Source organism: Siphateles boraxobius, unplaced genomic scaffold (assembly GCF_051911475.1).
Source record: "Siphateles boraxobius isolate OS27281-9 unplaced genomic scaffold, OSU_SipBor_1 24, whole genome shotgun sequence".
In the NCBI taxonomy this organism is placed as follows: Eukaryota; Metazoa; Chordata; class Actinopteri; order Cypriniformes; family Leuciscidae; genus Siphateles; species Siphateles boraxobius.
The window spans coordinates 16,657,637-16,801,815 of record NW_027508855.1 but is presented as its reverse complement, the minus strand read 5'-3'; the positions used below and the strand labels follow the sequence as shown (position 1 = coordinate 16,801,815).

Here is a 144,179-nt window from a genome sequence, read left to right as displayed (position 1 = left end):
AGAATATTTCCAAGATTTGAGAAGCAGTCGTCAGTAAAAGTATTTGTTTGTGGGCAGGTCAAGTTGTTTGTGGACCGACAACTTACAGTAGAACATAGGCGGGCATAATGCAAATGTATTTTCTAGTTACTTAGAACCATCACAGGGTGAGATTCCAATTTCAGACAACATGTTTAGGGGGTTCAGAGTCAATTCTTTCTTTTGGGAGACAATCACTTTATTTGTCGCATACTCTCGGTATGTATTTGCTTCACTGCCATTCATAAATCCTCTCCTGTGTCCCCATGGTATAGTAAAGTTTCCACTGGATGCGCACTTCAGAATCTCACTGGAATTAGTAAGTCGTTCCGGTATGTGGCAAGCAGGGCGGGGCAGAGAGCCATGGGAATGGAGTGAGGCCGGTGGTGCGAGTGTTAATGACTGTCACCTGCGCGTCTCACCGGTCTCGAGTCCCACAGAGGAGCTCCAGAAGGAAAAAAGGAGGAGTGACGACAGTGGAAGAGGAGAGAGGACCAGGCCTGTACTTTGTTTTATCATGTTTATATGCGGTAGTTGTCCGTGAGGGGCTGCCACTTTACTTTCGTTTTGTTTTTGTTTATTTTGGGGATTAAATGGGGTCCTATTATGCTTTTTCAACTTTAGTTAGTGTGTAATATTGCTGGATGAGCAAAAAGATGATCTGCAAGGTTGCAAAGCTCAAAGTCCACTCCAAAAGGGAGATATTTTATTTAACAGAATCCACTTTTTCAAGAACAACAACGAACGGCTCGATTGGATTACAACGCATTTTTTCCTGATTTTCTGAAGTCATAATGTTCCTCATTTAAACAATCCGCGCCCATGGAATACGCAAAAAAGCTTTTGTAAGCTCTTGCTTTTGAAAAGACTGTTCCCCCAGGAAAATGATCCGTGATGTTGTGATCGATTACTGTTTGCATTACCATAGTTTTCTGACAAATATGATTAAATGGTGGATAACATGGTATCTTTAAGAAAATTACAAATAACACACCACTCTGAAACGTCCTGTGAAATCAGTGCTTGCGAAGACTGTGCTTGAAATCCTTTCTGCCCAATCTTCTTGATTGTTAACATTGTCAGGCTCTGAATCAGACTTGAATTGGTTTAAAACTAACGCCATCATTAATATTTACATCTGAGTAAAGCTCGTGGTTATGAAGGGGCCTGACATTTCCCCGAACATGTGGTAAGCGCTGCCAATCACAACACACTGGGCCAGCTAACCAATTACAGCACATTTCGTATTTCGGAAGGAGGGGCTTCATTAAAAGGGATGCGTTCAACCAGACTTGGGGGAGAGGTGCTGTAATAATGTAAAATATGTGAAAAATAATGCGTTTTTTAAACAATCAATCGTATTCTAGTACACCCCAAATATAAAAAAAATCAAGACTTTGTAAAAGGGGCATAATAAGACCCCTTTAAAGTTTGTTTAAAGTTCACCGGTTTCCACCTCTTTCTTCCCTGAACACAAACCTTGCCACAGGGTATTTGCACCTGTTTTATGAATACTGAGAATTTAGACATTATTACTCTTTTCACATACTGTTTTTTGCCTACTGTATTGTAGGGAAGTTTGCAATTTCAGGTGCAGCCAAAGTTTTTGGCACCAAACAATCTTTAACACAAATACTAGAACGCTCCCTCATTCCAAAACAAAATATGTATGATCTGGCCCCAAACTCACGCCAATGATTTGGTCAATGTTGCCAGAACCATATTCACCTACTTAGAGTTATGTTAATACAGTTATTTTAAGCTAGGACTGGAGAGCAAATGTTAACACGTATATATATAAAAAAAAAACTTCAGTTTTAAAATGGTAAATGGACTGCATTTATATAGCGCTTTCACAGACCGAATGGCCACCAAAGCGCTTTACATAGTTGCCTCACATTCACCCATTCAGACACACATTCATACATCGACGGCGGTGTCAGCCATGCAAGGCGCCACCCAGCTCGTCGGGAGCAGTTGGGGTTAGGTGTCTTGCTCATGGACACCTCGACACTTGGTCAGGTGGAACCGGGGATTGAACCACCAACCTTTCGGTTTGTAGATAACCTACATGAACCACTGAGCCACTGCTTTTAAGAAGCAATCTTTTTTTAACAGCATAAATCTGAAAATATTTTCAAAAGCAAGGGTAACGTCCTTCACTTTCAGAGTTACTGCCATCCGCTGCCACATGCTGTGAAGCCCTCAACGGACCACGAGACATGTTTTGAACAATAGTGTCAAAAAGAATTCTGTTTCCCTCTACCATTGGAACGAACATGAATTATGTAGGAAAAATAAATAACGTCTGCACAATGCCAACCCAGGGAAACATGAGAGAACGATTGTGCTTCAAAGCCATTGGAATATACAGTATTAACAACACTTCCATTACAGGCCATGTTACCTGAAGCATTACCGCCGTCGACTTTTGAGATTCGATAACATCCATCACGGAAGATTCAGAGAATAAAAACGCATTGCATGAACATTCATAGAAGCGCATAGTCAGGGGGCCGGCGCTTTACCCCTGAGTGTGCCTGCCGCTCCTTTAATCAAAGCTGACTTTTTTACGCCGCCTAGGGGATCCAGGGGAATCAAAATGTCATTATTCTGCAGGGATATGCTCAACCAACCTTGCTGACCTGTTGTGCTGTTCAAGTAGACAGTACAGACAAGGCTTTAAAAGAGAAAAGTTCTCAGACAGTAGATTACTTTGAGTTTGCGAATGCACTCAATAGGTATTTTGAGACAAAGCTGTTTCCGAGATGAGGCAACAGAATGTAAGCCATTGACTCTATACGTTCATCCCACCTTGTGAGTATCAGTCTGGATTCCTTTGCATCAGACCATTTCATATAATCGCACAAATGTGTCCTCAATATAAAAGGCTGAGCGAGAAATTAAGCTTATAACTCAATAAAGGAGATATGAAACAGAAGAATTCGAGGTCAGAGCTCTACCTTCAGACGTCTGCTGAATAGATTCAAAGGTCTTTGAAGTGACTTCTGGGTTGTTCAGGCCTCATGTCTCCGCTAAGGGCTTCTGAGCACAGGCTGTCTGCGGCAGAAAAGGCTGTCTGGAAAAGTGAAAGAATGACACTGGCCTCGGCTTTGCATCCTAGAGTCTGTCTGTGCTGTTTAGAAACATCTGATAACAAGCATGAAGTCTGCTGAAATGTGTGTCTGGAAAGGAAAAGATTGAGGTAATGTGAGCAGAAGGAAACATGAGAGGTTTTATAATATCATTCTTAATAAAAAAAGTTTGAGGGTGCCTTTTCAGGGTAATTAAATGTCATAAACATTTTACACGCTTTATTGCACCCAGTAGATCTAAAGAGAACAGCAATGTGATAAAGTTCCTATGAGGTCTACGATGGTGAATAATTATTTCATTTTTAGTCTATTTTTTTTTTCAACTTTAAAATGAACAATCAGTAAGCATGGATTTGATTTAATGTGTAAAGAATGTAAGTCTTTCACCAGCACCTGGATCCATTTTCACCTGGATCCATTTACAGGTTGTTACTAAAAACAACCATAATCTAGTATGACCATCTGGTAGCTGGTTTGTTGAGGGATTGAGATGCTAGAAAGCAGCTACGATGTTCCAAAACAGTTTTAAACCAAACTCAACTTACAGTAGGTCTAATTTTCCAGCAATAATAAAGCATGTAGTTGCAGTTTTTGTGCACTATAAATAAGCATTAAACTATCTGCTTAAGGGGGTAGTAAAGGTATTGACCAGACAATACATTTGAATTTATAACTATAACTATAGTAGCAGTTAACGCTCAGCCTGATAAGATTACCGCACCTTGTCTGGGAAGTCAAAAAATATTTTGGATAAAATTTTCATATTCTGTTGAAATCTTTTCTTGCATTTTTATTGACAGGACAGTGGAGAAAGGGCGGGAAATAAAAAGAGGTGAACAAGATCAGGAAATGACAAGCCATACTTGCGTGAACTTGCGTCACCCACATAAGCACCACAGCTCATGTCAGACCATTACTGGCCACAAGAGCATTCTTATTCCATGTCGTTGAATAAAAGCTATGAAAAAGGACCTCATGAAATCAAAATGCTTGTTTTGTGTATTTAAAGTTTGTATGTTAGCTGTTCTCAGCCAGTATTATTATTATTATATTATTATTTATTTAAATTACTTATGGGAATAATATACTATAAAATAATATACTTAAATGCAAACCGAATGTAATGTTTACGGATGCTTAATTGCATGTTATTTGCTTAATTGCATCTTTAAATGTATATTTATACAATACGTTGAGCTTAAGAATGGTTATGAAGTAGGACTTAAGTACATCATTATATGTAATCCATAATTACTTAAAACTTCTATTGGAGTGTACTGCCGAATACTGACAAGCATATTGAGAAGAATTTAAGGTTAAGTAAAATATACTTTAACGTAATTTTATTAACTTGCATGTCATGTATTTAAATATATGTAATTTCACATATGTAACAAAGAAGTTGCAATATAGTACATTTAAAGCATATTAACTTATAATTTTAACTGCATTGTGTAGTTTAACATTCACCACAATTAACGTGCTTTAGTATGCTAGTCAACACATCAAGTGTATTAACACACAATGATTTAAAAAAATACTTTAAAACTTTTAATTTGACAATTACAAAGAGTGTTAAAAACATTAGGTGCATCTCAATTTGCGTACTTGTGTACTATTCTATTGTGTTTTTTTTTGTATAAATAGTGTGAGTACACTGAAAATTTAACATAGAAAAAGTGTTAAATTTGAAATGGGGAAAAATCAAAGATAACGTCAGTAGACTATGGAGTGCCGCAAGGATCGGTTTTAGGCCCTCTGCTATTCTCAATATACATGCTGCCACTTGGTAATATTATAAGAAAACATGGAATTAATTTCCACTGTTATGCTGATGACACTCAATTATATATCTCATCACGACCAGATGAAAACACTAACTTATCTAAATTGACAGAGTGTCTAAATGATATAAAATGCTGTATGACGTGTAATTTCCTGCTATTAAATTCAGATAAAACGGAGGTACTACTTATTGGTCCAAAAAACTACCCACAAAATCCCTTACAATACAACTTTAATTTAGAAGGATGTCCTGTTACTTTATCCACTACAGTAAAAGACCTGGGTGTTATACTAGACCGCAACTTGACTTTCGAAAATCATATTTCATATATTACAAGAACAGCCTTTTTCCACCTTGGAAACATTGCTAAGCTACGTAACATGCTATCTGTTTCTGATGCAGAAAAGTTAGTTCATGCATTCATGACCTCGAGACTAGATTACTGTAATGCTTTATTAGCTGGCTGTCCTGCATCCTCAATAAACAAGCTACAGTTAGTGCAAAATGCAGCCGCTAGAGTTCTTACTAGATCAAGAAAATATGATCATATAACACCTATTTTATCATCTCTACACTGGTTACCTATTAAGTTACGTATCAATTACAAAGTATTCCTACTGACCTATAAAGCCCTAAATGGTTTAGCTCCTGTGTATTTAATGGACCTTCTATCGCCATACAATCCATCGCGCTCTTTAAGATCAATAAATTCGAGGCTTCTGGTCATTCCTAGGATATTCTAAGTCCACTAAAGGAGGGAGGGCGTTCTCACATTTAGCTCCTAAACTCTGGAATAGCCTTCCTGATATTGTTCGAGAGTCAGACTCGCTGTCCCAGTTTAAAACTAGATTAAAGACGCATCTCTTTAACCAAGCATTCACTTAATGCTTAACCTTTAATACTACTGCTGAATCAGTTCGAATGCATTACCATTATGAACATCAGCTATGCTAATTATTTCCCATCTGCCTTTCTGCTGTTATCTCTGGACGCTAGTCCCGAGGTAAATAGCGTTCGTCAGCTCCAGTTTGTATCCAGCCTCTCACAGAGACTTCTGATGCCCCAACGCCTGTGAAGAGACGACTTGATGCCTGTGAAGAGACGACTCAAAGCCGGCGATATGTTATGCCATAAATTAATACATGATTAACTGACTGTATTTTTTTTGGTACATTTCCGAAATGCACTTTCTGTAAAGCTGCTTTGAGACAATGTGTATTGTGAAAAGCGCTATACAAATAAATTTGAATTGAATTGAATTGAAAAAGTGGACTTTAAATACCCAGATGATGCACTTAATTAATGAAAAAAACAAGTGTGGAATGTTGGATAGTTCATGCGCTCAGCTGTCCATGTTTTAATTACGTATAGCTTAGAGGGAGGGACATCAGACTCCAACAGTGGAATAACAAAATAACCTTATACAATTCACACACTACAGTAGTTTATAAGTGCATAGTGTGTAATTTGGGACATAACTATACTCACGAAAGTGTACTCTTTTTATGTACACTTACTGTAAATTTGTATGTGGCCCAAGTGGCCAATTAGTGGCCCATTATTTCATTAATATTATATATTATCTGCAAATACAGTTTAAAATACACACACAGACACACACACACACACACACACACACACACACGCACACACGCACACACACACACACACGCACGCACACACGCACGCACGCACGCACGCACGCACGCACACACGCACACACGCACACACACACACTGTATACACTACAAATACACAAGTTAAGCACACTTCTTTTTCACAAGGTATGCTAGTGCACTCCCCACATAATGACAAATCAAACAAGTATATACATTTAAAATGGACAGAATATTGACTTGGATATTGCTAATATGCACTACAGTACTGTACACAGTGCTGCACACAATATACACTATGCAGCATTATCAGTGTGTCAGTGTTACAATTCCGTTTGACGTTTCCCTGTTAGGATTGTTATTTTGATTTGTAGTTCCTTTGTGTTTTTTCTTCCAGTGTTTGCCTTAATTTCCTTAGTCCAACCCTGGCTATCTTGTGTATTTAAACCCCTGTGTTTGTCTTGTGTTATCCTTTTTGGATGTTACGTGTTTGTTTCAGTTCTGTTTCTGCCCGTGTCTGGAATATTCTGTTACTGCCTGGATTAACTCCAGTTGTGTTTGTTTAAATAAATGTTTCTGCTGCACTTGGATACAGTGCTTCCTTGTTTCTGAAACAGACGTTATAGTCAGTAAATAATCATGCATTTGATTAACGATTCAATATGCTGGAGCAGAAGTGGTTGCTAAATCTTTTGGGCCAAGTTCTGATGCTGTTTAACCTTCAGCAAAATTGCAGTGAATGGATTCCTAAATGATTGGCACGAGGCTGCATTGTATCAGTTGCCGCGGTAGTTGCCTTCAATAGAAAATATCTGACCCAGTTATCTTTCCTGCAGTCACGACAAGTGGCTTTTCAATAGTGTGGCCGCATTGCCAACCATTCCCAGTCAGGACACAGCACAACGGTGGCATGTAAAGGCACTTATGCAACATTATTCCTCATTTAGCCTCCTGCTTTTCTAGGAATATGAAACGCGGGCTAAAATTGCTGTCCAAAACCTAAAAGAGGTGTAGGTCAGCACGGCTATGATTTTGTGTGTACAGCAGTTTGAATCTAACAGTGTTTATTTTATATCATACAACTCCCAGAGGAGATTAAAAGTTGACTCCGCAAGACGAATGTCCTGACATTTCTTTATGGTTCTTGATAAAGTAAGAATCTCACAGTATTTGGAGGCTAAAACTCCACTCAAGGGGAACTGGACTGTGGTTCAATGCAAATGTTTGTGGAAGCAAACAGGGCCGTTAATATCCTGCGGGTCAAATGGAATTCAAAAGTGACAAAAACAAGCAATTCAAAGCAGTGTACAGTACAGTCACATACTCCTATTGCACCAAACAGAAAAAAGTTTTTGTATTTGCTCTGGAAAGAGCTTATTCAGCAGCTGTCTACAAAAATATAGAGACTGTAAATTATTATTTTTCATCATTTGGACATGAACTTACTGAGCCTTTCCTCCCAAAACCGTTGTGAAACATGCACTGAATTATTAATCATAATTGGACGTTCTGTTCTGCAGTGGGTATTAAACTAAATATTTTAGGAAATTAGCAATTTATGGTGACAGATTCTGGTAGGACTGACCAAATCTAGAAAACTGGCATGTCTGATATTTAAAGGCTCAATGATACAGTGATACTGTATGTGCATAGAACTTGCTATAGTATGTATATCACTGTGACCTAATAAGACACGCCGCGACTCTGCAACATGTGAAAAAAGGTCTATTTTTCAATGTTAATCAGAGTTTTTGTCCTAAACATTATGTTGGAACAACATACAAAGTGTGACAATGATAATCTCAGGTACTGATTGTGTGCTTTATTTATTGTTAAAAGTATCTAGTGTAAGTGTGAATTTCTGAAAGCAGCAATGGATAAATCACCACCTTGAAAATTCATTAAAAGAAAAAAGAATGTTCAAACTGTCAACTCAATGTGAACAAACAAGTGTATTCAAGGAGACTTGTGTATTTTTAAGAATGTTAAAATGGTGTAATATTTATGAATTTGATTTATTTTGTTGCGAGAGTCGTGCCCTCTTCTGATTGGCTGTGATTTATGATTGATTTTGTTGCGTCTGGTGTGGACTGAAATATTGCTTAATGAAGATAGGCGAAGAATAGTTGCATGGTTTGTTAAACAAAGTGAACTCAGGAAATCCAGTTAGACAAAACACAAATGAAACGGCATGCTATGCACAAACAATACCGGAACCCTGAACTGAAGAAACCTATAGGGACTTACACAAGGTGACAAACTCAAATACAAACAGGTGTGCTCTAATTAGTAACATAATGAATAACCATGTCGACTAATGAAAAGCGGGAACATGGGAACAAAGGAAACAGGAAACAAAGATAAACATACTAAAAGACTTTGAAAACAAACGAATCAAAATGGACTAAGTGTGACAGTGACTTTAACACATTAAGTTAGTGTGATTAATAATAGGCTTAAATAATAAATTAAACTGTTTATTTATTTATTTAAAATAAATGTCTTTAATTGTTCCTGATCACAATTATTATTTTTTAGTTTTTCACCCTTTTTAGTCCAAATTTTGTCTTTCCTAATTAATTTGAATCGGTCCTGGAAGGAATTTGAATTGTAAATATTCCATGTAGTTTTTAAAAAATAATAATAATAATAATAATAAAAACTGAACGGATAATAATTAGAAGAAAAAAAATAGAAAAATGCTACCGGTAACTATTGTTCAAGAGTGGCCAAAAGTATGAGCAACATAAAGTGTTGCTTATATTATTAATTATCAACACTTTAGTTTAGGGTCCAATTCTCACTGTGAACTAATTGGTTATGAGCATACATATTACTAGGATAGGCTGTTTACATTTACATTTACATTTATTCATTTAGCTGACGCTTTTATCCAAAGCGACTTACAATTGCTATGTATGTCAGAGGTCGCACGCCTCTGGAGCAACTAGGGGTTAAGTGTCTTGCTCAGGGACACATTGGTGTCTCACAGTGGATTCAAACTCAGGTCTCTCACACCAAAGGCATGTGTCTTATCCACTGCGCCATCACCACCCCCATTTATGTTTATTAGTACTTATAAAACACATATCAATGACTTATTCCATATACATGACCATATTCTTCCCTCAATCCTATAATACTAAAACATAACAACTAATTGTTTCACCTTTTGGTAACACTTTCGATGGTCGACGATTTCTGTTGGTAAGAAATTCTAACTAAGTAGCATTACAACCTCATGTCAATTACCAGTCTTTAGAGTAGTCACAGACTGTTAGGTTAGGGTTAGGTTAAGTGGACCATCGAAATAAAGGGTTTACCAAAAAGGGAAACAATTATGTTTACACTTTATTTTAAGATGACGTAGTTACATTGTACTTACTCAAATGACTACTGAGTAATATTAATTACCTACATGTTCTTAACATAGAGGTAAGGTTAGAGTTTGGTTTAGGGTTAGTTACTTTTAATTATGCATAATTTACTGTTATAACTATATAACACATGTAGTAATGTGTAACTACATCACCTTCAAATAAAGTGTCACTTTTGATTTTGCTATTCCTTTAAGAAAAGTAAAAACATTTAGAAAAATGAATTTCCTTGTTTGACTTAATTAGCACTTGTGAATAAAGTTGGGTTATTTAAGCTTCAACAGTTATTAAAGAATCAATTAGTGTGTGATTGATTCTAACATTAGAGTGATGTGACACTGTTACCTGAGGAGGTCTTACACATTGCAGTCTTATACAGCAGCCCAATTCTACTGTAATTGCACTCAGATACTCCTAAATAATCTTGATTAGACAGCAATGCGGGGTCCCCCCCAATTGAATTCATTACAAGTGGATCGACAGGTAAGAGGAAAACTTTATTTAGGACTAAAGCTAATCAAGCAAACGCACACAATTAAAAACTTATTAAGATTTAGAAAAGAGAGAAAGACAGTTGAAATGAATCATGTGCATGAAAATTGCTCTGTGCTCCACTGTGAAAAATTATGTTTAATGACAGATGAATAGAAAGCTTGAGAAGTTAAAATAACCATGCTGGGAAGGATATAATAGTGATCATTTTGTGTATTGGCGTTTAAAGTTGATGTTTCCCAGTGTCAACATGGGTCACTTTACAATTACACATTCTAAACATGACCAAAATGCCTAATAGAGAGATCCCCAAAGTGTAACTATAGTTTATATACATAGCATACCAATTCATTTTATTTGTTTGCATCCTTAATGTGAAATCCAAGTTCTGCCATGTCTAGATGGTACAGGCTGATAGGTCATTAACTCAATCTACTTGCAATCACATCATTCTCTATAGGTCACGGCTGATTGGTTCTTGCTGTATCAGTAGCCAATGCGCTAGAGCTTTTCTGTAGTTGTTGAAACACGCTTTCAGAAACCCTCCACCTTCCCCAGCTCCACCTGTATAGATCTGCAACAGGTAATTTATGTTTGCTATATTGTACAGCAGCAGCAAGTTGTGGTGGCAAACAAAATTATATCACTGAATAATAGACAAACATATACCAATTGTCTTTGAGGTTTATTTTCTTGCAAGAAAGGGTCAGCAGTCATACAGTCACACAGAGTGGCTGCAGAGTTTGACAGTGAGGGGAGGGAATCCTTCCGTTTTTATATTCTTAACTCTCAGAATGTTATCTTTCTAGCCCAATAATGGTATTTTCAACATTCTTAGACTTGTTCATCATATTTTATCCTTGAGTGGAGGACCCCTCCTTTCACGTACCAACACTTTTTACCATTCCAATACAATTCTGTATTAGAATAAGGTTTGTGTGTGCTCTTTTACTGATGGTCACACACATCTTAAAGATTAAATTTCTTCCACAATATCTTTAGAATAATATAATATTAATTTGTTACATTTTATATAGTGCTTTTCTTTGCACTCAAAGTGCTTTACATGGAAGGGGGACATCTCCTCAACCACCACCAATGTGTAGCATCCACCTTGAGAATGCAATGGCAGCCATATTGCACCAGAAAGGCCACCACACACCGGCTTATTGGTGGAGAGGAGATCAGTATTTATGGGGATTATTAGGAGGCCATGATGATGGACAGAGGTCAATGGGCAAATCTGGCCAGGATGCCGGGATTAAAGCCCTCTTCTTTTCGAAGGACATCCTAGGATTTTTAATGACCACAGAGAGTCAGGACCTCGGTTTTACATCTCACCCGAGAAAAAAAAGAAAGAAAAAAGTATAGTGTCCCAATCACTATACTGGGGCGTTAAGACCCACAGACCATAGGGTGAGCACTCCTGCTGGCTTCACTAACACCTCTTTCAGTAGCAACCTAGTTTTCCCAGGAGGTTTCCCAGGTACTGACAGGCTCAACCCTGATTAGCTTCAGTGGGCAACCAGTCTTAGGCTACATGGTGATATGGCTGATGTCTTATTTTCTCACAGCAGCGTGTCATGTATGTTGTGTCAAAAAGTTATTGACTCTTTTAACTAAGCAAGACTTTCATTCCTGCTGTCGACATTTTAATCATTTTCATTTCTTCTTTTAGTCAATACGGGCCCAAAGCCTTGACTAATCAACTATTTAAAAGCAGTTTTAATACTTTTGAAAGACGTTTTGCTCACCAAGGCTGCATTTATTTGATAAATGATAATACATTATAATAATTTAGGAAAACTGAGCAGCAAATCAACATATTAGAATGATTTCTGAAGGATCGTGTGACACTGAAGACTGGAGTAATGATGCTGAAAATTCAGCTCTGCCGTCACAGGAATAAGTGACATTTTAAAATGTATTTAAATAGAAAACAGGCATTTTAAATTGTCATAATATTTCAAAATATTACTAATATTACATCGATATTTTTACACCGTTTTAAAATTCCGGTGCTCTCTCTTTAATTATGTGAGAAATAAATTCGAAAGGCAAAGGCAAACAGTACACAGCCAACCTTTGTTACTGATCTATGCAGTGCCTTGGGACGAAACACAGAACGGAGAGCATTTGTCTTTTGTTAAAGGGCTGTTACTGAGTAACTGTGAGGGTTCCAACTGTTGTCTTGGCAGGGTGGTATTGCATCCCCTCTTAAGGATGCATCATATTGATGGATGGCAGGTTATTTGCAACAACAAAGGATAGACTGCAAAGGAGAGAGAAACTAGTTTACTCTACACGACCCTCAGATCATTCTAGAAAATCTGCCAAGAATACATGCCCTCTATCATTAGCTCAGGACGGACGAGAAGCGCAGATGGTAAAGCCGTGCCACCATATGTCCTTCCAGGGTACCCACCTGTCTGAACATACAATGATGCCGGGGCTTTAGATTACACTTAGATTAGCCATTGAGAACATTTTCAGTTTCATCCAGGTCTATTGTGAAGCAGTAATTGCACTCTGTTGCTTTATAAAGTGAATTGAATTCATAATCCATGCTTTTGAATATGTAATCCAAGCTGTTATGTACTGAACTGTTTGTACAGCAATAAAAATTTGATTACATTTGAATTTTAAATGGAAGGCATTTTGTTGATGGAACGATGACATCTTTCACAACAAAAGATGTCTGATGGAACTTTTCACATTATCACATAGAACGTTTGTACTCTTCCAGCATTAATATTACATTTGCTTTTTCAGCACATAACAGGAATATAAAGTGAAAGCTACTAGCTCAAACAAAAGAGAAGGGCCTATTTTTCTATGCCTATTTAGCAGTCAGGTTGCCAAAATTTGGTATCATGCACAAGTAATTGATTGTGTCACTGAGGATGTGAAGCAATAGATGTCTGTAATGATACTGTCACAAATATATGTTCAATGAGCAGTAATCCTGTGGCAATCGATCGCACAGTTGCTTCGATAATGGTAGACTCAAACTGACTGCACATTATTAAGTTTAGTCTTTTCGGCCTCAAACTAACTGCACATGATAAAGTATTCAGTATTTTTCTCGTGAAATTGCGGTTATCATGCTGAATACTGTAATTATTTTCAATGCAACTATTATGTGTGAGATATTCCAGCGACTTCCTCTACCGTGGGAACAAAAAGCAAAACTGTCCTCCACCAGATTTTTCTTTTGCAACCTCCTACCATTTCTCAGACAAACTTAGATTATAAATGTTTTACAGTCATTTTTTTAAAAAAGTTTTTGAAAGTCTCTTATGCTCACCCAAACTTCATTTATTTGATCTAAAACAGTAAAAACAGTCATATTTTGAAATATTACTAAAATTTAACATTTTCTATTTTAATATATTTAAAACTTTATTTATTCATGTGATGTGCAATGGTGAATTTTCATCATCATTAATCCAGTCTTCAGTGTCAAATGATCCTTCAGAAATCATTCTAATATGCTTATTTGCTGCTCAAGAAACATTTATTAATATTATCAATGTTGAAAACTGTTTCATATTTATTTGGATATGAAATACAAGTTTAAATACAAGTATTAATTTATATATATATATATATATATATATATATATATATATATATATATATATATATATATATATATATATATATATATATATATAACCCATATGACTTTCTTTCTTCTGTGGATCACAAAAGAAGATATTTTGAAAACTCTCAGAGTTATTTTTGTTTTTGATCAATCAGAGTCAATCACATCATTCATATCTTTTAAAACCCACATTATGAACAAAGTAGCATTGTCACGAAATGTTCTGCTTGTTTTGTAGATGTGCACTCAAACTTTAAACTGTATCAGTTTCAAAAGTAAACTTTTGGGCATCCATCCAAACACTTTTTGTTTTTCTGAAATGTTCAACGTCACTGCAGCTTCACGTATTCCTCCAAACATAATTTCTAAAGTGTTCGGGAGCGGTTCGGAGCCGTTTAGAGATTTGTTTGTCATGTTTATTTCTTTCTTCTGTCAAGTGCACTTGAATTACTCCCTTTAAGCTTATGTACTACACCTGGGTCTTTCTCGCATGGATGCAAGCTTAGCACCAAACTCCACCACTTACTCTGGTTCTCCAAAGAGAACTAAAATGTCCCCTTAAAAAGGACGTTGGCCCACACCACAATACACTCATCCCCTCCGACAGATTCCACAGCTGAAATGGAGCGACTTATTTCCAAATTGACTGTCATTCTGAGGTTCAGTTGAATGGAGGTAATTGTTTCAGTTGCTGTAGTTTCTAAGCTACTAAATCTGCGAAAGCTGTCTTCGCATTTTTCACGACTGCTCTTCTTCCGAGTTTGACAGGTGGAGCTTTGCAGTTCCTTCTATAGCGGCTCACTTGAATCTTTGAAATACACTTTTAAACCATGAAATTGTTGTGCAATTTTCACAAAAGATAGGCTCTGTTCTCAAACAGCTGCCTTACATAGGCACTAGGGAGCATTCTGACTGAAATGAATCTCTTAAGCGGACGCTCTATACATCGGCTCTATCTGACTACAGGTTGGTGTAAACAATGTTCAAGTAAAGCACTTTTTAAAATTAGCAGATATTTAGAGACCCATTTTAGTTACTGGCTATATATACAGTAAATTCAAAAATAGATATGGTTTAAATGGCTGGTTTAGGCTATTGCAGTCACTTAAATGTTCTGGTAAAATTTTTAATTCGATCAAAACCATTTGTGGCATAATGACATGCAGTTATCATGGAAAACATTATCAACCACCGCTCAGTTTAAATTTGTTTTAGATTTTTTACTGTGGTTAATGTAACATATCAAAAACTGATTTACTGTTTTGTTTTCCAGAACAAATATCTAAACATTCATAAATCAAGATACACTTTTCTTGTGAAGCAAAGTAACATAAGTCAAGTCTTGTTTCCAGATAAATGTATCAAACTTAAGTGAGTTTATATGCTTAAAAGTAGAAAAAAGCAATATCAAGGTTATTTTTCTTACTCCATTGGCAGATTTCGTTTGAGTTAGGTTTAAGTTTTGGCAGATATTTTTTTCTTGTTTTAAGCACAAACATGCTGTAATAAGAGGTCTTGTTTTTTGAAAACTTTATCTTGCCTTTCAAGTATATCTCTTGATGTAAGAATGTTAAAAATACTGAGTTACTGAAATGGCCACAGGTCTACTTTTTAGGTGCATGAACATCTATTCTTCACCAATGCAGTTTCCTGTTTTTGTCAATCCAATATAATAACATTTTTTGCTGGGTGTTTGGCAGCAGAAGAAATTATTGAAAAGTTTCTGTGCTGGGGGTTAAAAAGGTACAAGCAACAGCGTATTGTACCAGGCAAACACATGTCTACATATCGGTAATACCAGACCAGCACTATTCACAAGCATATGTTAAGCTGTATTAATGGTAACAGTGGAGGGGATTGGATTTCTTAAAAACCCTGTAACATCAATATCTCACTACCAGGGATATTTCTTTGCTCTATCCACTTATCCTACTTCCATCCACAGATCCATGAAATTTTAATACTATTCCCATGACACGCATAAATCTAAATGATCCAACAGACATAAGGCCCTTGTATTAGCAGCCCATCTCGTGGTAGCAGATGAGTAGGCGCCATTCTCTCTCTTGAGCCCCTCTCCATGAAGCATTTTGCAAACATTTTTGATCACTCATCCATCTTGCAGGTGCAATGAGAACTAGTGATTTCACCGTTGATTACCTCTGGGGTTAGGTTTGATTGCTTAATGTTGAGTAAATAGGATGTGCCGTCTGACAAGATTATAACAAACGGCTTTTCAGGACAATGTAAATAGAAGAATAATTACTACAGGGAGACAATATGAACCACAGCTACTGGAGCCAAAATAAACCTTTTAACTGCAAAAAAAAAGAAAAAAAGGTGAAAAAGGAAATGGCTCTAGAGATGCTGAAGGTCACACTAAATCTAAAAGAGCAAAGGTGACGGCATACGTCAATGTAGATTTTGACATTTACAAAGTCGTCTGAGAGTATAAAAGCAAATTTATCAACAAAGGTCCTAATCATTATGCGTTTCTCAACTAGTTTTGCTTCTGGATACAGGTTATCTAATACAACCCAATACAGCAGTTTTAACTATCTCTTTCTTTTTTTTCTTTTTTTTATGGATGTACATTGATGTCATCATTAGCAAAATAACATTATTCATCACAGCACTACATTTAATTTACAATAGTCGGAATGTATCTGGAAAGAAATATAAAAGACTGAAAACAAAAAAGACTGAGTTTAACAAAGAACTAAAGCTGAAAAAGAAACATATAGGCTGAGTTAGAAAATCATCAATCATCATTTAGATTTTACATAAAGCCCATTTATATACCACATGACAACTTGACAATGCTTGATGTAACTTTAAAGAACGAATGGAGGGCACAATTATTAACATTACATATGCAGAACAGGAAAATGGACTATTATATTTCCAGGTCTTTAGAATTTTCTTGGCAGCCAGTAATTCACAGCATGAGACGCAATGGTCAGTGCAAACCATATTTATCCTTAAAAACACCACGCACACGCACACACACACACACACACACACACACACACACACACACACACACACACACACACACACACACACACACACACACACACACACACACACACACACACACACACACACACACACACACACACACACACACACATATAAACTATGCACAGTTACTTTATATGGTTTTGTTGCAACTAGAATAGTTTTCCCTATCAGATCTGTTGGGTTGCGACCCACCAGTTGAGAACACACTGATCCAACTCATCTTGTACACCCCACAGCGGAAAAATAATCTGATTCAGCAGAAGTAATTTATTTTGTGATTTTTTTCCTCCCAACAAAACACCACATCTCATAATGACTCACCACTGCACATTGACAAACTCTCACAACATCTCATTTCTCCCAGTGAGTATCCAAGGCCCATGCTAAAAGCTGCTCCCCTTTCAAGGTTTCAACTGGCAGACAAAAGCCCGCTGGGCGCTGGGCCTATCCCAATGCGTATCGCATCAGATTCCACACCAACACAATACCAACAAGTTGTCAATGGGAGATATTTACTTTTACTCAAACATAATTCATATTCCAGAGTGTCCTTGAAGGCAAGATATTGTATCTTCAGAGGGGAAGGGACTAGAGAGGGGGAGTAACTAAATTTGCCAGAGAAGAAGATAAAAGAAACTGTCAACACTTTTAGTATTTCAGGCCACACAGACAGAAGTGCATGAAAAGTCGATGGGGTCAGTCACTATATGCATACCACTGTAAAACATATATATATATAAATTTTGACGAAGGTGGAAAGAAAACAAAGACAAAAAAAGCCAATTCACAACAAGGAGGATAACTAATGCTAAATATATAGTTCTAAAAATCGTTCTAAATATGAAAGAGTTGAGTCCACACTACAATTACAACGATAACAGCACAGAGGAATGATATTGTTGGAATCACCTTCAGATTTTTTTTTTTCAGCTGATGAACGATAAAAACATTGAGAGCCAATCAGAATTCACCCGATGTTGAGGAGATCAAGCATTTAAAGCTGCAGGAGACAAAACTACAGCACATGCTTAGAATAAACAGAACGATAGCATCCGCTGGTCTGGAAACTAATGTAGCTATCGTTATAGTTATCTTTATAGTGTTCGTTGTTGGTGTGAACATGCCTTAATAGAGTATGTTTTACAAGAAAATTCACAAAGTCTCAAAGAAAACACATTTACAGCAATGAAACACTAACAGACAATGGGACTGGAAGGTTAAAAAGGTTTAAATTTTGTGTTTTTATTATAAAGCACTGGAAATAGATAATTTTGTAAATTAATGTTTGTTATTATAGCTGTAAAGTTGTCTATTTGTCCTGAGGAACGTCCGGTTTTGATTTACTGATGTAATTTCCAGTGGTGGAGCATAAGCACTGCTTTATTATATCAGAGAACCTTTCTCAGGGGAGACAAATCTTTAGTCAAAACCGTGTAACACGATGGGATCTCAACAGGGAGACTGGAGGCTGTTCTATCTGATTAGAAGTCACTGGAGGAAATGCCTTTTTACCTTGAGTAAACTGCCTTTGTGTTAAGACAGTTTATCACATAATAAATTGATTGCCTTGCTGCTAATCTACAGCATATTTGCCAGGACATCCTCATTTTGGAGTAAGCTATTAAATGTCTGCTATAAAAGAAGCTGCTTTTAAAAGAAGCTGATGCTAACACACATTACAGCATTCTTTTTTAATTTTATTTTATTTTTTATATCTTTTATTTTTATTTTTAGAAAAGTAACATCATACTTCTCATCAACCCGGATGATCTGAGGTCAAATTACTAATCTTAACAATCATCAATAGATGTGATTGCTTTCCTTATCAAATAATTAATGTAAAAAAAAAATATGGATTTTTTTGCATTATTAATACATTTTAATAGAGGCTATATACAGTGTATATATACAGGTCCTTCTCAAAAAATTAGCATATTGTGATAAAGTTAATTATTTTCCATAATGTAATGATAAAAATTAAACTTTCATATATTTTAGATTCATTGCACACCAACTGAAATATTTCAGGTCTTTTATTGTTTTAATACTGATGATTTTGGCATACAGCTCATGAAAACCCAATATTCCTGTCTCAAAAAATTAGCATATTTCATCCGACCAATAAAAGAAGTGTTTTTAATACAAAAAAAAAGTCAACCTTCAAATAATTATGTTCAGTTATGCACACAATAGTCAATACTTGGTCGGGAATCCTTTTGCAGAAATGACTGCTTCAATGCGGCGTGGCATGGAGGCAATCAGCCTGTGGCACTGCTGAGGTGTTATGGAGGCCCAGGATGCTTCGATAGCGGCCTTAAGCTCATCCAGAGTGTTGGGTCTTGCGTCTCTCAACTTTCTCTTCACAATATCCCACAGATTCTCTATGGGGTTCAGGTCAGGAGAGTTGGCAGGCCGAATTGAGCACAGTAATACCATGGTAAGTAAACCATTTACCAGTGGTTTTGGCACTGTGAGCAGGTGCCAGGTCGTGCTGAAAAATGAAATCTTCATCTCCATAAAGCTTTTCAGCAGATGGAAGCATGAAGTGCTCCAAAATCTCCTGATAGCTAGCTGCATTGGCCCTGCCCTTGATAAAACACAGTGCACTAACACCAGCGGCTGACATGGCACCCCAGACCATCACTGACTGTGGGTACTTGACACTGGACTTCAGGCATTTTGGCATTTCCTTCTCCCCAGTCTTCCTCCAGACTCTGGCACCTTGATTTCCGAATGACATGCAAAACTGAGCAACAGCCCAGTGCTGCTTCTCTGTAGCCCAGGTCAGGCGCTTCTGCCGCTGTTTCTGGTTCAAAAGTGGCTTGACCTGGGGAATGCGGCACCTGTAGCCCATTTCCTGCACACGCCTGTGCACGGTGGCTCTGGATGTTTCTACTCCAGACTCAGTCCACTGCTTCCGCAGGTCCCCAAGGTCTGGAATCGGTCCTTCTCCACAATCTTCCTCAGGGTCCGGTCACCTCTTCTCGTTGTGCAGCGTTTTTTGCCACACTTTTTCCTTCCCACAGACTTCCCACTGAGGTGCCTTGATACAGCACTCTGGGAACAGCCTATTTGTTCAGAAATTTCTTTCTGTGTCTTACCCTCTTGCTTGAGGGTGTCAATGATGGCCTTCTGGACAGCAGTCAGGTCGGCAGTCTTACCCATGATTGCGGTTTTGAGTAATGAAACAGGCTGGGAGTTTTTAAAAGCCTCAGGAATCTTTTGCAGGTGTTTATAATTAATTAGTTGATTCAGATGATTAGGTTAATAGCTCGTTTAGAGACCCTTTTCATGATATGCTAATTTTTTGAGACAGGAATTTTGGGTTTTCATGAGCTGTATGCCAAAATCATCAGTATTAAAACAATAAAAGACCTGAAATATTTCAGTTGGTGTGCAATGAATCTAAAATATATGAAAGTTTAATTTTTATCATTACATTATGGAAAATAATTAACTTTATCACAATATGCTAATTTTTTGAGAAGGACCTGTATATATATATATATATATATATATATATATATATATATATATATATATATATATATAGTATATAAACTGTATATAGCCTCTATTAAAATGCAATAATTATATTGCATTTAATACGTGATTAATCGCATCCAAAATAAAGTTTGTGTCTACATTAATGATATACAGTATGTGTGTGTACTGTGTATAATTATTTTGTATATATATAAATACACATTTGCATCTATGTATTTAAGAAATTTTTGTTATTTATATATAAAATATTTAAATGTATATATAATATAAATTATATATAAATATATACAGTATATACATCAAAATATTTCTTAAATATATACGTGTATATGTGTGTGTATTTATATATACAAAATTATTATACACAGTACACACATATATCATGTAGACACAAACTTTTATTTTGGATGCGATTAATCTTTTCCCAGCCCTATTATATATACACAGATAATTAAGAAAAACATGACAAGCACTGTTTCAAGATTAATCATAATTTTTTATTTGCTTAATTGTCAGCCCATTATATGTCCAACTTAAAGTTAATACATAGTACTCTAGTGGATAGAAAAAAGATACAATTAATAGTAAATAGCATATTTTAACATTATTTTTGGCTTTAGTCCAATGACAGTAAAAAGCCAATTATTCTAATGTTGCAAGCAACAATTCATAATCTCATGCTTGCTATTTGTAAGTTTGATATCAAATAGCTCTATAAGCACAGACTAAAAAAAGCAAAAACAACAAAGTCTAGTCTGCATTTAGTAAAGAAACATACAAGATGTTTCATTAAAACTCCACATCCATAGACCAGCTGGTTCTCACTTCTCAGTATTAAATGCAAATAGCTGCCCTTATCAAATGGCCAAAACGACCAGCAGTTTAACATATTCAGTCTACCATGCAGATCATTTTCTGTCATATAAACATGTACCTTTGATAGCCCTTTTCTCTTAGTTTTTATGTCCACATTGTGATACTGGAGGAAACGCTTGCTGTTAAGCTGACATTATCGTCCAGTGTCAAAGGAAGCAGTGAACTCTGGGTCTTGCCAGTGATAACAGCCGTAGTGTGTGAGAGACCCATGACAGCAGTCAGCTTGTGTGTTGAGCTTCATTAACCCAACCACACAAAAGCTCAGTTTCAGGCATTATATTCCCTCTGTTGAAAAACCCTGTGGCCACATGGACAATGACATGCAAACAACAACTCACAATAGAAAACATAAAACAGCAAACATTTACAGCTACATGCACTGAAAAAGTGAAAATATAGTTGTTATCTTAAGGTGCTAATTCCACTTGATCTGAGAGTTCTGGGTTCGGGCTAATTTTGAGCTCCGAGCCCTCCCCCTCGGACAGCACGCAAAATACGCATGACCTTTACTTGATCTGATTATGTAAGTGTGAACTCTTGAATATGTTGTCGAGCGTGCTCAGTGTCTGTATCACAGTAAACACAAACTATCCGCTACTGAGCGCCAGGTTAAAAATTACTCCATTTTGATATATATATATATATATATATATATATATATATATATATATATATATATATATATATATATATATATGTATATTTTTCACATAGAGTGATCAAATGACTTCTGAAGACTTCTGGAATAATGCACACAAATCATATGGAACACTTTATGGTACTTTTATTAGGGCTCTATGAAATCCGTTTTATATTTTACCCAAATTCCTTTTTCTCAGTTTTACTTTTTCGGTATTCCGTTTTCTTTTTCATTTAAATTTTTTTGGACTCCATTTTAATGGTTAAATTAAATTTTAGTAATCAAAAAGTTGTCTAATTAATTGAAATCATTAAACGTATTCAATTTAACAACAATTTATTAAAAGTTTAACAAAAAATACATGTTTAGGGCCCGATGAAATACGTTTTTTTTTTCCTTCTCAAATTCTGTTTTATTTTTAGGCCTACCAAACTCTGTGTATTCTATTTTAAATTTTCTGGTTTCCATTTTAATGGCTTAATTAAATTTTAATAATCAAAAAACATGTCTAATTAATTGAATTCATAAAAACATCAATTTATTAATTTAAAGCTTTTTAATTTTTTTCCCCCCCTGAAATTCTGTGTTGTGTATTTACATTTTTCTGGCAGTCAAATGGAGGCATATTTAATTGATCTTTTTATCATATTAAATTACACTTGTAAGCTTTACTGTTAAAATTAAAACATGGAAGATAAATTGTGATTATTCCTTAAACATATATTTTTAATAATACTTTATTATTATTATTATTATTATTATTATTATTATTATTATTATTATTATTATTATTATTATTATTATTATTATTATTATGTGTGTAAGTATTATTATTACATTGAGAGCAAAATTCTACTGTACAACAGTAATATATTTCTGTCACAATTTCTTCAAGTTGAACCGAACTTTTATTTTGACAGGTTGTTGTGAAGACATTTGAGTCTCTGTGGTTGCATCCAAAAAAATTAGGCAGCTGACTTGTTGATTTCGGACAGACTTCTGAGGCAGCGTAACAGTTTAATGATCTACAGCAAAAATAGTTTTCACCAAAGCTCGCTCTAAGTAAATATTTAATGACTACAATAGTAATTTCTTGATAGAGTTTTTATAAGTTTTTTATAAGTGGAAAACATTAATAAAAAATTTACTTTTACACACAAACTGACGACCAGCCGCAACATTCAGATGCCATCTTTTTTTTTCTAGTTCAACTGTCACAGAATGGAAAGCACAGGATTCTGGGATATCAAAGGCGACGAAGGACACATGTATGCTGCCTTCAAAAATCTGTCAGATGAAGGTATCTCAGGAGACAGGAAATTAAACCAACATTGCCTTCGGACGTGCCTTGATGCCTTCCAACCTTGGAAAGCGTCCTCTGAAGGCAGCATTTATCAGTTTTCGGACGCAGCCTGTGTGCTTATGATATAACGATAGATTTTCTCAAATGAAATGGTAAAATGCGGATGTAGTGGCTCTGGAGATGAAGTTCATGCATTCTTGTTCTCAAATTGTGAGACACCAGAGGCAGTAAACATTGTGTGTGTGTGTGTGCGTGCGTGCGTGCGTGCGTGCGTGTGTGTGTGTGTGTGTGTGTGTGTGTGTGCACATTCATTGACACATGCAGAATATGTAGGATATATACTCGTATATATTCATATTTAAGTAGTCTTTTTGTGGTTTAATATGAACAGACACTTCCGTGACATTCCGCGTTAAACCGCAAATTCCTTTTTATGACTTGGTTCCGCGATTCCGCATAAATCGTCCTATTTTTTATGCACTTTTTGGAGCTTGACTGACTTGACTATTGCCTCTTCTTTCCTCATCCCTGTGTTTCACGGATGAAAACCGACATGATGGTGATTAAATTACAGGATTTTCACATGTCACATTGCTCCCGCAAAGCAATATCACATTTTATTCATTCATTTATTTTGGGATAAAATTAGAGCTACTACTGTACCAGTAATAAGTATGTACTACTGTTATATACTTTTGTATTTAATAACATCTGAATAAACAGTTCTTCCCTCCACCACACACAATCCGATTTATCCATCAATCATAATATACATTTGGAAATGTGTTTGACTTTGACAGCCAGCTACCACTTGTCATGAAGCATATTTTTAATGGACCTACTCAATTCTGTTGCATAACCTCATTTATGTTTAATTTCATAAATGTTGAATCAATTGAGCAAAATAAAATTGAAGCTTTTGTCAATTCGAGTTGATTGGACACGGTTATACGAGTTAATATTGACCATTTAATTTCTCGCAAATTAACATTTGGTGTCCTTTAAATGTGGCTTGCTGTATTTCAAAGTCATTGTTGATCTTAATCAGTACCAATGCAAGTTTTCACATCAATCCTACCCGGTCCATAGAGGACACATTATACACAACTGAGCCACTCTAAGCACTCTTCTGCTTTATTTTCTCCTCATTTATCGGCTGTTGAAGGCACTACCTGAGGTAGCAGGAGTGGTCAGCCCTGGCAGACTAGCCTCAGGCCAAAACAAGGTCTGATGGGGTGAGCGTCTTACTCAGAATAGAATATACTGCACATTCAGCTTAATGCCTGCTTGCACCAGGACATCCGAGCATTCCTGAACACAAGAGAAGTGCCATACAGATTCCGTATGGAATAGCAAGCGGTGAAAAGGTGAATTCACTTTGTAGACTGTGGATATGCGTTAAAATGCAGCCAAAGGCCATTTTGACAGGGCATGAGGTATTGAAGAGAATCAAGATTATTCTGTAACACTTTATGGTAACACTTTATTTTACAGTGTCCTTGTTACATATGTTACATGTACTTACCATAGTAATAACAATGAATTATGCATAACTACATGCAACTAACCCTCAACCAAATCCTAACCCTACCCTTATCCGCTAGTAAAATATATAATTACAAAAATAATGTCTCTTAGCGATACAAATTGAATACCATGTAGAATTTCACGAGTTTGGCCCGATTATCTGAACGTGCTCCTCCAGAACTTTGTTAATAAAACACAATTTGCAGAAGTTTTTACATATTAGTTAAAAACCACACATTTTGTGATCATTTTGAAATGGAGAATGAGCCTTAATAATCAATATAATACTTAATTAGCTATGCAAATTGATGGCATGATTGTATGAATGATACTTAATTAGCCACCGAAACAAAGAAAGCTCTCATTCCTCCCATGTGAAGAAAGAATAAAGCTTCTCTGCATCTATGAATGTAATCAGTGAATAAATGGTTTAAACATAATTCTCCGAGACGCCCATTGTGTTTTTGAATTTCAAAGTCAGTAATGCCTTTCCAGTATATTAAATGATATAAAATATAAATACATAATTGTGTATATATACAAAGAGACAGAGAGAAAAAAATTGTAAAATGGTATACACTGAGATGTGCCAATTAGAAGAACAAAATTAAATTAATTTGGAATTGTTAATAGACAATTTCAAAGCTAATTAGTGTGAATTATACACACTGAGTTAATCAAACAAATGAACTGTTGATTGGAAAGTGTCTGAATTATGTTCTATCTAGCTATAGATTTGTGTTGAATAAAAGTCACATATGAAGTCTGAGGTGTCAGGAAAAGACATACAGACTTTTAATAAAAATTACTATTCTTTTGAACAGAGACTAAATGATCTTTATGATTAGTGGTAATTGCTAATGCACTTGCATTTAAGCAACCTCCTGATCCAGTATAGAATATCATAGATGTAGATTCTTTTGTAGATTACTTCTTGCCAATAATTAGCCAACCAGAACACGGCAGTCTAGTAGATATTTAGTATTGGTCTGCATCCTTGTTATTGTGCAGATCTGCTATTGTTTACCGTTTGCAACCCACACATTCTCATTCATGCACTTACACACGCACACACACATGCTAGTCAGTTCACAGTTCTGTGCTCTGTGCTTGTGCTTCCTGTAGCCCTGTGGCGCGATCAGTTCACTACTCAGAGCTGCTGTTTTAGGGCTAGAAGAAGAATTATTTATTTATTAGCACACACCTCTCCTGTCATAGTTCATCTGAAGATAACCCAGCCTAGAGGCCTGCACATTTCTGTCTCCCCCCACACCACCACCAACAACAACAACAACAACACACACACACACACACACACACACACACACACACACACACACACACACACACACACACACACACACACACACACACACACACACACACACACAGACACACACACACACACACACACACACACACACACACACACACACAAACAATATTTATGTCCATTGTTTGCGGTATGTATTATTGGTGAAAATAAAAGTGAAATGTATGTTTAATTTGTTTCTCACAGTTATTTTACTAATGTGGGTGATTGGCAATATTGAGATAGTTTGGCTACTGCGGTCTAAACAAAAGGGGCTTTCGCACCGGTTATTCCTTGGAACTTAATTATAGGAACTAGCCACCAGGGTGGTTTCCTGAGAACTAATGGTTCCCTTAGGAACATTTTCCTGGTTGCATTCGGACCGCCAGTAGGATCTCTGAAGTAACGTAAGCCGCGCTTGTTGTTGTGACTTTTATTTTGACGTCGTTGAGAATGCCAGAGCCTGAGCACACAGTGCTCGCATTCTCTGTGTTCATTAGTTTACGATCTGTCTAACAGTCCTGTCTAATATGTTATTAGATAGAACTGTTATACATAGAAAGTAGTATATGAAAAGTATTAGTGCATGCTGTGTGGTTGATGTTCACTGTTGCTAGCTGAGCAAAAATACATCATCTTGTTTCTCTTGGTCCCCTCAAAGTTGCGTTGGATTTTCTCCTTAGCATAAAGTTTAAAAGGCCCATCTTATCACTGTTCCCTTTCGAGGGAACTCGAACTGCGTCGATTCGACACAATGGGGAACGCCCATACAGCGTGGCATCTCTGAAGCATGAATGAAACTAGGCCAATCGTGATTGGTGCTGCATCATGACCAGGGCCTGAAATTAATACCTGACCACGCGCCAAATGCGGGTGAATTTTGCAATTGGCAGGTAAAACTGTCAATCTACCTGCCACATTGGCGGGTAGCCAATGAGAATTGAGTGATTCATTAGTTGTTGTTTTTTGCGTCTGTCCGATAACATCAGCAATTTTCATTCAAGCAGCTTATTTCTGTGAATGCATGTAAAACTAAATGTATATTGCAGCACAGGGTGAAGTCAGTATATACATTAACGACGATTTGAGACAAATAAATGTACATTTAGTAAAACTATGTAAAATTTTCATTTTTTAAAATGAAAAAAAAAATTGGCTGGTAAAAAGTTACTGTGGCAGGTGGATTTTTACATCCACCTGCCACAGTGGCTGGTGGTCAAAAAAGTTAACTTCAGGCCCTGGTCATGACGTAACGTGCTTACACGGAAGCTTACAAAGGGACAGCGGCACACACAAGCGTCAGCTTTCTGTCCTTCAGCAAGCGCTCTCTGTTGACGTGTCTGTCTTTTTTGGTGTTGTCTGTTTCAGTATTCACACAAGCACTATTTATATATGGCGAGTCAAAGTTACAAGCGGTGTGTGCATCCCTGCCCTGTGCCCTCGCTACATCACGGGTGGGGACACATACCAATTGTGTACATTGTTTGGGAGCACTGCACTCGCAGGCGGCTCTCGAAGGGGCTGCTTGTACGGATTGCGAAACTTTAACAATCCGGGTGCTGCGCTCTCGTCTGGCTATTTTTAATGAGGATGGCCAGGCTCGCAAACCCCGTGGTGCGGGTCCTGCGTCCATTGAGGCAGTGTGGCGGCATTCATCACGTGGCTCGCAAATGGATCTGGCAAGGAATCTTGAGACTGCAGAGGCACTTTCTCAGGATTCCTCTGCCAGGTCCGATGTTCTCCCGCTCAGCGGCTTCTTCACCGCGACAAGGAGAACCCCATGCTCGAGCTGTCTGCTTCCGAGGAAGCGGACGTGCTCAGCATCGAGGGCAGGGATTATGGAGATGACTCTCCACTCCATATCTCCGCATATGAGGAGCTGGTGGAGGTTGTTTCTCGGGCTGTGAACCAGTTAAAAATCAGCTGGCCACATGAAAGGCAAAGGCTACAAAGAAGCATCTATAAGTAGATGTATCGTGGCAGGGTTTGGTGGGCAGCACCAGGGTTTTTAGGGATGACGCAGTGTCGGGGGAAAGATAACTGGCCAATGGCTCCCACCCGAGGCATCATCCCATTGTAAAACTCAGCTTTTTGGAAATATTAATAATCAATAATATCCTGTTATTATTAATTATAAATATGTGGGTCAGTTAATTCGATTAACTTGATGTGGCTGAATTAATATTACAATCAATTAATCAGTTCTTCCAATGAACTCTTTTGATTATTAATTTATTCTAAGAAAAGGGTATCTTCCCTGGCCACAGAAGAATAATTATTTCTTCGCCTGTACAGTACTTTGAGCCAGTAGCAAAAACCGTGATCGTAAAGTGACTTGTATTGCAAACAAAACAGAACCAAATACATATTATGTACAAGTTTTATTAACTAAATATAGATATTTATATGAATATAAATAAACTAAACAACATACACACATGAATACATAAATAGGTTAGTGATAGGATGAAATTGGAAACCGGAAGAGGGTCTATGAGAAGAACCATCAGAATTTCATTTTCACATTTCATTGAATTGAATACTTGCATTTGTAATGGGAACAATTCTTGAAGTTGTTGAAAATTGAAGTCGTTGATGGTTCCGGCAGTGTCAAGTGGAAGTTGGTTGAGCGTTCTCTTTCTCCAGGAACGCATGGCTGGTTTGGTCAAGGCCTGGGACTCTGTTGAGGCCACGCCGAGCACCCAGGAGAAGTGAGGAAGTCGGAAGGATGGGTGATTGGAGTCGTTGTTGGTTGGAGTCTTTGTTCCAAAACTCTTGAGATTGTCCTTGGTTCTTTGTGAGAGAGTCATCTCTCTCCTGCCTGAGCCCTTATCTGGTTGGAATCGAGGCCTGCTGGGCCCTGGGGCCCCCGTGGAGGGGGAGAGGGTTCCCCAGTATCACCAGAACAGTGTTGCGGCTGGATGAAAGAACTAAGAGAGGGAGGTCACATGTGGACTGTCTCTAATAAGGCCTGGAAAAGATCCTCCCCTAAGGGTTGAACTCGACCAATCAGAAAGGTGACATGTCTGAGAGGGAAAGTGGCTCTTAGTTGATTTACGGATCTTTGTCCCTAGCATGATTATACCTTCATTAATGCTCAGATAGCTATAACACATCCACACTGCATTCTAGAAGAAGGTGATGTACATCAAAGTGTGAGTCATTAAATGAGGATTAATTAGGTAGGAGGCATGATACAGGTGAGGTTACATTGATCGTTAGTTGGTTGTATACCAGGATACATACCATAATATATACCTAATAGTACACGAGACAGTAAACCATTTACACTGTTTCTTTCACAGTTTTATGCATGTTCATTTATAGATCAGTTAGTCTATGATTAATGCAGCAAAGTCTGTTTTAAAGAGGGTTTCTGTTTCATAGTCTCTCTCTTGAGTATGTGGCCACATTCCTCGGAGGTCGTAAAATCTCCTTATCATGCCCTGTAACATGACACTGTTTCTGCCCTTGTGTTTGTTTATTTGGGCTGTGTGAGTAGTTTCATAAACCTTTGTATATAATGAATAATTCGTATGTGTCTGATTGGTCCATACCCTACACCATAACCATTCTCTCTCGCCCCCACAATATTGTGTCATGATCGTCAAGCAAAACAGGAAACAATTGCAGGTAACTCAGGTTTATTGGTCAGTACACACGAAACAGATGATTGACACGGGCGTGGACAGATGACGCAGGGACTTTGATGGCCAGCGTGAGAAGTCAGTGAAGTGAGAGTACGTGAGGTAAAGAATCCGTGAAGTGAAGACACGAAACGACGATCCACACCAAGACAACGAACCCACGGTAACACGACGACGGGAAAGGCAGGAAGACTGGACAGGAACACCACCCGAGACATCAACCAAACGATCTGACAAAGAGGATGAGAAATCGGTGAGTATATATAGTGAGATGAGATCGGCTGCAGCTGGTGATGAGATGATGAACAGCTGGAGCGGATCAAGGAATGTCACTCAGTCACACCCACTACACACGTGCTTTCATACAACAACATAAACACGAGACGAGAAGGAACCAATGGATTTGTATACCGTGACATATTGCAGTAATCTAATACTGGGGGGTTGAAAATACGAAAGGAATAAGGGTTGTTCCACGATTTTCACAACTCGTTACAATATCTCCCTCGCCGCTCTAAATCTAAGAAGTCTGCCCCCAGTGGGCAGCCACAGCCATCCACCAGCTCCCCCGATGTCGGCTTCCCGCCACCAAGTGCGCATTGGGACGCATCGGTTTCCAGCGAACACACGCTGCACTGTCTGCCCCACAGGCTTGCGGCCAGGCAGCGTTCGCACACTGAGAATCGTTTTCGATTAAATCCTGCCGGAGATCCACTTCAGGGGGTCAAGAACGAACCTCGAACGATACCCGAAATCAGCCTTCGAGAGGCTGGTTCCCTTGGTAAAATATTCTGATGCTTGGAAAAATCTAACAAATATTTATCTGTGGGTCCTGTGCACCATTCAAAAAGGGTACAGACTGCAGACCCAGAGCAGGGTCGGGTATTGGAACAAGAAGTAAACTCCCTGTTGGTAAAAGAGGCCGTAGAACGTTTTCCTCCACCGGACAGTGAGTCCGGGTTTTACAGCCGCTACTTCATAGTTCCCAAGAAGGATGGGGGGTTGCGTCCAATATTAGATCTGAAGCACTTAAAAAGGTTCAGGTTCAAGATGCTCACGATTCCCATCATAGTGTATCAAATTCAATTCGAAGATTGGTCTGTCACGATAGATCTGAAGGACGCATATTTCCACATTTCCATCCTTCCATCTCACAGGAAGTTCGCTTTCAGGGGCGAAGCGTTCCAATATTGGGTTCTTCCGTTCGGCCTAGCTCTCTCCCCTCGCAAATTTACCAAATGCATGGATGCAGCTCTAGCGCCGCTGAGGCTTCAGGGTGCTAAATTATATCGACGACTGGCTTATTATGGCCCAGTCACAAGAGCTGGCAGTTCGGCATCGAGATGTCATCCTTGCCCACATCCAGAGCCTGGGGTTGAGACTCAACACAAAAAGAAAATTCTTTTTGACACCAGCCCAGATAACAACGTTCCTGGGAGTGGTGTGGGACTCGGTCACGGGGCAGGCACAATTGTCTCCTGCACGGATTGAGTCCATCCTGGCCACGGTGACCAAGATAAAGCAAGGCCAAGCCATCACGGTAAAACATTTTCAGAGAGTGTTAGGGCTCATGGCAGCAGCGTCCAACATCATTCCATTCGGCCTGCAGTGGTGGTTCAAAACCAAGGGGTTTTCCCCGAGGGGAAACCTGTTCTGCATGATCAGCGTCTGTACGCTTTTCCACCGATCGCTCTGCTCCCGGGAGTTCTAGATAGGGTCCGTTTGGACGGGGTCAGTCTACTACTAGTAGCCCCGACAACTACTTGTGGTCGGCCCGAGTGTGGTTCTCCGACATAATAGTGTGTTCCACACTCAAGGTGTATTTGGCTGCCATTTCGACTTTCCACGTTCCTCTGGGTGATGGGCCTCTGGGGAGACATCAGTTGGTCGTACGTAAACCAAGTATCTTTCCCTCAAGGTAGTCTTTTTGCTAGCCATTACTTCTCTGAGGAGAGTAGGATATCTCCAGGCGCTGTCGTTAACTCATGGGTGCCTGGAGTTTGCTATCTTGCATCCCAGGCCAGGCTATCTGCCTAACTTACCATCGAAGTGGCATGGCCTATGGTTCTGCAGGCTTTTCATTCTCCACCTCACGGGATGGCGGATGAGTTAAGACTGCATTTGCTCTGCCCTGTCAGAGCTTTAAAAATATAAATTGAGAGGTCTTCTTCTTGGCGGAAGTCAGACCAGTTGCTGGTGTGTTTCGGGTCGCCCAAGAAGGGGTTTCCCGCATTCAAACAAACCATCAGCAATTGGATTGTTCAGGCGAAATCTATGGCCTATAAGGTGCGCAGTTTTCCTTCACCTTTGGCCGTGAGGGCTCATTCAACCAGAGGCATGGCGTCCTCTACAGCCCTCCTTTCAGGGGCCCCGATCCAAGAAGTGTGTGATGCAGCTGGATGGGCCATCCCTCACACCTTTATAAAATGTTATAGTCTGGACATCCTTTCTACGCCTGGCACTCTAGTGCTCTCGTCCTAAGTGTGCCTGTGTGCAGCTTCACACTGGGACAGGCAGGGCCCGTTGTGGCATAGTGGGTACTCGTTCCCCAAAGTGTCGTATCGACGCAGTTCGAGTTCCCTCAAAAGGGAACGTCTCGGGTTACGACTGTAACCCTTGTTCCCTGAGAAGGGAATGAGACACTACATCTCTCCTCCACGCCTCCCCCTGTCTGGGAGCGACTTGCTTCATCACAGAAGCTGACGCTTGTGTGTGCCGCTGTCCCTTTGTAAGCTTCCGTGTATTCCATCACACGTTACGTCATGACGCAACACCAATCACAATTGGCCTAGTTTCATTCATGCTTCCGAGACGCTACGCTGGGGGGCATTTCCCAATGTGTTGTATCGACGCAGTGTCTGGTTCTACAGTTGTAACCCGAGACATTTGTTCGTATCCATGTTCGTAGAGTTAATTACTGGAATAAATACGTATATAGGCTATATTCTGTGTGTTTAGCTTTTTTATGTTTCATGTGCGTTCGGGCCAATCACCGTACACTTACGTCACTGGTAGTTCCTATAGTGCTGGTCAAGACCCTACTCTGAAGTAGGAGCTAAATTAGTTCCTCCGAAAGGAGTTCCTAGAACTAAGATCGTTTCTGCGGTGCGAACATGCCAAAATTCAGGTGCTTCCGCAAATAGTTCTAGGAAAAATGAAAAGGTTCATCCAGGTACATATTAGTAACTAAATGGTACATATTAGTACGTTTTGAAATCGTACCGCCCCAGTGACAGATTGTATACCTTTTTTTCTGAGAGTGTAGAAACAAAAAATCACATAAAGCTTTTGATAGTAAACAAAGTTATTTGTTCATTTTCTGAATATTTTTGAATAGTTGTATCTAAGAAATATCTAATAGAATTCACAACCATTGAAGGATAAGTTTCTCACGCAGTACAACACAATGTCTTTCTCTTCATGGCCATGTTCTGATTGTAATTCATAATTTAAAAATTCTCTTTGTTTGAAACCTTGTCAAGGAAATAGCTATAAGTGGCAAATCAAAGTCAAATGTAGCAGTACAAGGATATGTCTGATGTTTTATCCTGGCAGAATACCATGATGAAAAATAATAAATAAAAGAAAAAAAAAAGACTGCAAGGAGAAAAAGAGCTAACAAACACTCAAAATGTGCATATGAGGACATATAGGACAGGATCATTTTGAATGCTTTCCTCAACACAGTAAAATCTCAACCAACATGAAATAAAAATGGACCCCATTTACGTTAATACACGTTCTCTAATTAATACCATTTTGTGATTTGACTTTAAGTTTGATGAAATAATGAGTCTAGATGTAACAACCCACAGCTGATATTACATCTGGTTGTCCATTACACAGAAAATCTGCCTGCTGCACAAATGTTCATGAATGTAAAATGTTCTTCATGGAACCATAAATGTTAATAAAAAAAACTTTATTTTTAAAAGCGCTGTAAAAATATTGTTTGTTCAAATTAAAGTAACCTGATTGCCTTTAAATTTAGTTAATTAACAAACAAATTGAATTATTGCAAATAAAGAGATTTGTTTAATCAGAAACTCAAAATATGATGTTTTCTGATCCACATTAATTATCTAAGTTGATTTAACAAAAAAAAGTAGTGATAACAAATCATGAAAATATTATTTTTTACAGTGAGTGTACTACTGCAGAAATAGTTTGAACATAACTCCTCATTGACTGACATTATTCAGTTCTCCAAATAATATGCTTCCCTGGGTTGCAAGGAGTCAATTAACTTCTGAATGCTATTCATTCAGATTAATCAGAGGTGCAACAGAAAGAGAGTCTTGTGTCTGTTTTTTTGCAAAATATATTAAAAATTAGTTGAAGCATAAAATATAATAAGAACTGATATGGATCATTGCATTATCTCTGTTCATTAAAATAAAATAGTAAAATATATTTGATGATTACAACTGATGTTTGCACAGGTAAAGTGTGGCAGTCCTTTTATGTCTTAATTCCATGTAATATAAAACTAACGTGTGTAATTTTTTGATATTTAAAATCAATTACAATGAACAATTTTCTGATTATTGTAATTTTCCTGTTTACACTGGCATATTCAGCAAGGATTCATTAAACTGACCAAAAGTGAATGTAACAGCATTTATAATAATCAAAAATTCCTAAAAAGGAAAAACAAAGATTTTCAACATTAATAATAGTAAGAAATGTTTCTTGAGTAGCAAATCAGTATATTTTAATGATTTCTGAAAGATCATGTGCAAAGACTGGAATAATTATGCTGAAAATTCAGCTTCATAGAAAATAACAATATAATAATATTTCACAATATGACAGTTTTTACTATATTTTCAACGTTATCTCACAAGAATATGTGTATTTTTACGTAAAGTGTTGTTCTTCCACATGTAAATTTACTTACGTTTTCATACACACTCAAACGTATAATACTGGCGTTTTACTATTGACTATGAACAACTTTACCGATGTACAAATGTGTATATATTCCTATTCATGCATGTTAAAATCGTGGCATTAATGTTTTGACTCAATTCAATTGTCATATCAATGACATGTTTTCAGTCGCATTTATTAAATGCAGTTTACTCATTTACTTAAGAAATAATAACAGGTTTGCTATGTTCGTTCTTGGCTTCTGCTACAAACTCGTTTCGGAGGATTACATAATGGTAAACAAGACTACACTTTAAAACCTAAAAATGAATAACATTTCTTTAATCGTTTAACCATTTTGTAATATTTAGTTTGTTTGCCGTGAGACATAAAATGCGTTCCCTTTCGTGGTCACTCCGAGTTACGCCATATGACGACGAATGGGGTTTCGCTTAGAAAGCCTATCGACTTCGAGTATTACAAAACGAGCGAATGGCAAAGAAATGCATGGGTCTGCGGAATTTGCATGGCGCAACTCCGCCCCACCTCGTGGGTATAAAAGGAGGACACCGGCAACATGCAGATATGTTTTCGCTGAGGAGCCAAGAGTATCTCTTCACTCCACAGCCATTTCTTCACTCTACGAGACGAGCCACTCTCTGGTGTTGGTGTGACGGCGATCTGCAGCGAGTTCACATTGCCTGCTGATCTGTGCAGTGATCTGCCAGTGAATGTGTTTGTCCCTGCTCGCTTCGACATCGCAGAGTTTTTCCTCACACAAAAGACTTCGCTCGCGGCACGTCTTTTTAAAGACGGCTCGCCCGTGCATTTCTCATTGCGATCGACTCATTTCCGATTTTGATGGGCACATTCTCTGCTCTGCGTGCTTGGGGCTTCATCACGCTAGAGGAGCGTTTGTGGATGACTCACATTCTCCCCGCGGGAACGTGACCATTGCGTCATTACGGTCGATACTCAATGATCTCGTTAGAGAGAGAGTCCCCTCATCCACACCCCGATCTAACACTCTCCATTTGAGGTGCTACTTCGGCTGGTGGCCAGGGCGACCTGAGGGTGATTGTGTGGAACAAGGCGCCGACTATCTGTCCGTGCCCCACGCCCCCCTCTTCATTGACGCAACTCTTGAGTGATCACGGGACCCCCGCGGGCCCGTCTTCGGTCCCCCCGCAGGTTTTCTTTGATGTTCCAGAATCGGATCTGTTGTTATCGCAGCATCACAGGGCGGGCAAGAATCTTCAGGAAGTGAAGATTCGACAGTGTTGCCACTTTCGGGTGTGCATATGGCATTTGTCGAGTCAGATCCTGAGATGGCGGCCATTCTTTCCCGGGCGATCCTTCGTTGATCTCCTCCGCCTTTCCTCCCCTGACGGGGCCGCTGCCCATGGGTACACTGGGGTCCCCCCGGTTGAACGCTCTGTTGCGATGCTACTGTGTCCTCAGAGTGCTTCCTCTCGGCGCGATCCTAAGCACCCGTCCGAAGCCTGTAGTTTGTCTACACTTCCTATAGCGTCAAATCCTATAGCGCCACAGGACAGGCAGCCATCTCACTGCATGCCATGGCCATTCTGCTGGTCTACCAGACCCAGATGCTCACGGACATGCATGAGGGTGGGACTGACTCAGGGCTCTTTAATGAGCTGCGCGCCGCCACTGACTTTGCTCTTCGACTGACGGAAGTGGCCGTACGCTCCCTCGGTCAGGTGATGCCCACCATTCTGTGGCTGAACCTGTCCGATGTGCAGGATGTCGGGCGGACCCGTCTGCTCGACACCCCCATATCCCAGGTCGGCCTCTTCGGGGGTGTTTTTTCAGAGGCTCCTGGGGCAGATGGCGTCCGTAGCCGCAACATCGCCGCTCGGATTGCTCATATGAGACCGCTTCAGCTTTGGCTTCGCGACTGAGTCCCGAGGTGGGCATGGCAACACGGCGTGCTCCGAGTACCAGTTACTCCGACCTGCCGTCAGACCTTCACCCTTTGGTCGAACCTCAGTTTTCTATGGGCCGGAGTGCCCCTGGAACGAGCATCCCGGCATGTTGTTGTCGTAACAGATGCCTCCACCACGGGCTGGGGCGCCATGCGCAATGGACAAGCTGCTGCCAGCTCCTGGACAGGACCTAGCGCCCTTAGCATGTCTATTGCCTCGAGTTGCTGGCAGTATGCCTTGTTCTGCTCTTGCACTCTTGCGTTGCTCAAGGTCAACGCGTACTAGTCGACGTAACTCGGAGTGACAACGAAAGGGAACATCTCGGTTACATATGTAACCCTCGTTCCCTGAGTAGGGAACGGAGGCGTTACGTCGGATCACAACGAATGACGTAATGACGTTACGTCTTCCTGCCGAGAGTTCAGTCTCGGCTCCTCAGCGAAGAAACATATCTGCATGTTGCTGGCGTCTTCCTTTTATACCCACGAGGTGGGGCGGAGTTGCGCCATGCATATTCCGCAGACCCATGGCATTTATTTGCCATTGGCTCGTTTTGTAATACTCAAAGTCAATAGGCATTCTAAGCGAAACCCCATTCATTGTCATCCGACGTAACGTCTCCGTTCCCTACTCAGGGAACGAAGGTTACATACGTAACCGAGACGTTTTCTCCTATACGGCGACAGACAATAAAACCATAAAATACACCAAAACACAACATAAAATTGACAAAAGACATTAATTTTATTCGTTCACTGTAATCCAAATCTTTAGAATCCTTTCATTTTCGCGGAACAGATCCAAATTCAGCCCTTTATCCAGTGATCTTCATCTCCATTCTCAGGACTGACCGTAAACGTCAAATCCCGCGTTCTTTGGGAGTAAAGTTAATGGATCTTACATTTATCTATAAAATGGTGAAAGTGAAATTACACAAATATCTTTGCTATGAAAGATTCATAAATATTTAACGTTTTGTAGCTGTAAAAACTTAATAATGCTTATTTTAAATGTTTCGTCCATATTATAGCCTACGTTTCAGCATCTATTCAAATGTACAAAAAAGTACTTTTTGTGTCTTTGAAAGTTGCGTATTAACAATGAGACCAGGCTCGTATTTTTGATCAAATAAATGCAGCTTTAGTGAGAATAAGAGACTTCTTTCAAAAACATTAAACAATCTTACCAAACTTTTGAACAGTAGTGAATACGTAACCAGCATAATTTGAACTATAGCATGCTTTTTTCATCGGCTGTTTTGTTGTGCATAATAATCTTTTCGAATTTTTTGAATAGTCATTGTGTTGTAAATTTTTCCAGGTGAGATTTCATTGTGTTAGAAAACTAATAATAAACTGCTTGACTTCTCAAACTTCCATCAAATTACAGAAGAAAATGTTAGTATTAACATCTAATTTTCCTAACTGGCAGGTACCCCCAAATGTGTGGGAGATCTCGGCAACCCAATTAGAGAACACATCTGTTCCATTAGAGGAACTAGACGTCATCCATCAAATGTGTCATATTCATCTCACCACCACATTCCACATACACATGCACATTACGCTCAACAAGATTGGCAATTTGCTTCAACTACATTTTAGTTCAGTCTCATAATAGTGGAGGGTTGAAATTGAAAGAGTTATTCCAGCCATCTGATACATGTACGCTGTGAAGTTCCTGATAATCATAAATGGCATCTTCCCTGATTAATGTTATTGTTTTAATCCGTTTTTGTACAGATCAAATAAGATATATGTTTATGAATTGACGTTTTGCTAAGCTCTGGACTCCCTAAGTCGGACACATTTTACAGAAAGTCCCACAAGAATGAAACAATGTTCTTTGAGCAATGTGGTTTTCAGTAAAATGTGCTCATGAAGTGTTAAAAACTGAATGGATATTGTTCTTATGAGCGATGGAATGAAGTGCTGGAGCGCTGTCTTATCTGGCAGTTTTCATTAAAGATTTTATTTAACTATGCTGTAACATTATTAAAAAAAGCTCATAAAGGCAAACACTTCTCACAGTTGACTGAAAAGTCTTGTAACATTAGTGCAAGTGAACAGAACTTATTGCAATCAATGTTTCTACAAGGTATTCACAGTTCTACTGTGAACTCTATTGACTTTTGCTTTATGCTTGAGTTAATGTTCTTACTGATGTTCTACATGTTAATTTGGGAAAGACTCATTAAATACACAGTATGTTAACGTTTCAAGATTTATTTAAAGATTTAGAAAAGGAAGCATTTGTATCCATAAGTATTGTTGAACACGATGGAACTAAATTATATAAAATACTTATATAAGAGCCTGATATTGTTGCTGTAGTGTTGTAGCTTTGTTTGTACAGTATCATACATAAAAGTGCAAACAATAGAGCACCCAGTATGCTTTCCGTCAGTCTGTTATTTGCTATGAAAATACCTTAACCTGTGATATATATTTAACTTTAATGTTTAAACTTTATTATTATTATTATTATTATTATTATTATTATTATTATTATTATTATTATTATTATTATTATTTTACTGAACCGCAATACGTTTGTCTTTAGCTTGTTGTAATATAGACCATTCTCTAGAATTACAGTCCACAATTCCTTATTAGCATGTTGCCATCTGCCATGCAATCAAAGATGCCATGCAATCAATGGGCTCTTCATTTTTGGTAGACTACACATAAGGCTATGACTTGTTTCAATAATATTGCTCTAATAGATGACCCCAATGCTTATATTAGTTCTGATTGTCTTGATGTAACAAATTGTAATTCTTTATGCTAAACCCCTTGAGATGCATCATTTTGTTTTTAAGTAGATCCTAATGCATTAATTCTTCCTTTCACACTTAATTCACTACTGTGGACTGAACATATGGACAATGTTTACCAATTTGAAAAAGCATCCCTCCTTGTCCAGAACAGTTGTAAGCATTGGGTGTTTGAGATATTTAGGCATAGGGTTGTCAAAAGTACTGGTACTTAGGTACAAAGACGGTGCAGAAATGTTAAATTTGTGACTGTGGCAAGCAGGAGTGTTTCACGGAAGAGCTCCGGATTGATAAAAGGAGTGACGACAGTGAAGGACGAGAGAGGCCCAGACCTGAGACATTTACGTTTTGTATGTGTGTGCGATAATTGTCCGTGAAGCGTTCATCATTGTAGCCAATCACAAGCATATCTGTTGAGCGCGTGAACGCAGTGGCCAATCAGAGGTGTTTAAGGTACGTTTACATGACTGTGTAAAAACAGAAAAGTTTTCCGCATACAGACGGCAATGTTTTTAAAATGATCCACGTTCATATGTTTCAGCGAAAGCGACTAAAAGCACTGTATTATGCATGTCAGGCCAGTAGTTGGCAATGACCCTTTGTAAAGAAACACTGAACATGGAATGCACATTGCGTTAATGGAGACGACAATGGTATCGTTTTCAGTTTCAAATTTGCATTTTCAGGACCACAATAACGCTGTAGTCATGTAAATAAAGCCAAAATGCATTTTGTTTGTGCTGCATGAAGCGGTTTTACACAGTGGCTTCAAATCCTATTTGTACTCTTTAGTCACACTTACAAATATATGAATGTCATTGTGGTTAGATAAAAATAAAAATTTCAAACCACCTGGCACTTTTTTAAAGAAAGCAATACATTTCATGATAGTATCATGAACAGCTCTTTTCTATACAACAAAGGTGACCATGACTGTAAAGCAAGGTTTTCAGCAAATAACAACTAAAAAATATTGGTTTGATGTTCCTTACACAAAACTATCATAAATGTTCAGACTACTTACTGTAGATTTGTGATTTGTGAAGACAGTCCCTGATTCTCCACTTGGATTTTAAAGGAGAAAGTAGCTTGGACATACTGCTAAACTTCTTTTTGTGAATCATCTGGGTTCCCTTTCGTTGTCACTCCGAGTTACGTCAGATGACGACGAATGGGGTTTCGCTTAGAACACCTATCGACTTCGAGTATTACAAAACGAGCCAATGGCAAAGAAATGCCATGGGTCTGCGGAATTTGCATAGCGTATCTCCGCCTTACCTCGTGGGTATAAAAGGAGGACGCCGGCAACAGGCAGATATGTTTTCGCTTCGGAGCCAAGAGTATTTCTTCACTCCACAGTCATCTCTGACTTCGCTCTACGAGACGAGCTTCTCTCTCCGGTGTTGGTGTGACAGCGATCTGCAGCGAGCTCACAGTGCCTGCTGATCTGTGCAGTAATCTGCCAGTGTGTGTGTGTCTCCCTGTGCGCTTCAACATCGCGGAGTTTTTTTCTCTCCTCTCATAAAAGAGCTCGCACACGCGGCACGTCTTTTTAAAGACGGCTCGCCCGTGCATTTCTGGTTGCAGCGGACTGGTATCGGACTCTGATGGGCACGAGCGCTGTCTAGTGTGTTTGATCATGCTTGAACAGCGCTCGTGGGTGACTCATGTTCTCGCAAGGGAACGTGATCATCGCGTCATATATAGGTCGAGACTCTGTGAACTCGCAAGAGTGAGAGTCCCCTCATCCACCCCCCGATCTTCGGCTGGTGGCCAGGGTGACCTGAGGGTTACGGTCTGGAACAAGGCGCCGACTACGTGTCCGTGACCCCAGCCCCCCTCTTCAATGACGGTGCCCGCTAGTGAACTGCTGATTTCCGCGAGTCTACCCTCTGGTGGCCCGCGTGTTTCAGTTGAAGCCACAGAGGAAGATGCCATGTCTGTTGCAGCATCACTAGGTGGGCTTGAGTCTTCTGGAAGTGAGGGCTCGTCACAGCTGCCACCTTCCGGTGTGCATACGGCTGTGCCTGAGTCTGATCCGGAGATGACGGCCATGCTTTCCTGGGATGATTGGTTTTGGGTAAGGCCGCCGACCCTCGTCCGTGGCAAACCCCAATACCTCTCTTCCCGGACGTGCATGATGAGATCTCGAAGTCCTAGAAGACCCCCTTGTCTTCTCAGGACCGCTCGCTGATCTCATCCGCCTTTCCTCCCCTCGATGGGGCCGCTGCCCTTGGGTACACTGGGGTTCCCCCGGCTGAACGCTCTGTTGCGATGCTATGTGTCCTCAGAGTGCTTCTTCTCGGCGCAATCCTAAGCACCCGCCCGTGGCCTGTAGTTTTTCGTCTACGCTTGTGGCGAGATCCTGTAGTGCCACGGGACTGGCAGCCGCCTCTCTGCATGCCATGGCTGACCCAGATGCTCATGGACCTGCACGAGGGCGGGACTGACCCAGGGCTCTTCACTGAGCTGCGCGCCGTCACTGACCTTGCTCTCCGAGCGACGAAAGTGGCCGTACGCTCCCTGGGTCAGGTGATGCTCACCATTCTGTGGCTGAACCTGTCTGATGTGCTGGATGTCGCACGGACCCGTCTGTCCGACATTCCCATATCCCAGGTCGGCCTCTCCGGCGGTGCGGTTGAGGGCTTGACCAACAGCTCTCAGCCGCTCATGAGCAGACTGACGTTGATTCTGTCCCGACGGACACAGAGCGCCGCCCACATGCCGTGCTCTCCTCGTCCCCCTCTGTCCCGGAGGTGGTTGACACGGCGTGCCGTCCACGACCGCTTCACCCCTGTCCCCCTCTGTCGCCAGACCCTTGACAGAGCAGGCCCCTGTGGAACGCTGGTCCTTCCCTGGCCTCCTCTGTCAGGGTGCGGTTTTGACCTTGCCCCCACACCGGGCCGCTATGCCGTCCACGTCTGGGCCGGTCATTCCGCTTCGCTGCACCACCGGAGGGACGTCTGTGGTTCTCGACGCCGCTGGCACAGTTGGGAGCCTGCCTAGAGCTTCCCTTCTGTTCCGTGCGAACCATCGGCTCGGCTATGCGATTCAGTTCGCACGGTCTCCTCCCCACTTCAGGGGAGTCCGCTCCACTTTGGTCGATGGCTATGCCCTATCATGAGAGCGGAGGTTGCTACCCTACTGGCGAAGGGTGCGATTGAGACTGTCCCTCCAGCCGAAAGGAGGTCCAGGGGTACAGCCCCTACCTCCTTGTCCCGGAGAAGTCTGGTGGGTTACGGCCAATCCTGGTCCGAACCGCTCCCTTCACAGGCTGCCGTTCAAGATGCTCCTGGCCAAACGCATTTCTGGATGTGTGCGGCCACAGGATTGGTTTGCAGCGATCGACCTGAAGGACGCCTACTTTTATGTCTCCGTTCTCCCTCGACTCAGACCATACCTACAGTTTGCTGTCAGGGCGCGCGCATATCAGTACGCTGTTTTCCCATTCGGGCTAGCCCTGTCTCTTCGCGCCTTCACAAGGTTGTTGAGGCTGCCTTTGTTCCTCCATGGGAACACGGGGTTCGCATCCTGAACTATCTCGGTGACTGGCTGTCTTAAGCTCATTCCTGAGACCAGGGTTGCGAATACAGGGACCCAGTGCTTCGGCACCTAGCTCTTCTGGGCCTTCGGGTCAACCGGGGAAGGAGTAAACTTTGCCCCGTGCAGAGGAGCTCTTTTCTCGGTATGGACTTGGTCGCCTTCTCCACTCAGCCATTGCTGACTTGCCTGAGACTATCAAGCGCAAGAGTGCGGTTCCACTGAAGTTTCTTCAGAGGCTCCTGGGGCATATGGCATCTGCAGCCGTGGTTCGCCGCTCAGATTGCTTCATATGAGACCGCTTCAGCTTTGGCTCCGCGACCGAGTCCCGAGGTGGGCATGGCAACACGGCACCCTCCGAGTAACCAGTTACTCCGACCTGCCGTCAGACCTTCACCCCGTGGTCGAACCTCAGTTTTCTACGGGCCGAGTACCCCTGGAACAAGCTTCGCGGCATGTTGTTGTAACGACAGATGCCTCCTCCACGGGCTGGGGTGCCATGTGCAATGGACGTGCTGCCGCGGGCTCCTGGACAGGACCCCGACGCCTCTGGCACGTCAATTGTCTTCAGTTGCTGGCCGTACGTCTTGCTTTGCGCCGCTTCCGGGCCGTGCTCAAGAACCAACACGTACTAGTCCGTTCAGACTATACCGCCTCTGTAGCGTACATCAACCATCAAGGTGGTCTACGCTCCCGCCGTATGTCGCAACTCGCCCGCCACCTCCTCATATGGAGTCAGAAGCATCTGAGGTCGCTTCATGCCATTTATATCCCCGGAGCCCTGAACTGTGCAGCCGACGAGCTCTCACGGCTTCAGCCCCTCCCGGGAGATTGGCGACTCCATCCCCAGTCGGTTCAGCTGATTTGGGACCAGTTCGGGGACGCACAGATAGATCTGTTTGCCTCCCACGACTCGACCCATTGCGCCCAGTTTTATTCCCTGACCGAGGGCACGCTCGGCACGGATGCTCTGGCGCACAGTTGGCCGCAGGGCCGCAAGTATGCGTTTCCCCCAGTGAGCCTTCTTGCGCAGACCTTGCGCAAGGTCAGGGAGGACGCGGAGCAGGTCATTCTGGTCGCGCCATACTGGCCCGCCCAGACCTGGTTCTCCGAACTAGTACTCCTCGCGACAGCACCTCCCTGGCCGATCCCTCTGAGGAAGAACCTTCTTCCTCAGGGACGGGGCCACCTATGGCACCCTCGTACCGATCTCTGGAACCTCCACGTGTGGCTCCTCGATGGGACGAGGCAGGTTTGAGTACCCTACCACCAGCGGTGGTGGCTACCATCACTTCCGCTAGGGCGTCGTCCACGTGACACGTCTATGCGTTGAAGTGGAACCTCTTCGTCAGCTGGTGCTCTTCTCACCGAGAAGACCCCCGGAGATGCTCGATCAGCGTTGTGCCTTCCTTCCTTCAACAGGGGCTGGAGCGAAGGCTGTCTCCCTCCACCCTTAAGGTCTACGTTGCCGCTATTGCCGCACACCATGACCTCGTCGAAGGTAAGTCGGTGGGGAAGCACGACCTGGTTATCAGGTTCCTGAGAGGAGCGAGGAGACTAAATCCGCCCCCCTCCTCTCGTTCCCTCTTTGGACCTCTCAGTGGTTCTAACTGCCCTGTAGAGTGCTCCATCTGAGCCCCTGCAATCAGTCGAGCTTAAATTCCTGTCTATGAAGACAGCGCTCCTGGTTGCACTGGCCTCCATCAAGAGGGTAGGGGACCTGCACGCATTCTCCGTTGACGAAGCGTGCCTGGAGTCCGGGCCGGCTTACTCTCACGTGATCCTGAGACCCCGGCCTGGATACGTGCCCAAGGTTCCTACCACTCCCTTCCGGGACCAGGTGGTGAACCTGCAAGCGCTGCCCCTGGAGGAGGCAGACCCAGCCTTGCACTGCTCTGTCCAGTACGCGCTCTCCGCGCCTATGTAGACAGGACGCAGTGTTTCAGGACCTCAGACCAGCTCTTTGTCTGTTATGGTGGGAAGCTGAAGGGAAAGGCTCTCTCAAAGCAAAGGTTGTCTCACTGGATAGTGGACGCCATTGCTTTGGCATACCAGCAGCAAGGTCGACCGTGCCCCCTTGGTGTGACTGCCCACTCCACCCGGAGTGTGGCATCCTCTTGGGCTCTAGTGCATGGCGCCTCGCTAACAGACATCGGCAGAGCTGCAGGCTGGGCGACACCTAACACATTCGCCAGATTCTTTAATCTCCGAGTGGAGCCAGTGTCCTCTCGTGTACTCGCTTCAACCAGCTAGTACCGGACCCGCTCAGGTGTCTTCGCTTGCTCGCCATTCCACTCCACGGACTGGATACGTGCGATATTCTCCTCAGGTGAGCTTCCCCGGAAGCCCTGAGCTCCTCCAGCACTCCTGACGTCGGCGCCAGTGTCTATTGCCTGCGTGTCGGCTAGGTGCCTCCCGTGTGCATGCCCCTCCTCTGAGCGACCCCCACATGTGTATTTCCACTGTAAGCCTCTCTGAGCATGTGTCTTTCCCTTGGCAAGCCACCTTGCCACCCCTGGGGTTGAAATATTCCACCTGCGGCTGGACACCCCAGTGTTCTCCAAATGTCTCCTTCGGGTCATATGTGTATTCTCTAAGTCCCCCCCCTCTGGGTTGGCAGTAATTGCATATTTCCCCTAAACTTTGGGATATGCTCCCCAGTGTACCTTGGTATTCCTGTGCTAATTAGGAGTCCTTCGTCCGTGCCAGTCTCACGACAGGGATCTCAGATTTACGCAGGGCACTGGAAGACAGCTGAGAAGGTGGCGTGATTAGACTGGTAACCCCATTCGTCGTCATCCGACGTAACTCGGAGTGACAACGAAAGGGAACGACTCGGTTACGTATGTAACCCTCGTTCCCTGAGTAGAGAACGGAGACGTTACGTCTTCCTGCCACTTTCCGCTGTACCGCGGGGATCGCCTGAGCTCAGTCTTGGCTCCTCAGCGAAGAAACATATCTGCCTGTTGCCGGCGTCCTCCTTTTATACCCACGAGGTAAGGCGGAGATACGCTATGCAAATTCCGCAGACCCATGGCATTTCTTTGCCATTGGCTCGTTTTGTAATACTCGAAGTCGATAGGTGTTCTAAGCGAAACCCCATTCATCGTCATCCGACGTAACGTCTCCGTTCCCTACTCAGGGAACGAGGGTTACATACGTAACCGAGACGTTTTCCATATTATGTTTTACATTCTACCAAATCATGTTGCTCGGCAAGTTAATGGAGTAGACTGCAGTTTATATGATATTCTGCTCCCTAAATAGGGCTTCATCAGTTTTATCTTAAGGGAAATTATTTATTTTTTTGCCTAGTTTTCCATCAAGTGACGAGGCAGCAAGCAACACTACGTGATGATTTATGATATAAAATAAATAATCATTTCTGTCTTTCTGAATGCAAATAGCTTAAAATAAAATAAAATAAATATCCAGAGAAAAATATAATTTCTTCACATGAAAGCCTCTGCATTCTGCGCTCGACTTGGATGTATTAATCTTTTGATAGTTTGAATTAATAGACTAAGTTTTTTCCTCCATTAGTAGACCACAATAGAACAAGTCCTCTCTAATTCCACACTACTAACAGTAATCCATTAGCATGCATCATGCGTATTCATTTCACACATTTACGGAAATCTAAATCCCCAGCAAGACAAATCGTGAAGACTTCGATAAAGCGTTCAGGCCTGGGCTTTATAGTTCTGAGAAAGCATCTGATGGGATCAGTATTGGTCCGGAGTCAGCTGTCTGAAGACTGCTTTCACACAGACAACCTTGAGATCAGCTGAGAGGGATTATTTGCTTTCAACTTTGAGTGCCATTATGGAAAAAGCTGTTCTTACCGTATCTCATTCTCTTCCCAGAGGTTCATCTGCACTGTTATTTTCCATTTCTTTACAGGAAGACTTTCTACTGAATAAAATGGTAAACCACACAAGATTGAGTTTCACAGCTTCCTCCTCAGAGTGAGCTGTATTATGGACTCAGAATGGCTTATTTTGGGAAAGCTCTTGGTGTTTTTTGTTTCCTCATGAGTTGGTTCTTTTTGGGATCATTAATAATATTTGCCATATCCGAATTAGATACATGCATGTTTGAGGGATGCTGACTTCACTCTCTATAGACAAATATATTTTCAGATTTCTAAAATTTTCAATGACCTCTATAATAGATACATTCTTCAGGGCACAGAGAAACCTAAACACAAATACATTATTTTCAGTGATGAATGTGCATAATAAGCACTATCTTTGATTTATCACCATCTAGATGTTCCACACTCTTGCCACAGTGCAGTGTGCCAAAGAATTATTGGCGCTGCTGCATTAAAAAAGGTAGTAGCAGCAACCACACCAGTGGAAAATACTCACAGGGGTGTACTTGGCACACAATACCCTTCCTAGATATGCTGAAAAGAACTGATCACCAGCATATGTTGTGTTTTGGATTCTGATCCCCAGCATGTGATGTTGGTGAACTGGTGTGTCCCCAACAGACAAAAAAAAAAAAAATCCTGTTTACAAGGTGGCAGCTGTGGTGTGCCATTAAGAAATGGCATTTTTTTATGAATATTTCTTTGTATGTATGATATCTGCTTATTTTTGTTTGTTTGTTTATTTGATGTTTATTATGCTTTTTGTATTTTTAAAATATACTGATTACCCAGCCCAGATGGAATCTGCATACTTTCTTTTTAAAGTTTTGAAAAGAAAATCAGTGTTATTTACATGGTGAACTGGAACAAAAGGAGCTGCATTCCTATTGCCAGCTGGAAGTACTATCACATTAGTCAAAATATTTAATAAATGAACAGGCAAGGCACAGATGACATGTAGAAAATTGTGACTGACTGGTGTCCAAAGATTTTAGCTGCATTCTGTGGCTGCAAAGTCTTTGTGGGCCTGGTGATGGTATATTAGTATTATTTGTATACTATCATACTGTTTATTAATCTTTTGAATTGGCTTTTAATTTTATATTTTCCGTTTTCATTTTAATTTCAGTTTAACTTTTAGTAATGTTGTTATGTGCTTTTTGTAATTTTTATTTTTATTTATTACTAACTGCAATGTTCATAGACGTTTGCAATGAGTGCATAATTCAACAAAACATTATTAGCAAAACATTGCAAAGATGAAATTTTACAGGTTATTTGACCCAAAAAAGGCCCATTGCAGGAAACTTTTTTAATAATTATGGACTTCACATTAGGTTTGTACTCTCTCTAAACATCCAAAAAATCTAGGCTTTAAAAGTATTAGTGCCTCCAAAATGCTTTGAACTAAAAGGTCCAACTGCAGATATGAACTGGTGAGCACCAGAGATGGCTCAACCCTCTGTGTATTCTGTCAGGCGTGGGCAACAGTGCAACATAGTTAAGTATTACACCACAGTTCCTTTCCATACCTAAACTATTTGTAGCCCTTTATCAACTACAGCACACGTTAGAACATAGTGATTCACTTGAGTGGCTGGCAGATTTTCTTTAAACACCACTTTCTTCTCTCTTTTTTTTCTCACTTTCACACAGGCACAAACACTCATACACTGGAGGCTCTTTATAGCTTGTCCAGAGGAATGGAACGACACGGCCCATTGGTGGAAAGACATGGCCGGTTTTATTGACTGCTTATCAACTGCTTTAGTGCGAGTTCTTGACTCTGAGCTTCTGTATCTTGATGGCACTGCTCTTGATGTTCAAGGCATTTCCAGTAAGTCCATAAGCAACACTTTCCCTGCTGGGTGACGATCAGAGCATAGTAGTCAGTAAGTATATCTCTGACAAATAGGGATGGGAATCGTAAGGAATGTGCTGGTTCCGACTCTTGGTGTTTGATGACGCATGAAGCCTCACAAGCCCTAATTACTCATGATGTTGTACAGTTCTCGTCTTATGATGAGTTGGACACAGAAAAAGGTGGTCAGTGTGATTCAGTAAGTGAGTCAAGAATCAATTCAGTGAGTCATTCAATGTGATAACTGATGAGAGTCTTTTTTCGACTGATTAATTAAAAAGAATCAGCTCATAGAAGTCAAGTTGGATTTACTAGTATAGCGTTTTTTACAATAAACACTGTTTTAAAGCAGTTTTACAGAACATAATGTTAATGTTTATAATATCTTAATACCTTACGCATTTAATGAATTAGAGCTGGGACATTTTGGTGACGAAACAAGCATTTTAGATTTGGCATATAGCATAAATAACCCTAATCCTGTACAATGTGTAATTTGATGTAGGGTGAATTAAGGGTGACTGGGAAAGTTTTTGAATTTCCGCCTTAATTGTGTTTCTTGCTAAATTTAAAAACATCAGTCAAAGACATGATACATTTCTGTTATAGTTAAGATGTTTCCTATCCATTTAAACAGGAATGGTTTATATTACAATGAAAGGATGTGTGACATCTTTTATGTAAACTGAGCCAAAACACCTTTTTTGGTAACATTTGGGTGATTGGGTCACGACCTGGGAAAGCCCATCTTATCATTGTTTTAGAATAGTGTACACATATTTATTACACAAGTTAGTTCAAACTTATATAGAATATATAATATGATTTCCTTTTTCTGTGTAATCATTATTAAGAGTCCATGTTTACTTCTGTTCAACTTTTTCCACAATTCAGTACAACAACGCAAGTCCAAAAGTCATTGAAAAGTGTAAACAAGAAAGAAAAAACCCCAAATGGTTCAGGCCCAAAATTAATAAAAAAAAATATGTAAACTGACCTACCTATTTTTTATTTAATTATTTTTTTGGTAACAAAACATGAAAGGTTGGGTGGCCACATACCCAATAAACTGACAAACACATTTAGCCTGCAAAAACCTTGTTTTATTTCAGCATAATCCAGCTAGTTCTTGAACATGTTTGTGGTTGATTAGGGGTTGCACAAATGAAAAGGTTGGGAAATACCACTTTATAGCATATGCAATGCTTTAACAAGGTTAATCATTTTCTTAATTAGCCAAGCCTTCAAGCACTGTCCCAATCACCCCAAATCATGCTGGTACAAAATAAAAATAATAGCCTGATGTCGTCATACTCAGATTCTAGTCAGAATGTGAGTCTTATACTGCTCCATTGGGCTGTGATTATGGGGCGTGTTTCACCCGAACCAGGAAAGAAAATGCCTCTGCACTCAATTGGATCGACAAATGCCTTGATCGCGGCTCTCTGTTGCTCTTTTAAAATTAATGCGCTGTCTACATCTTCTATAACAGACGCGATGGCTGAATCTACACATCTAAATTATCCAGCGGCAGCCATTCTTTGTTGTAAACAAATTCAACCCAAGCGCTCTTTGGTGACGTGGATAATTATGTTAAGGTTGATCATCTATCCATCATGTTATAAAGCCCGCCCTGACAATTTGATTGGTCCGAACAGCTCTGGGACAAAAACGAGGACATTTTCAATAACTAAACAGGCCTCTGCGCATTGAAATGCTGTAACTCAGCGCGCAGCATTGTTACGGCAACGAACTGTTCTTTATTAAAAATTTTTTTTCTTATTTAGAAGACATTAAACCGTTAATTTAACGAACACGTTCAAAAACGCTGATTCATTAAAAGATAGATGTAATGAAACAATGTGTTAATTATTTTTAACTTTGAACTCCACTTTTCAAGGCTAAGCTGACCAGCAATGCGTGGCTGAAGCTAATGCTTCACTTAATAGAGACCAATGGCATTGATTCAATGCGTGACTCACTGATTTCTTCCCCCCGCGGGTTCCTCGCGCTGTGGAATGCTGACTAGCGCTGTCGCTGACGCCATTCATGGTAAATACCCTTAAACGTTAAAAGGATGATACAACAAATATTTAGCTTTCCTTGGACATGGCAACCTTTTCACGAATATGACTTGACCTCAAAGACAGACGCTTGTAATCCTCATTCACTTTCTGTTTAGGCTTAAGTGCATATCCGAAGCCACGAAGCCTCTGTACAAATCACCATGATAAACAGTATTGGGTTACACTTTATTTTAAGGTGTCATTGTTACAGTGTAATTATATAATTGAGTACTGAGTAACATTAAGCAACTGCTTGTACTTACTATAGGATTAGGGTAGGATTAGGATTTGGTTGAGGGTTAGTTGCATGTAATTATGCATCATTTACTGTTATTACTATGGTAATTACATGTAACATATGTAACAAGAACACTGTAAAATAAAGTGTTACCCAGTATTGTTATCATTATTAACTTATTTAAAGCTGCAGTCCGTAGTTTTTCCTCTGTTGCCATCTCTGTTTGAAATCTGCAATTGCAGTTATTTGCGGAATTATCAACTTTACGTGGTTGTGCCTCGGCACAGCACAGCGCGGATGAATCCAATGTTTTGAGGAGACTGTGCAGCTGTCAGTCGCCGCGCTGGTGTGGATACTGTCATTCAGAATCACAGATTCTACTTTTTGGAAGTATGACCAACATAAGAATTTTTATCGGAAAATGTAATCTGAACAACATCCACTTTTGTTCTGACCAACTAAGAGGGAAAAAGCATTGCGTTGGTTAAATCTAACGATCACTTATCATATAATGTCAAAACGTGCAAATTATACTTTGTTCTCAATTTGTTAATGTTAACAACATTTAATGCCCACAACATTTAATGCCCTTCAGATATTTATCCTCGTTTTCGCATGGGCCCGGTTGCAGTCTTTTTTTTTCCTGTAGTCACTCCAAAGTCCGAAGTCTTTTGCATTTTACAACTGGTGAATCTCCAGTTGTCACTGGTGATTGTCGTTTGAAGCTTTCTGGATCCGCCATCAAATTGATAAGTTTAATTATATCAAGTGTTGTGAGAAAAGGCTATAAATCTTCACCTCCAACATCCTCACACGCAATTTAGCCTACTAGCCGAGACACCTTCTTTGTGTGTACAGATGTGACGTAATGACGGAAAGACATGTTCGCATTTCCCGTGGAAATCCACACCACTGGAGTTAAACACATTATTACAAGCTTACCGTTTTGAATCGAGCTAAGGGAAGCAGATAGTTTTTAACACTGGCTGGTTATGTACTTGCTCAATTTATTTTGGATAATTTTTAACCCAAAAAAGTTACGCATCAAGCTTTAACATTCAATACACAATACACATGCACGAAGTTCAAAACAAGAAGTGTATAGCCTTATGAAAAAAAAAAAAACACATGATATTGCGGTTGCTGTGGTTACTTGCATTCCTCTGCGGTTGGCTTGTCAGTAGCGCGGTACTACAATATTGCGGTTATCACGACAGCCCTATGTCTCGCCCATCTACATTCTCACACACCAATGAGGGCATCCAATTTTGATTATGTGGTCTCACAGGTATAGGGCTCATCAAAATATTTTTTTCTCATTATGTGAGAAAATAAACTCTGTATAGTTATACTGTCCAATCTGACCTTTTCCCAATCACCCTTAATTCACCCTACTACATGTCCATAGGATACAAGCAATCGAACAGCTGAGATTTGCTATAGTATTTATCGCCTTATATAAGGATACTGTATGTATGCAGATTAAATTGGACATACTTATAAATACAACTTTATATAAAGAGCTGGGAGATAATATTATAAGAAATTTGTTTATGAGTCATTACTCAAATTTGTGTTTGCTTTGCATTAATAATGTAATGAACAGTGTTAATTATTTTGATTGTTTTTTTGTTGTTCTTTCTCTCTCATCACTTTCATTTAAGTTCAAACTGCGAACACACACACACACACACACACAACAAAATGACTCGGCTTCTCAGTAATAAGATAAACCATCCATACGCTGTCGTTTTTCATTATAATCTAAGCCAATAGAAAAAATTAAATGATTTTCATCTTTGCAAATGGCAAAAAGACAAAAATATCACTTAAGCAAGATTTATCATGTCTTAATAAGGAAGCACGACTTTTCACGCTTTCAAAAATTTAGCATCAAATATTGATCCAGTGTAGTGGATGCTTGATTTAGCACAGCAAGGTGTCCTCTCCTTCTCACAGCATTGTTTTAACAAGTATCCAGGCGAACGCAGCAGTCAGGCTTCAGGGACTAGAGAGACAGATAATATGCAGCGTGAATTCAAGATGAATTCGAATAAGAAAGAGAGCAGAAACCTGCAATGCGGTAGAAATCAAATCTCTCCTCCCTTAGCCTATCCTTCGCTCTTATCCGTCTTATACGTGCAATAGGGAGTCCATTCAATAATTTACAGCATTAGTATAATGAGTATACAAAGATTCACTCCCCTTATGATGATGTGTATACTCGGAGGTATTCCTGTCAGATGGGATTATGGATAGGGCTTCATGTTATGGCAAATACAAAGGTAATTAGGCCCGACTTGCTGATGTGAAGTGATGCAATGAATATAGACATCAGATCAGATCAAAAAGGCAAATGGAAAATTCTGATGAAATGGGTTCAAAGGTTTGCAATGTTGCCCAAGATGTATCACTACAATGGGACAATTACATAAAGAGCCAACAGAGACTGAATTTCAATTAAAAACACGGCACGACCGAGATAAGCTAAGTGCAAAACTCCTTTCTAATGGACAGGTGCAAGATAAAGGTTGATTTAGAAAAGAAGCGCATGAATCATAATTGAGCTTTGTGCTTGTTCCGACAAGGGTATAGGGATGACATTCATCCACCCACGGCAGGTTGTTTTTCTGTAATTTCCACCAATGCTGAATCCAGTGTTATGAGTGCCATGATAATCCGCTTAAGTCATGAATATGGAACACCTTAGTCATGACATTTTTGAAGTTGTTTGGGTTTTATGTCCCATCATGGCAAAGCTAATTTACATGTTATTTTGTGGGGAAATAGATTTAAATCAGGATTTGATGTGCTCTAATAATACTGTGTTGACAGGTACTGTGCCTGATGAAAAAGCAACTACGATTTGTATCCCCATAAGCCATGCTGCATATGACTGGAGATTGGTTTTACTCTAATTTGTTTAAAGGCAATATCAGTGGATCAAAAATAATCAAACCTCCAAAGAGAGACCCAAACCATTATTTTGCGTCATTCCTAATATGCAGTGCATTGTCATGCCATGGCTTCACATATTGCATACAGTACACATTTTAAGTTAAATATTATCACAATATCACATTTTAGTGAACATCGGGGTGATTTTTTAAAAAATTATTTCACTGATTTTCCTCCCTAGGTTTGAGTTGCCATATGTGTAATGTCATTGGATGCTCAATTTATACTTTTTTTCATTAAAATGTTTATTAAAAAGAAAACATAGTAACACTTTATAATAATTTTCATTAGTTAACATTCGTTAATGTATTAACTAACATGAACTAACAGTGAACAATACATGTGTTACTGTATTTATTAATCTGTGTTAGTTAATAAAAATTCAGATTGTTAGTTAATAAAAATTCATTCAAAATGTTTATTGTTTGTTCATATTTGTTCACATGTGTATTAACTAATGTTAACAAATACAACCTGGGATTTTATTTAATGTATTAGTAAATGTTGAAATTGATATGATTTAAGATTAATACATTCTGGAGAAGCATTGTTCATTCTTAGTTCATGTGAACTAAGGTAGTTAACAAAGGTTAACGAATGAACCTTATTGTAAAGTGTTACTGGAAATATGTTTTAGTTGGTAAATCTTTTTTTTTTTTCTTCCTTTTAGGTTTTTCTCTACAGGTCAAAAGGTAGAAGAAATCTGTTAGCATTCATATATGTGGCACTTGGTCGGCCAATGCATATAGCCCTGTAAGTACACAATTTAAAATCTGCCATCTCTTGGAGGAAAATTATATAATGACAACATTGATGACAGTATGAATGGCGCCACAAGCTGTAAAAGGCTGCAGACATGGGAAAATGTCCAAAACAGATATGGTCACTAGTAGAACAACTGCTTTATAAAAATATAAATATTTAAAACGTAATATACATACAGAATACATACAGAATACAACACAGAATACATACAGTGTTTCCCACATGATTTTGTGAGATTATGGAGATGGATGGCATCTAGCGAAAATGTTTTACATTTTAAAGTTAAATGACAGCAAAGTTAAGACCTCCAACCCCCTTTTAGTGACCAAATGAAACAGAATAATAAAAAAAGTATTTGAATTGATTTGTAGCTGGACTATAAGTGGACTCAAACATCTGAGGTGTGACAGTTTTCAGTCCACATCAAGTTTTTAGGAAGCCAAACAATTTTAATATAATAATAATAATATAATAATTTAAGATGAGCGATAATAACAATACGTTTCTTTGACAACAGATATACAAATTCTTCTCATTAAATTCAGTGAAATGTTGTAGAAATCTGTCCACAAAACATTGTGACAAAAAAATGAAATAAAAAATGACTAAAATCGTTTTCATATTTTAAAGTCCCAACACATGCAGAGATGGAGTTTGCTTCATTTATGAGAATTGAGTCTCTCTGAGATGCTAAAAACACTGGAGAATCATGCGCTGCACTTATATTTAATTAAATCGCAGCTTTTTAAAAGCAATTTGATAAGGGTACCAAGCCATATCGCGATTTGGATTTTTGCAGATGCCGAAGCAATGCTGCAAAACACAACGTTACAGATCTTTTATGTTGCTATGATTTCATTTTCTACCCTTTTGTAAAATTGTAAAAGCAAATTCCTTACAGTCACCATGAAATCAAACTGTATAGTTGCAGTGATTATTATAAACGATTTATCCATGCACATCATTCTGTTTTACAAATCGATATACCCTCATAAACTTTAATCAAAATAACTATGTCACTGCAACCTGTTACTCACATGAGATCACAGCAATAGCAAAAAAAATAAATAAAAACAACTTCTCATTTAAGAATCTGTTTCACTCGGATCTGCATCACAATAGGGAAGAAAAGTCTTCCAATTCATGCCGACTTTAATGACACCATCAATCCAGGAAGTGACATTTTTGGTGGGAAAAAACAAATACACACATTAGGTGTTGGCACTTGATTTATCAAATTCTGAGATTATTATTATATTTTATTGTGGTATTAATTGGTTTGTTGTAATGCTAAATTAATCCATCATCCAAACAAATCATTCAGGGTCAGGCTTCTTTTCACAGCACCAGACCTAATTTTTGATAAATATGTCAGAAATTCATTTGCGTGTGATGGCCATTCCGCTGTGTTCAGGAGGATTTCTTGCCTCTGTGCCAGAAAGAGAGGTAGATTGCTTACAAAATATGATATAGAGAAAAATGATCTAAAGCCCTCCATATTGTGTCACATATCAATGTGAGTGTCATAGACAATGTTCAACTCATACATCAATTCTTTGTTTATGGCTTTGATTTCGAAGAATCACTTTGCCAGCAGGCGTTCGAAAACGAAACATTGCCAGCAACATTGCCCCCCCCCGGCCAGATAAAAAAGGCACATCGCTTCTGCAATTATTCAAAAAAGGAGGTAATCACATTAAACACATAAACTTAAAAGACACACCGGCTCTTTGAATACAATCACCACCTGTTACCAGCGCTGCCGCTAAAAGCCATTCAGGGTAACAACAAAGCACATCAATGTGCCATGGCCACTGCTCAGGCTCAGAGCTGCCACCGTGTCCACCTGTAAAATGCTAATTTGACCCGGGTGAGTGTCCACACAGCGGGCATACAGATGAGCGCCCTGAATGACTGTCTGGCAAACAAAACCCATGTCTGAAAGGAATTTTTTTGTTGGATCATTTTATTCATGTGGCAATCTCTGTGGTCAGTGTAGACATTGGATTATGAAGCACTTTGAAGCTTTATTAGTGATATAATACTGTTTGTAAACAAAGCATATAGAAAATAGTTTTTTGTAACACATTTTAAACCATAAAAAGGCACTTTTTAAAACCAGTGTTGGTGGTCACATGCAGGATGTAGTCTAATTATATTTGATTAAAAAAAAAAGATAAGTGATGTAATACTTATCCATTTTACTCTTTTACCAATCAATGTTTTTTTTTTTTATCGGTATCATTCAATATAGGATGTTAAAGAGAACCTATTATGCTTTTTTACATTTTCAACTTTCTTCACTGTGTAATGTTTCTGTTTGGAACTGAAAACTGTGTAAAGTTACAAAACACAAAGTCACTCCAAAGGGAGTTATTCTCTATAACAGTAAGCACTGTTTCTAAACTCCCTGAAATGCCTTGATGGCATAGTCTTGAGTTTTCTTCTAGGAAACATTTAAATAATTCCCGCCCAAGACAAATGTAAAAAAAAAAAAAAAAAAAAAAAAAAATGGAGCAAGGCTTGATTTGTGTTATTATATTGTTGTAACTCTAGCGCTGCATCCGAAATTGAAATCTATAGTAGATGTAGGATGCAGCGCTAGAGTTTCAACAATATAATGTGATGACATAAACCGATGACGGTGGATTATGGAACATTCACTAATAGGGACGAAACATCAACAATATGCTTTACATTGACTATGGCCTGCCCATACTTTGACTACAAACTTGGTCCTCAAATCATTATGTATTTTGCAATACATGTAACTTTATAACGTTGCACTCTTTCTATAAGTTATAAATAGCTAGTAAGATAACGTTAAAGGATTAGTTCACTTTTAAAAAAACTTTTGCTGATAATTTACTCACCCCCATGCCATCCAAGATGGCCATGTATTTCTTTCTTCAGTCGAAAAGAAATTAAGGTTTTTGATGAAAACATTCCAGGCTTTTTCGCCATATAATGGACTTCAATAGGACACAAACGTTTCGAGGACCAAATGACAGTTTCAGTGCAGCTTCAAAGGGCTTTAAACGATACCAGACGATGAATAAGGGTCTTATCTAGCGAAACGATCGGTCATTTCAAAAATAAATAAAAAACTTTAAGTTTTATAAGCACAAATACTTGCCTTGCTCTGTTCTGTGATGCACTTTGTGATCCTGTTCGAACTCGTTCATCAAAATTAACAAATCTTTTTTTGAGTCATTTCGTTCGTTGAATGAATGAAATGACTCCGAAAAAGCCTAGTTCAAAATGAACAAATCTTTTTTCGAACGAAAAAAGATTCGTTCATTTGGATGAACGAGTTCGAACAGGAGAGTCACGAACGACGGTACGCGCTCGCGCTGTGCAAGAGAGGGGTGATCAGCGCGTACACGAGCGTGATTGACACTGCTAAGACATTCCTCCTGGCTCTGATTGGTTGTTTCTGACCAGGAGCGGTGTATTTCTGCAAATGGCAATAGGACCACAGGGAGGAGCCAGAGGAGCTTGATTTTTTCACAGATTATCTGTCTCATATTCTACTGTCAGGACATAATGACAGTTTTAGCAAATATTTGTTTACAAAAGTTACCTACTGGAGCTTTAATATATTTTTTTCCATGAATGAGTATTAAATTATTCCCAATAGTCCATTGTCTTAATCTCACAGCTTTTCTCTTGGTTGCGCTGCTTCCAGTATTGTATATTTATTTTAGCGCTTTTATCCAATTATATTTCAGCCATCATGTGTTGCCAGGGTAAAATACATCTGCCTTGAGGCCTTCAGAATCGACAGTGCGGGCGCCTGTAGCTTCAAATGAATGGAAATGAAACCGTTGCTTTAACCAATCAGATTTAATCAGCCAATCAGATTTCGATTTGACTGCACCGGGGCCATCTAGCAGGCGTACAATAACATCTGCATTTCCATGTCCTTTGATTGGGTGGTCAGAACGCGTACTATTACTGGTAGTCAGAGGCTGAGCTAACCGCATCTGTAGTGAACTGCATAAACTAAAATACATTCCTGTAGATTTAATAGTTTTTCAACCCACAAATTAATGTTTCTTTCCCTCCTCGACCCCCCGCAAGTTCAATACTACCGGAAAAGATCCCTTATTCAGCCTTATCCAGCTTAATGCAGAGTCACGGAACTCTATTCGATCTGTCCGGGTAACACAAGTGACTGTAATGTAACGTTATGCCACGAATGATTTTGAAGGCAAAAGTCCCGCTGATCTCATTGATTTCGTTCAAAACTCTGTGTGAGAGCATGGGTCAGCTGTTCAGATCGTCATGTGTTGCGGTGACTGTCCCTCTGTCCACTGCTTCTGTCGAGCGGACTCTTTTAGCACTAAAGCGAAGTAAAACTGATGCCAGAACGACAGGACAGACTCAACTTCAGCATTAGCCTCGATGGCGATAGAAAAGGTTGTTGACTGAAACGCACAGATAACCTGTACACCAGAGTCATTGAAGTCTTTTTGAGGAAAGAAATTAGGATGGATTTTGTGTGTCGTTAAAACATAATCAGTAGTTTTGGTGAGTAGGCTATAATGCTTTTTTTGCCCCCGTTTTTTCCGTGGTGAATAGGATTTTCTTCTTAATTTTTCTTGTAAATTTATGATCTTATGTTTTTTTTCAAACATTTAAACTATTGTAATGTCTGACAAGGAACTATTGTAACCCTTGAAGGACAAGACAAGAGAGGCTCCGTTTCTGGACTTCGGGACGCAAGAACCACTGTAGGCTACACTAACGCACAAGCCGAACTCACTCGCTCGTTTCTCTCTACCGGTCTTTTCCGAACTCATTGCATTAACCCTTTAACTGCCGGTGCAAGATAAAAACAACAATTTCACAACAATTATAGAGAGTCGGTGCGCTGCCACGCTATTAAAAGTTGTTAATTTACTGAAGGCCTAGGTATGAAATGCATGGCCCGCCACTGTGAAAAAGTGTATGCCAGCAGTATAGTATATGTCCGAATGCATAGTATTCGAAAAACAGTAGGCTAAAAGTTCACGGATGACCCACTACTACTCTGCCCTACAAAGGCAAAAGACCTTAAGTCGCTAGAGTGTGGAACTGAGAAAAATGACTTTAAAGTTTTTAGTTGTCCAGCCAAATGAATTATAGGTAGGAATCTGAAAATCTGGCAATTTAATGTTTTAGTAATGAAAATTATCTACATAAAAAAATATTGATCTCAAACTTGACCTTTGACCCCAATTTTGAAGTTACTGTACTCTGCCTTTGTATTGTCTGCAAAACGTGAGAAGTCATGCCAAGGCAAAGGGCAGTAACTTACACATTATCAATATTTGGTTGTTGATCACCATTAACAAAATCTTTATAGTAACACCAGTATTGTGTTTTATGGTTTGTTTGTGTATATGTTATGTAAGGTTGGTTCTGTAAAGCACTTTGATCAACTTTTTTTGTTTTAAAATGTGCTTTAGAAATAAAACGATTGATTGATTGATAATTTTGGATGATTTACAATTACTCTTAGCCATTATGGATATCATCTGATTTGGTTGCATCCTGATGGCATTATTAATTAATTAGACATGACACAATATCTCCATATCAGTAAAGAGTATCTTGTGTGCAGTAAAACTAACAGGTTGACTGCAGATAGGTGACACTGAATTATATGAATACATACAAGACAAGCATATTTGTAATAAGTAAACATATTCATTTAATTAATAATTGAAAAATGCAAAGATATAACAAGATATAAAACAAAGATATAGCAGATAGAACAACGGATCATGTACAAATTTAAAACACATGGAATGGGAATAAGGGAATAAGAGTAAATCATTTACAAGTAAGTGAACTTGGAATCCTGCATCCATTTAATGTTGTTTCAGGGTGTTCTCACTCCTCATCCTCCACAACTTCGCTTACAGGCAGTGAACACCAGAAAGCCCTCCTGTTTTGGGGCATAAAAGGACATAATTTTCCGATTATGTCGTTCTTTTTAGCCTCTTCAATCCCCCGGTCATGTGGTCTCAGGAGAGAGGGAACCTTCAGCTCGAACTTAGCCCGGAGGAAGTCCAACTCGGTAAAGTCAGCATCTACATGGTTTAGTTTGAAGAACAAGCTCCTTGAACCACGTCGCAGCTGGATCACTGACATCTCGCCCAACTTTGATGCCTTCTTGGTCTTAACACAGGAGTGCCCATCCTTCCAATTCAGCACATCTTCATTCCTCATTTCAACCACTTCCACCTTCCTGGAGTTTGAGGTTGTCACAACATTCACAAAATCCTCAAAGTCATACAGCACACCTCCAGGTCGCTTTTTCATCTCCAGCTCGACACCATGATGAAAACTGTCAGCACTCATGAATGTGTGTGCCTTTTCGAAGTATTTCAGAGTTATATCCTCCATGGAGGTTGTATCACCATTTACAAGGCAGACTAGGGAGGATAGCAAGCACCAATTCTTATTTTGGGCTGAACAGTTGTCCACCCAAAAGATGCAGTGGCCTATGTCCCTTTCTTTTTTTAGTGCAGTCACATAGGCCGAGGTGATCTCTGCTGCTCTTCGCCCTGCCGTGCCCTCATGCCAAACCACAGAGATGGTGTTTTTTTGGTCTTTTTTCTTGCCTACAGAGGCAAAGGTCTCATGGAATGCCACGATGCGTTTTGTGAAGATTGATGTTTTTAAACCGGCATACGAGGCAACATGATGACTTTTTGAAGGTCCACACTCTTCACCAATGTGTCCTCTGGCCAGTCCTTCTCTGCATCAGCCTGGTACATTATTCTGCTCTGCACGGCAGACTCTTTATGTCCAAGCCACCTCTGGCACTGCAAGCAGTCCATATCATGGCCATCCCCATCATGGTCAGTTTTCATGTGCTGATCCTGCAGTACGCACTCCTCACATTCCTCCTCTCCAAGCTTTGAAAAGCTGATCTTCTTATGTTTTACAGCTTTGCGGTAGCTTTCATAGGAGCAGCTGTTGCCTTTTTCCAAATAATCAGCATACATGAGCTTGATGTTAACGTCGCTAGGGAGATAGCGACGATGTGGGGCATGCTCTCTTCGGTAGTGGCTCACTGATGGGTGGAATGATTCAATGTGGTCGTAAAAAGGCTGCATGTCCAGCTTGTTGGATGGTGTATGTCTTCCTCTTTGGTCTCGTGTGATCACCTCAGTCCCATTCCCCATCACAGAGAGGACCAGGCTGTCATTCGCTGGGTGGTACCCCAAAGTGGCCAAGAAAAAAGTTTTACAGACCTGCTGTGGGACCTGATCTGCATTATTTAGCCTGTAAACAAAGGACCTGCACCGTCGACTTGTTTTTCCATCCACACAAACTGCTGCTGTTGGTAGCTGGCTGACACTGTGGAACATGAATGCACGTCTGTCTGTGTAGTTGATGTCCCAGTACCTCTTCCAGATCTCCTTACGCCTCTCCTCACTAAATTTGTCTGTGCATTTTCTTCTGCATTTACCAGGATCTCCCATTGGTGGGGCTTTGGCTGGAGCGAGGATGGGCTCTGGTTCTGGCAGTGGAGCGAGTGTGGGCTCTGGCAGTAGAGCTGTGGCTGGAGCTAGGGTGGGCTCTGGTGCTGGCAGTGGAGCGAGTGTGGGCTCTGGCAGTAGAGCTGTGGCTGGAGCTAGGGTGGGCTCTGGTGCTGGCAGTGGAGCGAGGGTCGGCTCTGGCAGTAGAGCTGTGGCTGGAGCTAGGGTGGGCTCTGGTGCTGGCAGTGGAGCGAGGGTCGGCTCTGGCAGTAAAGCTGTGGCTGGAGCTAGGGGAAACTCCATAAGAGCATCAAGCGTGGTGTCAGGTGTGCTGCAGAACAGCTCATCAGAACCAAACTCTGGGAAACTAATATCCAAACAACTATCAAGAACAAAACCGTAACTTAAACGCGGCAAACTTTAATGGACAGTAAAACAAAGGCCGTAACTCCTGGCCGGCACAGTAACTTCATATTGACGCGCGGCGATACAAAGGCAGAGTGCCGTAACTCAATTTGAGCATTCCAAAACAAAGCCAAACAGCGGTAACTGGTGTTACGGTCTTCTGCCTTGGTTTCTCCTTTGCTTTTTGGAAGTTACTGTTAAGACAACCCATCATTTTTAGAAAAAACAACAGAATTGACGCAAGATACTTATCCACATGATAAAGGGGGTCTTGAATTTGCCAAAAATATCAATAACTCATTTTCGACCTAAAACGAAGTTACGGTCTTTTGCCTTTGCACGGCAGTACTGGCGAGATTCTGAAGTGCGCATACGCTGGACACTTTACTATGACAATGCAGTGCTGAAGTGCCAACTAGCCTCTCCCTATGGAGGATCCCTATACCACTCTACAGATAAAGCGTTGTGAATTTTTCGGTTCGCGTACCTACCCAAAGTGATAAGATAAAATAAAATTCTGCTTCAAAATTTATAGACAAGACAAGTAGTTTGTTTAGGCATGGTTTGTAAGGAATTACAAACCTACACACATATATTCAAACGCACATAACTATAGAATCAATTCTTAATGCGCATGTGAACGCCATCAGCGTCTATCACAGGTTCACGTATAAAGTCTGTTTAGAGAGAACGGTGTCGTCTTAGCGGCCCCTAATTTAATAACAAATGATCATTTAGACGGAAGTGAATCAATCAAAACTAACTTTAGCAAAAAAACATTTTTCAAGAACCACTATAAAACCAAACCAATCTCTGTTACCTTAAATTATATGTTTATCTCTGTAAAGCTGCTTTGAAACAATCTACATTGTTAAAAGCGCTATATAAATGAGGATGACATGACTTGACTTGACTATCCCATTAGCCCATGGGAGAGGATTTTTGCATGTTAGTGAAGCAACGCCTCTGACGCTGGTAGGTCACGTGACATTAACAATATGACTAAATTTCATTCATACTTCCCACATTCAAACTATATAGAACATACTTTTTAATGGTCGAAAAGTTCAAATTCAAATGCAGTACCTACTCAGATAGTGTGCAATTTCAGACGCAGCAGTGGTTGCGATATAGGGCGTGACATTTCGGAAACACTCCAAGCGGTTGACCAATCACAACAGACTGGTCCAGCTGACCAATCAGAGCACATTGTGTTTTTCAAAAGGAGGGGCTTTATAGAGACTGGGAAATAAACATTGTAGACTGGGACGAGAGGACAACTTTGTTAAAATATGTGTTTTTTGAACATTCAAGTATGAAAACCTTTTTTTGTAGACATAAAAAAAAATCAAGACATTGTAAAAAGGCATAATATGTATCTCTATAATATATATCTTTGAAATGTCAATGCTCATTTCTATATTTCAGCATTTAGATTAACTTTGATGTTTTAAAAAACCTAAACATTTAAATTTAATAAAATCAAAATACACTATGTTGTGACACAAAAATTCATGTGTAGCATATAAAACAATACATTTTTGTTTTTAGTGTATCTGTATTTGCCATAATTGTATTCGGTTTGTTTAAATGCTTTAAATAAATTCACAGAAATATTTGAAAGAGTTTGCAGACATTCTTGTAATTCCAGTAAGACCTTAATGTCCTTCTTATTAAACAGCATAAAATGTTAATTTGTAAAAAGATGATGAAAATTATGTCTCCTTCAATGTAGTTAAAGAAAGAAAGGGACAAACACATTCTTCTCAGAGAAATACATTTTATATGTCATTCAAACTATATAAGAGGTAACTTTTGTTAGCATGTTCGTTCGTAAACTATAATATAATTTTGTTTATAACAGCAGAGTCCAGGAGAGTTTCCTAATCAAGATTCAGTCATTAAGCTTTTAATTCTACACTAATTGTGCTCCAAGTGACCTCGATTAGCAACGATTTAACAAAAGGCTTGATCACAGTCACGTATTTGACTGCAGTAAACAACAAGGTGAGTATGTGCATTAGCATCAGCAGACACACCAGACTTGTTGAAATACCTGTTGTCTGAATCAGGTTGTCAAATGTGTGTTGAAAGGCCTGGTGAATAAAGTGACAGCTACCCTATTGGTACCTTTTTTCAAATTCATTCTATGTATTAATAAAAGGCTGACTTATAAATCAAGTTTTTTCTTCATTATGTTTTAGAAAAATGTGTAGGTGTTTCTCACATAAAAATGAAGCAAAGGCAGGATATTCTTATGTAGAAAACTGCTCTGCCATACATTTAGGGTTATTTTTTAAAACCCTAGAGCTACTGAATCAGCTCACATACCTTGCCATGAAATTCAAAGCCAAGTGTGGGAATATCCCCTGAAAATTAATTTCAGTGCTGAGGCATTTATTACCTTTTAATTTCTTCTTTTTGTATTGCAACAGAACAAGCCCGAAGGCTTTAACACTACAGCTCCAATATGTTATTTTCCACCTGACTATTTATTTAATATAAAGTAGGAGCAACTTGCAATTAAAAATTATATTGTGCACTCACGTAAAAAATGCCCCCTTTCTGTCTACCTCTCTGTCAAATTTCTGTCTACACTATGATGCTACTCTTCCCACAAAATCCTGTGTTATTCCATTAATATGCATTGGAATATGCATCAGATAGTACAGAATTTGTATTTTACAATGCAACAAAGAATGAACTTATGCTGTTATCCCTAATACATATATATATATATATATATATATATATATATATATATATATATATATATATATATATATATTCTCCTATTACTGTTTGTTCTGTGTGTTTACTGCAACATGCTATTTTTTCAAGGTTTTTTACACTAAAAGGAATCAAAATTTATTTTGCACAGTACTAGATGTCCAGATGTCCTGCTTTGTTTGGGGGTACAGTCAAAATATTTGGATGCCATAAAATACTCAGTGAAAATAGCTAAAATTTACTGTTGTTATACACCCAGTGGCCTATTTTTTAAGGTACACTTGTTCAATTGCTCGTTAACGAAAACATGTAATCAGCCAATCACATGGCACAACTCAATGCATTTAAGCATGTAGAGAGGGTCAAGACGATCTGCTGAAATGTTCCACCTGAGTATCAGAATGGGCAAGAAATTTTATGTAAGTAACGTGGCATGATTGTTGGTGCCAGACGGGCTGGTCTGAGTATTTCAGTAACTGCTGATGATCTGGGGTTTTCATGGACAACCATCTCTAGGGTTTACAGAGAATGATCCGAAAAAGAGAAAATATTCAGTGAGCGGCAGTTCTGTGGGCGAAAATGCCTTGCTGATGCCAGAGGTCAGAGGAGAATGGCCAGGCTGGTTCCAGCTGATAGAAAGGCAACAGTAACTCAAATAACCACACGTTAAAACTGAGATCTGCAGAAGAGCATCTCTGAATGAACAACACGTCCAACCTTGAAGCAGACTGACTTCAGCAGCAGAAGACACACCAGTGCCACTCCTGTCAGATTAGAACAGGAAACTGAGGCTACAATTCACACGGGCAATTGAGCATTGTTTAAACACCACAGCCCGAGTATTGTTGCTGATCAAGTCCATCCCTTTATGACCGCAGTGAGTTGGATACTTCCAGCAGGATAATGCGCCATGTCACAAAACTCAACTCATCTGAAACTGGTTTCTTGAACAAGACAATGAATTCATTACACTCAAATGGTCTCCACAGTCAGCAGATCTCAATCCAGTAGAGCAGCTTTGGGATGTGGTGGAACGGAAGATTCGCATCATGGATGTGCAGCCAACAAATCTGCAGAAATTCTATGATGCTATCATGTCAATATGGACCAAAATCTAAGGAATGTTTCCAGCACCTTTTTGAATTTATGCCATGGAGAATTAGGCAGTTATGATGGCAAAAGTGGTCCACCCTGGTAATAGCAATTATTCCTACTAAAGAGACTTTCCCACTGGCCGACGACAGCAGAAAAAAAGCGGTAGGGTACTATTATTTTTCAATGAGCAGCTGCAATCCCTCAAAACTGCCACAAACAGACACTTAACAGTACTATTAAACTTAATAATATTAAGTTAATTAATATTAATGTGCTTATGGATGTGATCATTTCTCATGACTCAAAGTTTTTCTCAATATAACTCTTTCACTTCAAATGAGCAAATACAATCCTGTTTTGCATGTTAAAACCTCTTTAAAAGACACGTTATTGATTTGACATCTGTTAACGCTAGTGTCTACATGGTGATCTAGGTTCTTCTTTGTCCCAGTGATTAGTCCATCCAATCAGATGAACTACAAGGACCAATGGCACAGCTCTTTCTTAAAGCTCCCTTAAGAATCAGTGGGTCTTATCAGCACTGTTATTCGGTCCAATTAGCATGCAGATCTGCCCTCCACTGTGATTAGGAAATTGGAGTTAAATGAATTAATTTAAAAGTGCAGGCTGGAATTTAAATTCACTGGTAGGATTACACTCCGTGACCTTATTCAGCACTAAGCACACATGCATCATCCTCAGCTAAACCAACGAGCAGCATCATAAAGGGAACAGGCACAGAGCTGTGGATTTTTGCTAATTGACTTGATTTTCACCATATCCCTTGTAGGGTTGAGAATGAGGGGCAGGATCCTGTAGCAAAATGGTGTATAAGCAATCTCTTTTAAGTGTACAGATGGGTTAAAACGTGGAACCACAGCTGCATACTGCACATCAGGCTTAAGTACTCTGATATGCATACTAAAGATTGTATAAATGCTTTATCATTGGAAACATTTCAGCACTGGATCAATCTGCTCTTAATCTTAAACCCTTAATCTTTGATCATGTTATTAAATGAATCATTTCCATTTTAATCAAACTACTTCCACTGAATACGTTTTTAATGCTCACCCATGCAGGCTGCATTTATTTGATCAAAAAAATACAGTAAAAATAGTAATCTTGTAAAATATAATTACAAACTAATAAATATGTTTGAGAATGTAATTTATTCCTGTGATGCAAAGCTGAATTTTCAGCATCATTACTCTCATTACATCAATACATATCATTCTAATATGTTGATTTTCTGCTGAAGAAGCATTTCTAATTGTTATCAGTGTTGAAAACAGTTGGGGTGCTAAATATTTTTGTGGAAACTGTGATACATTTTATTTCAGGATGCCTTGATGAAGTTCAAAACAACAGCCATATTTAAAACACCGTTGTTTTTTTTTTTTTGTTGTTGTTGTTTTTTGGTAACATTAAAAATGTCTTTACTGTCAGTTTTGATCAATTTAATGCATCCTTGCTGAATAAAGGTAGGCCTATCAGTTTCTTTATAAAAAAAAATATTCTCAACAAAAACGGTGCACTTCATGCCTATTTAATTTAGCTGTAAGCATTAGCTTTTCCACAAAGGTAATTCAAAGACATTGTTATTGTGGCAGACGAGTAAATCATTGAATAGATTTTGTTTCAGTTCATGAGCTGAATTTTCATTGGTCACACCTCAAATTAAGCTGAACTTACTGAATAACAATTTAAAAGAAATGTCATTCTGGGAAATTAAGTATTCTTAAATCTGGTCCATGAAATAAAAACGAATTAAAACGTGTCAGGAGAAACTGATTCATGTTGAATCAACTGAAGGACCTCCTTGTCGACTAGACCTGTATAGCTAACCACTATCATAATATTTTATTTTAGATGCCGATGTACCGGTGTCTTCACCAGGTTTCTTAAAAGGACAATGTGTAGTTTTTTAGGTATTTTATTATCTAAAATCAATATTTTTATTCATAAATATGTCCTCAATGGTGTACAAATACCTCTGCCAATTATCTGACTTATCCTCGTAAACGAAGAATTTATTATCTTGATATACATGTGACGGGTAGGTCTACGGAGGCTTCCATGTAGTTGTAACGAATAAAGTTCGGAAGCAATAGCAAGTAAAACTCTGTTTATTTAAATGAAAGTCAGTAATAGAAGGTCCAAGGGCGGCAGGCTAGCGGCGCAGGGACTCCGATGGTCAGATGTAACTCAGGTGCAAGAAGTGGTGAGAGTGACGATCAACACAACAAATCCAGGACATCCACAGGAATACGACAGGAACAAAGAAGGACTGAGACTGGAACGTAGAGGGATCAACACCGAACACCAACAAACAACGATCTGACAATGGAGATGATAAATTGATGAGAATATATACACAGGAATGGATAGACTTCAGCTGGTGATGAGGTAATGAGTGATTGCTGAACGAGCGCTGATGAGCTGTCACGCCCCTCTGATTAGCGCACACACATACAACAACAGAGACACGAGACAAGAAGAAGACATAGGATTTACCAACCGTGACAGTAGTTCCGCCATCTTGAAAAACTATAATAGCAGAGAGGGTCAAAAAGTACTAGGTCAACGCGTTTCCACAACGCGTTTATGTTCAGAGCCAGCATCACATAACTAATGAGAGACGCTTGTCACTGCCCCGGCAAGTTTAAAAGGCTTCATTGCACTGTTATTTTTAATGGCGGACCATACATATGCCGAGCCCCAGGAGAAGAAATCCTTGTCGCCAAAAAAGTCCAAAATTGAACATAAAAGGAAACGTGACCGGAGATTACAAAAAACAAGAGTCAATGTCGGGATTGCTTTTTGGTACATAACAGCTACCGTAGATGCAACACGCATTTGAAAAAGCGAGGAGCTGGAAAGCACAATTCGTTTGAATGCAAAATACAATTTCACCGCTAGATGGGAGAAATTCCTACACAATGTCCCTTTAATGGTAGGCATTTTTTTAATAAACACTTTTTTTGTTGTATTGGTTGATAGCAATCAGTAATAGAAGTGGTCTAAATATTAAAACAAGTACATTTATCTTCTGTGGAATTCTCAGGGCCAAAACATGTTTGTCCAATCATTGCATTCGGTTTTTTCCTTAAGGCTATGCAGAGTTGTAGACGACAGTCACCGACAACTGCAAACACACAGTAACCTCCTTTTACAGTTCTTCCTGAACCAAAATAACCTCCTTATGCTGTGTTCTCGTCCATGTCATAACCGTAATTACAACCTGTGACATTCTTCCTATTCACATCCTCACACTCAGATTTATGCGTTTCTATGTCAACACTATCAACACCGAAATGAATCTGCAGCAGTCAGGTGGTACAAGTAAGAGCTATATAAGTTGTTTGCATTCATTATTATTGTAATATTACATGCTTTGAGACATGTAGTAATTTAATGCCTTCTCTCGTGACTCTTTGCAGACTCTGATGTGTGTGTTCATGTGTTTTGAAGGAGGTGTGGTTTTGGAGACGCTCTGAAGGGAGGGTGGGATCTCATGTTTTCAAAGCTAGCCTGCTATTGCTAGCCTCTCGGAAATTGCCTACCCTAACTAGCTTAAAGACATCCTTGGTCAAGTATTTTCAATAAAACATCCATCCAAATTAGATTTTACAGAGGTAACACTACCGTTCAAAAGTTTAAGGTTGGTACGATTTATGATGTTTTTGAAAGAAGTCTCTTATGCTCACAAAGTATCTTATGCTAATTTATTTGATTGAAAATGCAGTAAATATTGTGGAAAAAACTGTAATATTGTGAAATATTAAAAATTAAAATAACTGTTTTCTATGTGAATGTATTTTACAATGTAATTTATTCCTGTGATCAAAGCTGAGTCTTCAGCATCATTACTCCAGTCTTCAGAGTCACATGATCTTTCAGAAATCATTCTAAAATGCTGATTTTGCCTTTTGTCAACACTCACTCTAGCTCACCCTCCGATGGAGCAATCGTCATCTGATAGTCGATGCGCGATGCAAATCTCACATGCCAATGTGCATTGGCTCATTTAGTTTACACTCGAAGGTGATTTGGCTCTCAGCCGAGATCCCCAACTGGTCAGTACGTGACTGACTGACTGTATTTTTGATTACTGTATTTTTGATTAAATTAATCAAAAACATAAGAAAATCTTACTGACACCAATCTTTTGAACAGTAGTGTATCTACTTCAAAAAACTGTTTCTAGTCCTACCTAGGTAAACAAAACCATTTTCGGCATTAGAAACGTCTCGGGTTACGACTGTAAACCTTGTTCCCTGAGAAGGGAACGAGACACAGCGTTAATACGAAATCCCTTCTCAGGGAACAAGGGTTACAGTCGTAATCCCAGACGTCACAGCTGTACTGTAACTGTAACTGTTACGACTTAAGACTTTACGACTGTAACCCCAGCACTGAAGGCAGTTAACTGGGTCCACCTCAAGCTCTCTACACCAAATGGTGAAACATTCCATTTTAGGTTGTAAAATTTCCTTGTGGATAGAGCTCTAGAGCAGAGCATGGTCTCAACTACTCCTGCTGACAGGCCAGCCTATGGTACTGTGCCCCCTGTAAGTTGCGCTCGATCAGGCCAATGGAGGTCGTCTGATCAGCACTGAAGGGCTCTGCGTGTTACTGTCTTTTCTCACGGCAAAGTATTTTTTGGTTAAATCCAATACATTTTATCATATGTACTTACTCGTTATTACATCTGACTCCATAAATGAAAAAGGCTTTAATGATATCCGTGTATCATTAAATGTGAGCGAATGTTTTACTATTCTTTTAAACTCTTGAATGAAAATAATGTCAAAGTCAATTAGAATAATCAAATATCACAATTTAATATGTCAGGTAAATGTATCATTACAATTTCACAATCAATTCAAAGGTAATCAATGCAAAACATCAAATGCTCTAGAACGAAGAGGAAAAATGTTTACCCGACAAGAAATACGTGAGGCCGAGAGCCAACGCTCTCGACCTCACGGGCTGATCTGGATACAGAAAAGAGAGCCCTGAGCTCTCGCTGCGTTTCATTATATAGACAATGGATATTTTTATTCAGAGGTAACACCTTTTGAGAAAAGATGGGCTTGACCATCCCACCCTCCTTTGTGTGCATGTTATCTCTAAACTCTTAAAAACCTTATTACCTTTTGTTTTACTTATTTGGAAATGAGACATTTGTACCAGTAGCACTGAGACATTTAAAATGATATCAAACATGTATAAACTATATGATAATTGTTCACATTAAAACCACATTGATTCTCACGAGAGTTTGGGAGATCTCACCACGAGGGAGGGAGAGTGGGGAGATGGAAAGAGATGTAAATTAGCACAAGAGTGAGTTCCAATGGTAATTTCCTTTGTTTTCTCATAGAGTGGCCCTCTCTTAAAGTCCTTCCAGTTTTTCCAGTCTTACACCCCTCAGGGGCAAGACCCACAGTTTCCATAAAAATGGGCTCAGCCGAGGGTGAAATATTGAGCCGAGCAGAGTGATTGGGAAAAATGCGTACAGGCACCGCCTTGGCCCCACCTGCACCATGGCATCCAGCCCCAGTGGGGCGTTTGTCGTAGCTGCCTTCCTGCGACATGACGCTCCCAGCACGGGACCACATAGGAACTCTCTTGAAAAGACGGCATCTGCGCGTAACCCTGATCATGCAGAACAGGTTCCCCCTCAGGGAAAACCTCTTTGTTTTCAACCACCACTGCAGGGCCCTCATGTGCAGCATGCCAGATGGAATCACGTTGGACGCTGCTGCCATGAGCCCTGACACTCTTTTTTGAAAATGTTATATGGTGATGGCCTGGCCTAGCTTTACCCTGGTCACCGTGGATGGGCTCGATCCGTGCAGGCAACAGTTGTGCCCGCATCGTAACCTACTCCACCACCTCCCCCAGGAACATAGTTCTCTGGGCATGTGCCAACAAACATTCCTTTGTGTTGATTCTCAACTCCAAGCTCTGGATGTGGCCAAGGATGACATCTCAATGCCAAACTGCCAGCTCCTGCGACTGAGCCAGAATAAGCCAGTCATCGATTTGATTACCCTGATACCCTTAAGCCTCAGCGGAACTAGAACTGCATCTATGTATTTGATGAAAGTGTGAGGGGAGATAGCTAGGCAGAATGGAAGAACCCGATATTGGAACGCTTCGCACCCGAAAGTGAACCTTAGGAACTTCATGTGAGATGGAAGGATGGATATGTGGATGTATGCGTCCTTCAAATCTATTGTGTCAAAACAATCCTTGGATTTGATTTGGCTCACAATGGTGGAAAAGGGAGCACCTTGAACCTGAATCGCGCAAGGCTGACACACCCGAAAGCGCACATATTTTTCTTTTGCTGTACGCTTCGAGATATTTCTCAATGAGCACAGCCAGCCCCCGCAAGTGCTGACTGTGTATGCCTCGCACCCAAACAGTAGCACACACCGATCACGTGTGTCACCTCCCGAGGTTTAACGTGGGCAGGAAGACACATACTTTCAGTGCTTGTGGTAACAATTCAAGTTCCCACAGGACAAACAACACTAAATAGGACAGACAGTTGTACACAGAGCGCTTGCTGAGGAGCAAAAAACGAACTCTGTTGTGTGTCGGCTTTAGCTTCTGTGTATGCCGTCACATATGACGTCATGACACAACGGCAATCAGGATTGGAATAGTTTCATTCATGCTTCAGACGCGCTACGCTGGGGGCATTCCCCAAAGTGTCGTATCGACGCAGTGCGAGTTCCCTCAAAAGGGAACTGATTGTCAGATTGTTCTCTTGGACGATAGGGTGAAATTCACCAATGTTTAATATCAACATTACACAGCTCTGTTTTCATAAAAAAATCTTCCACATTTGGAATATATTCAACCATTGTCCCTAGCAGCACAGCTTAGAGCACAACGTCTAGACACCACTGTACAATTTGAGAATAAATCCAGGATTTGCCTTGCAGAAGTTAATAAAAAATATGGGGTGTCTTTACAGTTATTTTGCAGCTTTAATAATATTTATTCAGTTAGGAAGAGGGAAGAAAGTGATATGTTGTTGTTGTTGGCTTATATATATATATATATATATATATATATATATATATATATATATATATATATATATATCCCAGGGGAGAATTCTTACAGGAAAACAACCCACGATTCTTTGCATTCCTCGATCAAAGGCCTCGGTCTGATTCTCTCATGCAGTTCTCCATGCATCGCCCAATCAACAGTACACTTTCATAATTCTTCTCAAGGGTGGATTTCCTGTTTTCTTGAGTGCCTTGCAGTTGTTACCTGCCATCTATTAGCCTGTTCTCCTTGAACTAGAATGTCAATCTTCAAAAGGATTCTTTTGTATACAACCAAGAACATTTTTAAAATGTATTTCACCCTACGTCCAGATTTCAATCAATCCATTCACCAAGGTCACATTATTTTTCATTAAATATGGTACAAATCTGAATGGGTGGCAGCGAGGTGTCCTTGATATCTGTTGATTGGGGTTTAAATTTATTTAATCATTTGAAATGTGAAGTTGTAAACAAACACTGTTGTTTGAATAATGTGGAAGCCTGAAAGGTCAGTTTCAGCTTTTCATTTTCATTCAGTTTCTGGAAGTGTGGATACAGATGGTGTGTTAAGTAAATACAGCAAGAGGAATATTGTCAGTGCCACCACCCACGTAAATATTAATCAGAACACATGAAAAATGAGAGCTTAATTAATTACCCAATCAAAACAGAAAAATACCTCTATCAATATGTGCCTGGTTGAATGGGAGCAGTTCATATGAAGTGAGCCGGCTAAACGAAACTTGGTGACTCAGGAAGAAAGAACAGAGAGAGACATTGAGTAAATGTCCAATGGGAGGCATTGGTGCTGAATTATTCACGTTTTAATCAGTTAACCTTCAAATGGAGACACTGTCTATCGGGGTGAGTAAAACATAGCTCAGAAACATACAGAATTGAATAAAATATGCCTTTCAGTAGCTGAGCATCTTCTTCCTGCTCAGCTACTGTTCGGACGCTCTCGCTTACTGCTCCGCGCTTTGCTCTATCGCTTTTATATTTCTATATTTTATCTCCTTTTATCACCTAATTTTAACTTCAGCAAATCAGCACAGTGCTCAAACGTTTGGATTACTACAAAAAAAAGCAGAATTATTTTATTCAACCAGCCTCCCACTGAAAGCTTACATTCCGGGGAAGAGAAAACAAAACTGCCTACATTCATAAGGATAAGAAAATGCCTCCTCTGGAATCTACTTGCTGCTCCAACTGCCACAGACTTTTACAAAGGATTGCAATTCTTGAAACAAAGTTAATTGCGGGACCACCAAACCAGACGGAACACACAACAGAGCTTCGTCATGGACGTCCTCAGCATACAGCCGGTGAGTCCCATGAATCTAGTGCTTCTCGACAGGCCATACTGAGTGTAGAGAAACAAGCCGATCGTTTTACTAATCGATGGCACAAACAGGGTGCGAGACCCAAAGGCACTCGAGACATCAGATTGTCACGAGCATCACATATTACTGCAGTAGCATCCTCTACCCCAGATACGGCTCTGACAAGGACTGCAAACACTGGTCTCCTACCACCGCCTATACATCTTGAGAACAGATTTGAAGTATTAATGAATGAGGAATCCCCAAATTTGATGAATGTGATCACACACAGACAGAATCAGCCAGTAGCTAACACTGATGCTAACTGGGGCTCAAGGTCGAGCAGACAGCGGCACTCAGCTCACAGTGCAGCCGAGCCCAGGACTCTGATAGTGGGCGACTCCGTAATCAGAAACATTAATAGCAGGGATACAACAACGTGCTGCCTTCCACAAGCAACAACATCTGATGTAAACAGGGAACTTCAGAACATTCTGATGAAACATAAGACTGCAAATCGACTCATCATTCATGTGGGGAAGAATGATATTCATAAAGAGCAGTCGGAACTTCTTAAAAAGGATTTCAATGAACTTTTTGAAACACTTAAAAGACTGAAAGTTCAAACATTCATCAGTGGACCACTCCCAGCAAGAGGAACAAACAGGTTTTCACGGTTGCTTGGGCTTAATACATGGCTGCAAAAAACCTGCAATATAAAAGGAGTGAACTTTATTGACAACTTCAATCTTTTCTGGAGTCAGAGGCAACTGTTTCAACAGGATGGCCACCACCCAAACAAACTTGGTTCAAGAGTGCTAAAGGACAATATCTACTTCTCCCTCCGTCATCCTTCTGCAATGTGTGCCAATCCACTCAACCTGAATGGCACACACACACCTGGATACAGTATGAATGACCACAGGATTTCACTTCAGCCCCTGAATGGACATGCGGTTGACACATCACACAAGGACAGTGATAACACCACTCAGCCACAACAACCTCTGCTCACGGACACAATCTCAGCTGAGCCCTGCCCACAGAGCTCACCACAGACAGACTGTGACATACCAGCACTGCTCCAATATACAGCACCCAAGGACGACTTTCTGGAAAACAGCCAGGGAAACCAGGACAGCATATTACAGCCTCCAATAACACCAGAGCAAAAATCACTCTCACTGGAAACATTATCACTCTCTCCAGCATCTCCACTTCTGTGCTTCTCAGAGAAAATGGAACAACTGGTGCACGCTGGAACTAGACTATCCCACTCTTTTGCTGCGAGCCCCCAGATACCAACCAAAAAACGCCAGGCCCCACAACCACCAAAGCCTACGGGCCCAGCTCGCCCTCCCCCTCCCCCTGTGAGAGCTCTTCGGCCTCTGCCACAGCGCCAGGGCCCACACCCTCCTCCAGCGGCTCGAGGTGAACCAAAAACAACTGATACCAGCTCTCAGTGATATGTGTCGGGTCCCCGCTATGATAACAATAACTTTCTCAAATGTTTACAGAACAAGCGGGAACCCAGTGTGCCTGTATGTTTTTCTATTGCTGTTCAATTACATGATAGAAAGTCTAAGGCCTTCAAAAGCCGTACAGCAAACCCATCTAATCTGGTGCCTATTACACGACATACCAAGATTGCTGTGGGGACAAAAAGTAAGACTGTTAAGTTAGCACTTTTAAACATCCGCTCACTTAAAAATAAATCACTTTTAGTCAATGACTTAATAACCACATACAACCTGGATTTTATGTTGCTAAATGAAACTTGGCTAGAAGAAAGTTGCAGTGCAACAGTCCTCAATGAAACAGCCCCTCCTAACTTTACTTTTATGAGTGTCTGCAGAGCTGTCAGAAGAGGCGGAGGTTTAGCTGCTCTTTATAAAGATGTCTATCAATGTAAGCAAATATCATTTGGGAATTACCCGTCTTTCGAATATCTGGGTATTGTGTTAAAAGGTGCTCCACGCATTTTACTTATCATTGTTTACAGGCCTCCAAAATACTCTCCAGCTTTTGCTGAGAACTTAACAGAACTGTTAAGTTCTATTTCCTCAGAGTTTGACTGCTTTGCCATTGCTGGAGATTTTAACATTCACATAGATAATGCAGAAAACAATATGGCAAAAGAAATCAAAACTGTTTTAAAAACTTTTGATCTGACTCAGCATGTACATGGAGCCACACATAATCGTGGACACACTCTAGATTTACTTATCAGTAAGGGTCTAAACATTTCATCAATTGTTATTAAGGATGTAGCACTGTCTGATCATTTTTGTATTTTCTTTGATATATTGATCTCTCCTGCCATTGAAGCTAGATCTGTGTCTGTCAAGAAGAGATGCTTAAATGAGAATACTAGTGTACTATTTATGGAGGCTATATCTTTAACACCAAGCATATCTGCTGACTCTGTTGATTTTCTCCTTGATTCTTTTAACTCAAAAGTTAAGAGTGTAATTGATGATATTGCTCCTGTGAAAGTCAGGAAGAAGAGTGGCAGACAAAAAGCACCTTGGAGAAACTCAACAGCAGTGCAAAATATGAAAAGACAATGCAGAAAAGCAGAGCGCATGTGGCGGAAGACAAAACTTGTAGTCCATTATAACATCTACAAAGACAGCATCCATGCTTTCAATAAGGAACTAAGCAAAGCTAGACAGACTTTTTTCTCGAATATTATAAACAGCAATATAAACAACACGCGCACTCTTTTTGCTACTGTAGAGAGACTGACAAACCCCCCAAGCCAGATTCCCAGTGAAATGCTCTCAGTGAGAAAGTGCAGTGAGTTTGCTTCTTTCTTCTCTGAGAAAATCAATAATATCAGAAAGGTGATCAGCTCATCCTTGAGTTGCGCTGGGGTCAGGCAGATCAAACAACAGCACGAGAAAGTAGCCACTATGTCTGATTTCGAAGAAATTGATGGCAAAATTTTGGAAGAAACCGTACAGCAACTAAAAACATCCACCTGCGCCCTTGATGCACTTCCCACATCTTTTTTCAAAAATGTGTTACACAGCTTAGAAGCAGATCTCCTAGAAGTGGTAAATGCCTCACTTCTCTCTGGGAGTTTTCCGACCTCCCTGAAAACTGCTGTTGTCAAGCCCCTCCTGAAAAAGAGCAATCTGGATAAGACCATATTAAACAACTATAGACCGATCTCAAATCTTCCTTTCATAGGCAAGATCATTGAAAAAGTTGTCTTCAATCAGCTGAACAAATTCTTAAGCTCGAATGGATACTTTGACCATTTTCAATCTGGTTTCCGACCGCACCACAGTACAGAGACCGCGCTCATAAAGATAATAAATGATATTCGCTTAAATACTGATACAGGCAAATTATCAGTGCTGGTACTACTCGACCTCAGTGCTGCATTTGACACTGTCGATCACAAAATACTTCTTGACAGGCTGGAAAACTGGGTCGGGCTTTCTGGGATAGTCCTAAAATGGTTCAGGTCATACTTAGGAGGCAGAGGTTATTATGTGAGTATAGGAGACCATAAGTCTGAGTGGACATCCATGACATGCGGAGTCCCTCAAGGCTCAATTCTTGCGCCACTCCTATTCAACCTGTACATGCTCCCAATGAGCCAAATAATGAGAAAGAACAAAATTGCTTACCACAGCTATGCAGACGACACACAGCTCTACTTAGCCCTATCGCCTAACGATTACAGCCCCATTGACTCCCTTTGCCAATGCATTGATGAAGTAAACAATTGGATGTGCCAAAACTTTCTTCAGTTAAACAAAGACAAAACTGAAGTCATTGCGTTTGGAAACAAAGATGAAGTTCTCAAGGTGAACGCATACCTTCAGTCTAGGGGTCAAACAACTAAAAATCAAGTCAGGAATCTGGGTGTGTCTCTGGAGTCAGACCTTAGTTTCAGTAGTCATGTCAAAGCAATAACTAAATCAGCATATTATCACCTGAAAAATATTGCAAGAATTAGATGCTTTGTTTCCAGTCAAGACTTAGAAAAACTTGTGCATGCTTTCATCACCAGTAGGGTGGATTATTGTAATGGACTTCTCACTGGCCTTCCCAAAAAGACCATAAGACAGTTGCAGCTCATACAGAACGCTGCTGCTAGGATTCTGAGCAGAACCAGAAAATATGAACACATCACACCAGTCCTCAGGTCTTTACACTGGCTGCCAGTTACATTTAGGATTGATTTTAAAGTATTATTACTGGTATATAAATCATTCAATGGCCTAGGACCTCAATACATTGCAGATATGCTCACTGAATATAAACCCAACAGATCACTCAGATCATTAGGATCACATCGGCTAGAAATACCAAGGGTTCACTCTAAGCATGGCGAGTCTGCTTTTAGCTACTATGCCAGCCGCAGCTGGAACCAGCTTCCAGAAGAGATCAGATGTGCTCCTACAGTAGTCACATTCAAATCCAGACTCAAAACACATCTGTTTAGCTGTGCATTTACTGAATGAGCACTGTGCCACTGTTCGTCCGACTGTTTGCACTGTATTTTATTTTATGTTTTAATTATTCTGATTTCTGTATTTTATCTTTTATTCTAAACTGTTTTAATTATTCTGATTTCTTTTGATTATTTTAATTTCTTCTATGTAAAGCACTTTGAATTACCATTGTGTATGAAATGTGCTATATAAATAAACTTGCCTTGCCTTGCCTTGCCTTTTAAATTCCAGTTTAATTTTTCTGTGAATTACACAAATGGGTTGCCATACAACATACTGTAGACAGCTGATTCTTGCTGCCCAAGAAACATTTCTTATCATCAGTGTTGAAAACATGTGCAGCAGACTGTTAGGTTAGGGTTAGTAGAATAACTTGACATGTATAGTTGCAAAGTTAATTATAGTTAATAGAATTTCTGTTGGAGGGCCATCAAAATAAAGTGCTATCAGATATTGAAGAGATAGTTCACACTCAAGTTGTTCCAAACCTGTATGAATTTATTTCTTCTGCTGAACACAAAATAATACATTTAGAAGAATATGGGTAATCAAATAGTTGATGGGCCCCAATGATTTCCATAGTATGTTTGGTTACCGACATTCTTCAAAATATCTTCTTTTATGTTGAGCAGAAGAAATAAACTCATACAGGTTTGAAACAACTTGAGGGTGAGTAAAGGATGACAGCATTTTCATCTTTGGGTGAACTATCCCTTTAAACAGACAGTCTATTAATACTCTAATGAGAGTTAATTGACATGCAGATGCAAAGTAACATAAAGTTAGTAAAGTGTCTGAAGTGGACTGTCGAAGTAAAGTGTTACTCAAAGGTTTTACTGAATGATAAATGTAATGTTTCCTCTCTGTCTGGGGTATTCCAGAAAAATTAGATATTAATTATCAATGTTTTCAACCCATAGAGATTAGTCTTTAATTCATTTACATTTTAATAAATTAACCTTAATTTTATTGGCCATGGTAGGAAAACACTTCAACTTCAACACTTCGTGGAAGGAAAAAGTCTTGTTAATTATGGTAACCCTCGTTCCCCGAGGAGAGATCGGAGGCGTACGTCATGACTGACAAATGGGGATCTCGCTTCGAGAACCAATCTACTTCTAGTGTAACTAGACGAGCCAATGCATATTGGCATGCGATAATTGCACCAGCTGCTGTGCATCGCGGCACTAGAATATAATGAACAGCAGGTGCGTCGCATCTTAGTTTTTCCGCTGAGGAGCCGGACTTGTGACTCGGCCGTAAAGCTCAGCAGCTGTGGCGAGTGGACGTATGTCTCCGTTTCCTCCTCTGGGAACGAGGGTTACCATACATATCTGAGACGCTCCCCTTCGTCAGTCACTACTACGTACACCATTATTGGCGAATGGGGATATAACTACCAACACACCACTGCTGCTGGCCCTTCCAGCGCTCCGCTTCAGTCTCCTGGCCTGACTGCAGTGTTAGGCAGAAAGTAGGAGCTCTAAGCAGAGAAGGACAGTCCCTGCTGTTCCGCAAGACCCACTCAGTGTGACCCACTCAATGCTGGGAAATTGTGCCCTTGGAGAAGGACATCACTGGACCCCTGCAGGATCCCTTTCAGTTTGCTTACAGAGCAAACAGGTCTGTGGATGATGCAGTCAACATGGGACTACATTATATCCTGCAACATCTCGACAGATCTGGGAGTTATGCAATAATCTTATTTGTGGAGTTCAGTTCGGCCTTCAATACAATCATGCCTGATCTTCTCACAGCCAAACTGACCCAGCTCTCCATGCCATCCTCAATCTGTCAGTGGATCTCCAGCTTCCTGACTGACTGGCAGCAGCTAGTGAGACTGGGGAAACTCATATCCAGGACTCTCACAATCAGCACTGACACCCCCCAAGGGTGCGTTCTCTCCCCACAGCTCTTCTTCCTGTACACTAATGACTGCACTTCTAAAAAACCCTCTGTCAAGCTCCTGAATTTTTGTAGACGACACCACTGTCATCGGTCTCATCCAAAACGGTGACAAGTCTGCTTACAGACTGGAGGTTGAACAGCTGGCTGTCTGGTGCAGTTATAACAACCTTGAGCTGAACACACTCAAAACAGTGGAGATGATAGTGGACTTCCCCCACTCACCATCATGAACAGCACTGTGGAAGCAGGGGAGTCATTCAGGTTCCTGGGCACTACCATCTCTCAGGACCTGAAGTGGGACAATCACATTGACTCCATTGTGAAAAAGGCCCAGCAGAGACTGTACTTCCTTCGTCAGCTGAGGAAGTTCAACCTGCTACAGGAGCTGCTGATTCATTTCTACTCAGTCGTCATTGAGTCTGTTTTAGGAGACTACAACGCACAGTCCGGACTGCGGAGAGGATTATTGGTGCCCCCCTGCCAACCCTCCAGGACCTGTACTCTTCCAGAATGAGGAAGAGAGCAGGTAAAATCATCACAGACTCCACTCAACCTGGATACCACCTGTTTGAACTGTTACTGTCAAGACGGCGACTCAGATCACTGGCCACAAGAACATCTAGGCACAGGAATAGTTTCTTCCCATAGGCCATTTCCCTTCTGAACAGTTAACATACCTCCCAAGGCATATGCCTGTAAGTGCAAGACTCCCACTGTTTAGTGCAATATCTTCTAAACTCAGGTGATATTTATATTTCTTTATACTATTCAAAATACTGTAAATATGTTCATAATCTGTAAATGTTTATTCTGACTAAACCCAACTGTGAACTTATACTTTTATACTATTTTCATATTTGTATATATTTTATTTATATATACATTTATTTATATATTTTTATTCTTAGAATTTTTATCACTATGTTTCTTGCTGTATTTGTATTTGTATATGTGCACTGGAAGCTTCAGTACCAAGAAAAAATCATTGTGTGTGCAAGCACATTTGTCCATAAAGCTCTTTCTGATTCTGATTCTGATATGAAGCAATCCGAGCGGGGTTACTGCGGGTGCAGATGCCAAAAAAGACTCTGAAAAAGTCACAGTGGGACCGCAGTACTCCTCTTGAGTCTATTCAAGCAGTTCAACACCGACCAGACGCACTCCTCTTTGAGTCGCGCTGTCTGGTTGGCCGAGTCCAACTTCATACCGAGAAAAGAGATCCTTTGCACGGGGGAGAGTTTGCTCTTTTCCCAGTTGACCCGAAGACCCAACAGGCTGAGGTGACGGAGCGCCATGTCCCTGTGTTCGCACAACTGATCTCTAGACTGAACCAGGATCAGCCAGTCGTCCTTCAGTAAGCGTCCTTCAGGTCGATCGCTGCAAACCAATCTTGGGGACGAATGTATTCGAAAATGCGTCTCTGTGTTAGCATCTTGAACAGGAGCGTGTGAAGGGCCCGATTCAAGGTTCACAGGTCCAAGATTGGTCGTAACCCACTGCCTTTCTTGGGTTCAATGAAGTAGGGGCTGTAGAACCCTGTCTTCATATCGGCTGGAGGGACTGGATTGATCGCGTCCTTCACCAGTAGGACATCGATCTCTGCCCGAAAGACAGGGGCATCGCAACTCCACACAGAGGTGAAGTGGCCCGGGAAATCATAGCCATGAGCTCTGTGTCTGACTTGGGCAATACTGGCACCCCTGAAGGAGGCAGTGCAGCCGAATCTTCATCCCTAGAGGACATTTCTCACCCTCCGACCGACATCTGATCATCTGATCATGCCCCAAAATAAACGACTGGCACCGGCGTGGATGGGCCAGCGCACTCTCTTGGAAGCTCCGCATTTTTGCGGCATTACAGAGGAGTGAGGGGCCAGAGGAGGTTAACTCGGCAGGTTACCTCTCACTTTGATCCTGAGGTCACCAAGGCTATTAACCGAAGTAGGCGGCTTCTGCTGGGCAGAAGAAGAGCTAGATCGGGGAATAAGCGAAGGTGCTCCACCCGTTTCGAGGTATTGGATTCTCAACCTTAACGCCACAACGGTCATATTCCCGCAATGGGAACATGAGTCATCCATGAACACCATTTCAGCGTGCCTATTGCCCAATGACGTGATACAGTGATCATGACCGTCAGCCGGAGTCAGACATTGATCGCATCCAGAAACACACAATCTGAATGACATCTTGTAAAAGACGCAGGGTCAGATCATGTTAGCTCTTTTAGAAGTGCTCTCTATGGTGCTGAAATGCACAGGGAGATGGCCACGGCTATACACAACGAAATAGACTCATAGACACTGAAGAAAATCTTAACAGGAAACAGGAACAGCTTCCACCGCCTGGCTCCGAAGCGAAAGACAAAGATTTGACGCACTGGCACAATATATATAGTAGTGACTGACGAAGGGGAACTGTGTTGTGTGTTATGTTTTGTGTTTAAACAGCTCACTTTGCACAAAATTTGGCTTTTGTCTTTTTATGTAAGAGCCTGTAGTTTGCATCACAGCAATAAACTATGGTTTGCTACTTCCTGTTGCTAGTCAGAGGCAGAGTTTTATATATACAATATATACAATTTATAAGAGCTCTGGACAATAAGGTCTCTGGTTCACTACAGATTGGGAACGTCCTCATTGTGAAACATCACTATGATATTTATGAACAACAGCAGAACTAATATCTTGCTGACATTATTTTTTAATGGTATTTAAAGTACATAATGATAAATACTTAAGCGTGTTACATATACAGTAAGTGCAATATTTCAGCCGTAAATAAATTATAAATGTCAGCTATATTATGTTCATTACCTGTCTAGCAATGTATGTTTATGCTGAAATATAATTAATTAATGGTTTGCATTTGAAAGGAACATCTGTCTTGTGTCATTATGTGTAGTGAGTTGGCTCAAGTGATTTAAGTTTAGTGCTTCAGAACATCCGTTATAGGGGAACACAGTGAACATCGATGGTTTTTACGGTGCATTGTGGGATTTTTTAGTGAGCTAATGTTTCTGTGCACTGGAAGGATTTTGCAATTTAGACAGCGCTTAAAATTTCTGACTCCTTGATCAGTGCCCTGACAACTGAACTAGGGATCTGATTGAGACGAACACTAAGTCTTTACTGTCATTTTTACTCAATTTGTTTCCTTGCTGAAATCTTACTCACCCAAGCTTTTAAATGGTAGTACAATGCCCACCTGCAAGATGAGTTCCCTTTCGAAGGGAACTCAACAATACGTCAACGACGTTATGGGGAACGCCTCAGGCGTGACAGGTGTCTGAAATCACTATCAAATCACGTCAATCACATTGACCGGCGACAGCCCGTGAATCATTAGAGTAATGAATAACGTGCGACCTGGAAGTATATAAGGGCGCCTTGCAACATGACAAATCCCCTCATCGTCTTCAGGGACTGTTTGTTTGAAAAAACGCTATTCAAGTATACGGGAAGGTAAGAGAAAGATGAAACGCACAGCTAAGGCAGATTGTTTTCGTAAGCGTGCCGACCCGTGTCCGAGGTTTCTGACACCGGCCGACACACACGAGCTGTGCGTTTTTTGCTTGGGTGAAGAGCACGCACGGGAGGTTCTCGAGGGAGCCCTCTGTGCGAACTGCGAGCGTTTTTCTCTTAAAACGCTCCGCTCTCATCTGGCCCTCTTCTCGAGTGAAGGGGGTTCAGCGTCTGGACCTCATGGTGCGGGTCCCGCTCGTGCCGAGGCCGAGCGGCGACTTACATCATGGGGCTCCCAGATGGAGCTCGTCGATCGCCTCTAGAGGGTTGTTAACCTCAGATGATTCGACGGCTGACGAGGGCGAACTGCAGGTCGATGGGGAAGATTACTCACCGACTGTACCTGCAGTTGATGCTCTTCAGGACGCGCAGGAGATGGCTGAGGAGGTTTATGATCAGGTAGATCCTGAACCTCCTCAGCCATCCTGCCCCGTGTATGCAGAGCTGGTGGATGTGATGGAGCGCGCTGCCAACAGGCTGCAGCTGCCTTGGCAGCGCGCTAGAGGAGAGATCGCTTGCGGTAGGCTCGACGATCGGTTTCTCCCCGGCCATACACCACCAGCTCAGGTGAGCCTTCCATTCCTTCCTGATCTTCACACGGAGATCGAGAGGGCATGGAAGAGCCCATACTCTGCCCGTATTCACCGACATCAGCGGGCCAGTTTCGCTGATGTCGAGGGGATCGGAGAGCATGGGTACGTGTCAATGCCGCCCATTGACGAGACGTTCGCGAACTATCTCATGTCTGGGCGGGCAGCGACACTGAAAGCTCCAACCCTGCCATCCAAACCGCTGAGAACAACGGCTCGTTTGAATGGCAGAGCATACACGGCAGCAGGTCAGGCCGGTGCTGCACTGCACACCATGGCAGTATTACAGGCGTACCAGGCCGACCTGCTGGGGGATCTCGACCAGGGGGCAGGGATGTCCCCTGAGGCGGTGGCTGAGCTGCGCCGCACCACAGATCTGGCTCTCCGGGCTACCAAGCAAACCGCTGCCGCGATCGGACGGTCGATGGCGGCGATGGTGGCCACGGAGAGGCATCTGTGGTTAAATCTAGCCGACATCGGGGAGAAAGAAAAAGCCTTTCTCCTCGATTCGCCGGTTTCGCCTTCCGAACTCTTCGGCACCTCCGTAGAGGCGGTGGTGGGGAAGTTCAGGGAGGCGAAGGCGCGCTCAGCAGCATTTAAAACTTGTATACCGCTGAGATCCGCGTCCGTACCCCGGCAAGCGGGAGGGCCTGGCCCTTCACGGTCTGAGGAACGTAGGCAGGGCCAGCGAGCCAGTGTCGCCTCTCGTGGTCCCCCTCCCTTGAGGAGCAGGTCGCAGAGAAGGCGTGACTCCCGCAACAGAAGAGATTTGAGGGAGGTTATCCAGCGCAAACGCACACAGCGTCGGTAATGGATAACCTCCCCGGAGGGTCACGAAATCTCCCCTCTCTCTTCTGACCCCCAGGCGTTCATAACATCAGGCCTGGGGATGGCCTATGATGAGAACTATGTTCTGACGGCCCACCTAGGCTTGGTTAGTGGAAACGCCCCTTTCAGGCATGTAAAGTGGCGGATCCCAAGTTTGTAAAGAACTATCTGGCGAGTCTTCAATTTGCACGCCGCAGGTGAGCTGCTGGTCTTTTCAAAGACTATTTTTTGTGATTAAAAAATAACATATTTCTCTTTACAGACCTCGTTCCCTGTATAGAGTCATGGGGTCATGTCAAGGTAATAAGGTAAGATAACTTTATTGGATTATCAGGGCCCTGAAGTTCCCCGTTAGGTGGCCAGAACGGTAACTGTGTTAGCCTTCGGGCTGCTAGCCACCTCAGGGTAGAGTGGTTGGTCTCTCTATTAAAATTGTTTTACTTAGAGTGTTGACTGACGCTAGAGCTTCAGATAGATCTTATGTCCGGCCCACGGGTCCGTTTGACTTCTTCCTGATTATTTCGCCCCTTGAGCTCTGTTTGGGTTTTCATTAGGCTGAGCGATTCTGCAGCCCTTAGTATGGAATAATACAGACTATATTCTTTAGTAAGGCTGTGGCTCCTCCGAGCCCTCAGATAGATCTATGCTTGCAGGCTGGCCCTCACCAGGGCCGCCTCTGTAGCTGGCCTAGGCTGTGCCAGGGATAATAGAGGCGCTCTGCTAAAAATTTTAGCATTTCTTCCTCTGACCCTTCACTTTGTGAATGTCGGTTTCTAGCATCCCTGTATAAACAGCCTCCTCCCATGGGAGTCGTTTGGCCAAGGCCCGCCCCCTTCTCTGCATTCTGGGGTGACTAGAGTAATGCAGCGTGGTGCAGAGGATGGTTTATAAGGACATGGTAGGCCTCAAATAGGCCTCTGTGGTATATATGTCTTTACTGAGCAGGGTTAGGCCATCTTTCGCTTCACGAAGAAGACTGGGTTTCCTGCCCGACCCTGCCGTGCAGAACTGGCCTACGGATTTAGGCCGCCAGTTTAGGCTTCACTCACCTCGCTGAGCTACTGCTCGAGCGCTAGTTTGTAGGTGGTCGGCTTTCATTCAAGCCCCACTCCCCTAGGTTGGGCACAGATACATTTCTGTCACCCCTAGAGCCGCTGGCAGGCCCGCACCCTGGTAACCTCAGGGTGAGGTGTGAGTATTCCCCTGTGATACAGGTAGGTCTGAGCACTTCACTCCCAGTTCTGTTTTATCCTACCTCGCACCACTATGGCTCGGGTCGAGTATGAAGTAAGCTTCACTTCTTCTTTGGTCGAAGTACGCTCCCCTGAAGCCAGAGCATTGCCCTGAGCTGACGCCCATGCATAGATGGTAGGCCCCTGACTAACTGGGGCCTCCGTTGAGGCAGAGTGGCATATGTTGTACTCCCCTTGTTTTAAGGGTGCTAGATTTCTTGCGGAGTACACTGCCATGGGCAATGTGATTAGGCACCAGGATGCTGTAGGCGCTGTGTAAACAGTTTTTCTGCCAACGAAGGCCATTAGGTAGTAGGCCTCAGCAGGCCTCCTTGATTGGACAGCCCCCTAGAGGGCACTGTAGGCCAGCTCACTTTACGTGGTTGGCCTTGGTGGTTCGGGCAGTTGACTCACTGATGGGTAGTAGGCCTTAAACAGGCCTCCTCGGAGGTGAGTCCCAACATTGTGGGACATACCTTATAGCGCTACTGGAAGCCCATTAGTAAATTATGCTTGTGTAGTATGGTTCCCAACAGTGTACTTTATGGCAGAATATGACTTGCTATTAGCTAGTAGGCCCGACCAGGCCTCCCTGATAGGTCCCCAGCTGGCTGGCCTTAGCAGGCCACCTTATACTATCACCCGGACTCAGGGCTCAAAGCTACCAGTGGTTCCCTTACGAAGGGAACTCAACGATGCGTCCATCGACGCCATGGGAACGCCCCCAGCGTGACTGCGTCTGAAGCATCTATGTCAACTAGTCCAATGGAAAGAATGAGCGTCACGGGCGGGTGACGTCATGACCAGGATATGATAAAAGCACATCCGGTGCAAACCGGCATTAGCTTCTGTTGCCTCAGCAAGCGATCTGTGTCAAACTGTCTGTTATATTTACTGTTGTCTGTCTGATATATATATATTTATGGAAACTAAACAATTGCACAACTCTGTGTTCTCCCTGCTCGCGCTATTTAACGAGTAGGGACACACACGAGCTTTGTGTGATGTGTTTGGGAGTAGAGCATGCGGTATCAGCCTCCGAGGGGCCTGATTGCCAACATTGTGAGAAGCTTTCGCTTCGCATGCTCCGCTCCCGCCTGTCACTTTTCGAGGAAAGTGGCCGGGCTCGCAATTCTCAGGGTGACAGGTCCCGCGTCTGCCGAGGCAGCGCGGAGAATGCATTCCTGTGGATCGCGAATAGGATCTCTTTACGGGGTTGGAGACGGGTCCGCGGATCTTATCTCCTCCCTTTCCACGAGGGATCCAGTGCTCTCTCGCCGGTCTCGGAAGCCCGCGCTGCGGTCTCTTCCGCCCGGGGAGAGAGAGAAATCAATGCTTCAGTGCTCTACCTCCGAGGAGGTAGATGTGCTGGGCATTGAAAGTGACACAATCATGGGGGAAGTGAATTTGCCATCTCTTTCCCCAGCGTATGAGAAATATATATAGCCTATATATATATATATATATGATAGTTTATATATTATATATAAAATAAAGTGAATATATATAAAAAAAATATATAAAAAATAATAAGCTGGTGGAAGTGTTTACTAAGGCTGTAGATAAATTAAATATTTATGGCCAGCAGAAATAAGGGGGCACTCGTCCTAAAAATAAAATAAATTAAACGAGTTTCCTTCCCTCTATTTTTCCACCTCCATCACGGGGCCTTCCATTTTTCCCGATCTGCACAGCGAGCTGTCTAGATCATGGAAAAAGCCTTACTCCTCTTGTCTTTTAGCCCCCACATTCATGTATATTCAGATATTTGGGGGTTAAGAGGGTATGGCTATGGGGCAATACCCCGGGTAGAACAGACGCTTGCGAGCTATCTGTCTCCCGGTTCAGTATTGTACCTGAAGGCGTCGGCTTCTCTCACTAAACCATTAAAGAAAACTATTTTTTAATCTAGTGGGAAAAGCATATATGGCAGTGGGTCTAGCATGGGCCTGCTTGCACACCATAGCAGTGCTACAAGCATATCAGGCTGACCTGCTGCGGTATTTGGACAGAAGTGAGGGAGTTTGGCCCGATGGGGTTTGAGAACTCCGTCGGGCCACAGATTTATCTCTCAGGGATGGCAGCCCTTGTGGTCACTGAGAGACACCTCTGGCTCAATTTGATGGGAATCATAGAGAAAGATACAAGATAATCTCTCCCTCGCTATGTCCAACCCCCTGGGGCTGCTGGGCGTGAGCAGCTCCAGCCGTCTAGTTTCTCATACACAACACAGCAGCCAAAGCCTTCAAAGCAGAAGCCGGATCCGAGGACCGTTCTTCACGCTGAGAAGGCTGCGGCTCAAAAGAAAAAAAGGTCCTGATGTTCACGCATCAGGCCTGTGAGGACAGCCCCGACCGAAGTGGAGCGGTGTACACCTCATTTTACGGTGCCCGTTCCATTTCGGGGTCCTCACGAGACCGTTCTGCCAACCCTGCCACCCTCGGTGCTTCAGGGCGCAGCGGTCTCCAGCGAGTCGCTGATGCTATGCTGTGGCACAGCATCGGTTTCGCGCCCTCTGAGGGGGGCCTTAGAGCGGCCAGTTCAGGTAGTTCCTGCCATTATGTTTCAGGCTCCGGAATTGGCTGTCTCGATAACACCAGAGACCAGCCTCGAGAGGCTGGTTCCCTTAGTAAATTTTCTGGCAGCGTGGAAGCTTCTGCCGAATATTTCTCATTGGGTCCTGCAGATTGTAGAGAAAGGATACAGAATCCAGTTTGGTTCTCGTCCTCCTCGTTACAACGGGGTGCTGCCCACAGTGGTGCATCCCGAGCAGGCTCTGGTAATGGAGCAAGAGGTAAAGGCCCTGTTAGCAAAGGAAGCTATAGAGCAGGTGTACTCACCCGACATTGCGTCGGGTCTTTACAGTCGTTATCTCATTGTTCCAAAAAAGGATGGAGAGCTGCGTCACATACTAGATCTTCGTCTGTTGGAGTGTTTGGTGCTGGAACTCAATTCCAAAATGCTGACACTCAAACAGATCGTGACTCAAATCAGATCCGAGGACTGGTTTGTCACGATAGATCTAAAAGACGCATACTTCCATATCTCCATCCTCCCTCAGCACAGGAGGTTCCTGAGGTTTTCTTTGGGGCAAAGAACACCAGTATCAGCCACTTCCTTTCGGTCTAGCTCTATCACCCCGCACATTCACGAAGCGTGTAGACGCAGCTCTGGCCCCGCCAGGCTGCAGTGCATATGCATTCTGAATTGCATAGATGACTGGCTGATTCTAGCGGAATCAGAACAGTTAGCGGTTCGGCACCGAGGTGTCGTTCTCGCTCCTATGCAGATGTTGGGGTTGAGGCTCAATGCCAAGAAGAGTGTGCTTTCTCCAGTACAGAGAACCACTTTCCTTGGTGTGGTATGGGATTCAGTGACGATGCGGGCCACTCTGTCGCCCGTTCGTGTAGCTGCTATCCTAACAGCCACGAAAGAGCTGAGGCTAGGCCAGTCACGCACTGTAAAACAGTTAGAGAGACTGTTGGGTCTTGTGACAGCAGCGTTCAACGGGATAACTTTTGGCCTGCTGTACATGAGACCTTTACAGTGGTGGCTCAGGACCAGAGGGTTCTCCCCGAGGGGAAACCCACTTCGTATGATCAAGATCACGCGGCGGTGTCTCCGCACCTTGGTTATATGGAGGAAACACTGGTTCTTAACCCAGGGTCCGGTGTTGGGAGCTCTTTGCCATCGAGTTGTGATCTCGACAGATGCTTCCCTCACCGGCTGGGGAGCGGTATTGGAAGGCCGCTCAGCTCAGGGCTTGTGGAGGAGTCATCATCTCTCTTGGCACATGAATTGTCTAGAGATGATGGTCGTCTTCAATGCGTTGAGACATCTCCTCCCAGACCTGAGGGGCCATCATGTGTTGTTCTGGAACAGTGACTGTTAGGCCTCAGGGCAGCAGCGTCCAATGTGATACCCTTTGACCTGCTGTACGTGAGACCTTTACAGAGGTGGCTCAGGACCAGAGGGTTCTCCCTGAGGGGAAACCCACTCCTTACGATCAAGATCACGCGGCAGTATCCCCGCGCCTTGGTTATATGGAGGAAACTCTGGTTCTTGACCCACAGACAACACGTTGGTGGCCTCTTATTTTGGTCCCTCAAGAAATTACGCTGTCTGAGGGCAGTGTATATTCCGGGGGGGGCCAGAATATTGGAGCAGACACCCTGTCGAGGCAGGGGCTGAGGCCAGGGGACTCCACCCCGAGGCGGTGGAGCAAATATGGGAGTTTTACGGCCAGGCAGAAGTGGATTTGTTCTCGTCTCAGCATACGACGCACTGTCCACTCTGGTTATCCCTCACTCAACCAGTCCCCTCGGGGCTGGATGCTATGGTGCAGACGTGGCCGAGGCTACGTCTGTACGCATTTCCCTCCGTTGCTCTGCTCCCAGGAGTTCTGGAGTGAATCCGCCAGGATGGAATAAGCCTATTTAGTAGCACCACCCTGGCCGAGCTGAATTTGGTTTGCGGACCTAATTTTTCTCCTCGACGGACCTCCCTTGGAGGTCCCGATCAGGAGAGACCTTCTGTCTCAGGCAGGGGATGCAATATTGCACCCCCGGCAGGGGATTTGGGAACTGTGGGTTTGGCCTCTGAGGGGGCCCAACTCATAGAGAGTGGTCTCTCAACCGAGGTTGTTTAGACCATTCTAAGCTCCAGAGCTCCCGCTACGAGGAAACTATATTCACTATTTCGAGAGTTTTTCACTTCTTGGTGTTACCAGCGTCAGTGGGATCCGGTTAACTGTTCAGTAAACACAGTATTCGAGTTTCTGCAAGAACGCTTTGTATCAGGTCTATGTCCTTCCACGCTTAAGGTATAATATGTGTGGCGGCCATTGCGGCTTTCCACGCCCTGGTGGGTAGTACATTTTTGGGTCGAGACCCCCTGATCACTCGTTTCCTTCGTGGCACTTTGAGGCTGAGGCATGCAACTTGCACTAAGGTGCTGGCTTGGGACCTTGCAATAGTTCTAGAAGGCCTATCTGGGGCTCCCTTCGAGCCCTTAGATTTGGTCTCAGAGAAGTTCCTTTCTTTTAAGACTATTTTCTGCTAGCTATTTCGTCCCTATAAGAGTCAGACCTTCAGGCCCTTTCGGTCCCCACCTGCCTTGAGTGCACCGGGATGGCCAAGGCAATCTTACCCGAAACATGGATATGTTCCAAAGGTGCCTACCATTATTCCGAGGCCTATTGTGCTGCAGGTTTCTGTCCTCCCCCATTGTTCGGACCAGGAAAAGCTGAACCTCTTGTGCCAGTGCGAGCACTGGACACTTATGTTCATCGGACTTCTCTGTCGAGAAAATCCAACCTATTGAGCATATAGATAGTCGAGACTATTCTTCTTGCTTGTGAGTCTTCTGGCCAACCATTTGGTGGTCAGGGCTCATTCCACTAGGAGTATGGCTTCTAAGCGTATTATCTGGAGTTCTCTCCAAGACGTTTGTGATGCGGCGGGCTGGTCCTCACCGCTCACATTCATGAGGTTTTACAGCTTGGACCTGGATGCTGCCCCAGGTTCTCAGGTGCTTAGTGCTTAGTTACAACAGACTGACACTCAGGTACTTGGAATTCTGGCGCTTTGGGTATTCTCGTTCCCATGGCGTCGATGGACGCATCGTTGAGTTCCCTTCGTAAGGGAACGTCTCAGGTTACTATTGTAACCATAGTTCCCTGAGAACAGGGAACGAGACGATGCGTCACCCTGCCATACTTCCTGCATCCCTGTGATCGGCTTGCTTCGGCAATTTTCGAAGCTAATGCCGGTTTGCACCGGATGTGCTTTTATCATATCCTGGTCATGACGTCACCCGCCCGTGACGCTCATTCTTTCCATTGGACTAGTTGACATAGATGCTTCAGACGCAGTCACGCTGGGGGCGTTCCCATGGCGTCGATGGACGCATCGTCTCGTTCCCTGTTCTCAGGGAACTATGGTTACAATAGTAACCTGAGACGTTATCAGGTAGTAGGCCACTCAGGCCTCCCTGAAGGTGAATTCCCACTTAAGATGGTTATCAGGTAGTAGGCCTCACCCGGCCGCCCTGAAGGCGAATTCCCACTTACGCTGGCTATCAGGTAGTAGGCCTCTCTGGGCCTCCCTGAATGTGAGCTTCCAAATATTGTGGTTGTCAGGTAGTAGGCCGCTCTGGGCCTCCCTAGGATGTGGGCTCCCAAATATTTTGGCTGTCAAAGGTAGTAGGCCTCACCAGGCCTCCCTGAAGGTGAGTTCCCACATACTGTGATTATCAGGTAGTAGGCTCCTCCAGGCCTCCTTGAATGAGAACGGTCAGGTAGTAGGCCTCACCAGGCCTCCCTGAAGGTGAGCTCCGCACATACTGTGGTTGTAGGGTAGCAGGCCTCACCGGGCCTCCCTGAAGGTGAGTTCCCACGTACTGTGGTTATCAGGTAGTAGGCCTCTCTTGGCCTCTCTGAAGGTGAGCACCCCACATACTGTGGTTATCAGGTAGTAGGCCTCTCTTGGCCTCCCCGAAGGTGAGCACCCCACATACTGTGGTTATCAGGTAGTAGGCCTCACGTGCCTCCCTGAAGGTGAATTCCCACTTACGTTGGCTATCAGGTAGTAGGCCTCTCCGGGCCTCCCTGTAACGTTCCCTAGTGGTGCTGGGTTTATGAAGCTAGTGGTCTCTTGCTATCAGTTTCAGCTAGCCTTAATAGGCAGCTGCTGAAGGCGAGCTTGCGCCCTGGCTCGCTAAAGTGTTCATTCTCTGCTATTGGTTCCCTCCCGGAACCTTTTCTTCCTACAGCCTGGTTCGCCTACCAGGCAGACCTTGTGCTCCCCTCACCGAGGGTCTCTATGAGCATGCAGCTTCCTGAGTCTGGTCAGACGGTCATAGGCCTATCGTGAGGCCTCCCAGTTAGATCAGCCCTTAGGCCTTCACAGGCCTCCTCAGTGTTTTGAAACACAGACACTGGGTTGATCCGTGGATCGAGTAGAGAAACTCCCCTCGCTAGCAAGGGTTGAATAGCACTATGCTGAGTCATACTCTCCGGGATATCCCGTCTCTGAGATCCGGGCCGAGTGGTTCTCTGCCAGCTTCGCAGTCCCTCGGGTTGGACGCCGTACTTAAGGCATTTGTCCAGAGGCTCTGTCTTCAGACAGACAGGATTTGGCCAGACTAAGTGTCTATGTACTGACGCCAGGTCAGGCCGTCCTGGTGGCATTTCGGGGTGAGTAAGAGGTGAAAACGCTCCTTCAAAAGGAGGCTATAGAACGTGTTCCTCCTCCCAGTTTGGAGTCAGGGTATTACAGCCGATATTTCATCGTTCCAAAGAAGGATGGGGGGTTGCATCCAATTTTAGACCTGCGTCTATTGAATCGTTTGGTAGGGAAGCTAAAATTCAAAATGCTCACTATCAAGCAGATCGTGTCACAAATCAGATCCAAGGACTGGTTTGTCACGATAGATCTAAAGGATGCGTACTTCCACATTTCCATCCTTCCACAACACAGGAAGTTCCTGAGGCGTACCAGTACAGGGTTCTCCCACTTGGCCTAGCTTTATCTCCCCGTACTTTCACGAAATGCATGGATGCAGCACTAGTGCCTCTGAGGCTTCAGGGCATTCGTATCCTCAATTACATCGCCGATTGGTTGATTTTAGCTCAGACAGAGCAGATGGCGGTTCGGAATCGAGATGTCGTTCTCTCTCATATCAGAAAGTTGAGGTTGAGGCTGAACGCAAAGAAAAGTGTTTTATCTCCTTCTCAGAAGACCACTTTTCTGGGTGTCGTTTGGGATTCGGTTTCGATGCGGGCGCGACTCTCTCCGACCCGCATCGCTTCAATTCTCTCAGCAGTGAAGCAAGTAAAGCTAGGCCAGCTACTCACTGTAAAGCACTTTCAAAGACTGTTGGGTCTGATGGCAGCAGCGTCCAACGTTATACCTTGCAGGCTGTTTTACATGAGACCGCTACAGTGGTGGCTCAGGACCAAGGGATTCTCCCCGAGGGGAAATCCACTCCGCACGTGTCACGTGGCGCTGCCTTCGTGCTCTGGTTATGTGGAAAGAAATTTGGTTCCTATCCAAAGGTCCTGTGCTGGTTGCTCTTTGTCGTCGCGTAACGCTAACGACGGATGCTTCCCTCACAGGGTGGGGGGCGGTCATGAGTGGTCGTCCAGCCCAAGGTCTGTGGCAGGACCATCATCTGTCATGGCATATAAATTGTATAGAGATGTTGGCGGTGTTTCAGGCTCTGAAACACTTCCTAGCAGACCTGAGAGGTCATCATGTGTTAGTTCAGTCAGACAACACGCCGGTGGTCTCTTATATAAATCATCAGGGGTGCCTGCGGTCTCGCCGGCTTTACAAGTTGGCCCGTCAGATCCTCCTGTGGTCCCAAGGGAATTTGCTATCACTGAGAGCAATGTATCTTCCTGGGTATTTGAATGTGGTAGCAGACTCCCTGTCGAGGCACGGGCCGAGGCCGGGGGAATGGAGACTCCACCCCGAGGTGGTGGAGCTCCTTTGGTTGAGTTTCGGTCGCACCATGGTGGACCTATTCGCTTCCAAGGAGACCACGCATTGTGATCTGTGGTTCTCCATCAGTCATCCAGCCCCTCTGGGGTTGGACGCTATGGTGCAGCCATGGGCCGAGGTCACGTCTGTACGCCTTTCCCCCGATTGCTCTGCTACCAGGAGTTCTGGAGAGGATTCACCGGGACGGGGTCAGCCTTTAATAGTGGCCCCGTTCTGGCCGGCCCGAGTATGGTGTGCGGACCTAATTTCTCTCAGGGATCTACTCTCTCAGGCGGGTGGCACGATATTTCACCCCTGCCCAGAATTGTGGAAACTGTGGGCTTGGCCTCTGAGGGGGCCCAGCTCATAAATTCAGGTCTCTCAACTGAGGTTATTGAGACCATTCTTCACTCCAGAGCTCCATCCACGAGGAAGCTTTATGCCTTGAAGTGGAAACTTTTCACTTCTTGGTGTGGAGAACACCTGCAGGACCCAGTTAACTGCCCAGTGGGTGCAGTGCTGGAATTCCTGCATGAGCGCTTCTCCACAGGGTTATCCCCCTCCACACTAAAGGTGTATGTGGCGGCACTAGCTGCTTACCACGTCCCTTTCAGTGGAGTTTCTCCTTCGTGGCACTTTGAGGCTGAGGCCAGCAGTTCGTACGAGGGTGCCGACCTGGGATCTGGCCGTTGTATTGGAAGGTCTTTCCCTAGCTCCCTTTGAACCTATCGAATAAGTTCCCGAGAAGTTTCTCACTTTTAAAACTATCTTTCTTCTTGCTATCTCCTCACTAAAAAGAATCAGAGATTTGCAGGATCTGTCGGTTTCACCCTTGTGCCTGGAATTTTCGCCTGGCATGGTTAAGGCTTTTCTGCATCGTAGACCAGGTTACGTCCCTAAGGTCCCTACTAATGTTGTTAGAGCTACAGTTCTGCAGGCTTTCTGTCCTCCTCCATTTTTGTCGTCAGACCAGGAGAAACTTAATTTACTCTGCCCTGTTAGGGCGTTAGACGCTTATGTCCACAGAGCTGCCCTGTGGAGGAAATCAGAACAACTATTTGTGTGTTTTGGGCCACCTAGGAAAGGGTGTCCCGCATCCAAACAAAGAATGAGTAAGTGGGTGGTCGAGGCTATCTCACTTGCGTATGAGTCGGCTGGTCAGCCTTCACCTTTGGCTATACGAGCCCACTCTACCAGGAGTATGGCTGCTTCTAAAGCTTTATTGTCAGGAGTTTCCCGAGTGATGTTTGTGATGCGGCTGGCTGGTCTTCACCGCATACTTTTATTAAGTTCTATGACCTAGACTTAAGCTCTACCCCTGGGGCACAGGTGCTCTCGTCCTCTGTGTGCTAGTTCTCACATGACAGTCACTTGGTCCTATGGCGACGTGGGTATTCGCGTTCCCACAGCGTTCGACGCAGTTCGAAGTTCCCTTAAAAGGGAACGTCTCGGTTACCTATGTAACCCTAGTTCCCTGATAGGGAACGAGATGCTGCGTCATTCCGCCATACTCCCGGCATTCCCGTTAGCGCTTCCTTCAGGGCTATCAGAAGCTGATGTGCTTGTGTGTTTGGGGTGCTTTATAGTTTCCTGGTCGATGACGTCACCCGCCTATGACGTTCCATCTCTCCATTGGGCTGATTCCATACGTGCTTCATGACACACAACGCAGGGGCGTTCCCACAGTTTGTTTGGGCACAGCACCAAAAGTTTCCACTAGATGAAATTAATTTCACATTCATTTCCAATGCATTTCAAATGAGTACATGTGTTACTATTTTTTGAATCTATTTTTTGAATTTTGAATCATGTCCATGATTTGTGTTTGTGTGAGATGGTTTCTGTCATATTAGGCAGTTTTCTGAGTTTTCAGGGTTCTGTTTTCAGAGTTTTCGTTTGTTAAATAAGTTTGGTTTTAGTTAGCTTTTTGATGCTATGAGAACGGCGAGGTGACGTCATGATTGACAGCGGAGATCGACAGATCGACAGCTTCTCTGAATGAAGTAGTCACTGAGGCACCAACAGACTTTTTTCTGGATCTTCGGGAGGAGATTGGAGCTTAAACTTTTTTTCTACATTCCATAACTGTTTATTTCACAACTACATAGTGAGTTGTAACTGATTCTGCGGGAGTTTTGGCGGGACCTTAATATTGCCTCTCCACTTCGCGTCCACTACTGCGCAGACTCGAGACTCAAGATGTCAGCGCCATATTGGGACACTGGCGGCTTCACTTACTACTAATGCTAATTTACTAATTTACTACTAATTTAACTTCCTTCTGCAATTTTGATACATTTTTCAGAAAAAAAAATCTTAAGGCATTTAGCTTCTCAATATGTATCTTGATTTAAGAATGTTTATATACTTTACTCCAAAACAAGACACAAATACTGAAAATATATATATATATATATATATTTTTTGCAGTTTATTTGTTGTTGCTCGGAAAAAAACCTAACCCTTTATTTGTTTAGGGTTCCATCTGATATTAAAAATGTCTATGAGCCCCAGATTATTCTTTACTGAATTCAAGTCGTGTTATTTACGTTTCTCAAACCATCCTAGCTGTACAATAATACCCCACCGGCGACCATGCGGTTACTTAAAACCTCCCACGAGTGACGGCCCTTATGGGAGAGACGAAAGCTTTGGTTTGTGCCGTCTGCATTCTCACTACAGGGAAGATATCTTTTACAGAAGCAGCCATTACCGTGGTGAGCACGTTAGTTGGACTGTTTTCATCATGATAAAAGGAAGTTATAGGCCACAGACTCAGGGTTGGAATAATACCAGTGTAGTTCTAGAGGTGTTTGGGGTCAGAGGAAAACAAAGAGGAAACATTTCTAAAAAAGACACTATTTGAATGGATATTCATAGGATAGTCCTGTAGAGGTGGAAAACATCCTTGATACACTCTGAGCGCCCTATTTCTAACGATCTGAAACGCAAGTATCAAACTCAAAATGCAAGTAACTTTGTGGGCGGATCTCGATAAATGACTCCTGCGCTCGACACAGATCTAAAATAGGTTGGTCTGAACTGGCTACATTACTCATAGGTGTGGTTTGGGTGTAACGTGAAATAAACCAATCAGAGCGTCATCTCACATTCCCTATAAAAGCAGGCGCGCTTGTTCCATGGCGGATTGCTATTATAATGGCGGATTTGCCAGACGTATGCCAGGAGCGGGTCACAGCCGAGGAGACCGTCATTCTCGTCAGGGCCGTAAAAGACAGAGAAGTGACATTGTATGGGGATGGGAGAAACCCACCCAAATTCGCTTCCGTTAAACGGGGTATAATAATTTGGGTAAATGTTTAAGCTAGATTTATGCCTATTTTTTCACATCTTCATGGACACCACAAAGATTTCCTTCGTGAGTTAATATTTTTCCTTGTAATTATGTATGGTTTGCAAAAATGGGAACTTCTGCATCTGTGTAAATGAGAGAAGCAAAGTGTATGCGCGTTGTGCACATGCTACATTATGGCCAAGCATGCGCGCTTAAAATAGAACCCCGGGAGTCAAGTCAAATCAAGTCAAGTCATCCTCATTTATATAGCGCTTTTAACAATGTAGATTGTTTCAAAGCAGCTTTACAGAGATAAACATATAATTTAAGGTAACAGAGATTGGTTTGGTTTTATAGTGGCTCTTGAAAAAATGTTTTTTCCAGTTAAAGTTAGTTTTGATTGATTCACTTCCGTCTAAATGATCATTTGTTATTTAATTAGGGGCCGCTAAGACGACACCGTTCTCTCTAAACAGACTTTAAACGTGAACCTGTGATAGACGCTGATGGCGTTCACATGCGCATTAAGAATTGATTCTATAGTTATGTGCGTTTGAATATATGTGCGCAGGTTTGTAATTCCTTACAAACCATGCCTAAACAAACTACTTGTCTATAAATTTTGATGCAGAATTTTTATTTTATCTTGTCACTTTGGGTAGGTACGCGAACCGAAAAATTCCACAACGCTTTATCTGTAGAGTGGTATAGGGATCCTCCATAGGGAGAGGCTAGTTGGCACTTCAGCACTGCATTGTCATCGGGTCCAGGCGCAAGTCCTTCGTCAGATCTGGAAACGGCCTGGATCCAGCAGGCTGCGGGAAAACCTTGGGATAAACAAAGACACTAAAATTAGCGTAGATGCCATTCTTCTTATGATGTAACGAGTACATCAGGATTTGAGGGAAGTGTTCCCAGTTCCGGCTGACCTAATCTAAGCAGCCTAATATTGAATAATAGAAGTCTATAGAGTGTTATGTGAATGCTAGGTCAAAGAGATGTGTTTTTAGTCTAGCTTTGAACTGACAGACTGTGTCTGCTTCCCGGACAATGTTAGGAAGATTGTTCCAAAGTGTTGGTGCTAAATAGGAAAAGGATCTACCGCCAGCAGTCGATTTATATAATCTAGGTATTATCAACTGGCCGGAGTTTTGAGATCGCAATAGGCGTGAAGGACTATAATGCGTTAAGAGCTCGCTCAAGTACTGGGGAGCTAAACCATTTAGTGCTTTGTATGTAATCAGCAATATTTAAAAATTTATACGATGTTTAATAGGGAGCCAATGCAGTGTTGACAGAACCGGGCTAATATGGTCGTACTTCCTGGTTCTGGTAAGAACTCTAGCGGCTGTGTTTTGAACTAGCTGTAGTTTGTTTATTAAGCGTGCAGGGCAACCACCCAGTAGAGCATTACAATAATCTAGCCTTGATGTCATGAACGCATGAACTAGTTGTTCCGCATTTGTCAATGAGAGCATATGACGTAATTTAGATATATTTTTAAGATGGAAAAATGCGGTTTTACAGACACTAGACACGTGACTTTCAAATGAAAGATTGGTATCCAAGAGCACACCCAGGTTCCTAACTGACGACGAAGACTTAACAGAGCAGCCATCAAGTGTTAGACGGTATTCTAGGTTATTACGTGTGGAAGTTTTTTGTCCAATAATTAGAATCTCTGTTTTTTCAGAATTTAGTAGTAGGAAATTACTCGTCATCCAATTTTTGATATCAACTATGCATTCCGATAATTTTGTGAATTGGTGAGTTTCGTTAGGTTTGGAAGAAATCTAGAGCTGAGTATCATCAGCATAACAGTGAAAGCTAATTCCATGTTTCCTAATCATATCTCCTAAAGGTAGCATGTACAGAGTGAACAGCAGCGGTCCTAGTACTGAGCCTTGTGGTACGCCATACTGAACTTGTGATCGATAAGACATCTCTTCATTTACTGCTACAAACTGATAGCGGTCAGATAAATATGATTTAAACCAAGCTAATGCAATTTAGCATTAGGGAGTGGAAGTTCATTCCCAATTTACTGACGTGCGTCTGTGTAGGGGAAATTCCGCTGTGCGTCGGGTGCAAAATAGTAATGATACATGCGTCGGTGTACAAAGTCAATTGCACTGGGTGCAAGATAGGGCCCTGACTGTGTTAAAACTTTTAAACTGATGTATAAACTGAGGGCTGGAGATGAATGTAATTAATTTTTGTATCAGCTTTAAATTAGAGCTGTGAATAAGCCGGAGAAAAAAATAATTATGTAAAGGGAAGTTATAATAGCAGGACATAAATGTAACAAATAATTTGCAGGTAAAATCTACTGAACAGTTTAGACAACACTTCTGTTTCAATCAGAGGTGGCACATAAAGGTAAAGTGTAACATTTGTAACGCTGAGTGCTCTCAGAGATGAGTAAAGGCAGAATCCATGCTTAAGGGTCTATGAATGGATCATTATTGCAGTGATTATTATCTTTCTATCATTTTTTATGTTTGCCACTGTGATGTACTGGCCATCTTTCCAGGGCGCTTTCCCCTGCGTCTGGCCTTAGAAAATGGGATAGGCTCTACCCGTATGACCCTACAAGGTCTTATAAGGATCAATGAATGAAATTAATATGTTTGGCAACAGTTCTTCTAACCCTAATTGATCGAGTTTGAAGCTTTTCGTTTCTTAAACAACCAAAAATTGATACACCCCTTGATGGTTATTATAAGAGGTACATACATTTTTGGTCAAGATCTTGTATTGAAAATGTAAGAGTCCAGCACTCTATAAAGTCTCTTCCGGCATATCCCAAAGACTTTCAATGTATTTAAGGTCTGGACTCAGAGGTGCCGATTCATGTGTGAAAATGATTCTTCATTCTACATGGTTGTTTAAGAAATGAAAAGCTACACACTCCACCAATTATTGTTAGAAGAACTGTTACCAAACATATATAAGCTAGATCTAATCGTAGACTCTTAAGCATTTGCCTATTTAAATCCAAACAAGTTTTCTTTTCTTTTTTATTATTTTTTGTCCGAGCAGTGTATTTATATTATATGAATGATAAAAATGTATAATTTGAATAATATAGCCTATTCATATAGTTATTATATAAGTTGACAATTAATAATAAACTTAATAATAACCTAATAATAAGCGGATTGTAAATACATTTCAAACTTTCCCATGTACCATTGGTCATCCAAACTGTAAGTCCAGCCCCAAACACTGGACTAGTCAAACAATTTAACATCTGAAAAATTATCCTTAAAGTCACAATGCAATCAAAACGGACAATCTTTATTTTCCAAGGAATATTTCAGTATTAAATTATTTAGCCATGCATTATCCGTAAATTTTTCTCTCTCTTGAAATGCTGTTTTGCTCAAATATACATCATAATAGGAAAAAAAAGAAAGATGATCACAATTTCTGTTTAAGCATTGTCAGGCCTCAGAAAACAGATTCACTACAGAATGAAAGCAAGCAAGGACGGAGGACGCAGTATGGCAGAAAGTTGGCAGAAAGTCCTTGATGTATAATCATTTGAAGAGTAGATTACAAAACATTGACTTTTTAAATTATTTTTCACGTCTGGTGGTGGGAAGAATGTGGCCAAAACACAAATTCATGGGGAATTCCCCCAGAAGGATGTGAAATTAGTGAAAGATGTGTAGTGAGAAGTGCATGTCAGTAAAGCTGGCAGTACATGTGGCAGGTGATGCTGGCGCTGTGCCCGGTCGTGGCATACAGGTGTGCTGGAGTGAGAACAGTGGAAAACACAGGCCAGGAGGCAGGATAGTCATGGGAGTGTGGGCGGCTTAGTTAATTTGCCCTCTATGCAGGGGGAAAAAATTGGCTTCCACTGTTCTCCTCTGGTTACTTTCCCGATTGAGATACCCACATGCATATTGAACTAGCCTAGTGATAACTGAGACACGTGACCTCATCAGATTAAATCCAGACTTTAAAAATAGCTTAACTTTAGGTATTAAGCACACTTGAAAAATATCAAATATATTGAATAATTTCATTAGTATTATGTAATGCTTTCTCCAGGTATTATAGAACTCCCTGTCTTCTCTATTTGTCAGTCGTACATAAATAAAGATAAGAAACGGATAATATGCTGATTCTAAGCAATTTGAATAAATGCATAAAAAATTATTTAAATAAAATCAAATAGATGGAAATAATGGTAACACTTGACAATAAGGTCTCCTTTGTTAAAATTAGTTAATGTATATTAAGTTTATTATGTTAAAACTTTGTAATCCAAATGTATTAGAATTTTATTTGTAATTTGAATTCATAAATTCTATAGTAATTCTATAGAAATAATACATAGTATGCTATTCAGAACACTGATACATTGAACGTTTTCTTCAAAACTATTGCCCAAATAAGCATGTGATTTATTAATCTGCAATATCTCACATTAACATTTCAATCAAATAATAATTAATATTGTAAGCAAAGCAAAGGTTACTTGTGGTGCTTAACTTAGTGGTGCAATAAAATACAGAAGCACTGGGGTGATCGATTCTATTATTCTGCACTTACAAACTCAGTGCATTTCTCTGGATGTCATCTTACTGACCGTAGGGGGATGGGATGGGGTTGTGACTCTACTTTAAAGCTACTTACAAAGCTGTTAACATCCATACCCCAACGGGTTCACCTTAATTCACATTCACACAGCATTTTTGAGATTCACAGCATCAGAGTCTAATGTCAGACTCCTTCAATGAATGCAATTCACCAGGAGACACAAAAAGTGGCAAAGTGGCACTTAACCTCTATAAGGCTTTCTAATGCTACCATCTCCTCATTTGAATAAAATATATGAACAAATAAGAACTTGGTCAAATGTCCATCTGTCTGTCTTTGCTCCTTTCTTTCAGATCCCCCTGGCTCAACTGTGATGAACCAGACACCATAAGACAATTCCCCACAGGTGAAGATGCCCTCCATTTAATCTTGGCGATCTAAACATCTTCAGTTTTTCCCAAGCAGGTGTTATTTTAGTATTATTTATATACTATTATAGATTGCATTCATATTTTGAATTAGCTTTTATTTTTATAAGGTCAAATTCCACTCCCCCCCCCCCCCCCCCCAAAACATATTTTGTGAAACGATGATGTCATCACCCCACGTGTCGACTACTCAGACACGCTAAATCAGTAGCCTAACATCAACAACAACTGCGACTACATGCTTGTGTTCCTGCTTCAGAAGCTAATGAGCCTCTTTTATTTCTTTATTTATTATTTAGGCCTATTTAATGTATTTTTCTTTTATTTCTTTATTTACATTTCTTTCTTATGCTATGATGCTTGTATTTTGTCTCATTAAGACATTTCGTATTTTGTAGGGATGGGCATTGCAAGCAAAAATAATATTCGACGATCGCTGGCAATAATTTGATTATTATTCAAAATAATTAATTATTATTATTATTCTGGCCTCTCAGCCAGTATGAGTAGCCTAATCATGCGTAATATCGAGAGACATCATTTTGACCGCTTTATTAAGTTTTGTTTTGTATAAAGCCCTTCTTTAAAGTGAATTTCGTTTTGTATAAATTGTATCTTAATTTTAATCAATGTCTTAACCATGTGCCTGGATTTAATAAATAAGAAGCAAATATAGCAGCCTATAATCAGGACATGGAATCGCCGACGCGATATAACTTGCATCACACGTGAACTGGAGCTTGTCTCATAAATGAACAGAAACTCTGAAATATATCTAAGCTTGAAATGTCTACTTTTAAACAAAACTATTCCAAACGAAAAGAAACAGACAACTCTCTTATAATCCGTATGAAGTGTGCATTTTTCTCTGTAGGCACCTTCACAATACTGCGAAAGGTGCACGAGTCAGCATCGTCACAGAAAACGTGTCAGGTTACGTATGTAACCCTGGTTCCCTGATAGGGAACGAGACGCTGCGTTTGAGACGCGGTGGGAACGCTCTGCGTGATTACGTCGTGAAGCACGTGTAAAATCAGTCCAATGGAAGCCCGCTACGACATAGGTGACGTCATAGACCAGGAAACTATAAAGCAACCCTGAAATCAGACCGCGATAGCTTCTGAAAAACCTGAAGCAAGTCGATCAGGGCATGCAGGAAGTATGGCAGGCAAACGCAGCGTCTCGTTCCCTATCAGGGAACCAGGGTTACATACGTAACCTGAGACGTTCCCTTTCAAGGGAACTCGAGCTGCGTTTGAGACGCGGTGGGAACCCTATACCCACTACGCCATAATGACAAATGCCCGTTCTGTGTGAGGTCCTGCGCACACTAAGAAGCAAGCAACCTCGCCCCAGGAGTGGAGAGGTCAAGGTCATAAAACCTGACAAATGTATGCGGAGAGGACCATCCTGCCGCATTACATACGTCAAGAAGGGAAACTGAAATTAAGGCCATAGAGGCCGCCATACTCCGAGTAGAATGGGCCCGCACAGCCATAGGTGAAGGCTGTCCGGCCGCTTCATAAGCCAATGAAATAGCCTCGACTATCCATTTACTCATAACCTGCTTAGATGCAGGGCATCCTCTCTTGAGTGACCCAAAACAAACAAATAGTTGCTCAGATTTACGCCACAGGGCAACTCTGTGAACGTAGGCATCTAAAGCCCGGACTGGACATAACAGGTTAAGCTGTTCCTGGTCAGGGGTATTAAAGGGTGGAGGATAAAAGGCCTGCAGCACTATTGGGCCCCCAACATTCATTGGGACCTTAGGAATATAACCCGGCCTGGGGTAGAGAAATGCCTTCACCATACCAGGTGCAAATTCCAGACATGAAGGAGCAACCGACAAAGCATGTAAATCACCAATTCTCTTGATAGATGAGATAGCAAGGAGAAATAAAGTATTTAGAGTGAGGAACTTTTCAGAAACCTCCTCGATGGGCTCAAAGGGAGCTAAAGCCAGACCCTCGAGTACAATGGCCAAGTCCCAAGCCGGTGCTCTAGAGTGCAGTGCAGGTCTCAACCTCAATGTACCACGGAGAAAGCGAGTAATTAGAGGGTTTCTCCCAATAGAAGTACCCCCCAGAGGGGTGTGGTAGGCAGATATAGCCGCCACGTAAACCTTTAGGGTGGAAGGAGATAACCTGGCCGAGAAACGGTCTTGCAGAAAATCAAGAACTGAACCAACAGGGCAGTTAACAGGATCTAACTGACGTTCAACACACCACGTGGTGAAAAGTTTCCATTTTAGCGCATACAGCCTTCTCGTGGAAGGAGCTCTGGATTGAAGAATGGTTTCTACAACATCGGTCGAAAGACCGGTCTCCCTGAGCCTGGCCCCCTCAGAGGCCAGGCCCACAGTTTCCACAACTCCGGCCGAGGGTGAAATATCGTGCCCCCGGCCTGAGACAGGAGGTCCACCCTGATTGGGATCTCCAAGGGGGAGCCGTCCAGAAGAGACACCAAGCCGAGAACCAAACTCGGGTCGGCCAATAAGGGGCTACTAGTAGCAGACGAGCCCCTTCTCGGCGAACCCTCTCCAGAACCCCCGGAAGCAAAGATATCGGGGGAAAGGCGTACAGGTGCAGCCTCGGCCACACCTGCACCATAGCATCCAGACCGAGAGGAGCTGGGTGCGTTAGAGAGAACCACATGGGACAATGGGTTGAATCTGATGATGCGAAAAGGTCTACCTGAGCACGACCGAACTTTTCCCACAGGAACTCCACCACTTCTGGGTGAAGTCTCCACTCCCCGGGCCTCAGCCCCTGTCTCGACAGAATATCTGCTCCCACATTCTGACGCCCCGGAATATATACCGCCTTGAGCGACAGTAACTTCCCCTGGGCCCATAGGAGGATCTGATGGGCCAATTTGCAAAGGTGACGTGACCTCAGACCCCCCTGATGGTTGATATAGGAGACCACCGAAGTGTTGTCTGTGCGGACCAACACGTGATGGCCTCTCAGGTCTGGCAGGAAATATTTGAGTGCTCGAAATACCGCCATCAACTCTAAACGATTTATGTGCCAGGAACATTGATGGTCCTGCCACAGACCTTGCGCCGAGCGGCCACTCATGACCGCCCCCCATCCCGTGAGGGAAGCATCCGTCGAAAGCGTGACGCGTCGACAAGGAGCCCCCAACACTGGGCCCTGGGCGAGGAACCAAGGTTTCTTCCACAAGGCCAAGGCACGAAGGCATAGCCGCGTGACCTTGATCTTGCGGAACGGATTTCCCCTCGGGGAAAACCCCTTGGTCCTGAGCCACCACTGCAGGGGTCTCATGTAAAGAAGGCCAAAAGTAATAACGTTGGACGCAGCTGCCATGAGACCCAACAGTCTCTGAAACTGTTTCACAGTGAGTGACTGGCCTAGTTTCACATTCTTTGCGGCTGTGAGAATCGCAGAAATACGAGCAGGAGACAGGCGTGCCTGCATTGTGGTCGAATCCCAAATTACACCTAGAAAAGTGGTCCTCTGAGCAGGGAGGAGCACACTCTTTTTGGTGTTTAGCCGCAACCCCAAACTCTTTATGTTCGATACGTTTCCGGTTTCCGGTGAGAGTACGCTGTGCGCGCTTTGCTGCCGCTTCTCGCTTGAACTTTTTGTTGTTGTTTGATTGTTTTCGCGTCTACCGTGACATCTACTTCCTTGCCGAACTGCTGATCTGAACTTGCTTATTGTCATTTGCCTGGACTGTATTATTGTCATTTCCCTGTGGATTTTACTTTGGATATCGAGCGGATCCTGATGACTTTCCAACTCATCACTGGCACTCATCCAACTCACACTGCTCTGTCTGTTTGCTGATCTTCGCGCTACCCCACTGTAGGCTACCTTCTATGTAGGTGGCTGTGGATTACCACATCTCCTCCTGGTGTCGGCCGAATACTTCATGCACTGTCACTGGAACATTGTTGCTTTGCCGCTGCTGTATCAATCCGTGGATTAATGTTACAAACTTTGCTACAAACCTGCTCCTCCAGTTCTGTTTGTCACTGCCCGGCACGCCTGCTCTTCCCCTGCATGAGCTCTCTTCCTATCTCCCCTCACAGTGACTGCTACAGAGGTGAGTGTGTTTCTACCCGCTTGCCTTGTTGTGGTCCTCAATCTGTTCAGTGGTTGGCGTACTAAACTGCGCTGATTACATTGCGGACTGGGTTGTGTTGTGAGCCTGGTTGGCTAACATGTAGTATTAACGTGGTGTTGCTGTGTCACTTGTGGTACTTTACTGTGTCTATGTCATGTTTCCCGCTGGCAGCTCGATTAATGTCCTCGCAGCTCGCCTTATGCTGTGCTTGTGTGTTTTTTGTAACTTGAAAATGGAGCCAGCTTACACCTCTGCTTCTCTCAAACTTTATCGCTGCCACGCCCCCCTAGAACCTGCGCTGTATAAACAATGCTGCTCGCTTGGAATTATTCGGCGTCCACGTTATGTTCATCGCTTCAAAAGACAACCGACTCTTATCTTTGGACATGATGCTCAAATCCCAACTGTTCACACGCCCGATCGTTGCCGACGATACCAGCCAAAGATGAGGGGAATTAACTTTGACAACCTTCATCGCCCTCCTAGGCTGCCTCCTCCTGCCTCGTCATCATGTCCGAACTTTAACATTGGCCACCTAAATGCGCGCTCAATCACAAACAAAACGGCCCTAATAAATGATATCATTGTGGACAAAAAATGTGACTTGTTTTGTCTCTCAGAGACCTGGCAACAACCCAGTGACTGCATTAATTTAAACATGCTAACCCCCCCTGGCTACTGCTATTATCCAAACCCAGATCTGTAGGGAGAGGGGGTGGGTTGGCTGTAGTGCACCGCTCAGATCTGACTATTAAAGAACTAAGGCCATTTGAAGTGACATCCTTTGAATATATTGCTGTGAAGGTTGTTTCTACCCCACCCCTTATACTATTGCTGATCTACCGCCCCCCTGAACCATCTGTACATTTTCTGTCAGAATTGAATGAACTTCTCACTGTTATTTCATCTCTTTGTTCGTCTATGATTATGTTAGGGGATTTTAACATCCATGTGGATACAAATTGTTCTTACACCTCGGAGTTTAACTCTGTATTGAACTGTTTTAGTTTGACACAGCATGTTGACTTTCCAACTCACACTCATGGCCACACTTTGGATCTGCTCTGCTCTTCTGGTCTGAATGACATCTCGGTCTCGGGTTCGATCTCTGGTGTCTCTGACCATAAGCTAATTGAATGCTGCTTTCATATGATCACTCCTCCTCCCTCCTCAGAAAAAACAGCTATTACAAGTCGTAACATTGGGTCAATAGACCACAGCATGTTTGCTGCCTGTATACAGGCCTCGCCACTGTTTGACCTTGACGAGCTCTCGTCCGCGGATGACTTGGTTGCTTTGTACAATGGCACCCTGACCAGCCTGCTTGATAGCTTAGCCCCAGTTAGGACTAGACTTGTACCAGCAAATCGTACATGCCCCTGGTTCACCCCTGAGCTCAGGCAACTTAAGGCCGCTGGCCGCCGTCTCGAACGGCTATATAAGAAAACTGGCCTTACAATTCACTCCATGCTTTACACCGAACACACTCAGACGTATAGGGACGCCCTCAATGCTGCCCGCTCAAACTATTATTCATCACTCATAACCTCCTCTATGTCCAGGCCTAAAACCCTGTTCAGGACCTTGGACAAACTCATTAAGCCTCCTGTCACTGCCTGCCCTAAGACCCCTGAGCAGTGCCAGGCCTTCTTACACTTCTTTGATGACAAAATTAGCCAAATTTACCAATGCTTCAACCCAAATGCTATCTCTATCTCTTCTTCTCCTTCCTCTTTAGGACCTCAGCTTTCCCATTTCACTGCTATAGACTCCCTCACTATCACTGACATCATAAATAAGTCCAACTCCTCATCGTGTCAGCTTGACCCTGTCCCCACCCCTCTACTTAAAGCTTGCATCACATCCTTATCTGAACCCATTGCATTGATTGTAAACACCTGCCTCAACTCTGGTGCTGTGCCTGCTGCCCTCAAGACTGCTGCAGTCACACCCATTCTCAAAAAAACTGACTGCGACCCCACATCACTATGTAACTACCGCCCTATCTCCAACCTCCCCTTCCTGGCCAAGGTATTGGAAAGAGTGGTGGCCTCACAACTACACACCTTTCTTAATCACCATGACCTGTATGAGCCTTTTCAATCTGGTTTCCGTTCATGTCACAGTACAGAGACTGCCCTTCTGCGCATCGTTAATGACCTTCTACTGTCTGCTGACTCTGGTTCACTTAACATTCTCATCCTCCTTGACCTTAGTGCTGCCTTCGATACTATCAATCACAATGTTCTAATCACCCGTCTGTCTGCTATTGGTGTTTCTGGTACAGCCCTCAATTGGTTCCAGTCTTACCTCTTCAACAGAAAGCAGTTTGTGACGCTTGGTCCTCATCAGTCTTCCAAGTCCTGTGTCATACGTGGTGTCCCCCAGGGTTCTGTACTTTGGCCCCTCCTCTTTCTCATATACATCCTCCCTATTGGCCCGATTATACGCAGCCACGGTCTTAAATTCCACTGTTATGCAGATGATATCCAACTCTATTTGACCACTCACTCTCCCTCTGATCCACCACTGTGCTCCCTCACTGACTGCCTCTCTGACCTAAAATTATGGATGCAAAACAATTTTCTTAAACTCAATACAGATAAAACTGAAATTCTGCTGATTGGCCCTAAAAGCATCCTCTCTAAATCTCCCAGTCTCACTCTCAATATTGATGGTTCATCTGTCCACCCTACCCCTGTTGTCAAAAACCTTGGCATTTTGCTTGACTCCACCCTTAGCTTTGATCCTCATATCAAATCACTCACTAAGACTGCCTTCTTTCACCTCCGCAACATTGCTCGCCTCAAACCCTTCCTCTCTGTTAGTGATGCACACACTTTAGTTAACTGCTTCATTATGTCCCGTCTAGACTACTGCAACTCACTTTTCCTTGGTCTCCCTGTCAAATCACTTCAAAGGTTACAATATATTCAAAACTCAGCAGCCAGGCTCCTCACCCATACCAGACGATCGGCACACATCACCCCCATTCTCTACCAACTCCACTGGCTACCAGTTCCGTCCCGGATCAAATACAAAGTAGTACTACTCACCTTCAAAGCGCTCCATAACCTTTCTCCCCCCTACATCCGCGACCTCCTGATCCCGTACCCTCCATCCCGCTCACTCAGATCTTCTGACCAAAATCTCTTGGCTATCCCCCGCTCCAGACTTTCCACCCTGGGTGGCAGATCCTTCAGTGTCTTGGCCCCCAAACTCTGGAATAGCCTCCCACAACCTCTTCGTGACTGTCCTTCACTTCCCCTCTTTAAAGCTCATCTCAAGACCTTTTTGTTTAATGATCATTTCTCCACACCAAACTCGTAGCTTCATATTGATAACTTGTCGTTGTTGTATTGTTTTGGTTGTTGCTGTTGTGTATACTTTCCTTCCCACTATGTAAAGCGACCTTGGGTTTGAGAAAGGCGCTATATAAAATAAACTTATTATTATTATTATTATTATTATTATTTATGTGGGACAGAACAGCATCTCGATGCTGAACTGCCACCTGCTCTGACTGAGCTAAAATCAACCAATCGTCGATGTAATTTAATACGCGGATGCCCTGGAGTCTCAACGGAGCCAGAGCTGCATCCACGCATTTTGTAAATGTGCGGGGAGATAAACCTAGGCCAAATGGAAGAACCCGATATTGGTATGCTTCGCCCCCGAAAGCGAACCTCAGGAACCTCCTGTGATGAGGATGGATAGATACATGGAAGTACGCGTCCTTCAAGTCTATTGTGACAAACCAGTCCTCGGACTGAACCTGTGATACAATCTGTTTGAGTGTAAGCATTCTGAACTTGAGTTTCTGAACCCTGCTGTTTAACTGGCGCAGGTCTAGAATAGGACGCAGCCCTCCATCCTTCTTTGGAACAATGAAGTAACGGCTGTAAAACCCTGACTCTCTGCTGGGAGGAGAAACCCTTTCTATAGCTCCCTTTCGAAGAAGTGTCAGTACTTCTTGCTCCATTACCAGAGCCTGCTGTGAGTCCATCACCGTGGGGAAGACTCCTTGAAATCTGGGCGGACGAGAACCGAACTGAATTCTGTAACCCTTTTCTATTATGTGCAGGACCCATAGAGAAATATTTGGCAGAAGTTTCCACGCTGCCAGAAATTCCGATAAGGGAACCAGTCTCTCGAGACTGGCCTCTGGATTTGATTGAACAATCATTTCGGCGCCCTGAAGCGGCGAACCGGCAGGGAACAACCGAACTGACCGTTCTACAACCCTCCTCAGAGGATTGAACGGGGACGCTGACACCTCGGTGCCCTGAAGCGGCGAACCGGCAGGGAACAACCGAAGTGGCAGCGCTGCGGCTCTCCTCGGAGGGTCGCCCCCCGGAGGGTGCCAAGGAGGGACGGTTCCTCGGAACCGTTCCTCCCTGGAGGGGACCACCCTCAGTAGCCTGATAGCCTTGGCGTCAGGACTTCTTCTTAGCCCAAGCTCTCCTAGAGATAACAGTCCTCAGATCTTGTCTACCCCTAACAGGTCTGGGCTGCGAGCGCCACTCAGGAAACGTAGATTGAGGAGGTGCCCGAGCGGCGACGCTCTGTTTTTGTTGAACTCTGTGAGCGGAGCTCGTAGACGGACGAGGCTGCTCAGACTTTATACTACGAGCAGCCTCTGGGACAATAGACCGGCGAGGAAGAAACCTCTGAAACGCAGCCACTTGTTTCTTATTTTCTTGAAACCTATCGACGACACAATTTATAGCGTCGCTGAACAGACTTGTAGGTGACAGCGGTGCGTCCAGAAGAACAGATCTATCTTTATCTTTTATTTCTGATAAATTTAACCATAAATGGTGTTCCGTGGCCACCAAGGCTGCCATAGAGCGGCCCACAGACTTGGCCGTCTCCTTGGTGGCTCGGAGAGATAAATCTGTCGTGCGACGCAATTCTCGAATTGCGTCAGCACTAACTTCCTCACTATCGTCTATGTCCTTCAGCAGGTCAGCCTGGTACGCTTGGAGAATCGACATAGTGTGCAAACATGCTGCGGCCTGACCTGCTGCCGAATACGCTTTACCCACCAACAAAGATGCATTTTTTAATGGTTTGGTGGGTAACGTCGGGGCTTACAGAGAAGAAGAAGACTCAGGGGAGAGATAGCTCGCTAGTGTGTCTTCAGCACGAGGCATAGTCAAATAACCATAATGATCAATCCCTTGAACTTTACTATAATTCTTAGTTTGGGGGTTATGCACTCTGAAAGACGCCGGTTTAATCCACGATCTCGAAACCTCGGTGTGGAGATCGGGAAAAACGGGAGTTCCCGACGAGGAGGTCGTGATCTAGATGGTAAATAACGTTAATCTAAAAGACTCTTTCTAGATTCAACATCGAAATCATCGGCTGGCCACTCAATATTTAATTTAGTAACAGCACGAGATAAAACCTCCATAAGCTCCTCATCAGCAGGGGTATGAGCTGGCGAACACTCAATATCCCCCATACTACCGACATCCAGATCCTCAGAACTGGATAGCCGTAATATTGGTGCCTCAGCCTGGGAAGGAGAAGCCGCAGAGCGGGCTCCTTCCTGGGCAAAGACACCGAATCCAGTAGGTAAGGGCTGAGAAAGGGCGGGGCCCGTCTCAAACCCCGCTACTAGATCCATCTGCGAACCCCAAGATGAAATTCGACGCTGTGCCTCGGCAGCAGCGGGACCCGCACCTCGGGGAGCGCGAACCGAACTGTCCTCCTCAAACAACGCCCGGCGAGAGCGGAGAGTTTTCATAGACAAACTCAAGCAATGCTCACAGTCAGCCCCCTCGAGGACTGAATGGGCATGCTCCACTCCCAAACAAGCAATACACATAGGATGTGTGTCCCCACCCGTGATATAACGAGGGCAGGGCACAACACAAGGTTTATAACTTTGCTTGCTCGCCATAGTGATATATATATATATATATATATATATATATATATATATATATATATATATATATATATATATATATATATATATATATATATATAAGGGGCTTGAAAGACAACAATAAATAGACAAGGACAGATATACAGAGAGCGCTTGCTGAAGGTGCAGAAGCTATCGCGGTCTGATTTCAGGGTTGCTTTATAGTTTCCTGGTCTATGACGTCACCTATGTCGTAGCGGGCTTCCATTGGACTGATTTTACACGTGCTTCACGACGTAATCACGCAGAGCGTTCCCACCGCGTCTCAAACGCAGCTCGAGTTCCCTTGAAAGGGAACACTGTTTATTAAGAAACAATTAAAATGTCTCCTTGTTATATTTGACACATTCATAATGATTAGGCTACATTTGCCGGTTCTTTGTGGCAAGCTTTATGCGTCTTCTAACGGATCGCAAATCTTGACATCCCTATTTTGTACCGGGCCATTTATGGTTTTTCACATCGTTCAATAAAGTTCTTGGTAAAAAAGAAAAGAAGCTACTGTGCCTAATATTATTGTATACGGCTAGTATTTATAATAAGTCTTCTTCTCTGTTTAACAAACGGCTCTTAGCCACCAATTACATTAAACTCATAGTTCAGCTAAGGATTTATAGCTTAAAAGTGTATATAACATGGATTTAAAAATAATATGAAACACAACCATGAATGTTGAAAATATTTTTGTGCATTTATTTAAAATGATTAAAATGTATTTAAAACTGATTACAATATTTATATACATAAAAAATAATTCATACAACGTAACTTTTTTTATTAATAAGCTAGTCGATGAAAATGCTTGCATAGCGACAAAACTTACTCTTACTCTTTTACAAAACATTTACAAAAACTTGGTCCCAACAGGGCCTTTAACGTCAACATGTTGAACAAGTCTGCTGGCTCCAGCATTAAACAGACAGACGTGAACGTGGTTCCTCACTGCAGTTTGGTTCCTCATCCCGTTCCTCACTGCACTTCCTGTGTGAATGATACTGTGTGTGTGTGTCTCTGTGCGTGCGTGCATGCATGTGAGGGAGAGAGAACAGGGGGCAGCTGACAGCACTGCAAGGGTAACAAGTTTACTAACACCCCTCAGAGTTTTGTCAGCTGCACCCATAGACAGTAAAAGAAAGGCTGCACCCCGTTCCTCGCTGCACTTCCTGTGTGGATGATAAATAACCTGTTCCGCTCAGTGCTAGCTGTTAGCCAGTCGTAGCGGTCATAGTTACCCTCAGTGAAGTGCCGCACAAAACCTTTTCCGGCCTTGGTCAGCCCATCCAGCTTAGGTGTAGATCTTCCTTTTAAATGATCTCTTTCTTCTCTCCAAACATACGCCTTGAAAAAGGCACACGAAGGAGATCGTCAACTGGACCGGTAAGAGGTGTGAAGGCAGCGGCCATAGCTCAGTTCACTGACATTGCTCACAACCCGCCAACATTTCAAAGGGTTGATGACATCAGCGGGGGCTAGCGCCGACACATCGCTGGGCCCTGAGGGCGTTCTGTCACTAATGATACACGTCAGTCAAAGTTATGATCAAATGGGAAATGGCAGCTTCAACGGAAGGGTAGCTATACTTCTAGTGCTGGTCCACGGAGCTGTGATGCGTTTAGATGACCATATGGAAAATCCAGCTCAGCCTCACAAAAAATAACCATATTCGTTATGGAAATATAATCGTAAAAATGAAAAATATATATTTTACATATTATATTATATTATATTATATTATATTATATTATATTATATTATATTATATTATATTATATTATATTATATTATAGATTCTGACAGGGCCAGCAGAGAAGGCCCACCTCTGAGTAAAAGTACTACTAATAAAATATTTCTCCAGTAAAAAGAATAAGGATTCATTTTCATTTTCAAACTTTTTATTTTATTACCAAAACTTATTATACACTGTCAATACAATAAACATCAATATACTAAATTGTCAATTCAGTTTTATATAATTTTAAACTGCTACAGCAGCGGGGAAGATGCATGGACATTAATTTGCGTTATTTGACCTAAAATTAGACGGTTACACAAATGTGGACAAAAAAAGTTAACTTTCCAGCATTTCAGTGAACTTAAACAGCTCGCCCCTTTTACAGCAGATTTATTTCACAAATAACTGACAGGCATGGCCTAAATACAATTTCATTTACACTAATCAATTCAAAAATTCGCTATTTAATAACTTACTTTTCACGCCATCAGTAGTGCGCACGTTCAAGCTCTGATGATATCCCAGTTCTTGACTCATTTTGACCAGATCATTGAATCAGTGAGTAGACTTTAGAAGTTTATTGGAAAGAATGTTCATGAATCAGACCAGAGGGAGTGGTGATTTATTCCATTTAAAATAACAAGGAACGAACGATATGTTTTAATTTTTTATGAAGTAAAAAATTACTACATTATGCTTTGGAATGTATAAGTAAAAGTTTACCAAAATAAAAATAGTCTGATAAAGTACAGATAGGCCTACTTGAAAGATTTACTTAAGTGTATAAAAAAAATAATAATAATTAAAAAAAAAACTTACTGTCCACCACTGTATTTTCATAAGTTTTTTTAAAGAATTTTTGTACTTAAACTTATTTCAGTTGCCAATGCACCATTTCATCTAATATTAATAGTTTATTTTTATTTCAGCTTTCTTTTGATTCACAGATTTTTAAAAAAACATAATTTTAGTTAACAATGTTAATTTTTTTAACAATATTTTACAAATATTTGTATATTTTGGTGTCTTCATGTGTGTCTAAATACAGTTGAATTTAAAATTACATTTTATTTACTTAAGGCAACATTTTATGTTCTTTTAACTTTGCATGCCTACCATTGACGACAAGAAGGACTGCTCCATTTGACAATGGTGTTTGCGTAATCCCTTAAAGGTGAGAAATGCTGTTGAAAGTGGATCGGACAAAGCACCACAACAAACTTGTAGCCAATCAGAAAGTACTGAAAATGGACTTGAACTTGAATGGACTTAAAATGGACAAAATGAGATTTTGTTGTTTCTGCTCCACATGTGAGTAACATTGGTTTTGCTGTTTCACAGAGCCAATATTTGCTGCTGTTATAATGTTAGCTGTAGTAAAAGGACAGTTTTGAGTATCATTGTTTGTCTGAAGCTGCTGGAGACTAACAACCAACTCTTACTTGCATACTCTTGTATGCTTTATGTTAATGTCTTGTTCCGTCATTCATTCATCATCTTCTCGTGTTGTGCATTTTGTAAGAATGAAGGGAAGGGTGTTTTGTTTGGGTTGATTTCAAATATCAACAGTGCTTCTCAGAAATCACTTACTGCACTTTAAAATGTAAAAAGTCACCTATAGTGGAGACATGAAATTTAAGTAGCACACATTCCCTTTGTTTTGATGAGACCTGACAATGATTGCACAACAGGAGCCAGATTCTGATGCGCTACCGGTGTGTTGCTTTAGGATATCGATTGACACTCTGCATAAAGTTTACAACAGCACCTGTTTCTTCCTCAGCATGAAATCGACAGCCGCGGTAAACCAATCCTTTGGAGACTGTTTTCTGCATGCCCCGCAGCTACTTAGAGGTACAAGCGCACACATATACTAGCAAGCACACAATCAAACACATAAAGCAATGCTGTTTATTGCAGAGATGTGTACAAAAGGCCAACAATTTAATTTCCCTGTGTAATCCTTGCAGGTGTCATGCATGAAGTTAAAAGGAATTTGATTATTTATCAGATGAAAGAAGGCAAGTACTCAAACTGTTCTGAACTTCTGGAAAGAAAGTTTAAGAACAGGAGATGACAGAATACCAGAATACTACCGCCATGCTTAATTATGGATGATGGCCTTTTATCTCCCCATCACTAATTGGAGGAGCTACTCCGCTTTCAAGTTCATCTTTACATACCAGGCTTCCCTGCTGAAAAATCCAGAACTGCTGGTCACCAGCACAAGGTATGTTTTGCATGCTGGGACCAGCATGGGATGCTGGTTTGCTGGTCCCCAGCTTGGGATGCTGGTGGATCTGCATATGTTGCATGTCTTTTGGGTGCTAGTATGATCCTAGCAAGACCATAACACAACTTGTGTTTTAATAAATATAACACATTAATTTGAATGACTTGTTTAATAAAGAAAAATGCACATCACAGGTAACATTTTATTGTTACACAGCAAAATCCTCAGTCAATTCTCCTTTTCCCACTCTATAGAGTGTAAAAGTAATGCTGAAGCAATATTGCAGTTAGTGATGATTGACCATTAGTGATGACAACTGCAGTTAACAAGCAGAATCACTTAAGATAAGAGTAATATCCAGAACAGAAAAAAAGAGAAGAAACAAGCAGATTGCAAGCAGACACCATATTAAAAAACATGCATATTTCAAGAAACATGCATATTTCAAGCAGACAGCACAACAACTACTACCGACTCACAGCCACACAGCCTACAGTGAAATCAACTGCAAATAATATCAATATCACACCAGAGGATGCTTAAACAACTCCAAAAACAGCATTACCAAGTTTACTTAAAAACTAGCAAAAACCCGTTTGGATTTGTTGCTTTCATATGGTACATGTACAAAAGTTGTTGAGGTCTGTTTGAAGTCACCATTATGGAGATCAGTATTAATGTTAGCTGATGGGCACTTGGCCATTGACTTTGGTTAAATTAATTATCTTTCAGAAACTGTTGAAAGTGCATGTTATCACTATTGTGTACAATATGGCATGCTCCTGACTGCAATGACATACCTCTTACAATGTGCACTTTTTGGAATCAGTGACTGACAGGTGGATTTTTACACATGTGAGTTCCCAAATGAGCAAGAATGTCTTTAAAAATGCAAAAAAAGTTATTAACTGTACCATTGTAAGACATCTGCTCATAACCCCTGTTATTGAACAAACTGCTTATGATTATGCTTTTATGTGGAACGTCCAACAAATGGATGCATATGCTTTATAAAAACTGTAGACATAAGTCATATTAAATGCATATTTCATGCATATTTCATTATGCTTCTGTCTAAAGAAAAAAAAATGATTACAGAGACTCGTCCTCAATGTTTGAATAGCCACTTATTTGTCTTCAATATTAAGATGTTTTATATGGCATATAATGGCAGATGGGAGGATTGTTCGGGAAACCTGCTTGAAAACAGTCATTAGTTTTGTAATTACAATTTGGTGTTTCTAGTGGCGCAGAAAATTACACACAAAGCTTTAGTTCATGGTGAATGAAGTGAAGTAGCACAGTATATTTAAATAATGTATGGACTTTTCTAACTTTATTTAAAAGGATAGTTGAGATGGACTAGAACGTTCAGAAGAAAATGATTCAGAGGTTGCCCTTTCATGGCTCAGATTTTATGTAATAAAAAAATGTTTATGTAATTTTATGCAATATTATTTATGTATAAAAAATGTATAAAGAATTATATAATCTATTTTATAAATTGACATGTTACACAAAACAGAATATTATAAAAAAAGAAAGAAAAAAAATAGCGTTCTGCCTGCAAGTCTATGGCACCATAAAATACATTTATAATACATAAATACATAAATAAATAAAACACATTAATTTAAATTTATACAAAACATTTTTGTATTTATAACATTCTATTTAAAGAAAAAAATGGATGCCTATTATTATATTGTTTACTGCAGACCTTAAAGCTTTTAAGCAGACCAATCAGGCGCAGATATAGCGAGAAGATCTTCGATTGAGTGGGTCCAATTAGCGGATCTAGTTAAGGATCCCTGACATGTGAATCAGCAGAGCTGTAGTGATTGGCTGATTGGTGTTACATGATGTTTTCCATAGTGCTCTGGGAAACTCCGAGACAATACTAGAGAACAGACGAGTCACGACTCCAGCAGATCACCCACCATGTTCTCATTAGAGGAAGCCTCTGCCTCCCACACACAGGGGTGATTATCCATCTCTCTTCTTCCTCAGAGCTTCCTCTCTTCTTGTACTCTTTTCTAAGAGCTTTCTTTCTATGTCCTCTTCCTCCTCCTTCTCCTAGATCCTCTCATTCAAACTCCCATTTCAATTCAGATCTTTTTTGGGGGGGTTGAGATTCTCTCTCGGTCTCTTTTGCTGTACCCTAAAGGGAGCTGTTAGTCGAGAAATATTGTCGTTTGATCATTTTCATCTTACACTCTTTTTATGTACCGATTTTTTTTATATCAGTTGCAAGCATTAAATAGTTGCTAGCCAATGAAAAAGATTCAATAGCTTGAAAAACTGAATTAATTAACAGAAATTATAGTGATCCTCACTAATAGTATGTGTAAGAATAGCATTGGCCCAAATAGAGAGTCCTGTGGGAGCCACGGGAGAAAGTTGTATGCCTTTCATATCATTTTTCTTAATATGCTTCTCACGTATTTATCAAAAGAAGAGAAGACACTCGACAGAAAATTCTCTAGTCACAGAATTGCTGTAAATCCAATCAAACTGGGCACGCATTTCTTTGTTAGTTTGTAGGACGCCAAATAAGCAGGTGTCAACATTCAGGATGAATCCTGACAAAACAATCCAATGCAAAGGAAAATATTGCCTTATAACTGCAATAAATACAGGTTACGTTTGGTTGCTACTTAATGTCCAATGTAAAATCTGAATCCTAAAGCAAAACCAGTTTAATAATCATATTTCTCCCTAGGCTGACGCAAATGAAGATATGTGCCCCTCTATTACAGAAAAGCCACAGAAAGAAAACCCGAGCCCTGAGGTAATCAGCCGGTTTCTGATTAAAAGTTTTATCATAAAAAGTTTCATCATCTTGATTTATACTAAAGCTTTTTTTGGTAACCTGTCAATGTTGTGATGTATGTTTGTTTTTTTGTTTGTTTTGTTTGCTTTTTCATGTAAGATGACATTAGATCAATTCACTGTGGTGTTGACATTGGATTCTTGATCTCCAACACGTCTCCCACCTAACAATCCCAATTTCTTTGTTAGGACAGAGCAAGGTCAGACTGGATCAAACCAGAAAGATATCCATAAATGTGCTAGACTCCAGTGAAAGAAAAACATCACTGATCACTTCACTCCAACTACAGCACTTTAAAACTGTTCATACGTAATTAAAAGAGGAAGTGAACATTTAGTGAATATCCAGTAACATTTTACAGTAAAGTCACATTTGTTAATATTAATTAATGCAAACATAAACTTACAATGAGCAATATATTTTTACGCCATGTATTAATGTTTGTTGACATTAGTTAGTAAAAATCGAATTGTTCATTGTTTGTTCGTGCTGGTTCACAGTGCATTAACAAATACAACTGTATAAGTAAATGTTAAAATTAACATTGACTATGATTAATAATACTGTAGAATTATTGTTTTTGTAAAGTCTTACCAAAAATCTTTTTCAAACACTGATTCTTTATGCAGGCCTCATTTCCCGTTATGAACCCTCTCCAGTCTGCAATTGGTTTATCACTTTAGCAGTGAACACTTGTGTTATCAGCATTTCATTTAAATTAGTTTAAATGTCATTTTACAACTGATAATATATAAATGTATAGCCACCTGGGTCATGGTTCAGTAATTTCCGACAGTCTCAGTTTTGTACATTATTATTGCCCCGTGACCTTATGAACACTGATCTAATGTTTTAATGAGTGCTAATGTCCACTCCATTGTACGTGGTGTGAATGCCAGTCTCTGGTAGTGTTGTGATTCTAACCAAAGGTAGTCAATGAATGACTTATAATGAATAGGCCTACATTGAACTCTTTGTTTAAAATCTTTTTCTCACCCTTTTCTTTCTTTTATATGAACACATTCACACTTTCTCAAATGTTATACAAATTGGCCACCGACAAACTTATCTTTCCTATTCCCTTGTCTTTATAAAGGCGTCTCGATGTCCTGTAACACGGTACCTGCGTCCACTAATTAGCCCGACCCACAACATTTAGCCCATTACCGTGTTGCATACAAGGAGCCTAATAATACCTTGAGAAATGGGTCTGTTAGTTTTATCATTTTTCTCAATTTAGAGTTGATTGGCTGGTGCGGGACCCCTGAAAACATGCTATTTAAATCTGCCATGTTGCTCATGCATACTCATTTCTGTGTTGTTTTTGTTAGCCCTACTGGAAGATGTTGTAACTACACCATTTGGATACAAAACGTTTATTTGTTTGTTTTCTTGCTTATTTATTTGTTTTTGTATTTATTTATTTGCTTTATTTATCTTCTGCATTTTCTTTTTTGCTTTATTTATTTATGTTTAATTTATTTGTTTGTTTGTTTATTTACTTGCAAAAGCTGGAAATAGACTTTTCCCCCCTTCCTTGTCTGCTGCCTTTCATGTCACAGTCAGATAATCTAGAATTTGAGATTATGTGGCTTCTTTTGAGTCTCGGCTTACAGCCTGAACTAGTAGCCCTATCTACTGGGTCATGCCAACCAGCCAAACTTTGACCTCTTTGTTGCATATATCAATTTAATAGAAACAAGCAACCTTCATTCTCTCCTCGGGTCAATTTGACCCAAAACTCATAAAAAAAAAATGATTGGAGTTCATCGGAGTGGTCCAAGATCCTAGGATTTTTATCCCACTTTAACGAATACACACACACACACACACACACACACACACACACACACACACACACACACACACACACACACACACACACACACACACACACACACACACACACACACACACACACACACACACACACACACACACACACAAACAAAATTGACTGGATTCGAGGAGTTTATGTGGTTGTAATAAAAAAAGTAACAAATCCTTCCCTCACATGATAAGTTGACCCACATAGGAATGAATGGAATGCGAGGAATGCTTCAGAAATACTAGAAAAACCAAAGAAAAATGCTACAAAATTCAAACTAAAAATGATAAAGCTTTAACAAACAAATATTTTATCATGTCTGTATGTGTATCTGAATACATACTGAAGAGATAAACTCAAGAACTGACTTTAGGACCCAGCAGAACAGCACATTTGTTGCATATAGAGCTATAAATCCGTCAAGAATCATAACATATCACGATATACTATTTGTTTTTCCACAAGAGGTCAGCAGCAACAAAGCAGCAACAATGTGAGAAGAATGAAGAATGAGAAGAATGCGCTTCAATTATATTATTTATTGATACAATCTAGAAATTTGAGGTATAAAAATAGAAAGAAAATTATTATAAAAATTCAATGATATATATTTATTTGTCCAGAAAGCTCATATTATACACACACACACATACATATATACACACATATATATATATATATATATATATATATACAATTTTAGGGCTATATATCATTTTTGACCCACGAGGTAAAGATTTGTTACAGGATGCGAGGGAAGGATTAAGGTTAAATTGAGTATTTTAAACAATTATATTGGCTAATATGGCAGTTCAGATTCACTTTTCCCCTCCATTACCTACATACCTAGGTTTATCTTGTCAAGGTAAGAACCATTAGCAATGAAAGTTTTTTATTTGTTGTGAAAGGTCGTTGAGAACAAGATAAGATGAAAACTTCACTGATCCCCCTGGGGAAATTGAGACTTTACTAAGACTACAGCAATAAAAGACAAACAGCAGCTTCAAAAAGCATTTGGACACTTTAGCAACACTTAAAGACGTGTGAATGTCACTGCATTAGATATCAAAGCAAGTAGAATTTATTTTAAAGATAGCGCAAGCACAATTTTTTTCTAACGAGCTTGTTAAGTTTAAATAATAAAACAACCAAGACAAAAGAGGGATAATTTCATCTGCATAAGGCTATACTTGCATAGGGTGATTACGTATAGCAAATCTTAACTCTTTCCCTGCTAGATTTTTTTTTTTTTAAGTTGCCAGCCAGCAGCAGCATTTTTGATAATTTTCACAAAATGCTCATGGTCCCCAGAATAATATGTTGCAGGAATATCTGAACATGCAATATCAAAAGAAAGAACAGACAAAAAATGATTCAATGGCGGGAAAAGAGTTGCTTGATTGCTTGTCTCGTCACAAAATGTAAATTAGCCTAATTATTGCCCAGCTCTAATGTGCTAAATGTGACTAAGGAACAAAAATATTAAGATATTATAAACATTCAAGTGACGATATTATGCTTTTACAGATATTACCTTTCATGTATAGTGTGCTATATAGTTGTTTGTGAATGCAAAAGGACTGCAGAATTTAAAACTTTCTAACATCTACTTTGACCCACTATTTTCCTGCTATTTTCTTTGAAGACGCTATTTTCTGTGCTGTCAAAGCAAATCCACTTTGACTGCTTTTCCAAAAGATGATGACTCAGGCTTAACTTGATGTGGCAAAACCGATGGCGTTTCTTACTGTTGGTATCAGTGTGTATCAAGTCTTGAGGAAGCCTCTGGAGGTGAACTTCAGATATGTACTGGTCATTTTATTTCCGACACGAGCTGTAAGCAGTAGACCAATAACAACAGACTGGGCCATCTGACCAATCAAAGCAGAGTACGCTCTCGGAAAGGAGGGGTTTAGAGGGACTGAATCCTTTATCGAGCCATTTCAGACACTGTGAGAAAACAGATGATGCTGCAATGTATATTAAGAGAAATTTAAAACGTTTTAATTTTTATTTTTACCATGAATGCATGTAAACCTATTTTAGGAGACCTTCAAAACTAAACGAGGAGTCTTTTAAATAGCATTAATAGAGGCGCTTTAATATTATGAATTTATGTAAAGCTCAATAAATACATTTGACTTGACGTATTTGTCCATAGTTTATGTTGTGAACTACATGAACTGAACACTGATCAGTAGGATGCTTCTTGACTGATTTGCTTCACTTAAAACACATATCAGTTCTGCTTGTTGATTCAGATTGGTTTAGTCCGGTTTCAAGAAGAAAGATTAATGGACAAGCCTTCTGTTCCTAAAAAACAATTACTTGAGGCTTGAATTACATATTCTTATTTCTCCGGCCAGAAAGAAACAAATGGAGGTGGAGGTCCTAAAAACAAACAGGCACTGTGTTCTCAATGGCATTTAAGTTATTTTTTGCATCTACAGAGATAATTTATTGAAATTTCAATGTGATGGCTGGAATGGAATACTCATCTGCTCGCAGCCAAATCTCTCATTACAGAAAACAGATACGATCGAGCATTTGCCATCCCTAAAACTGGCCATAGCAGATTTTATTTGTGCCTCTCGGCATTGTAATTAATAGTTCAGTTTCCCAGGCCTTTGTGAGAGAGTGTAATTACTCTCTTTATGGCAAAGGCGATCCCTTATGATTGTCCGTCTCTCTGTCTTTCTCACAAGTATTGAAAGCTTTTCAGGCACAAATTTTGCAACACTAAACAATCAGCTTTAAATACAGCAGTTTCCAAATAAAAGCTCTAAAAGCAAAAAAAAGCAAATCCTTCGTGGGACGCTCTCGCCTCTGTTTTGCTGATCTCATTTAAGGCACATCTATTTGAAGCGTGAACGGCAGAGAAAACAGTATGCACGCCGTTTCTGAGCTGTATTTGGCTTGCTGGCTGTTTGCATTGGAAGACACTTTCTTGTGCCGCCCGTGGTGCTGTAGCGGGACCCCAGAGAATCTGACGGCGGTCACATGAGCAGCTTCTCTCGTCCCTGGAGGTCTAATTACTGCTGGCTTTAGAGCACTGGTCAGGCTGAGCGCTCCGGGTCTTCTGCCTCGGATTAGTCAAACACCACCTGAGAATTAGAACATGATCTAGAACACTGCGATCTTTCAGGCCATCTTTTTAGGTGTCTTCAAGGATGAACATTTAAATAGAAATGAGCATAAATTGTGAATAGTGAATGGAGCAGTCTGACTCATATGAGATGTCACATGAAGTGTGTCTGCACATGCCTATTGGAATTATGAAGGATATAATATGTGTGAAAAATATGAGATTTTGAAAATTGAATGTGGCAAGTTCTGCAAACAGCTTGTCTTGCCTCAGAGAATTATGGAATATGGATTTATTTATTTAGTGCTGGAAAAACAGCAGAGCTTGTCACCAGTATAAAATGGCCCCAAAATGCACATAAAAATGTAAGAATGTCATTAATGAAATATCCATCGTACAATCATCTGAAACAAATGATACACAAATACAAAATATACAATATTTTGTATTTTCACTTAAATTTTAGTTTAATTAGTAATTTTGTCAGTACTTTTGTTATTTGTCATTTTATATTACATTTATTTATATATATTTTTTACTATTTATTTATATTTTATTAGTTTTAGTTCAGTTTTATATTTTTTTATTTACTTCCAGTTAGTAGTTTAAGAGCATTTCATTGCATCATTTTATGTTATTTCAGCTTTATTGCAAATTAAAAAAAATGTTTTTAGTAGTTTTAGTTAACAAAAATAACCCTTATTTCAACTGGTTTCAATTGAAGTTTGTTCTGGTGAAATTTTTAGTGGATGTAAGTTAGTTGACAGAAATAGTTCACAATATTAGCAATTAACATGCTATAATACCTTCTGTCAAGCACACACCTTACACACCAATTATGAAATTTTACACTTCTTCAAAGTTTTCTTGTAATTTCATTAGTAAATGCCACTTGGTTTGTTACTTTGTTACTTTATGTAATGTTTTTGTTGTTGTTGTTGTTGTTGTTGTTGTTGTTGTTGTTGTTGTTGTTGTTGTTGTTGTTGTTGTTGTTGTTAAAGGTAGGGGAGGCACTTTCAGAGAGGCTATAGCAATCAGCAAAAACTTTTTTTTTGGTCCTGAGACTTTTACTGAAGATATGTGCGTTTTATATATGTTTAGACCAATTATATTATTGATTGCTATCAAGATGTGGTTTATGCAAAATCTTTCATGTTTGAATGTATTAACATTTTATTCTTTTTATTGATGTCTTTTATCAATAGTTTTTCTGTGTGAATTCTATATCCTTTTTCTGCCTCGTTACTGTAGATGATTTTCCCTGTCTATGTTATTGATTTCTTTGAGAGTTTTTTTTCCTTCAGCCTTGATTGCATGATGTTCAGTTCCATGTTAACAGTGTATCTGTTCTTATCTCTGCAGACATGAGATAATGCAAGATCTGCTGTATTGCAAGAACATGGAGTCCTAATCAGATCTGCTTGGTACATCTTGTCTATAGAGTGCATCCTTAAATGGTTGCAAAAGTATAATAATAATTGTAATAGGTACTTTACCTATAGTCCCTTATAGTCCCTTGGGTCCCTATTTCCCTTATCCTATATGTAATATAAAATGTTTAGTTTCAGAAGACTCAGGGCTTCTTTCTTGTCTCTCTTTCCGTTCCCTATACTCACAAACTTCATCTGTTAGATACAACTTTGGATTTTATTATTATCTATTGACTAAGATAGATTTATTTTTCTATCTTATCTTGAATCGTTTTTCATATGCACTTGATTCATTTGTTATTACAATTTTTCATTTTATTTAATAATATTTCGTATTCCTTATTCAAAATCTGATCTCTAACAGAATCAATGCTCGTCTGCATGAATCACACTAAATAAAGATGTGAAGAGAGTTTCAACCAGTATAACAAAAAGTGTTTATGAAAAAAACAGTTATGTAATCTACCCAACTTGTAAGTGTCGTTTAAAATGTCCATATAGGTTTTGTCTTGATTGATTGCCTAACCCATGATTGTTCTGGTCCACCATCTTGACCACCACCGAAATAAGTCCTATCCAACCAAGAAAAATATGGAAATTCATTCTGTTCTATGCTGGTTCAGTTCTAATGTGTGAACTGATGCCGCCTTTCATGCTGCACTATATTCGTAAATTTGTCTAGTGTCTGAGAGACTCACATGTGTTCATATATTACATTGTGTACGTCAGGTGTAAAGGTCAGTACCTGAAAGCAGTGGATCTCTGAATGCGGTCCATCAGCTTTTCTGTCATTCTGGCATAGCTCATAACATCCATCAAAGCAGCTCCAAAGGCCACCGCACAAGATCTCACACACTCCTAATGTCCTCAAGAGGGGCAGGACGAGGCTTTCTGCTCAGCATCGCAATGGAAAATACTGTATCGTTCCTAGCCTTGCGGATCTATACCTTTGAATATCATACAGTCTGATTCACGTTTCAGCTGATTTTGTCTCGCATAGATAAAGGTATCATTGGATGCCACCCATCGCAATTCCTTTTAATGTGATGTCACAGGGGGTGTAAATCTGAAATTGATGATCCTACAATAATAGGCCGCATACAGCAAAGTGCTACCTCATTCAAATAATGACACAGCAGTCTCTGCAAACAGTTACACAGACAATACTGAAGAGATGGCTGAAAATGATTGTTTAGGTCCATATTACATCCAAAACCATCAAATCTTTGTAGCATACATTCTAAAAAAAAAAAAATAATTCAGTGGCTGTGTAAAAATCATAATATGCTACCCTTAATAAAATCCCTGAATATCACTTAAGTGATTGTTTGAGTTGGACATGCCAAAAAAATAAGGCCTAAAAATCCAACAGTTCATTTTGCCTAAAATGTACATATATTATTTACGTTGTTCACAAAAAGAATGTAGTATCTGACTAACAAATTATACTATTAAAATAAAATATACCTAATATTTTTGTAAAATTTCCAGATACTTGAGAATGATGAAATGATACTGATCAATTTCATGAACCACAATTATTACTTATTTCAAATCAATTTTATTAATCTTTTATAAAAGCTTTGGAAATTGAGTATGTTGGACACAATTAACGATTGTGCATAGGAGCATAGTGAGCATCGATGCTCCCTGGTTTTTACGGTGCATTGTGGGATTTTTTAGGGAGCGAATGCTCCAGAGGAAGGATTTTTATAATTCAGCCCGTATAATGGCCGACTCCCTGATCAGTGCCCTGAATACCGAACTGGGGAGCTGTTTGAGATTGAGTTCAGTTTGTTCGGATGATGTGAACACTGTTTTGCAAACCGAACCTGAGTCTGCAAAAAAAAGGTGGTCTGGAGTACGGTTCATGTCAACTCCTGTACAGTTCGGTGCTGATTTGAATACAATCATACTAAATTGTGGAAGTGAACCGCTATTGATGATGCATGATATAATACAACTGTGATTTCATGTGTGTTCTCACTCACATTCCTGACAAGTGTGACTGATGCAGTGCAAGCAGAGAGAATGCATATCTCATTTCTGCTGGACTCCTGTGTTCTTTAGAACATTTGCAGTAGGGTATATTTGCAGCAGATATACACCGTAATGTGATGACGCTTTGAAAAAATCAAAGGTTCAACATTTTTGTGTGTGTGTGTTTTAGTGATGTTAGCACATGTAGTTGCTCTACTGCTAGCTAGTAGCTGCCATTTTTAGTGGATTCAAATTAAATAAGTTCACATGAGTAGATCATAGTTTAAGTAGGCCAACCATATAAACGTGACTTGATTTGTAACAATTTATTATAGATATTTCTCTTGCTTCCATTAAACATCTTGGAGATTTCACAGAGCCGGTTGCAGTGCTTCTTTATTCATGAAAAATATATGCAGTGTATAATATTGCATAGCATGTTGGAACATTTCTATGATGCTTTCTAGGTAGGAAAAAAATATTTTATTCTGACCAAAACACAAAGTTTTACGTCTTTCCTTTATGTTAATGGTACATTTTACAGCCCTAAACTTACTATTCCATCTAATAGTAGTCAAAGCAAGAATTGTCCTGTCATTTCAAATGAATATTGGATATTAGTTTCCAGGTCACACCTCACTTTTCTCTTGTACTCTTCAGTCTGCAGGTCTTGACTCAAGTTTGTTGTTGTTTTTCTGTTATTTTTGCTTTCAATCTGAAGAAGTCGGACGGCATTAACAGCAAGGCTTTTGAATTATTTAGAGTAAAATGGTTTTTATGCTCAAAGGTACGTTTTATTTTTCCCTCGAGTCATCCATCTTGCTTCCAAATGGCTTTTGCCTGAACCACGAGGGTACCCAGCCATACATCCAGCAGGAGCCATCTTTCTCGAGGAAAGCTCACAGTCACTTAGCCCTTTCACGTGTGCATGCTCGTAAATATCATTAAACAAGCCTGATACCCGACAAATGCAACAATACATGCATGACCTATCATGCAAGCACTTAAAAACAGTATCAAATATTCATGTATGAAAATGATTGCAACTGCTTTTCAAATTCAAATTTGCAATGAAAGATGGCAGGTGACTCTATAGTTCTTTAGATTGTCGATAGGGGAATTCCTCAAGAATGAATTGAACACAGTTTTTTTAGCGACTGATTCAATTATTCAATTATGCAAAAACACAGCAACAAAATCTGAGGGGAACCGGTTTGCACGGCACAATACCCTGTTGCAGGATGATGTTGCTAGTTTGAGTACCTGCTTTCCAAAATCTTTGCATTTGCTCTATGCATTTGCTGTTGAACTCTTTGTGAGTGAATGCAGAAGTTTCTCAGAGGAACGCAGAGGTTGCGAGCGAATGCAACATTTATCGGGGGAACGGTAAGTCTTTGCGAGAGAACGCAAAAGCATTGCAATATATTTTTCCTCCAATCCCATATTTTTTAAACCACCATGTCCCTTTAGGGGCTCTGCATTTTTCCACTATAAAGAACCTCTTGTGCAATAGAAAGGTTTTATGTATTTAAAAGCTTCATCAACCATAGATGCCAATAAAGATCCTTTACTTTTAAAGTGCAGCACTTGGTTTTTTAAATGACATTAAAAACTCATAGTGCATCGCTATTCCAGTGCATTTAGTCCCTAGTTACACTAAATTGCCAGAGCAATTCAAAAAGCCATTTTCTTGTTTATGTATGGGTTTTGATGGCTAAGCTGCACATCAACAACTACAGTGGACACTAGTGCATCATCTTGTACACTGCCACCAAGTGGCAAGCCATTGTATTTGTATTTTCTTTTCTCAAAACTAAGATGGCTGACAGCCATTCAGAAATGCCAAGTTGCTCCGGAATATCCATTCATTCCCTTGTTGTAACTTCAAATAACATCTAAGGATTCACATCATTGTGAAATTTTTCCAAGTATTCATTTTAGATTGGAAAGAAATTCTGATTAATCATCTGTCCATTAAGTTGGAAATCATGCATCACTGGATATTTTTCAGCTACAATTCATACAATTACTGTGACTCTTGTTCTTGAAAATACTTCATCTGCAATAACTCTTTTGGCTGTAAATAAATGTATTTGTGTTACTAGAATGTAATTTGCAGTTACGTCAAAAAATAATATAATTATGTTATGTATGTTACTTGCAATGCGTTACTTGTTACATTAAAAAGGTAAATGATTATGTAATGCACGTTACTTTTAATATGCACGTTACATCAAAAAGTTGATCTGATTACGTAACGCATGTTACATGTAATGAGTTACTTGTTACATCAAAAAAGTTATCGAATTACTCAGTGCACGTTACTTGTAATTAGTTACTTTACTCGTTACATCAAAAAGTAATCTGATTACATCATAACTGAGTTACGCCCACCCAACACTGCTCATTTCAGATGAGATTGAAAACACCTGATTTTAGCCTGAGGTTTTCTCAGAGAGGAGAGCTACGGTATAAATGTGTCTTAATTAGAGTGATCAGCCAATAAGGGGAAATCAAAATACTCTGCTTTTCTACATGAGTTGGGTTTCCACAGAGTTGTACCTTCACCGGTTGTAGAAATCTTTGATGGAATCATGTCCTCATGTTCTGGTATCGAAGACACACAAAGTTCAATTTGTATGAAGTTCTCCGTCTGCTGGCCAAACAATATATATTTTTTATATATACTTTATAGTTTTCACATGATTCTATATTTTATCCATTGGTTTGTTAACACAGTATTATGTATTTATTACTGTATTATATTTACAATCATTTAAAACCAAAAGTGCATACTGTCCACTCAAATGGACAACCTAAAGTCTCTTAGAAAAATGTGTACAAAAAATTTGTTAAAATTTTGTTTTTCGTGCCCCAGGAGCAATAAAAACACACAGAAAAATTCCTGACTGAGGGTGGCATAATTCATGCATAAACGTGCTTTTTAGTGAATTTCCCCTTTTCAAATGTGCTTAAAATTTGGTTTAAAAAATGCATAAACCGAGATATCTAGTGCCTAAACACAGCGAGATCCTGAATATATTATAGAATATTGATTTTGTTTCAAGTGAATATGAGAAGGAAATTTATACAAAAGAAGAGCTCTCTCTCTCCATCTCCCTCACATCTTAACCAAATTTAGCTGGTAATATACAATAACATCATCTCGTCAGGCAGTTCTCCTCCTTCGAATGGCAGCCCTTAAATGCTCTGACATAAAATATCTGTCTGCTGCAATTTCATCCTTCCATTTGTAGCAACTATTCCTGAAGAAACAGAAGGAATGTCGTATCACAATGCCAGACAATCAATTAAACAGATTCAGTCCCTTCCACTTTTCCTTTCCGATACAATGAGCAATTTCATTCATTTTTCAACAGGTGTGTGTCGATTCCATCTGTAGCCAGTTGGATGTTAATGGTTACTCATTAGGGAATCACATTATAATTGGTTCTTGTTGAAGTCAACATGAAACAACATTTGCAGCAGGAGTGGGAAACAATTAGAATTTAAGAGCTGGCTCTTGTTCAAATCATGAGTTGGAATGACAAGAAGAGCAGTTTACTGAATTATATTCAAATAAATTCAACAAAGTCTAAAAGCAGAGGAGTTCATCAGTCCAAAAGAACAAAATGAGCCAAAATCAACTTGATTTCAATAGTATGCTCTTCCATTAAAAATGATGAGATTATATACACACTACTGTTCAAAGACTTGGTGTTGGTAAGATTTAATGATCACCAAGACTACATTTAATTAAAATACACATTGTGAAATAATATAAGAATTTAAAATAAAATATATTTTTTTATTTGAATATATTTTAAAATGTAATGTATTCCTGTGATGCAAAGCTGAATTTTCAACATCTTCAATGTCACATGATCCTTTAGAAATCATTCTATGATGATTTGCTGCTCAAGAGACATTTCTGAAAACAGTGATGCTGCTTAATTTTTTTTATTTGTTAAACTGATAATGTTTTAGGATCCTTTGATGAACAAAAAGTAGAAAGAACAGCATTTACAAAACATACATCTTTACTGTCACTAAGTAAAAGTATTCATTTCTTTAAAAAAAATTACAAAAAAACTAGGTAACACTTTATTTCGATAGTCCACTTTATACATTCTACTAACTATAAGTAACTTTGCAGCTACATGTCAACCGACTCTCATTAGAGTATTAGTAGACTGTCTGCTTAATATCTGCTAACACTTTATTAGTAACTTAGTAACTACAAGTCAACTTGTTCTACTAACCCGAACCCTAACACCTAACCATAACCATAACAGTCTTCTACACTCTAATGAGAGTTAGTTGACATGTACTTGAAAAGTTACCTATAGTTAGTAGAATGTCTAAACTGACTATCGAAATAAAGTGTAACCAAAAAATATATTACATATAGCTGTTTCTTTTTATTACATTATAGAAGGCATTCAACTTTTAACCATCATGACATTTTTAGGTGACATATGTCAAAACATTAATATATTTCGATGAAAGATTACGAAGATAAACTACTTTTTCTTTAGGATAACATGTACTGTTGTTCATGCAAATAAAAGCAATTTCAATTTCATGTTCAATTTCAGACTCTGAACTTCTCCAGCATGAGGTAAGCGTGTTTATGTATGTATGTATAATATATATATATATGTGTGTGTGTTTGTATGTATGTATGTGTGTGTGTGTGTGCGTGCGTGCGTGTGTATATATATATATATATATATATATATATATATATATACACATACATACATACATACATATATATACAAACAGGTGAAACTCCAAAAATGAGAATATCGTGCAAAAGTTATAATTTGGATTATGGCTTACAGCTTATGAATACCCCAAATTCAAAATTTCACAAAATTTTAATATTGCATGAAATCAATAAAAAAAAAGGATTTTAAATACAGAAATGTCGGCCCTCTGTAAAATAATATCATGCATATGTATATAGTTATATATACTAAATATATTAGTTTAACCTTTTAATTTGAATTACTGAAATACACAAACTTTTGCATGATATTCTAATATCCTTTCCGTGCACTTTTTATTTTATTTGTACCGATCTCAGAGGTTTGAGAATAAATTATTTTCATAATTAATGCTGATTCCTTGAGAAATTTATTGTGTACGCTTGAATGCTTAATGCATGTATCATGTCTCAAAGGAGACTGGATTGTTAGCATTGCCCAGTTAACCCCTACTGGTAGATGCTGGACTCACTCCATCTGGATCCAAAAAACATCTTTCTCCTTTGACAGCTATTTAAACGCAGCTGTATAATTCTGGCAATACCATAGGTATTTCATTCACATATATATTGTAAAAGATTTAACAGACTCTAGTGGACTTACATTTGTAGTAATACCAGCCAATCAGCATCGTGATGTCACATTCCAGCCGCTCCAGACTCATTAGTTGCTTAGTCACAAAGTATTTTAACAGAAAAAAATGACACACATTTGACACATATTAGAGTTTAACAGGTGTAACATTTGTAATGTTTGATCCAGAATCATTATGTCATTGTCACTACTCTAATGCCACCCAACCTTGGGATCACACGAAAAATTTGCGCTCTCTTTGCGGCCTACAGTGGACCATCTAAAAAAAAAAAATCCTCCACACCACTCAGATAGATAAAACCTCTCCTCAATCATCTGAAAAATGTCAGAGACTAAAACGGCTCATTAATAGCTAAATGAATCACATAATAAAGCCCCTGGCATACCGCCTCATGCACCACTATACGTTCACGTCATCTTTATTGATCCAGCTCCTGAGGGTTGATCTACAGCACCGATCTAATTGTGTTCAGTGAAGAGTTTATGGCGTTTGCAAGGAGAAGCATCTATTAAAGGCTGCTTGGCTAGAAAGCCACGTGACGGCCTGTCAACAAAGCCCTGAGATGAAATGGTGCCTCTGTCATTAAAAATAATAGCAACAGAAGAGTGGAAAGAGGGAAAAAAAACAGCCTTTTATATTCGATGAAAATCTAGCTTGCAAGTGAAGAGACAGAGGCTATACGGCGATAGACAGAAGACATAACACCAGAAAACACAGCCACAAAGTGCTAATTAGAGAAATCGAACCCTTGTTCAGAAGCCACATTTGAATATGAGACTATTAAAAGGGATCCCTCATTCCCACTTTGTCACTTCCACAATGCACTGCTGTTGCGAATGAACAGTGTCTGAACAGTGTCAGTACTGCAAGCTGGTGAAGCAGAGCCACACTTCAGCTTTTTGTTTCTGTCACATATTCCTGTTCAACAAATAGTACAGAAAGTCTAGCTGTAATTTTATTAATTATTCTTCTTTTCGTACTTCTGAGGAAACACATTTAGAAATAATTATTGTAATTCTAATGCCAAAGGATGAGATCAATTTGACAATACAGTAAATCATCTCTAGTAAAAGAGGATTTTTTACAGTAGTAAAAGTGACAAATTTTTTTAATTCTTTTTTTTTTTATATACTGTATACTGGAAACCTGTAGCCAACCTAGATCATAAAAATATGTTTGTGCTTCCCTGAGAACAGACTACTCAAATAAAAACACAACTACAGGAATAACTATGATTAGAGTTGTTTGCAGAAATGATCCAGTAAACATTCACTATTTTACCGTGTGAAACACAGGCTACAATTAATCTCCCTAAATGCTATTTTCTCAATTATGCGCATATTTTCACTTACCTACATCAACCAATATATGTTTTACATTTACGCCGGTTCTCTTTGCATCAATTATCTTTTTAGATAAACTCAAGGGCTGTAAATTAGTAGACATAGTTGTGATGAATTTACACTAGTTTAACTGGATTTAACGTGTCACGTGTTGAGTTTGTGTGTTCATGTTTAGAGTTTTATTTTTGACCTGGTTTTCTGTTCATGTGTGAGTTTCTTTGTTAATCTTCTAGCCTGTAAATAAGTTCAGTTCACCTCAGGTCTCCTCCTGTTATTTTCTATGGTTACTGATTGAGTTAGTTCCCTTACGAAGGGAACTCAACGATGCGTCCATCGACGCCATGGGAACGCCCCCAGCGTGACTGCGTCTGAAGCATCTATGTCAACTAGTCCAATGGAAAGAATGAGCGTCACGGGCGGGTGACGTCATGACCAGGATATGATAAAGCACATCCGGTGCAAACCGGCATTAGCTTCTGTTGCCTCAGCAAGCGATCTGTGTCAAACTGTCTGTTATATTTACTGTTGTCTGTCTGATATATATATATTTATGGAAACTAAACAATTGCACAACTCTGTGTTCTCCCTGCTCGCGCTATTTAACGAGTAGGGACACACACGAGCTTTGTGTGATGTGTTTGGGAGTAGAGCATGCGGTATCAGCCTCCGAGGGGGCTGATTGCCAACATTGTGAGAAGCTTTCGCTTCGCATGCTCCGCTCCCGCCTGTCACTTTTCGAGGAAAGTGGCCGGGCTCGCAATTCTCAGGGTGACAGGTCCCGCGTCTGCCGAGGCAGCGCGGAGAATGCATTCCTGTGGATCGCGAATAGGATCTCTTTACGGGGTTGGAGACGGGTCCGCGGATCTTATCTCCTCCCTTTCCACGAGGGATCCAGTGCTCTCTCGCCGGTCTCGGAAGCCCGCGCTGCGGTCTCTTCCGCCCGGGGAGAGAGAGAAATCAATGCTTCAGTGCTCTACCTCCGAGGAGGTAGATGTGCTGGGCATTGAAAGTGACACAATCATGGGGGAAGTGAATTTGCCATCTCTTTCCCCAGCGTATGAGAAATATATATAGCCTATATATATATATATATATATATATATATGATAGTTTATATATTATATATAAAATAAAGTGAATATATATAAAAAATATATATAAAAAATAATAAGCTGGTGGAAGTGTTTACTAAGGCTGTAGATAAATTAAATATTTATGGCCAGCAGAAATAAGGGGGCACTCGTCCTAAAAATAAAATAAATTAAACGAGTTTCCTTCCCTCTATTTTTCCACCTCCATCACGGGGCCTTCCATTTTTCCCGATCTGCACAGCGAGCTGTCTAGATCATGGAAAAAGCCTTACTCCTCTTGTCTTTTAGCCCCCACATTCATGTATATTCAGATATTTGGGGGTTAAGAGGGTATGGCTATACCCCGGGTAGAACAGACGCTTGCGAGCTATCTGTCTCCCGGTTCAGTATCGTACCTGAAGGCGTCGGCTTCTCTCACTAAACCATTAAAGAAAACTATTTTTTAATCTAGTGGGAAAAGCATATATGGCAGTGGGTCTAGCATGGGCCTGCTTGCACACCATAGCAGTGCTACAAGCATATCAGGCTGACCTGCTGCGGTATTTGGACAGAAGTGAGGGAGTTTGGCCCGATGGGGTTTGAGAACTCCGTCGGGCCACAGATTTATCTCTCAGGGATGGCAGCCCTTGTGGTCACTGAGAGACACCTCTGGCTCAATTTGATGGGAATCATAGAGAAAGATACAAGATAATCTCTCCCTCGCTATGTCCAACCCCCTGGGGCTGCTGGGCGTGAGCAGCTCCAGCCGTCTAGTTTCTCATACACAACACAGCAGCCAAAGCCTTCAAAGCAGAAGCCGGATCCGAGGACCGTTCTTCACGCTGAGAAGGCTGCGGCTCAAAAGAAAAAAAGGTCCTGATGTTCACGCATCAGGCCTGTGAGGACAGCCCCGACCGAAGTGGAGCGGTGTACACCTCATTTTACGGTGCCCGTTCCATTTCGGGGTCCTCACGAGACCGTTCTGCCAACCCTGCCACCCTCGGTGCTTCAGGGCGCAGCGGTCTCCAGCGAGTCGCTGATGCTATGCTGCGGCACAGCATCGGTTTCGAGCCCTCTGAGGGGGGCCTTAGAGCGGCCAGTTCAGGTAGTTCCTGCCATTATGTTTCAGGCTCCGGAATTGGCTGTCTCGATAACACCAGAGACCAGCCTCGAGAGGCTGGTTCCCTTAGTAAATTTTCTGGCAGCGTGGAAGCTTCTGCCGAATATTTCTCATTGGGTCCTGCAGATTGTAGAGAAAGGATACAGAATCCAGTTTGGTTCTCGTCCTCCTCGTTACAACGGGGTGCTGCCCACAGTGGTGCATCCCGAGCAGGCTCTGGTAATGGAGCAAGAGGTAAAGGCCCTGTTAGCAAAGGAAGCTATAGAGCAGGTGTACTCACCCGACATTGCGTCGGGTCTTTACAGTCGTTATCTCATTGTTCCAAAAAAGGATGGAGAGCTGCGTCACATACTAGATCTTCGTCTGTTGGAGTGTTTGGTGCTGGAACTCAATTCCAAAATGCTGACACTCAAACAGATCGTGACTCAAATCAGATCCGAGGACTGGTTTGTCACGATAGATCTAAAAGACGCATACTTCCATATCTCCATCCTCCCTCAGCACAGGAGGTTCCTGAGGTTTTCTTTGGGGCAAAGAACACCAGTATCAGGCACTTCCTTTCGGTCTAGCTCTATCACCCCGCACATTCACGAAGCGTGTAGACGCAGCTCTGGCCCCGCCAGGCTGCAGTGTATATGCATTCTGAATTGCATAGATGACTGGCTGATTCTAGCGGAATCAGAACAGTTAGCGGTTCGGCACCGAGGTGTCGTTCTCGCTCCTATGCAGATGTTGGGGTTGAGGCTCAATGCCAAGAAGAGTGTGCTTTCTCCAGTACAGAGAACCACTTTCCTTGGTGTGGTATGGGATTCAGTGACGATGCGGGCCACTCTGTCGCCCGTTCGTGTAGCTGCTATCCTAACAGCCACAAAAGAGCTGAGGCTAGGCCAGTCACGCACTGTAAAACAGTTAGAGAGACTGTTGGGTCTTGTGACAGCAGCGTCCAACGGGATAACTTTTGGCCTGCTGTACATGAGACCTTTACAGTGGTGGCTCAGGACCAGAGGGTTCTCCCCGAGGGGAAACCCACTTCGTATGATCAAGATCACGCGGCGGTGTCTCCGCACCTTGGTTATATGGAGGAAACACTGGTTCTTAATCCAGGGTCCGGTGTTGGGAGCTCTTTGCCATCGAGTTGTGATCTCGACAGATGCTTCCCTCACCGGCTGGGGAGCGGTATTGGAAGGCCGCTCAGCTCAGGGCTTGTGGAGGAGTCATCATCTCTCTTGGCACATGAATTGCCTAGAGATGATGGTCGTCTTCAATGCGTTGAGACATCTCCTCCCAGACCTGAGGGGCCATCATGTGTTGTTCTGGAACAGTGACTGTTAGGCCTCAGGGCAGCAGCGTCCAATGTGATACCCTTTGACCTGCTGTACGTGAGACCTTTACAGAGGTGGCTCAGGACCAGAGGGTTCTCCCTGAGGGGAAACCCACTCCTTACGATCAAGATCACGCGGCAGTATCCCCGCGCCTTGGTTATATGGAGGAAACTCTGGTTCTTGACCCACAGACAACACGTTGGTGGCCTCTTATTTTGGTCCCTCAAGAAATTACGCTGTCTGAGGGCAGTGTATATTCCAGGGGGGGCCAGAATATTGGAGCAGACACCCTGTCGAGGCAGGGGCTGAGGCCAGGGGACTCCACCCCGAGGCGGTGGAGCAAATATGGGAGTTTTACGGCCAGGCAGAAGTGGATTTGTTCTCGTCTCAGCATACGACGCACTGTCCACTCTGGTTATCCCTCACTCAACCAGTCCCCTCGGGGCTGGATGCTATGGTGCAGACGTGGCCGAGGCTACGTCTGTACGCATTTCCCTCCGTTGCTCTGCTCCCAGGAGTTCTGGAGTGAATCCGCCAGGATGGAATAAGCCTATTTAGTAGCACCACCCTGGCCGAGCTGAATTTGGTTTGCGGACCTAATTTTTCTCCTCGACGGACCTCCCTTGGAGGTCCCGATCAGGAGAGACCTTCTGTCTCAGGCAGGGGATGCAATATTGCACCCCCGGCAGGGGATTTGGGAACTGTGGGTTTGGCCTCTGAGGGGGCCCAACTCATAGAGAGTGGTCTCTCAACCGAGGTTGTTTAGACCATTCTAAGCTCCAGAGCTCCCGCTACGAGGAAACTATATTCACTATTTCGAGAGTTTTTCACTTCTTGGTGTTACCAGCGTCAGTGGGATCCGGTTAACTGTTCAGTAAACACAGTATTCGAGTTTCTGCAAGAACGCTTTGTATCAGGTCTATGTCCTTCCACGCTTAAGGTATAATATGTGTGGCGGCCATTGCGGCTTTCCACGCCCTGGTGGGTAGTACATTTTTGGGTCGAGACCCCCTGATCACTCGTTTCCTTCGTGGCACTTTGAGGCTGAGGCATGCAACTTGCACTAAGGTGCTGGCTTGGGACCTTGCAATAGTTCTAGAAGGCCTATCTGGGGCTCCCTTCGAGCCCTTAGATTTGGTCTCAGAGAAGTTCCTTTCTTTTAAGACTATTTTATGCTAGCTATTTCGTCCCTATAAGAGTCAGACCTTCAGGCCCTTTCGGTCCCCACCTGCCTTGAGTGCACCGGGATGGCCAAGGCAATCTTACCCGAAACATGGATATGTTCCAAAGGTGCCTACCATTATTCCGAGGCCTATTGTGCTGCAGGTTTCTGTCCTCCCCCATTTTTCGGACCAGGAAAAGCTGAACCTCTTGTGCCAGTGCGAGCACTGGACACTTATGTTCATCGGACTTCTCTGTCGAGAAAATCCAACCTATTGAGCATATAGATAGTCGAGACTATTCTTCTTGCTTGTGAGTCTTCTGGCCAACCATTTGGTGGTCAGGGCTCATTCCACTAGGAGTATGGCTTCTAAGCGTATTATCTGGAGTTCTCTCCAAGACGTTTGTGATGCGGCGGGCTGGTCCTCACCGCTCACATTCATGAGGTTTTACAGCTTGGACCTGGATGCTGCCCCAGGTTCTCAGGTGCTTAGTGCTTAGTTACAACAGACTGACACTCAGGTACTTGGAATTCTGGCGCTTTGGGTATTCTCGTTCCCATGGCGTCGATGGACGCATCGTTGAGTTCCCTTCGTAAGGGAACGTCTCAGGTTACTATTGTAACCATAGTTCCCTGAGAACAGGGAACGAGACGATGCGTCACCCTGCCATACTTCCTGCATCCCTGTGATCGGCTTGCTTCGGCAATTTTCGAAGCTAATGCCGGTTTGCACCGGATGTGCTTTTATCATATCCTGGTCATGACGTCACCCGCCCGTGACGCTCATTCTTTCCATTGGACTAGTTGACATAGATGCTTCAGACGCAGTCACGCTGGGGGCGTTCCCATGGCGTCGATGGACGCATCGTCTCGTTCCCTGTTCTCAGGGAACTATGGTTACAATAGTAACCTGAGACGTTCTGTTCCGGTGTCGAGGTAATTAGCCCTCTCTCGTATTCTGTCTATTTAAGCCCAGTGTTTATGTCGTGTTTAGTTGGTGGTTCTGTTCCTGATCTAGTTCCTGCTCCTGAGATTTGAATTTATATATAAATAAAGACTGCTGCACTTAGATCCTTTTTCATCTCTGCTGCAACCAACATGTGATATAATGCAGTTGTGTGTACTGTATGTTTTACTCATAAAATATATGTGCTTCTTATAGACACCAGACTAAATTATTTATGCAAAAGATGTTCTTAACTCAGCTCACTTGAAAAAAAATAAATGCTGAAAATGAATAGAATCGCACATGGGAAATGCAAACACTGAACATCAAATGCAAACCTATAATAATTAAATTACATATATCAAATAATGCAGTTAGCAATAATAAACCATAAACTAAGTCCACATTGTATTATTATGCTTATTTATATCTCTGATGAGGGTCGATACTTCGTTTGACAATTGCAAACATTAGATGTTGATAAGGATATGTCGTTACACGCAGAAATATAAGGCAGTTTTAAGCCATTTAGTTCCCCTGCAGTCAGAAAAAAAGTCAGGAAATGTATTTTACCCACCTGAGTGTTTTGGGTGAATTAAGACATCCCTGTGGCTTTTCATTGGGGAGCTGGGATCACCAGAAGAAAGAATGAAAGTTGACCTCAGCATATCTCGATGAATTACCGCACAAGGGTTCACAATAATATAAGAATGTTTTTTTCTTCTAGCCCATACACAACCTGGACGCTGCCATATTTGCGTCATGAACCAATCACATGACCTGAGCCACAAATGCCACGTGAACTCCTTGGAGCAGACAGGGAAAACGATTCATTACACTCCCTGGATACAGAATGCATGTCAATGTCACACACACACTGCCCACATGAGCATCATGGCAAATTAAGTAAAACAAAGTCCCCGAAAATATAAACAATGCTACATGAACAGTGTTTTTTTGGGGGGTTTTACTTGACAGCTCATAATTGCAAGTAGCTATTTTTATAAATTATTCATTAATGAATTACATTTGAACTTTGTCAGTGTAACAATTAATGTAAACTACGGGCCTGATACATAAATATTTTGAGAACATATTATAAAAGCTTTGCATATACTGTGCAGGCCTATTTATGCGTGATTATTAAAAGTGTCTCTGTGGAGGTCATCAGAGAAGCAATTAGAAGTTTCCCTGAGGGAAGTCAGCAAGAGGGACTGAGAGAGCATATAGAGAGAGTTCGAAAAGATCCAGCCGCTTTTGTGCTTTATTCACCATGATGACCTGAAAGAGATAAAGTTTACTTAGTTAAAGTTGTTAAAACCTTCCCCAGCCTGCCAATATTCATGTCATAATGCCACTGAAATTATGTCAAGTGTATGAGAGGTTTGGATGACCTTGTATTGCCCTAATAATATACTTACTGGTAAGGAAATGGAGGATCTTTTTTAATTAGAGTAGAATCAGAACCGAAATCGCGAACTTGCATTGAAAAGAAAAGAAAATCGAACTAAATCTGCAGCAGCAGAATCTCCCCTACAGCCCGTCAACATCGTCTATGGCGACATTAACCATGAAATTTGAGTCAATTTGGTCAATGGCCAGCAGATGGGTGCTGAAGGTGGTAATTATCTTTCTTGACAAGTTTGCATATTTCCCGGCAAGCTCTAACAAGATGCTAACGCTCTTTTGAGAGACCCACTGATGCGAGTTCACACTAACGTCAGATTAATTGGACATTACATTGGCTCATCATCACTGACCACTCGTGGTGTGTGCTTCATTTCACACATACATTGTGCTGATGAAACTTACAGTAGAACAGCAAACCGGAGTATTGCCACTATGCTGTTTTTGAGGCTTTACAATGTATTGCGATTACATCAATGCTAAACATGAGCGGTATGATGGTTAATTTGTTATAATCTTTTACCCACCCTCACAGTTGTTCCATTAAACACAAGAGGAGTTGCTTTGATATACAGAGTGATGTGTCAAAAATAACATAGAAGCAACATTATAACCGTTAGCCCTTTTGGGCTTGCGTTATATCAGAGAAGGGATGGCAAGACGTGATATTAGATTAGGTATAGATAAAAAAAAAAACTAGTTTGCTTTGGTTTACATAGCTATATTTCTGAAGAATCAGACACAAGCTTTATGCTTATAATGTATTCACCAACCCAAAATCACAAATGTTTACATCATACAAAAAAAAGAAACCAACAAACAAGGTAGAAAACAGTAACACATCAGTTACATCAATCATCAAACCAGAAATGTTAACAGTTCAGAGAATCTGGTCTGGAAAAGTGAATGATTCAATTTAGCTGATGTTGAGATCAACATTGCTTGGTAATGGAGGATATGTCCTTGCAAAAGTCAGTGCTTGTAATTTGACAATCCTGTTGTTGCAGTTAAGAAAAGTGTCCTCTTGACTGCCGCAAGTACAATCCAAACACTCTATTGCTCACGTTCAACATCAAAGAGTCATAATCCAAACACCAAACCACAAAGCAGAAAGTTAGCTGAAGCAAGTACTTTCATCCATGTAAG

The 144,179-nt window shown here is 41.1% G+C and overlaps 2 long non-coding RNA genes across 4 annotated transcripts; both read left to right on the top strand.

The window, feature by feature from the left end:
* Nucleotides 1-23,691: 23,691 nt before the first annotated feature.
* On the top strand, nucleotides 23,692-104,250 carry LOC143749208 (uncharacterized). 2 transcript variants are annotated; one of them, XR_013206900.1, is made up of 3 exons: nucleotides 23,692-23,900; nucleotides 54,632-54,714; nucleotides 104,068-104,250. It is a non-coding gene; the product is annotated as an uncharacterized LOC143749208 (long non-coding RNA). The 2 variants fall into 2 exon arrangements; XR_013206901.1 differs by lacking the exon at nucleotides 23,692-23,900 and adding an exon at nucleotides 48,527-48,675.
* Nucleotides 104,251-120,013: 15,763 nt separating this feature from the next.
* On the top strand, nucleotides 120,014-142,490 carry LOC143748545 (uncharacterized). 2 transcript variants are annotated; one of them, XR_013206819.1, is made up of 3 exons: nucleotides 120,014-120,122; nucleotides 120,863-120,931; nucleotides 142,354-142,490. It is a non-coding gene; the product is annotated as an uncharacterized LOC143748545 (long non-coding RNA). The 2 variants fall into 2 exon arrangements; XR_013206818.1 differs by lacking the exon at nucleotides 142,354-142,490 and adding an exon at nucleotides 121,162-121,322.
* Nucleotides 142,491-144,179: the final 1,689 nt, after the last annotated feature.